Here is a 143,244-nt window from a genome sequence, read left to right as displayed (position 1 = left end):
TTGCCTGTCTGCTTTTTTGCAGGGTTAGTCTAATTATTTTTATCCCCTAGTGTAAAATATTGTAAATGCACACAGAGTTTGCAGCACAAGCCATGTGTTTACGTTTGCTTGCGCATAGAAATGAACATGAATCCACTCATGTATACATATGTATGAACTCTTTATTTTTGTGTTTGTGTGGATACATATACACACGCGCTCAGTATATCCAATATCTTAAGCCACTCAAGATTTAATTTAAGCACACATATTTTCCAGAATGATTCCTTCAGCTATCAGCCACAGCAGTAAGCCTTCTTCTCCCTGCACTGCTCTGATAAAGCTGCCCTGCCATCACTGACATGAAATCTCAGCAAGCTGATGCGTAGATCTTGTTTCAGATATGCATTTTGATGAGCCTTCAGTACAAATCCAATCTGGGTTGCAAGCTAGCTGATGCATGGCTGGCCTTCTGTTCCTTGTTTAACAGAACCATATTTTCCTCATTCCATATACTGAATTCTGTTTAAGGATCTCTGTTCAGACTAAATTTGAAAACAAAATATACTTCAGCTGATATGAGGAATCTGTACACAAGAGCAAGTGAAAAGAGAGAGCGGCGCACGTTTTCGGCCATAATTTGGTACACAGATGGTAACGATAGGAGGTGTTGGTTGCAAGAAATGAGTTGTTCAGGAAGATTCGCTCAGCTGAATTTTGATTTTCTTTCCAGCAGACCTCCTCACTTGGTATTGTTTATGCAAATATACCCTCCTTTCAAAAAGCGTCTGGCTTCAGAAAAGGCCTGGCAGTGGAGCACAAAAGCGAAGTTGTACAGCAGCTACCAGACCTGAAAAGACAGGCTGAATGGAGCAATGGATGCAATATGCAGTCGGCCAGACAAACAGAAGAACCATTCTTTTCTGGGTACCAGTGGTGTGTGGAGAAGGCAGCCTATCCCAGAGGGAGGAAGAAAAGGCCTTGAGATGGGGGTAACTGCCCTGATCCTATAGAAAAAAAATAAAAGGCTAAAGGGACCAGAGCCAAGCATTATAGATGCAATTACAGTTAAGACATAAAACTGCTTTAACCCACTTTTAGGACCTCTAGTGGCACTGCTAACTTTGCTAAGACAAATTAATTGGAAATGTATGTTGCTTGTAGGTAGGAAACATGACAATGAAAAAAGTAGAACAAATTTTTGCAATACAGTAACTTTCCAACCCCTAGGAAAGAATGAAGACATTTTCTTTTTGCAGTTAGCTTTAGCAGATAAGTGCACTGGAAAATATTTTTCTAAGAGCAAAAATTTAGCTGAGATGGATTCTCTGTACTGCACTGAAAATACATGCTGTCACATATGGGCAGAGAGAGCAAGGGAGCACCAATACAACGATGTTGCATTGCACAATATGCACATAATAGGAAATACTGGTTTCTTAATGCAATATAAACATATATATGCACTTCTCATCCATGTTTTATTTCTTCTTGTAATGTAAAACTTGCATTAAACCAACCATTATACAGTGAAAAACCATTTAGTTATATATGACACTATACTGTAACTTCAGCATTACCTCCTCATTTGATAAAAATACTATTGTCAGTGTCCACTCTTTGTAAATCTCCTTAAATACTTGAGATAATGCTTTAGAACACATACCTTCCACCAAGATTTTAAGCAAAAAGGTGTTAGTTTTCTAATAGATTCACATTTTGCATATATATTTTTTCAAGTGCTGCATATAAGTCCAGCAGGTATGTTTAGCAGACAAAACACATATGACCTCAGAAACTTCCAATGTCATGTTGCATGCCAACTGCAAATTCATCTGCAGATGCACTTACCTATTTTGTTTGCTGTTTACAAAGAGTTTCATATGTTATGAAGAAACCATCAGCTCTGTTAGGTGAAATTTTTGTGTCAGGTCATTTGTATACTTAATATATGAATAATGTAATTTAAATTTCAGTATTTTTGGATGCTTGTCTTTTAAATGAAAGAGCGAGTCTAGAATAATTGTTTTAAAGGCCAGAGATAGCATGAACAGCACACAGAAAGCATCTTGAATTGCAGTTTTGCAAAATCTGGTCATTAATTCAACCTTATATCTTATTCTTTTTATGCCAGCAAATCTGAAAACAGAGTACAAGACAGAATGGCATCATCTGCATTTCAGTGGCCTGCCTTCCATATAAAAGCTATCTTCTTATCACTCCTTTTTGTACCCCTACAAGAAGTGTAGCAGAGACAAGGCTTTTTTTGGAGGGTTTTGGTGTTAAAGTGAGGGGTTATTTGCCATCTGCCATCACCTTGTAGTTTGCATATCAATAAAAAAATTAATAAACTAATTTCAAGCATATATGATACAGTTAATGTGGTAGGTCCATTGTTAGGAGAGAAATAGTATATTCTTATCAGTGGCTTTAAACAGCTATTCATCATTTCTAAAGGGCAATTATTTGGAATCTATTAAGCTAGAATTCATAATACCCTGCATACTGAATTTTAAATAGAAATCTGTATTTAGATGAAGGAATACATTAGTATAAGTCATTAGAACACTGAAAATCCATGACTTGTTCATTTTTCACTTCCTTTTTTTCCTTTTCTTTTTCAGAGAATATGAAGTATCAATGATCTGAACATTTAAAGAAAACTCCCTAGTGTGTCCTTTTATGGGAAAGTTTGGATAACAGCATGTTTAACCCTATATTCACTTTGTCTCAGATGTTGCAAATTATTGCCGAGAAAATAAACTATCCAAGGAAAAATATTTCAGTGAGCATAAAGAAGAGAAAAAGCTGGCTGTCCAGACAGATAGATAGATGGGTGCATCTGGATCTAGCTGACGGGCAGCTAGGATAAAGGACTTGGTTTAGAAATGTTTCCTTGAGATAGGGAGAAAACCCATCAAAGGGCAGGGAACAGATATTTCTTGATTTTTTTTTTCTAGTGGGTATCTCATTTTATTTTGCTGGTTATGCAAAACTGGTTTTATAAAGCTGATTATCAATGAATAAAAAAATAATTGACTAAAAATAGAATAGAAATTGATAACAGGACTGGAGAGGAAAAACTGTTTATCATCTCAGTGAATGGTAATGAATCTTTTACCAGGAGGCCCACAACCAAGTACAGCAAGGCAAAAATCCGTGTCCCAGTGGAGATAAATAGATAAGCTAAAAATCACCATCTCAAACTGCACATATTTTTACAGTACATCTGGTTTAAAGACAAGAAAGCACAGCATTTGTCAGGGTAACTTACATCTGCTTTGGAGCTGTGTGAGCACCATTTACTCCAGCAAACACACTGCTAAGCATCCCAGGGAGCTGTGCAACACACACGTGCACACCCTATGTTGGTGCACTAGCACACGTGAGTGTGCACGCACACGTCTTTACACCAAGAAATCCCCTGTCAAGAGGCTCAGCCTACTGGATTGGATATATAACAAACAATTAACCAGCAGCATGAGAATATGAATCTCATATCTGCTGCTTTTTAGGATCCTGTGACTGGTAAATGTGGAGCCTCAATAAAATGACTGGATGGAGGGCAATGTCACACTTCAGCCTGATGCTTTCTTATGTTTTCAAGGATGATGTTAACTTTCTGTTTCTGTAGAAGTAGAAAGAAATTGCACACAAACAGTGAGGTATTACATAGGACTTCTGGGCTCCTTGTTGCAACACTGTGGATGGGTGGAGAGGACAGACCATGCATATTTCATGCCATGGGTGGCACCATCCTCTGCAGACCTCCCACAAGGAGAGCTCAGCTTCCCCACAGGACCAAGAAACTGAGAACCCTTGGGACCATTTCAGAGGGTGGAATGGGCTGAAACTGAGGAGAACATTTTATTTTCCCTGAGAAAAACAAGCAGTTAATTTATTACAAACTTGGGTTTTTATTGCCTTGCTAATATAGCTCTTCATTATAGCTTTAGAGAGGGAGACTTGTCACTTGGCCTCTGTGGTTTTGGGTTGGGCAGAGGATGCTAGACACTCCTAAGTAAGAATGCATTTTTGTTGCAAAGAACTTTCCTAAACTGATTTTCTGTGCTGTGGTCTTTGTTCCTTTTCACCATAGGAAGCAGAAGGCCACAGATGTATGACTTATATGTGCAGAACTCTGCTAGCAGTCTTGCCAGAGCACTCATAAACTAGACTTCAGATAAAGTAGATCTCACTAGGTCCAACTCCCACAGCTGAGTTTGTGCTAAGTTTGGCCACCTGCTCCCCTGTTTGTGATGTCATTAGTGATGGTTACATGATCACATGATGAAAGATATGACTTGTATACATGAGAAACTGGCATGAATGTGGCAGAAATGGGTCCTAGAAATATTTTATGAGACGTGAACTAGCTGCCACACTTTGGAAACATTGGAGCTTTTTCAGTTTGATCACTGTAATGGGCAGATGTGGATTAATAATCATGGGAAACTCAAAACAATCAGACTACACTTAAATTACAACAAAATAAATTTAGGTTTAAATTTATTATGTAACGTATGTCCCACCTTTAAGAGAAAACACACAGTAACAGTGGGCCTGTGATTCCTTTCTCCTTGTGAGATGCTACTTCAGAACAGACATGGTTGAGGTGATGTGTGATAACAGGGAAACCCAAGAAGCTTTTTTGGATATATGTGTATAATTTAAACCTGATGCAAAATCCCTACTTAGTTTTCAGCAGGGCTTCTTTGGGCGTCTCCTAACTTGCTGAAAGAAAGTCAATTTTAAATAATGTCAAGTTAATTCAGAACATATTTTTTGGCACAGCAGCAGCTGCAGCAGTTTAAAAAAATGAACAGACAGAAAGAGAAAGAAGCTTTAGAGGGGTCTTTGGTCTAACTGACATCTCTAAGAGCCAAGCAACAAAATATTGAATAAGATGATTAAATTGTTGTGGGTGGCAATCTACTGAAAGAGCTGCTTGCTCCTGCAAAAGCAGCAAAGTACGTGTTCAACCTGAGAGCACAAGATCTTTGTCTAAATGGAATTATTTGTGTGGCTTAAAGTCAGGCCTGTACACAAGAAGAACTTGCTGAATTTGGTGCAGAGTGCTCATACTTTTACAAAATCAAACCTGGCATGAGAGACTCGATTTCAGGTCATTATCATTAGTAGCTCTCAGTCCCAATTAAGAAACTTATACAGAGAACAGTTTGGATTGCAAAAGGATTTATGCTCATATTTTAAATGCAAGCTTGAAACACATCCAAAAAGCCATTAATGTTCTCCATTAATTGTCATCTTGTTAAGTTTTATACATTAATGGCTTCTCTGTCTTGTGCTGCGCTCTGCATATCAGAGAGAATATCAGCACAGAACCATCTCACTCTGTCAGCGATACAAGTTAGGGAAAGAATTGTTACTGACTCTAAATTTAGGTATCAGGAGAGGATATGCTGAGCAAGTGAAAACACAGAAGTAAAATGACATGCCGTGGCTTTGTGGATTTGCAGCAGCAAGCAATCACAGCTTAAGAGACACAAGTTAGCTGTTGAATAGACAGAGGTCTTGCACTCATGATTTAGCTGAAGGTCAAGGATCTAAATACATCTGAACTAACACAACAAATGATCAAATAGTCAACTAAATTTGAATCCCAGAAAAAATCTGAGAAATCCTTCTGGTGCTTCAGAAGGTAAAAGGAACATCATGATTTGCCTGAAGGTCAAGGATCTAAATGCATCTGAACTATCACAACAAATGATCAAATAGTCAACTAAATTTGAATCCCAGAAAAAATTTGAGAAACCTCTCTGTACCAAAAAGGTGCTTCAGAAGGTAAAAAGCACGTCCACTTGGACCTAAGTGCTAAAGGAATGGCTTCCCAGTAACAGAATAAAATAGCAGTATGTTTTCTCTCTTCCCATGCATTTTTATTCCAACTCCAGCTAAATTTATGCATATATGGGTTTTTTTTCCCCAGAGAAATAAGTCATCTCTAGTTTTGATACAGTTGAGAGGTATTGGTTTTCTCTGCACTTTACCTGATTTCATGCAACAGTCCCTGCTCATACAAGATCACACAATGCAGGGGGCTGGTGAGTGACAGAGGCTGTTCCCCACCAAGAGCAGAATCTGTAGCAGCTGTACTGTGCAGAAAAGGAAATCCCTTCCTCCCCTTCCTGGTCTTGGGACTGCATTTCTGGAGAGTTCCTCAAAAGGATTATATGTGTGACAGAGATGTATAACTCTAGTTATCAGGGAGATGCCGAGTTTTACTAAGCTATCCCCTGCTTCCCTCCTCCTCCAAAGCTGAGAAGCCTGACAGGCTGCATTCTTAACTGTGCTATCTCTCACACCCTTGTAAATAGAAGAAGCCATGCCGTAATTAATACATGAGGTACTTGAAAATATTATTGATTTTTTAAAATTGGAGCATAAATTGCTGTTAAAATATTTTTAGTTCCTGGGTCTTTATTGTTGTATACTTACAATCAGCTCTTTTTGATTGAGGGCAGGAAAAACACTATAAATCTTCCTGAAATTTACAGTGAAGTGTATAATTCAGCATAGAGTTTTTCTCTGCTCATGGAATTTTAATAATCAATACCATACTATGTTATTGCTAGAGTGCATACTGGCATTTACTGTTTGCCACAGCAAAGATATTTTGCAGAATGGTGAAGGCTACTCAGGTAATTTTCCTTTAAACTTTTAGTTTTCTTATGGACATCCTTTGAGGGGATCATAGGAAAAATTACTCTCTACATTTTCTTTTCGTTAAAAAATGTAACATATTTGTCAGGGAAAAAAAAAACCCAAACAACAAAACAACCACCAACACAAAGAATAACAGACTTTTGGTAACAAGAATGACTCCTGTACTGCAATGAATTTATTTATGTATATTGGATATTGATATTTTTACATGAGAAGAAATATACATATCTTTTTTTCGTTACCACTACTGGCTTAATTAGTGAAAATGTGATCATGTTCCTCTTGTGGAAGGCAATACACAGATAGTTGTGCCTGTAATTGACACCAGAGTGATTTTTGCAAATATATGAATTAGATATATATATAATGACATTCTCTGGTAAAAAAAATCTTATTTCCTGTCTAACATTAGAGATTTCATTTTACATCCTTTAGTGAAAGTGGATGACTGTGCTATGTTTTCCAGATAGCAAATATTTACACGGTTTTATTGTGCTAAACCCTGCATTCAAATCATCTTGTCAAATGGTTCATCTGCACAGTAGGTCCAGTGTGTTTGACATGCACTGTTCTTAATGGGAATGAGCATATTGTTTCTATAGCATAAGCCATGGTGAGTTGCATATGTTGTAGATAAACCAGATTTTTATTTTTTTTTTTCCTCAGGAGCTCCTGGGACCTATTTTTCCCTAGGAAATCTCAGATGGAAATCTGGAAGCTCAATCCCCTATTAATAGAGGACAATTCACAGCAACTGTATGGCCACTTCTTTCAAATTCATTTTCATAGCACCAGTACAACAAAACTTCTTCCCTTGTTACAGACAAGGCTGGATAGTTTGCGTAGCTACTGAAATGAGGATAAAGAAACTCCAACCTATGGGAAACTGAAGCAAAGGTTGGGGTTGGATCAATGTCTTTTTAAATACAGGCTAAAAGACATATAATTCAAATTTCTATTCAGCAGAATGGATCATGCTAGTGTCAACTGATAAACACCATCTTGGTCTATTTCATTACCATTTTTAAGGGATTTTGTACTTGTATGTGCTTTCTCAAAAGAAGGTGAATAGAGTTTTTAAGTAGAAATTGTAGTCATTGAAAAGAAAGAAGGAAGGACAGACCATTCCTTACAATGTTTATGATAAGAAAACAAGGAGTTTTGACTTATTACTGGGTAAGAGATACTTGGAATTTTCATGAAAAGCTGTTTGAAAAAACAACAAAGCAAGGCAGATAAAAATCCCACATTATTAACTAATATAATAATATAAATTTCAGCACACAGCATGCACTACAGATAGTCATGGTTTATTGTTACACTGAATTAATAACATTGTCACAATGGATAACATCACCTACTTTGGCTATTCAAGTGATAAGAAGTCCATTAGGCTTTCACAGTAACAGGGCAGTTTTAAAATTAAAAAAAAAACCCCAAACAATGCTAGCAAAAAGCTTCCCAATCAACAAGCAAACCAACTAAAGAAGCAAAACCAACCACAATCAAACCACAAAAACCAAATCCACCACTGGCAAGTTAAATTCTTTCTTAGGTGGAGGGCAGTGTAACCCTGGCTTACCTTGGCAGCAGCAGCAGGAGTGCTCAGGCTCTATTGCTTGTGTGTAGGAGATACATGCTTTGCATGCACATCAAAGTGCATTTTAATCCTTCTAATTGAATTTAGGGCGCATACTAACAACCAAACTCGTCACCTTCTCTGCACTTGATATTTTCAGCAGAAGGAAAACTGGTGCAATATCTCCTCCATCCTGAATAAAATAAAAATCCTCTAAAATAAAATCCAAAAATCCAAAAATAAAAATCCACTAAAATAAAATCCAAAATCCAAAAATCCAGTAAAAAAAAAAAAAAACTCAGCCCCATTCCTTAGGCTTTAGCTTCTCATCTGTACCTATAGAACATAACACAATTTGGTTCGACTTCCTTCCTCACCTCCAAAAGAGACTTTCCAAATCTTTGTCTACAATAATGGACACCATTTTTTAAAGATAAAGATATTTTTAAAAATAATACCCAAAATATTGTTTTTCAGGGAGTGACCTAGATTCCTCATCACTACTTACAAATTGGTGAGACAAGCTTTGTTAATTTAAATGAGTTTAGACAATTAAGAGACTCATAATCTCCCAGATTTGTAGTGCTCATGGATTCTTCTGGGAGAAAAAGGATTTTTCACTTTCTTTTAAGGAAAAAAATAAAAATAATGAAAAAATAGCATTTTCTGGTAAAATGCTTATTGAAATTAAATGTTAATTACTTCTTTAGGAACATGAGAATGACTTAAACTCATGTACTGATTCCCTAAGAGTAATATGGGGCATAGTTATTATATTAATAATTATAAACACTTTCAAACCGTAACAAATGTATTCAGCATTACAGCTATGAATTCAGCATTATATTGCTGTACACAAAGGCTTCCTAGGGGCATTATATTTTTTGTTGTTTGATGTGTATTTTACATTCTCATCATTAAAATACAGAAAATACCTGGAATATGTTCAACGTACTGACATAAGAGCAAGAAATTCAGGATTCGTACAACTTTAGGTGGCATGTAAACAGGATTTAAAGTTAGACTTCATCTAGAAATCCCACATATTAAAAAAAAGTATCTTTGACAACTACTATGATATCATCATGGTTTTGCCATAGAGGCTGTGGAATCTCCATCCTGGGATAATTTCAAAGCTCAGCTGAGAAACGCCCTGAGCAACCTACTGTGACTTTAAAGACAGCCCTGCACGGAGCAGGGGGCTGGACTGGCTGACACTGAGAGCTCCCTTCCATCTTCATTTATCCTGTTATTCACTGACCACTTAACCCAATGCAATATTAAGGAACAATTGTAGACTCAGTATCTAAATCTACAACATAAAAGCACTGAAAACTTCCAATTCTGTAGGTAGTGAAATACAATATCTCCTTTAAAAACTTTGTAATTCTAGAACCATTTTGAAGGATTGAAGTGGATAAGGAATATCAGTTTACATATTTCTGAAAGAGAACTCACTGTTCTCATTGAGAGAAAATATTTCAAGAAAACTTTCTAAACCAATTACTCCAGTCTTCTCCTTTATCTATAGCAGACCTCAAAGTTGTTCTTTCTGTCAGTTTCAGTGGTCTTCTTTCCTGAACCTTAGGCCTTTAATTCACACTATTTTTTATTAACTCTGAATTTGATCCAATATTACACAGACTACTTTACAGTATACCTTCTTTTTTACTTTTACAAGTAAATGAAATGTGTCCCTTTCCCTGTGAAACATATGAATTATTCATTCATCATCATTTTGTTTCTTTGCAGAAAACTTTATGAAAAAAATTTAGTTCCTATGAATATCTTGTCTGCATTGCATTAAAAACCACTATTGGTTTAGGTAATAGAATATGCAGTACTGAATTAAAAATATTCCCCATGGAAATCATTCACTTTCACTGCACTGAAGAAGAAACAAAAACATTAAGCCCTTTTACTGACAAAGGTACTTTCAATCTCCAAAGACAATTTTTTATAAATAATTTTCAAACTCTGACTGAGACTGCCACTTCCCTTTGGTGTTCTTTAGTAAATTACACATTATTTTATTTTCATAAGAATCAGAATATTTTCATAAATGCTTAGGCATCCTATTATATCCATATGAAATTATATGGCCATTAAAGATCGTCAAGGAATGTAAACAAGCTGAGAAAACAAATCCCATATAATCTCAAATCATGGGGGAAATACGGTAGATTTTTTAATTCTGGATTTACCTTGTGTGCACAGCATGTGGGACCCACTAGATGCAGCCACAAATGAAATATTTGTATTAGAGCTGACTCCTTATGCAAAAATTATGAAAAGCACAAGCTGTATATATCTTTCCACTGATTTACTTGTTTATGTATTTTAAGATTTTTTTTTACTGAAGGCTTATCATAAGTCTGTCCATAAGCCCCGATGATACTGAGAAACACTCAAGTGAACTTTTCCAAGCTGTCATACCAACATTCATAATACTGTATATTTATTATTATTATTGTTAATGCTCAAAAAAACCTGCTTTGTATTTTGGTAGCAAACAATTTGTTCTGCAGTCTGATTTTTAATTGAAATATTCCCAAAGAACAAATACTAACCATCCCAAGCAGGCCAGGTAAATCCAGCACAAATGAAAGGCAGTAAACAGCTGCAGTCTTTCTTTTTTCCTTTCCTCGAGTATATGACTGCCATCAGGCACAGAGTGCTTCTGTTTAATTGACGGGCTCAGAAGGCACCAAATATCCACATAGTCTTCTGGGTATGATGGTGTTTAACATGAAGGCAAGTCCATACCAAGAAAAACCTCATATTATGTGGAGAATTTGAAAGCAACAGGTGCTGCTACTGCTCTACTCATACTGTTACAGGATACTCTTAGTAATTATGGTGAAAAACCATTAATGTGGCAGACTTGTAAATATTTCAGTAGCTGCCTTGAAGAGAAGTTTGGAAGAAGGACTGGACAACACTCTCAGGCTCAAGGTGTGATTCTTGGGGCTGTCCTGTGCAGGGCCAGGAGCTGGATTTTGATTATCCTTGTAGCACCCTTCCAACTCAGAATGTTGCATGATTCTGTGTCTAATGTAGGCAATACTTCCATTTGTTCCTGTCAATGTAACTTCATGCACAGCTGTTTCATAGCTGACCCAAACATACTCCAAAAAGGTGTGTTTATACTTTTAAAGTGGAGGCAAAATGTGCTCAGCTCTGCCTGTTACATTTTTGAGTCACAAGGTTCTCCTTGCTCTTAGGACCCTTTCAAATTCTGTCCCAAACTTGGAGTGATTCCTCTTGTTTTTGCTTCAGATTCCTAGGGCATCTCCAGGACATCTGGGTCATCTATGTGGCATGCAAGACTGGCTGGCTTTGGGATGTTACATACCCTTTAATCCTTCAGTGGCCATCCCAGTAAGATGTTTAGAAGTCGCAGCATTCCTTCAATATCTGTCAAGTGCTGACATCAACATCAACAATATGACAGACTCCTCTAAAACAAGATGTTACCAGAGAGATTGTGAAAGAATGTTAAAAAAAAAACCCCAAACAACTAAACAGGATTAAAACTGTTGGGCAAGGAGGACTACATCATCTTCCAGACCATGCCACCCTGAGTAATACTTGAAAGTGGGTCAGAAATCTGACAAATGGAGACCAAGTTCAGTTTTGCTGGTTCATGGTAGTCATGACTTTGCCCAATGATAAAGTATGAAGTATGGCTGCTAGAGAACTGCTAATTTATGGGTGTGGTCTTTTGGTATTTCTTAAGAAGCAACTATTACTTCAAAGGGACACAACACTTTTGTTGCATTGTACAGCTCCTGGAATGTATCAATGCTTTCACTGCAAAGCTCATTTCTCTGAGGTGTGGCACAGCCTGTTAGCTGCTTTATCATGGCAGTGGGCTGTTTGTGATGCTCCTGTGCCCAGTGCAGCTGTTCAGGAGAAAGAATGACCATCTGCACTTGGTCTACCGTTGAGACAAGTATGTCTGGGGTCTACCAGGGAACCCTGCCTTAAGTGCAGCCATGGAGGAAATCATTCCATCTTTGCCTGCAACTAATGGTCATGGGCTCCTGGTTCATGACCTGTGCAACCTCCTCTAGGTGAAGCTCCCGTTCCAGGGGTTTGGACAAGATGATCTCCAGAGGCCCCTTCTAACCCAATCACGGAGACTATGTGATTCTGCAATACATGCTGTCTTCCAGTTCCACAAACTAAACTTCAGCAGCGTGAGAATAACCACCTCCCCTGCTGTCAGTGTGTCCTCTTTGCATGTGACCTAACCAGCATTAATCAAGATATTCTTCCAATGTATGATCAACTCTTGGTTGTGTTAAGGCAGCTCAGAATTTGTTTCCAATATTTTTAAGATTGCTTTCACAATAGATAATATCCACTGCAACCAGTTACCTGTCACAAAACAAGCAGTGCCTGTGAGGAAAATGATGAAACATCCTGTGAGCACATGTAGGAAAGCAGCCACTCCAGAAGCCTGTCCTGCAGATCAGCTCTGAAACCGTGTGTGCTGTTAGCTAATGTGTTTACATGTGCATATGCATCTGTAAATACAGATTCTTCTATTCATATACAGTGGCTGTGGCTTCATTTGCCTTTGCCCTGCCTCATATAATAAATAATAAATCATTGGTTCCCCAAGGTTTAATAAAGTCTCACTGTCAGATTCACCCACACAAACCACTGGGCATTTTACCTTGTTTTAAAATTCTTAACTGATGTCTATATATATTTTCCTATTTTTTAATACATCAACAAACTGACTGGGTACCTATGAGAGAGGGAGGCAGAAGCTAATGTGGATCTGCCATTTTGCTGTTTGGCTGTCATAGGGCTTAGACATGAGAACTGAGACCCTGGAGACTCCTTGTGCCTGCTGCAACAAACACTAAAGGATGAGGAAGAGAGAAAGGAAGCAAAGATGGAATGATAAATTAGTCCAGGGGAAAAAACAAAAGGGAAGACAAATAAAAGAAGGGAAGAAAGGGAAAGGAGAAAAGATGGCAAATGACAATGTGAGGTCAAGTTGTTATAATAAAACAAAACAAAACACATACTTAAGGCGCAGAAGAGGTTTGAATTATATTTTCCAGGTCTATTTAATTTTTTTATGGTTTTAAGTGTTGGAAATTTGAAACTCCACTTCTTGGTGTTTAAGCTTACTTTTCCTTCTTGGAGTTTAAACTTTGTTTTTGATCTTTGCAGCAAATATACCACATAAGCACAGTGTTCGTCATCAAAAGTCTTGTCCAGATCCTGAACTGAACGTTTCTGATTCCCTGGTTCAGATGGTTCAAGATATTGGTCTGTATGACTGTTGTATAATTAATTATAAAAGAGGAGTATGTGGGGTGATTATAATATCTGGAGAACGGAAATGCAGACTAAGTCTACAGTGAGTTGCTCCATTTTTTGATTAACAGAATGTAGGGTTTTAATCAAACACAATAAATTATAAAAACAAGTATCTTCTATTCACTTATTATGGATAGAAGAAAATAATTTATCACCCTGCACAAATAATATTATCTCCAATGGTATATTAGTAATACCTGTAAGGGATTATTTTCATCATATAAAAAACCATTTTTTTTCTCTGAAAATATAGCTCTTCTCTTCAACATTTATCTTTTAGCAGCTGTCTATTATCCAGTCACAACGTTCAATTTCATTGAAATTATCTCCTAAATTGAATCATAAAAGTGGGAAATATCTGTAACATAATAGACAAATGAGGTGTTACTCTGCACAAGCTGGATATTCAGTTCATGTCTTTGCTGATGGTTGCATTAGTTAAAGAGGAGAAGCAGTTCCCACATAAATGCACACCTTTATAAAAAGCACCAGGTGTTCCCATGGCTCACTTCCTGTCCTGGACAACTCAGTCATATCACAGAATACAGGGGAGTTTATCCTTGCTTCATACTTAGTGAAGTGCTTTGGCAGAAGAGCGCAGTGGAAATTTAATCTATGTTTTGTGACTCCAACCTCATCAAGAAACACAGCAACTGTTTCTGGATTTCGAGTCTTAGATACTCGAACCGAAGAACACTCTTATTCATGAACTCATGAACACACGTTAGAGAATGATTTACAACTCCTCATGATTTTCCTAAATGCTGTGCAAATCTCTCCAGTATCTGAGGCCAAAGTATTTCTTTGTAATTTGCCAAATTTAATCCAGTGAGCACAGAACATATGCTTGGAGACACATAGCATTACTCTTCCTTTGGGAGCTTCAGCAGGCTGCTATTTGATTAGGAGGTTCTGGTGGGTAACATGGTAACTAAATAAAATGTTGCATCTTAAAAATTCTTTATTTGTTTTACACTATGCCATAAAAAGTTAACTACAAAACTCTGCCTCATCTATAGCATATCCCTTGTTGCTAACATAATTGCACACTCTTCATGTAGCCTTCTGGATTTGTCACTATGCTTGCAAGTGTTACTCATCCTCAGAGTCATGTACAAAGGAAAAGCTGGGTGGGGAGCTGTGTTTCCTTCACTGTGTCATGCTTGTAAATCCCTTTTATCAGCTCAACTAGGACTAAATATGACAGAGAAATTATAAATGGTGCAAAATTTATTTATAAATAAAGTAATATTATTTTGGGAATCAATGCACCTGAGGTCTGCACCAGGTTCATCTCTCTGGAAGCAATGATACAGCAAGAAGTGAATAACTCACATGGAACAAAAGTTCTCACTATCTGAGCAGGGCAATTGAAGAGGTGGGACAGAGGAGTAAATGCAGTTGGAACATTTTTTTTCCTGATTTAATGCCAAATTTTAGTCTAGGCTCTAAACATAATTTCCATACACATATATTCAGAAATCTAAAGCCCAGATGTGAAAAATTATACCCATGCAGACATATAAAAAAAAAAGTGGGCACAAAGAACTACTCCATGCCAAGACGGCTAGTGAGAAACCATACTTATGAAAAAATGTTTATTTTCATTTATATTAGGAGATGTTATGAAGAAATACTGTATAATTTGAAATATACACCAAGTGGACTCTTTTGTTTTATCAAAGAAGGCTGCTTTGTCTAAGGCTTCAGGCTAGCTGGCCAAGCTAACTTATAGGAATATGGTTGTGACATGGCTTGTCCTCACTGCTGGCTCACTCTCCTGATTGCTGTCCTGCTGCTTCCTCACAGCAGGATGCATCAGTGTTGGAGCCTAATCTTCGACAATGTCTCAGTGGCAGGCATCTATCCTTTAATAAGTGGGTTTTACAAAACCATTATTTTAGGTAATGTTTCCACTAATCCTGGACATTAAGTCTCAGGCTTGTCTCACCTCTCTGTGCTTGAAGAAGGCAAAATTTCAACCCCTATTTCTTTCCTAGGTATAAAATGGCATGTATCTGGAGCTGTATCCCCTTAATGTAGGATGAGATGGGGGAAGAGAGAGGCCAATAATATGTCCACTGCTTCTTACATGTAATAAAGTACAGATCTTCACAAGAACAAGTAACAAGGCTTAAATGTGCTCCAGGGCATCTCTTAACCTCCATTTTAAATTCAGCCTTCTCCACTGCCTGGGGAACTGCTGAGGGAAAGCCAGGAGGTGGAAGTTATGTGAAAGTCAAGCACTTTTTCCTTTCCTCCCCCCCTCCCCCCAATTCTTCCCCATGAAAGGAGGCAGAAGCTGTGTGCTGTTGTTATTGTTCCTTTGTACTGGGTTTTCACCTCCTGTTTTCTCACACCCCAGGGACTGCCTTAACAGCCTTCTGTGAAAGAAAGTCTTTAGAGCAAGCATCATCCCTCTAGCCAAATGCTGTAAAGGAAATTCACCCTCCCAAGCCTACGAGTCTGCTCCTGCGTCCTCTGATTAGTGGATTTGCTGGCATGGCTGGCCAGGTGAGATGGGTGAAGGATCAACACTGGGAAAACAGTTTGGGTTTTTTGTGTGGTACCATATCTGGGATGACAGTCCTCTGTCTGGTGAGTGTCATTACTCTAGTTGCTTTTAAAACACTCCATCACTTTTCTTCAATGTGAAGTGCATCCAGTTTGGGATCAGATTGGCATCAGGGAAAAAAAGTTTCACTTTTTTCTATAAAATTTCTAAAAATTTCTTTATATTTTCTTCAAGTTTAGTATAGGGCTAGTGGTCTGCTGATCCATAACCCTTGAATTCACAGTGGAGAATGCAGATAATTGTTTACTCTAAGGAAGAGAGGTGGACCTAGAGCTTAATGCCACTGCTTAGTGAGGCAAACTCTACCAAGAGCCCAGATGTGCTTCCCAGACTGGAAAACTGCAACTGACATAGTAGTATTTAAGCAGTACCTCAAAATTAAAGAATCTTTGCTCTTATATAGTTGCTCTGCACAAAATCTGGCTTAATGCTGACATGTTTTGCAACAGAGCAAGTTCTCATATATGGAGATGGAATTCCTCCTGCTCAGAGCTCATTGTACACTTGGGGCTTCTGTTATTGCATTCGTAGACACATTGGCTCCAGGCCTGCTCACCAGCGTGGTAAAATGCCCAAAGTTTGCAGCAAGAGCTGAATCAGACCAACTGTAAGAACTAGACAGTTAAAAGCAAAATAACCCACTCTCCCACCCCCACAGAAACAGCAGAGCGTATACCATGCAAAGTGTCAATAAAAAATACAAAACAATGATTAGCTTTCCACATAAACATTTCATCACATCCCTTCTCAACACCAATCATTGTGACAGTCCATGACAATATAAACGATGACTTGTCTGAGGTGCTCTAATCCATCCAGCTTGTGTTGCTGTACTTGTCAAGAGAAAAAAATCCTCTATAAAACCTATAACCAAAACAAAACTCCACTATCCCACATATGTTACCAATGCTTTCTAAAAACAGCCATTCAACAAGCTAGGCTCTATACCATGACTTCAAATTAAACCATATGTTCATTTATGAAATAAAAAACTTCTGGGGTGAATGAGCCTCGGAGATGGAAATCATGGTTTTCTACTGGGGAAGGCTTGGGTGACCTGTGTGCCCATCAGACAAGTTGCTGGACAGTTGTAATACTGTGCTATTAATGCTGGCTTCTCCATAAAGGTCCTCTGTTTGCAAAGAAGGGCTCAGTATGTGGACCAAGGGCTTGATTTTTTCCATTTTGACATTATTTAAAAACAAGCTACGACATAATCAGTCTCAGAAACTTTGTGGGCATTGTGTGGAAAATCTTTGGCATACCCAGCCTGCAGCTCACACCTTTCACCAACCTTGCCTGTGAGAGATGGTGGAAAGAAACCAAAAAAAATCACTGAGCTCATACAAAACTTTCATTATAGTTAGTTCTTTAATAAATAGTAGTTATAAAACTCACGTGGAATTAGAAGGAGGGTAAATCAACAAACAATAATTTAAATTCTACACAAGCTTGGTCACCACAGTTTCCCACTAAACCGTGGAGTAAGAAAACTGCCATTCAAGGCCCATAGGAGTTACAGCAGGAACATTCCTCCTGCCACTTTGACTTCCATGAAATTCAAATGAAGGCCAGATCCATAAAGCAAGACATCCTGGCATGGAAGCTGGCACAGCACTTGGCTAGCTTTGGGGAGGAGGTGGTAAGAGAAGATAGACCAGAAAATGTGAATGGTGGGACTCCGACATGCATGGATGCCCCAAGGAAGTTGGTTACTTTACATTATCCTTCTCCCAGGCACCCTTGCCCTTCACATCCCCATGGATCTATTCCCACCTCATCACCAGTTTCCTCAACTCATCTCATAGCACAGGACAAGGTCTGAAAAGATAAACAAGGGTCAGAGAACAAAGGTAGAAGGACACTGAGGCCAAGTAGCACTGAACAGACCTGGGCAGCATTTCATGGGGTGGCACTACAGCAGCATCACAGACACAGAGATGGCACTGATACCCAGGTTTGGTTTACTCAGTGTTGCACACAGTTAGATTCATTACACAGCAGTGCTATGAGGATAACACATAGCCAGACTGAAATATAGAGCAAATGTCCACTACAGCATAAGCAGAATAACAAACAATCTCACTATCTGATGTGCCTTGCATCTTACAAAGGTTACTTGTATGATGTAAATGTCGTTTTAGGGGCATTTTAGCAGTGATAAAAAGTTCTGTTTTCATGACAACTCTTCCCCATTTCATAGCACAATGTGGTAGCCCTAAAGAACATTTTCCACATTGTTTTAAGAAGAGGGAATTGCATATTTCACTGCAATATGCTAGAAAAGCGGGAAGGTGGTGCAAAATATCACCTAGATGTTCTTCACTTCTAACAAGCCACTCATTAGAATAACAAACGCAGTGGGATGCAAATGTCCTTGTAGTACACCCTTTGCATGTTGGGACTTTTTTCTTGCCTAGCTAAAACTTTCTACTGCCTCTGAATTTCTTTAGCCTCACGGCTGCTTAATTTCCAACTCTCTGCATATGACCTCAGAGGTCTGTTCTTGTTGTTGTGTTTTGCTGGAGACAGCACACCCGCACCTTCTACGTCAGACTGAGAGCTCTGAAGGCTTAGGAATTAAAATGACAGCCCTGTAATGTACATAGATTACTCAACTTGATTAAAAAACAAAATAGGGTAATAATGCTTCTATACCACAAGGATAAAATGCCAAGCGCTAGTGGAAAGCAGACACCCTGCTGCTGCAGCCCTGAGGCTGAAAAGATAGGCAGGGAGCAAGAGAAGCACAGCTAGTGCAGAGAGCCAGCCCTCCACGGGTTGTTTACATGCTGGCCGAGGCTAAAGCGTGGGGGGAGGAAACAGGTTTGTTTTTTAGAATCTGGACCTGCTCCGGAGGCAAGCCTGCCTGACCCCTCACGGGGTGAAGCTGCCACGTGGGCCCACAGGTTCACCCGGGACCACGGCTGACTCACCGTCTGGGAATCTGGAGTAGGCATGGCCTTTGTAAAAAAAGCCATGCTAGAAACTTACTGTGCAAGATAAACAAGGAAAACATGCTCCTTGGCACACAGGCAGCTCAGATGTGGACTATTGTGTTCTCCTGGAGTTAATGATCGCAGGCCAGGCCCCTCTTTGTGGTGGGAGGTGAGCTGCGGCCGCTCACTCAGTGCTGAGGAAGCAGGTGCAACAACAGCTCATTGTTATAACATTGTTTTGAAAATTGGAAAACTTGATACAATTTCAATTCTCTCCCCCACCCTGTAACCCACCTTCAGGAAGCAGGGCAAAGCTGGGCAGTGCCGATGCAGGTGGCACAGCTGGAGGAAGGGAGGGCAGGGCAAGCCTGCATGGCCACCTCACCCAGAGACCCAAAGTTTTTCTCACACCTGTGTTTTTCCTCACTGCCTTGGAGGTTGACCTTGATCGCTGTTGGAGGAACAGGCCCACTGTGCAGTCTGGTCACACTTGTGTGCCAGCTTGGGGTCGCCACCAAGGTCATTAGCCCTTACTCTAATTACAGCTTCACCATCCTGGGCATGTCCTGGAGGTCACGTTAAGCAGATGCTCAGACAGAAAGTCTCACAGGCTCCCTGGGCAGTGAGCCAGACACTGGACAGGCTCTCTGATTGATCTGCCCCCCTTCCAGAGGCTGCGTGTGTGTATTACCACCAAGTAGATCCCAGCATGCTGGCTTCGGGTATCTTCAACTGGGAGGCAGATTTCTTACTTCATTTCTTCTCCTTCTCCCTCTTCTTTCCTCAGTCCTTTCACACAACGCAGTTAATTACACTCTGCTTGTTAGACCTCATCTTCTTTGCTGCTTTTTGTAGCATTGTTATACAATAGGAGACCTCCCACTGCTCTCAATCCCAGTCTGCAGGGGCTGAAGGTTTGATAGCCATTTTTTGGTCTATCTGAAACATGCATGTTTGCATTTCATCCTTGTTTCTAAGGGACCGATGGGTGTGTTCTTGATACTTGTTAATTCTTGCTACTTTGCCTAACCAAGCAGGTTAAGGAAGTCACAGTCACACAAGGATGAGAGGGCAGAACTGAGGTACATGGTCATGACACTGATAACCCATTCTGATCCTCTTCTGTGATTGTAGGAAGGGCTTTATAGTAGGAGTCCTAGTAAAACATATCTATTTTATAAGTGGCCTTGCCCCAATCCTAGTTGTTCTAAATGGGCTGTAGCTGTGATGTCCTTAATTGGGTGGCAGCTGTGGCTAATGAAGATAACTGGGATAAAATGGGGTGGGCTGGTGGGTCAGGGAGAGCCTTGGAGGAGTCCTGATGAAGAAGCAGGAACAGCACTGTGGTGAAGAGCTGCATGTGAAAAAACCACCCAGAAGGTATGGGACTCTAGAAATATGATATCAACAATATGAATACAACAGGGCTTAATTGCCCAAAGCCCCTCTTTCATGCTCCTAGGGAACAGCAATGTTTTACAGAGGAAAACAGGACACAAGAGCAAGAGGGCTTTTCAGTCTTTTATGGATTTTTAGTTCTTATTGAGATGATTTTCTACTAAGTCTTCTTTGTAACTAGCAGGTGTAACTTGAGGTAAAAAAGGATAAATTGAATTCAAAAGTTTTTGGGCTTGGTATTTTAAAAAATTCTTTGGAGTATAAATCCTTCAGGCAATGCTCCTCACAATGTGTCAAGAAAAGGCAAAGATAAAAAAAACATTAATTTGGACACAAATCCATAAGACTTTAATCTTTGTGTTTATAAAAATTTAGGGGATAGCACTCTGCCTTTATTAATAAGAAAATAAATGGCCAAGATGAAAGTGGTAAGTGATAAGATTAATTCACAATTATGACATAAACATCATTGTTCAAGAATGGCTGGTAAGGTAATAGTAACTTCTCAAAAAACCCTGTACAGTGTGGTGGCATAGGATCTTCTGTTGTCTTTACTGGAACTTTTTCTGTTTAATATCTTGTACAGATTAAATTGTCTATGATTCTGTGATTCAGTCTGGAATCTCAGCTCTTTTATAAGAGCCCAGCTAACTGCAAGCTCTGCAGATGTCTTTATGGGGTTCCTGAAGTGACTAATTAGAGTGACCTCCTTCAGGTGTTGCATCTGTCTAGCAATTCAGACAGCCTTATAAAGCACTCGGAAATCAAGGCAGAAGTTTGTCACTTGAGACACTAATCCCTGTTGTGCGTAATAGCCTTGCTGGTTGCAAAGCTAATATGTTACATGCTTGTAAGGAGATCAACAGTAATTCATCTGTTAATGTACTAGATGGGAAGGGATGAAGGTATTGAATTCAGTTTAAATTTTTTTTTTGTTGTTATTTAGGTATTTCAGGCATGTGATTTCCACAGATACAGCAAATGCTAGGTGCTACACAATAGATCAAATGCTCTGTAGGTTTTTCTGTCATTTTGAATATGGAGCCACACAGGAGACCCACAACAGGAATGAAATGCTCACTGTAAAAGGGACAGCAAAGCTGTGAAACACAGAAGCACAGACTATGACAGTATGTCATGTGGTTAAATGCAACATGAGAACAGGTAGATTTTCTTTTAGATGCAAATTCTCAGAGCTGCCAAATGCCAGCATCTTCAGCAAATTTAGCAGCTCTGTGTACGTTTAAAGTCTCTCAGGATTTTTTGTACTTTTTTTTTTTTTGGTGGAGTCATTATCTTCATTCTCCTTCTCTCAGCCCACACTGATTGAAGTATCTACATAGACAAACTTGAACATCTCAGGTGAGGATTGTTCACTGAAATTACTTTTGTTTTCAATGTACAGGCATTTCGGCATTTGGAACTTTATTAGAAAGTGTTGCATAGCCAATAAATTTTTTTTGAACATTTTTAGCTTGTTAGGATCACAAAACATCTTTTGAAGAGAGAGGACTGAAAAATCTAATCCTGTAGATTTGTCTTTTTAGGTGCAAGTTGGAGTTTTAAAAAGAGAATTTGTGCTTTAAGATGTTAAATTTAAAATAGATTTCTTCCATTTCCTTGCTATTTTTTCATCTCATGGTCTGCAGCCTGGACTATGGGGAGTAGACTGACTATTTTTGCAGTAGAGTTAAGCAGTTTTCCTTCTTAATTGACAGGAATTACACAATTTTCTGAAGGAATTTTTTTTCTTAAATTTTGATAAAGGAACTCCTGAAGATGATGAGCTTATAACAGAGAAGGGAGTAGGGTGTAACTGCAGATCTGATGAAGAACTAGAATGTCTGACAGATGTAGATCTATAAAAGAGGGAATTATCCAAGGATGAAAGTCATCTTCATCCTCTACAAGTTTCAAAAGGATTCAGATGCAAGTTTTCAGTTTCAGTCCTTCTCCATCTAAAACTTTACAATAAAAAACAGGTGAAATTATCTGGTATGTCCTCTACAATAGAAGAAATAAAAATTTTGCAATTTCAGATCCCTACATTACAGTATTCTGCTACACTCTTAATATGGAAATAATGAACAATTATTTATTATTTGTAATAAATAATTGACCCCTCAGAGCTGCACCCAAGACATGATGTTATCCATGAGCAGTTAAGGGACAGGATGAGTCCTCAGCCCCTCTTTAGCCCTGTTTGTGCCCTGAGCAGAAGTGCTGTGCCTCCACTGGGATCAGAGTTACAGAGGTCCATCAGCTGGTGGCAACATTGAAGAGAGAAGCAGGTGTTGAGATGACTGCTGGGCCACCTTCAGTAGATGATCCAGCTTTGGCTGTTGCACCCTGTTCCTGGAGTGTTTCTTGTCTTGGCTGAGAGAGGACCCACGACTGCCTACACTCTTTGTTCTTTCTCTAGGAGAGAAAATCTGTTTAAAACAATGTAAATGACAGTTATCTTCACCTTGTGCTCTTGACAGCATCTTAGAGTACCTCATTTCACAGCAAGCCAATCTCCTCTTATTCTTGGTGAGTTTACCAGGATATTCCTTGGTATTCCTAACTTAGATATCTAAAACTTTATTCTCAAACAATATCCTTACAGCTATCTCTTCCATACCTTGTTTACAGATGACATAATTTCCTTCATTAAAAAAAAAAAAAACCTAGCCCATTGTAGTGTCGGATCCCATTTTTCTCTTTCTCTTCTGTTTTATGGTTGATTTATGTTTGCTGGTTTTCTGTTTCTCCCGGCTGGCTGATTTATGTCCGGGGATAGCTCAGGGATGCCACTTGCTCGGTTTCTCGGCTGTTTCAAAGACCTGGAAAGGCCCAGAGTGGCCTTGGACAGCCCGCGCTTCAAAGGACGAGGAGAGACTTCTGATCTTGTTTCGGTCTCAGTGTTTATTAATTGTTTATCTAAAAGGTTTTCTTTCAGCCCGACAGAGGTCTGCACAGCAAGTCAGCCATGGGCACACTCCCGAGCCTCCGGGGCGGTCACTTATCTTTATACCTAAAGTTACGTGTACAATATTTATGATTTTTCTCCAATACCTTCTACTCTTATTAACCGGTGCACTTTTAGTAAAGACCAATCCCAAAGTGCCACCATCACCACAGAAGATGGAGGCCAAGAAGAAGAAGAAGAAGAACAGGACACGCCCCAATTCCTCCATCTTACTTCTTTAGACCCCCCTGTACAGAAATCCTAAACCCTGTGTATTATACTCTAACTAACTTATCTCTTCACCATTCACCCCAGTAAAATCCTCCCAGTCCTCATACAGGTGTCATCTCCTGTGTAGGATCAAAGTCCTGCCACCAGACACTTCTGGCAACATTCCAGGACTCCCGAGCCCCCCAAGGGTGGTCTCGGTCTCTCTGCACCACAGTCCTGAGGTGCTGAGATCCCACATTGTAGTTTTCTAATTTTTTATTATTATTTTTTTATCTGCAAACTCAACACACTCCCGTAACTCACATATGCAGCTTTAAAAAAAAATTGTCCTTTGGATTGTGTTCTTGTGCTTTTACTGTATCTTACAAAGACAGTAATTTTCTAAGTGCATTCAGCTGCTGTACTGGTGCTGTTACCTTAGAGATTTTTTTTTTCCTTTTTCTATGTTGTGTGTGCTTTTTGGTTTACAGCGTATTAACAGAACACTCAGAAAAGCTAGTAGAGCTAGTAGTAGGTGTCTTTTGTATCAGCTTTCCAAAGCAAAGAGCTGACAGTAGGAAGAAATTATACTCAGTGTGCACTGACTAACCATCCATGGATTCCTTTAAAAACCATAGCAGGAAAACAAATCTGTAAACTCAAGATGAGGTCCTGGGACAAAGACAGGATGTAAATTCCTGCTTGGTACTTGCTTTGGATGAGCTCAATCAGATTACTGCTAACAGCATTTCCTTCAGAAAAGATATGGGGGAGTTGTGAAATTACCTAGCACACTCCAGTTTAAAGTGGTACTGACCATGACTCTCACTGTGTAAATTGTGAAATATTTGTCTGGGTGAAATTCAGCGTAAATCAAAAGCTGAATTCTTAGTCCCTACTGTGTCTTCACCAGTTTGCTAATAGCTAAGGGAATTTAGAGCTGTCATTTCCTTTTGGAAGAGTATTCATATATTTGCTTGCATCCTTCCTTAAGGAATCCAAGTAATTTGAACTGGACTATTCCAGGCAATTCACCAGCTGCTTAGAGAATCTGTCCCCCAGTGAACTTGAAAAATTAGAAAGATTATTTTTAAAAATATCAGAATGCTTTGTCTTTCTGCTCCTGACATTTATTTTTCCTGCCTCCTTGTATGTGGCTAGAGCCATTCACCAAAGTCAATGCAGAGTTTTCAATTTTTTGACAATTTGGCTATTTTTCATACACTCACTTGCAAAAAAAGTTATAGCAGCTACCAAAATGGAAAAGAAATATGTACTTCCACTCATGAATAAATAAATTTGAGTGGAACATATACAATCTCATAATTTCTCAAAATAGGTCTAAGAGTCCTGAAGCAAGTATTGGAGAAGGAAAGAGATCACCCATCTGTGCTGCAGAGTACAATGCTACTGTAAAAGATTTGGCCTTCAGGCCAGTCTAGAGCTTCTAGTTATCTTGCTTTGGCCAGCAAGTGGCTATAGTGCACTAGAGAATGCACAGTGATAATTTAAATTGTCTCTATTACAAAGTCTTCTTGCCATTATAGATGTCTTTTGGGCTGTATGATGAAATGTGATAGTGGCGTTCTGCTGGGGGATTCTGTTACTTGTAGAGATCCAGGTAGAGAATTTTTTCACCGTTCTTTTCTGCTGCTTCATTGCCAAAGTGCACTACACAGAGCACAGCTTCTTTAGAAATTATGTTACTATTGTGGCAATAGGGAAAGAATGTGGTAAGAGTGTAGACATAAATTAAATGTTAATCACTCAGAAATTATTACAATTTGATAGTTTACAAAAGGAATCCATCTCCCTTGAAATTAAAGCAAAATTATTTAAAATCTCAATGTCAAAATCAAAACAACTTTATAAAATGATATTTTATTTTAAATTGCTTAAATGGAATGCTTTAGTGTATTCCATTGGCAGACAGACATAATCCCAGTACTTGTATAATAAGCTACTTCAGTTAGACAGCAATTAACTTTTTAAATTCAGTAAGTATTACAAATTGTCAATTGCTTTCTGAGAAAAAGTGTCTAGAGAGGAGAACAGGTACTTCTAAATGAGCATAACAAAAATGTACCAGTATTAACTAATTCTCGAAGATTGCCTATATTCAAAATGGGGTAAAGCTAATGCTTTTAAATTTTAGTGATAGACTATTACTCTCTGTTATTTTTATAATGTTGTTTAAATTCCATGATAAATTGTGGCTAAATGTTGCATATAGTTTAGGCTGAATAAGTTTCCTGCAAACTGCTATATGAGTAGAAAATTGGTTCCTTTTTTTTACAATCCAAAAGGGAACCAAAAGCAAGGGCAATTGAAAAAGCCCTCAGAGAGCTGTTGAACAGGCTTTTTTAGAAGTAGCTTGAGTAGGTTAGTAAAATGCCATTAACCTTCTGGGATGTTATGTTCCTAAATCTCTTTGTATCCTTTTAAGATCCCAGCTTTCGTACTCTTTTGGACTAGAACACGTTGCACGTAGGGGAACAGAGAGAGGCTTGCAGTAGAAGAACTCAAAGGGCTGATGCAAAGGGCTTTTAAAGGTGACAGAGGTTCCTGCACAGTTTACTAGGTTACTTCCCTGGTAGACATAGAGTGTTTTCTCTTTCTGCACTCACAGTCCCTGGGAATGGCATTTCAATAATTCTTAATCCTCTGTGCTGTCCGTTTTTTGCTGTGCTGTTGGCGAGAGTCTTCACTGATAGCTGGTAGCATGTGAAAGGGTAAAACATGCTGTCAAGATATAATGCCAAAGCAGCTGCTAGGTGTTTGTGCGTAGAAACACAGAGAGTGTGGCTGTGTAAAATTTGATTTCCTAGAAAACCAAGAGAAAACTTCAGCATATTGACTAATGTGAAGAGTTCTAAAATATGGATGTTTTGTTCTTTTATGTGATTTGTGGGTCTCTGTCAGCAGAGACATGTAAAGGTCATCATCTCAAAGAGGTTGGCTCCCCTCCTGGGTACCTGCTTGGTCACTCAAAGTCTTTACCTTCCCCACCTTGCAATTTGCATTCCTGCACACATTGAAGCTGGCTGCCTGGAGAAAGTCTTATTTATCTAAATATTCATTAATCTGATAAGCAACAAGTGACTGCTCTCACTTGCATAGCACTACTGAGCTGGCAAACTGAGAGCATTTTACACAATTACCCTTTCATGTAGGAACACTGGGAAAAAGCAGCTGGCCATGGAATTACAATGAGCACACCAGTGACAGAAAAGAGACAGGGAGAGCCTATGAGGCAAAGGGAGAAGGAGGATGCTGCAGGCAGACTGGGGATGGCTGGAGAAGCGATGTGAAGGTGGAACTGGAATGAGAGCAGGCTGGAACGTTGTCAGCAGTGCAAGCTGTGCTGAAGGGCAGCGTGCTGCGTAGGTAGTGATGTACAATAAGGAAAAATGTCTACTGAAAGAGGGCAGATGAAAAGAGAAAAGTTCCAGCCTCCAGGATTCACATGGCTTGCCAAGAGTTGTCTGTTAAAGTGTGTGAAAGAAGCATGGCTAAGAGTTTGTTTCAGTCTTGTGTGGAATTCCAGTAATGTAAAGTAGAATATCAGGCATTTTGCTTCTTTCTTTCTCTTGAATATTTTGAATGTTTATGTAAGACTCTTAATAGAGTGCAAACAAAACACTAAATGGTTATCATTTTTTGGACCAAGTATTTCTTTTAGAAGAAGGGGGAAAAGGTCAGTCCTGCCCATGGAAGTTTAAAAAAAAGCCCAAAAAATGATGGGAAAACTTTTTAAAAAATATATAATCTATATCTATATAGTTATTTATGCATAAAGTAGTATACACAATGGGTCATAATAAGAAATCATATGGAGACACGATAATCTCACTTCTTTTATCAAAATTTTTCTTTTTTTTTATTCTTTATTCTCCTCATACTTTTTCTTTTATTCAAAATTTCACATGGAGAGCACTAACCTGATGCAATAATGAGGAAGAAGAGAGGGGAAAAGGCAAAAAGAAATATGTCTAAGTGTCATTTCAAGTATTAATTTTGGATTTTTTCAGGAGAAAAACATCTATCTTAGGATTCATTGAGGAAACAATTGGGTGATTTGTCCAATGAAAGCATAATTTTCATAATTTCAGGAAGGACATCTGCAATCCAAAAAGCTAAAATTGGATTATTGTCTACTGTTAAGTAACTTTCCAAAATCTGTAGCTGTCTTTTTTTTTTTTTTTTTTAATAAAATATAATTTCAGCTTGCATAGAATTTCAATCATATACATAAATGAAGTGAGGTGAGAGTACAGAATCAATGATGTTGGAAATGAACTGCAAGATGATTGAGGCCAGTCTTTGACCAATCACTACCTGGTCAGCAAGATCCTGGCACTAAGTGCCACATCCTGTCATTTCTTAAACACCTCCAGGGATGGTGACTTCACCATCCTGGACAATCCATGCCAATGCTAAATAACCCTTTCACTGAAGAAATTCTTCCTGATGTTCAGCCTTGTGGGATCTCAGGACTGATGTGCAGAGTGACCGAGACCACCCTTGGGGGGCTCAGAGGTCCTGGAATGTTGCCAGAAGTGTGCTCATGGCTGGCTTGCTGTGCAGACCTCTGTCGGGCCGAGAGAAAATCTTTTAGATAAACAACTAATAAACACTGAAGACCGAGAAAAAACCTGAAGCCTCTTTTCATCCTTTGGAGCGCGGGCTGCCCAAGGCCACCCCAAGCCTTTCCAGGTCATTAAAACAGCTGAGAAACGGACACAGCCTGAACCTTCTCTAGTGCATCTTGAGACTATATCCTCTTGTGCTGTTGCTGGCTGTGTGTGAGAAGAGACCTACACCCATAACTGCACCCTCCTTTGAGGTAGTTGTAGAGAGCAGCTATCATCAATAAAGGTATTAAACAATACTGGCTCCAAAACTGGGTCCTGGGGAGCCCCACTAGTGACGGTTCACTGATTGGAGGTGACACCACTCCCCACCGCTGCCCAGGCATGGCCATCCAGCCCAGCATTTAACCCAGCAAAGAGTGCCTGTGTCAAGTGTCAATATGTTCATTCATATGGAGGTATAAAAGAAGACATTATTTCCATTAAAATAATTTTAAAGATGAAATTCTTTGTGGTATCACTGCCTGAGAGTTTGGAATGGACATCAGCTGATTTCACACTTATCTGGGCAAGTTCTTTGTCTCAATAACTTTTTGGGACACAATTTTAAGGTTTGGTAAGGTTTTGGAGAAGGTGATGGTGAAAGAGATTACACATATCAATTCTTAGTAATTTCAGGATAAACTGCCTTTCTGATGGGTCCTGATGTGACCTGCTTTTAATGAAATGGTTTTACATTATACCTTCTTTCTCAATGCCACACTGTTCAAGTGTAGCATTTCTGAATTCTTGCCAAGTGCCATTCAAAGCAGAAGTGTTTTGGGAATGAAAAGAGAGGTGGTCATGTCTAGGGCTCACAAATGCAAGGTACAAATTCCTTGAGAAAGGATTTGTCTGCTTTTATTCTTTTTCTTTTTTTTTTTTTTTTTCTTTTGAGATACCCACCCCTCATTCACACCTTTGTTACCCCCCAAAAATAAGGACAGATATGTTCCGGGTGACTTTTCTTATGGGCTGCTTTAAGAATTCCTTTACCCTTTGTGTATTGTTTGCTTGTTTGTTTTCAATTAAAATGTCATCTTATAAAAAGAGAGGAGAAAGCCCTTGCCCAGACAAGAAAAATCTACCTTTAATGGCAGATCTATCCTGTCTTTCAAATTTTCATTGCACACAGCATTGTATTATACCATCAGTAGTCTTGCTGACAATAGCACGACCTCGTTCTTTGTAATGACTGTAATTCAACTTCTTAATGAAAGCAGTCTTTGACAACACTTACCAGCATAGTAAGACAAGATAAGAAGCATTAAAAAACTCTTTCAACAAATCTTGTGCTACTCTTCTTTATCTTCACCTGCAGAAAAGCTGCCTGCTGGCATAGAGCAGGTGGATATTTCACTTTGTTTCATGATCACTAATCCTCTCCAAGTGAGTCCTCAGTATCCTTTTAGCTTAACTTGAATGCTGCAGCAATAGATGGGGAGCTGCAGTAATATTTATAAACACACTGTGTAAAAAAGTGAGATGATAGGAAATGCAGCCCCGCCAAGACCCTGCTTACTGAAAGAAAATTCTCCTGCTTTCTTGTCTTCATTTTTTCCAGCATACAGAGATTCAATCAGATGAGCTGCTTAGTTAAAGGTCAAAATAGAACTCTTCCTCACCCTTTTTCATTTTTTCAAGCCAAATATTTTGTTTGCTCTAGTACAGTGAAAAGAGAGGGTAAAAAAGTGACAATATAACCTGACTAAACTAAGGGTTATCCATCATTTTAAATAACTATGAAACATTTCCAGCACTTTTAGTTTTGCTTTTTAGTAAATCAATCAAGTTAATTGACATATTTTAATTGTATGTGAATTTACACTGTTCATGAGACAGAGGCAGCCAGGACTCACTTGACTTTGGAGAAGGGTGAGACAAATTTTGCACTGACTTAACATACCTTACAACTCCAGTGAAACAAATATATGTGCATATCTGCAGAACACAGTCAATCACTGTGTACTTTCTTTGAACAAATACATGCATGCATGTGCACATTTTTAGTCCTTTGAAGATTTTTCTCTCAAGGCTTTGCTTAATTTCAAATTACAGCAAGTCTATCCTATTTCATTATATTTATCATGATACCACCCCAGTCTGCATAAAATGTGCGGTGTCAATAGCACCAGCAGAGTGAGTCTACGTAGGTGCTGAAGATGAAGGGTCATGAGCAGAATGTTATTCCTGATAAATTAAATCTGCTGCTGCTCCTTCCATTTCTCTGCAAAAAGCTACGAGTCTTTTCAGAGCTGTGTGTTCAGACTGGTGGAGATAGAGACCACCTGTTCTTTAAATGATAAGGAGAAATAAATGAATTTAATACTGACAGCTCGTTAATCCATCACCTGATGGCCACTGCACTGAGGCCTGATCACAATTTACAGAAATTCATGTATGGTTGCCTGAAGCCCTATTTAGTAATATCTGTGCAATCTATGAATGAATCCAACCTAGACTCATATATAATAATCATAATGGGATTAGCTGGCCAATATTAGCTCTCACCTTCTGATAACCCAAGGAAAGGTTTTTCCCATTATTCTTTCCAACATGGTAGCTCATATTAAATTTTATGCATGCCAGAAAAGAAATTCTTTTGCTTTTCTAACAATTGGAACACATAACCCAGCTGGAATGGGTAATCCCTTGGTATTTATGGATTATACTTAATTGCAATTAGAGAGCTAAATATTTTTTCCCCACATTTTTAATATTGTTTGTATTTTTAACTACAGGGTAGTTTATGGACAGACAAAAATTTTCTATAGGCACCTGCAGTTATTTTACATGCATTTGTCAGTAAAACTTTTTTTGCTAAATCCTAGGGTTTACTGCATGGGACTAAAACACTTGAATCATGTAAAATGAACACATATTACTCAGCTTGAGGAAGATCCCTTATTTTGACCAAATCGCTCCATATACCAAATTTTCAAAGACAGAGAGGGCACACTTGCTAAGGACTAGCCACGGTTGCTTTGTTGGTTCTCCCAGCTGTTTAGGCACAATGCTATGCAGAGGTTACACATTAGAGATGGTGGTCAGCCTCTAACTCTGACCTGGCTCTTGGTGTCAGTGGAGCAGAGGAGCACCTGAAGGACAGTGTCACTGCTTGTATTCCCTGTGGAGGATGTGTGGCTTGTTTCTGCAGGTGCTTGGCTGTAGTCACTTCTTGTAGTGCCAGGAAGGATGCCCATTTCTGTTGAACGCGTGCTTGGTTTTTGAATGAATGCTCATCTGTCTCCAGCCTCTCTACAGAAGCACCACTTATGGAACACAGGCTTGTAGATGCTGCATGAGGAACCAGCTGACAAAAACACAAAGAATCATAGAAGCATTGAGGCTAGAAAAGACCTTTTAGACCACCAAGTCCCACCATTAACTCAGCACTGCCAAGTCCACCACTACAATGTGACCCTAAACTCCACATCTACACATCTTTGAAATATCTCCAGGGATGGCAACATAGCAACTCAACCACTTCCCTGGATAGCCTGTTCCAGTTTTGGCTACTAGAACCCTACTGGTGAAGAAATTTTTCTTAATGTCCAATTTAAACCTCCCCTGGAATCATTTCCTCTTATTCTTTCATTTATTTCTGGGCAGAAGAGAACAACCACAACCTTGCTACAACCTCCCTTCAGGCAGTTGTAGAGAGCAATAAAGTCTCCCCTGAGCCTCCTTTTCTCCAGGCTAAAAAGCCCCAGCTCCCTCAGAAGAATTGTGCTCCGGACCCTGCATCAGCTCCATTGCTCTTCAGAAGCTGTGTTTGACCCATCCAGAACCACAGTGTTCATTACAGAGGGTTCTGGTTGTCATGACACTGAGATAACCACTCCAGGCAACTGCCAGTACCTTTGAATTTCAAACATTTAGCATGTTTCAGTGCTTCTCTGAACCACATGCTTCTACCTATCCATAATATTTTATATTTTAAAAGAAAGGCAGAGATATAATGGAACTAAATAAATTGTTTTGGAGGTTGCATGATGAAATATCATCTTTTAGATAAGTGCTTTTAAAGCATCCTGACTTCAGTACAAAACATGAAAAATTGAGACCTTTAGGTCACAAAATAGGTACAAATAAACAGTTTGTTGTTGTGCTCCTTTCTCTCCATAAATGAATAATCTAAAATGTTCTTCTGATTGGAAGTCGCAAAGACTGCCTGCCCCAGCAAACACTGTCAAGAACAGGTCAGATTGATCCCATGCAATTCAGTGTTGTGAGGGGTTTAAAAGCAAAAAAAAAAGGTACAATTACCAGACACCAGGAGCTCATTTTGCATTGCTAAGTTGTTATGTCTCTGTTTCTGTTGCTTATTGCCTGCTGTGGGAGAATAACTGTTTTTTCATGAGTATTTACATGCAAAGTGCCTTTAAAACCCTCTCTGCTCTTCTTCTCAGTGCTAAAGCTGAGATAAACATTTACCTTTTTACAAATCATAGAAATGAGGAATCAACCCCCCACCTCTACCCCCACCACATGACAGTCTATGAGAGGGCACAGAACTTTATCAGCCAAAGATTGGTTAGGAAAATGACCACATCACAGCCCAAGGAGACTCACAACCTCCTTTTTCCTTTGCCCATGTACCAGCAGAAGGCATCTACCTTCTGTGGCCAGCAGGGAGTTTTGGTACTGTGTACCCAAGCATGCAGGGAAATAAAAGTTTGCTGTGTGTAACCAATAACATGGCATTGGTAAAATCCCCTTTGAAAGTGGATTTTATTTGTGCCTGCTTTTCTCTCATCTTTTCATTGGACTGTGTGCTGACTGGAAAAAGACAGAAACCAGAAAAAGGGGGAAAGAGGAATCTGCCTTGCCTTCCATCTTACTGCATGTGAGAATGAACCTGACTGCCTGTAAGGAGAAGTCCAGGGATGACAGGGAGAAAAGCATGGTGGACAGCCAAGGGACAGGCTACTCCTGTGAGGGATCTCTCTTTCTAACTTGCCTGTTAATAATTAACTCTCCTAGTTTGTCTGCAGCATCTCTTTACTAGCTTGGTCTGTCTTTCCTCAGCAGGAAGTAGAAATGGAGGCTGGAACTAGAAATGCAATGTTCAGTAATTTTATGGAATATATAATTTCATCTCATTGGCCAAGGGCCAGGATAGGACAGCTTCCAGCAGAAAAGGACACATAAAGTGTTACTGATGGATTTGGTGATGAAGAAAATAACTGAGAAGAAGCATTCTCAGAGTGGCCCCATGTGAGGTGTGTGCCAGGCACTCCTGATAGGGGGGCTTCTAATCCCCACAGCACACATTTTTAAACCTGCTGCCTTAGCACTTAACTCCTGCTAGAAGGTACAAGCATGTGATTTTAATTTGAAAATATTCCTTGGGATGAGCAAGGGGGAAATAAAGTAAAACAAATTATTAACTTGCAAGGAGGCCTCACTGAAGTTACCAGTGTTTTCCTACTGTAATATTCATGTCAATCAGTTGTTTTCTTTTCAGCTGCTCACAGTCCCATTAGGTAGTGTGTTGTCAACAAAAAGAATATAATTTCAACACCATGGGCTTTTTCTGTGATTATCCAAATCCTATTAACAATGCCCAAGGAGCAGTTTTACTATTGGGTTTTACTGCTGTAATATATATGTGCATGCTTGGGGCATACATTTGAAATTCTCTGATCTGTTTTAGCTCTCGTATTACTCAAGGTACAACTAGATGGAAGAGATTAGGCTCAGTAGCTTCTTAATATTGAATATCATCTCTCCAGGTAATTTGGCAATGCTGCACTGAATAACTGATCACTAACAGACCTTTTTCACAGTATTGCACTTTTGATACTGTCCAAACACTGATGATTTACGATTTCAAGGACCTGAAGTAAGGTTTTAAACATGCAGTCCTCTTGAACAGCTAGAGCATAAAAACATAATGCCAGCCTAAATTGTATACTGCCAATAAAATAAAATAAAATAAAATAAAATAAAATAAAATAAAATAAAATAAAATAAGGCTAAAAAATAACTGAGGCAGTCTCTAGCTTATCTGCTTGGCTTTTTCCCCAGTTCTGCCCATTCCCTGACACTGACATCTTCTGTTGCATGGAAGAGCTCAGAGACTCATTCTGTAAAGGACACTTCTGAGGAGCTGAAGCAGTCATATTCTTGTTAATTACTCTTGATTTTTCTTCCCTTTTGTTTCATTGCCATTCACAGAAGGGCTGAAGCAGAGAGGGAGAAAGTTCAAGACAAAGGAAGCTCTACTGGGAGAGAAGATGTCACAATAGCTGGAGTGTATGGGAAAAAAAATAGAGAGGGAGTAGTCCATAACAGGGTGTCTGCTCCTGTGAGGCCCATGCAGAAAGCTGTTCAGCAGTTCAGAGTGCCATATGCACCTGAAATAATGCATGTGTATACTGGTATATATTTATTTCTAGCCTCATTTATATTCTGGCTTTGGCATTGTTTGATAGTAAAGCACTTGATAGATACTGGAGGAAGAAGAATTATTTACTCTGCTTTCCAATCTGAGTAATTGACTTGTGGCTGCTTTTTAGGACCTCTATAAGGATATGTAGATGCAGCAGAAGAGCTTATTTTAGTTTGGTTTCCATAAGATGCTTCATATACAATGCAGAAATGCTGGGTGCTTGAGTGGAAGTCTTAATGACATAAAAGGGTGTTTTTGTTTTCCCAGTTATTTGAAATTACAATTGCTCAACTTAGAATTGTCAATAGCTATTCAGGCACAAAGCTGGAGATCCTCAGTGTTGTTCTACATCCTAGCAAATAACTACAGCAATCAAGGATCACACTATGTGAGCTCTGAGTGTGAAAATAAAGGTGGGGTATGTCCTATATTGTGATGTAGAAAACTGCCTAGGATCAGTAGAGAAGCAAGTCACATTCTTGAGGTAAAAATGGCATTATTAAATTTGACATTCATGAAATCGTTTCCGTCATTTAGGCTTATGAGCCATGCCTGACATTTCTAAAATCGCTGCTAAAATCACAGTCATGCAGAGATCAAAGCCCGAGTCTGCACTAACTCCAGTGAGGCCAAGATTTCATTTCTTGATATCAGCATCTTTGAATATCTGCATCCCCAAACTCAGTTGTGTGAGTTATCACACCAGTCCCAGTGCATTTTCAAGTGCCAGCTCTGAATGTTTCTCTGAGATAAATCGGTATGTCTGCTGTCTCCAGAAAAATAGCAAAACTCTCTGAATTCTTTGAGCATCATTGTGGATATGTCCTGTGCTGTCACACTAATGCTTCTCCTTTCTTTGAGAATTACAGCAGAGTGGTGAAGGAAGCAACTCCACAAAGGGAAGTGAGAGAGCATGTACATATTCTTTGTGCAACACTTGAAAGACTGAAGGCATTAATTGTGCATGCCAGTTTTTTATTTCATATAACTCATAAACAAATTGTCTGTATCTGTGCATCTCAAGTTTGCACTTCCAATTTCACCTAAGTGCTTCAGACTTTTTTCCACATTTTCTAATTAAAAAGATATTTTCAAGGATCCAGCAGTGCTGAGTACAGGAGAAAGATCACTGCCGTAGTGCTGTTGGCCACTCTGTTTCTGATAAAAGCCAGGATGCCATTGGCCTTTTTGGGTCATGCTCACCCACTCCTGTCCAACCAGCACCCCAGCTCCTTTTCTGCTGGACCACTTTCCAGCCAGTCTGTCCCCAGCCTGTAGCACTGCCTGCAGTTGCTGTGACCCAAGGGCAGGACGTGGCACTTGGCCTGGTTGACCTTCCTACCATTTGCTCCTGCCATTTGATTCAGCCTGTCCAGATCCTTCTGTAGGGACTCTCTACTCCCCCTCAGATCGAGATTCCCGCCCTGTCAGTTTGGTGTGGTCTGCAAACTGACTGAGGGAGCTCTCAGCCCCCTTGTCCTGATCACTGATATAGAAATTAAACGGGGCTGGCATCACTACTGAGCCCTGGGGACCAGCACTTGTGACCAGCTGCCAGCTGGATGTGACTTCCTTCACCACCATTCTCTGGGCCTGGCCAGGCAGACAGTTTTGTACTCAGTGAGGGATGCTCTCCGAGGCAGTTCCTCCAGGAGAATGCTGTGGAAACTGGTGACAAAGGCTTTGATAAAGTCCAGGCAGACAACATGCACAGCCTTTTCCCATCCACCAAACAGGTGACCTTGTCATAGCAGGAGATCCTGTTACTGAACCTAAAACACCCCTTCTGACAGAATGCAAGACAAATAAAGGCTACAGTAGATAGGGCAGCTACATTCATAAGCTGGACAATGACATATATATCTCTGTGTGCTGGAAGTGTAATACTCAGGTATGAAAGCTTTGATGTGGGTTTCCATTTTTCTTTTTTTTACTTTTTTTTTTTTTATTTTTTACTTCTGTTCTATCTTGTAGAAACAATTTTGTGCCTCTTTCTCTTCATGCACTAAATCCATTTGCAATTGTAGTAACCTCTATTGTTGTACATAATAATAGTCTTCCTAACTCTCAAACCTGACTTAATGGAGAGGCAACAAAGGCCCAGCACCTTAGGCTCAGTAAGATAAGAGGTTGTTGAAAAAAAAAAAAATCAAGCATTGCTGAATTGAGAGTATTTCCTAGTATTTTCCTACTGTCAATAGCCTTCAAGACAATATGGGAAGACTCCATGTGAGACAATGTGTACAATTATGATGCTCAATGAGGAGGAAAGAAGTACTGAAATAAAAGAGTAATAGGTGCAGAGGAAGAGCTGACAGAATGAATAGGGCAATGGTCAGAAAGTCTAACCCATTTGGCTGGTTTTGTCCTAGCACAATGAGACCTAAGAGAAGACATGTAATGGTGACAAAAAAAAAGAAAAAAAAAAAAGAAAAATAAAATCAAATACAGCCTGCTGAATGAATTTGGGGTTGAAATTAAAAACAAAAGCCCCATCCAAGAAATTAATTAAGTTCTAGAGCAGAATCTTACTACCACAAATATGGACAAATTTGAAACTTGTATTATATTACATTTAGTCAGTTTTGATGGGAATGCCTTGTTTTACGCAGAATGTATACACCTTATTTACAGTGTGATACGGTGAAAGGATTCATTTCAGAATGTAACCACTGTAGAGAGAGGATCCACTTCCCTCAGTGGTCAGCTGCATTCAGTGCAATGATAAATTGAACTGTCACTTCATCATCTCTAAAAAGGGGCCTCATGTTTTGGTTTTTCATATGTTTTCTTAGTTAAAATGAAGACAGTCGTGTCCTTTTGGATTTCCATTTTGTAAGGAAAAATCAGAGTATTAAACAATCACTTCTGGAGCAAAAATGGGAATATTCCATATAATTTCCCACATTCAAACTTTGTCACAAATAACTGCTTTTTTAAATACAATAATGATTTTTTTTTAATTATCCTTTCCTGTGATGCCCTTGTAATACTCACAAGTATAACCACTATAAACATGCAATTTTTAGGTATCTTAATAAACAGGCCTTCAAATTGTCAAAACTAGAAATACTCACAGAGCAAATGCTAATTATGTCTCCTTTTTCCTGAGAAGTACTCCCATATTCCCCAGCCCAGCTATCATTCTTACTATAATCAAAAGTGGGGAGGGAAGGGGGGGTGTTGAAATATGTACAGAGATATTTGCACATTATTAAATATTCAAATACTGCACACTTATATGTGAGTTGGGCAAATTTTAACTGGGTGAGAGGGACACAAAATGCATGCTTACCCAAGAAACAAAATTACATGGATTGAATGTTGGAGTTTGCAAAGTTATAGCTGAGGGAAATATTGCACAGTCCATTACTACAGAATAGTCAAGCACTTTGAAGTGCACCTGACTTTCACACTAAGCCCACATTTATCTGCATCTGAACCCTTACTCCTTTTCTTCCTTTAGTTCCCAATATTATGAGCTATAGTTATCTCCTCTTGTAAAAACTAGCTTCCAAAGAGAGCTCAACTCCATATCCATTAGGTTAAGATGCCAGTTTAGGAAGAGGAAGGCAAAAGTTGTCACTCCAAGTTGTTCAACACAGGGGCTTGCACATGGGTCCCTTGTTAGCCTCCAAATCTATCAGGTTCTCTGGAGTGGTGTGTCTTTTCCTCTAAAATATTTTGGCACAATCAACACTGGTCTGTATCAAAACAAAGCAAAAAATTAACTTCTGTAATTTTCACTAAACACATTTTTTTATGCATATTTTTATATTGGTGCTGGTACACACAAATGCAATTGCAAACAAAACCCATATTTGGGACATCACAAACCTTTTTATAAATGGCAGAAACAAAGTCAGGCTACATTTATGCCAGCTGTCAACCACCAGATCATTCATTAATTTGGTCAAATTTAGGTCTCTGTTGCAATTGGGGTTAGTGATCTTTTGAAGCACATTGTTTCCTTGATTTTACTTTCCTCAAAAAAATTCACTAAAACTGTTCTTTAATTTTAAAATGGACCAGCCTCCATCTTCTTTGTTTTAATTCTAATGTACCTGTTTGACTTTGTTGTGACTTCTCCGTGCTCTTCTGACACTATCTGTGACTGTTTTGAAAGCTTCTTGCTGCTAGTGGCTCCAGTTATGCCACACTGGGGAAAAGAGCAGAGTTTCTTTCAGATTGCAAGAACACTCCAGCTGATTCCTAGACAGGTTTCAGCTGTGTGAATTATCAGGTTAAAGAAATGCTCATGTAGAACATGGCACCGGCACAGCCCTGACAGATATAGACTGATATTTTATTTTTGGAATATCTGCCTAAGGCTATTGTGGCTGGCTTGCTGACAGACAGTATCATGTGCTGGTACTGCAACAGAGAAATGTTAACTATAAAATCAACTAACTCAAGGGTTTGCTATAATACTTAAATTTTTAATAAGTTGTCAAAAGCCCCCTTTACAGAGTTCATTTAAAATTGGACTGAGGAGCCCCACTGTCACTTAATAAGCACCTACCCACTGGAAATGCCAGCAAGGGGAAGGGTGGCATGTCTGAAAACCTCCTTTATTAAAAGAATTTCTGCTCTTTTATTCCATGTCATTTTGACTGGCTAGGTACATCTACCCCAGATGGTCACACTGGATTGTAATATGGATTTCTCAACCACGTCAGCCCTCCCTCAGGTACTCAGCTCCTTTCAGCATACTTGTGTGATCCAGCTGCTTCTTCCCATGGCATAATCTCAGTGGTATGGTTGCATTTTCCTTATCTCTCTTCACCCTCATTTCTTCATAGATCTTTGAACAGCAGCATTTCATCCCTCCTTGTGAATCAGAGGGATTCACAGAAACCTGAATACAGTGGCTTGCACCTCTCCAGCAAAAAGAAAATTAGCATGATCTACTTTTTTATATTATCAGTGCTCTGAAAAGAGTTAAAGACCATGTGTGCCAGGAGAGACTAGATGTGTTTGCATTGCTGCTGTAGGACTACTGCACTTGTTATCCTTGTGTGTTACAGATGATTTCCTTCAAATATTTAGTTCCTAAGCAGGCAAGGTGTGGCACTTAAACCTATAGCAGGGCGCAGAAAAAGTCTCACCTAAGCAGAGTTCTGGCTCCTTGGAACAAATTGTCCTTGTTTCTCTGGCTGCAGTCCTGCCCATACATGTGGCATTTATCAAGAAAAGTCATTCCAGCCCCCTTCTCTTCACTGGTGCTGAGAGGATGGGACAGGGAGGATAGGAGGCAGGGAAACAACTGGGAGCAGATGAAGAAATCACAGAGGCTACAGTGATGTTGGAGTTGAGATATTTTCTAGTGTAAAACAGTTGAAGGGTGAGCCAGATAATTAATTGCTCTGAGCTCCATATGATATTTCTGTGAAGGATATGGAATGCAAGGGCTTCTGGCCATAGCTCACTCACTGCCACCATGTGTTTTGGGGCTGCCCTTGTACTCTGCTTTCCCACAGAGGAGACAAATCCATGGAAATGTTATACTTTTAACACTACCTTGTTAAAAGCCCCAGTAAAAGCAGTGATAAGTTCTTCAAAGAGGAAGATGTTAGAGATGTAAGTGGAACACAACTACTCGTGTCATCTCTTCAAATACACCTGCGAGAACCACATCCTTATGAGTTTGTCACATTTTGTGAGTTTCTTCCACAGGAATGAGGGCTGCAATCAGAATTGATGTTTCACTAAATCTAAGAAGCAGTTCTAAATCAGTGCTAAAACAGTCCAGGGTTTACTGTTCAGTGTGGGACTGAAATAATGGCAACTCTAAGTAGTGAGATTAAGAACCTCCAGAATTTGGAGCTGAAAACTCTACTTGACCTTCACAAATTCATCTCTGAAAGGCCTTGTTGAAAAAAATATTCCAATCCTTTAGACTCTGCTTTCTGTCTTCTACACATGGGTAATGATGATTATATGCTGTTACATATTATCAATATAAAGATTGATTATTTTCATTAGTGCTGCTGTGAAGTGATGAAGGCATGCAACTCTTCAGTGATAAAATATTTTATTGCCAAAGTAGAAATAGTGGAATCAATAGAAGAAACATCCCAAACTATTATTAACTCTTTAAAATATATATATATATAACTGTGTGTTGTGTAATTATTTTCTTCTATAGTATCTGTAAACTTTTTATTGCCTTTATCAGCCATTGTCTCTTTTTGTAGTCTTGTGTGGGAAAATGTTTTCTCTGAGAACACAGACTGATGACAGCACTCACCAGCTCTACCCTTCTATTTTAAAGCAGTCATTAACACCTAATTAGTTTAAAAGCCCTCCATAGGGCTAATATTGAGCTAAGGTTACACTTGCCAGATGTCTTAGAGCCAAATTTGGGTGGTGGCTTCTCCAGGCCTATAGACATTACTGGGTGTGTCCCCAAGGCTACTGGCTGTTAACAAATGACTTCTAATGGGCAGGATTTACCTTAACGCAAGACCTAGCCTGAAGCACTAACAGACCACTGCAGTCTTAGCAACCTCACAAACAAAGGTTCTTTGTTTTGAATAAACAATGTATCCTGCCAGAGGAAGAGTAAAATATTGCTGCTTCATTATTACATCTGTGTCTTGCTGTCTGTCTACTTATCTATCATCAAGCTGCCTATTAATCAAAATGATCTGTCTAAAAAAGTGTGTGATGCAGCATTATTGGTAAGCAGATACATAACAAACATTAAGTGTACCCAAAACATTGATTTTTTCTCCCCTGCTCTCCAAAAGGTGGGCAAAACAACATATGTCCAAGAAGGGAACAACAGTGGAGACACTCTCATTTGAGAAGGATTGGAGGGAAGGGAATGTCAGGAAGCAGACAGACACGGCCCAGTGACGCATCCAGCAGCGCGGAGAGCAAGAGATGCTGCAGCTGAAGGTTGCAAAGGGGAAGAGGTGGCAAAGCTGTGGCATGAGTGTGTGTGCAAGTGAGGAGAAAGTGACTAAAGGATTCACCCTCTAAACCAGCTGATAATCATTGCTCAGTGTCAGCTGACAAAGAGTGCACAGAAACAATTCCCTGCCTTGCAAACTCTTAAGTCTACAGAGGACTTGGTGGAGGTTTAGCTTTACCAATAAGATCATGAAACAACAAAGACGACTTTTGCAGATCCTCTCTCATCCATTCCATGCTAAATTTTGCCCGTCACACATGCATTAGCTACATAGCCATAACTGTCCACGTGCTTATAACTAGTTTTGGTAAATGCTTTATTCATTGAGAGTTTCCAATGGAAGGTTCAGTCCCGCCTTACCCCCCTAGATTGTTTTCACACTGACTATTTCCATTATCACTTTAGGATTCTGTAATTATTAGAATAAAACCTGGATTTTTCTCTCAATAAGGAAAGTACGTTTTTCTTAACTATGCTTTTTAATGACTTTTTAAACAACATAGCAAAAAAAATCAGCTGCAGGCAGGGAACAACACTGAAAAAATTTCTCTTAAAAGGTGAATGTCTCAGAAAGTGATGAGACATTGAAGAATGAAGAGGGAACATCTGGATGCTATGAAGGGTCACAGCAACTTAGGGGAGGGAAGAGATTAAGAGATGCATGTGGGCTCCTAAATGCCATAGGTAGCATCTAGCCCATGGGATAAGTCATTACCCAATTTTTATGATTGTAGCTTTTGTTTTCACCTTTTTTTAATTCCTCTTTTTTCTCTTTAAATCTTTACTTGTTAAGCATCAGAAAGCATAAAGAGGATGAGACTTATTCGATTTGCAAATGGCTTGAGTAGTTGTTAATATGTAGTCAAACTGTGTTTCATGGCAATGATGTCTAACTTTTCTTTGAGGCACTGAAATAACTCAGTTTCTGTCAGCTCTACACTCTCAGACAAAGCAAAAGGAAGCAGAAGGTTGAAGAATCTTATATACTAACAGGTGATAGTAAAACATCCTGATTTTAGTGTGTGGCTGCGAGGAAGAAAGAACAAAGGTGCTGGAACAAATTGCTGCCTATTCTTTTGAAATTTCAATTTGAATTTCAATTCCCTAAGACAAATAATCAGACTGATTTCTACGTGATAGCCATTAAAATAGTGATGTGCTAACAGGGGATCCTCAGCACTTCTGGTAACACTCTGCTACTAAACATGAGTGGAAGAACTGGGGTGAATTCTTGGTCTCGGTGTTGATTGCTTCTCCCATCAGGTATAATCACAGAAGCTCCCTGAAAAAAAAAAAAAAAAAAAAAAAACAAAAAAAAAAAAAAAACACAAACAGCCAAAAAACCCCACTTCATGGAACTCACCTCTTTTTAATGTACTGAATGTCAATAAATCTTTTGACATTTTGGGGGAGATACAGATGCACTGAGGCTCCTGGAGAGTAAGGAGAGAAGGGGAAGGAGGCTTTCTTGTGCTATATACACTCCTTTACTCATTGCAGAAAGTAAACACAAGTGTCACTGACATACACAATGACCTGCAGTCCCCTGATGTTTATTGAAAACTATTTGCCTGCCCCCATCAAACCATTTCTCAAGTACAAGAATGTCCTGGAAGCAGTGTATGGGGACTGGTGATGTTGCAAAGGACACCAAGAGACTGTCCCAGGCATTGTTTGGACGAGCACCTTGCACCCCAGGCAGGAGTGAGATTGTATAGGCTAATAGACAGTGCTGTCCCTCAGCGACAAGGCTGTGCAGTTGGTAGAAGGGACCATCCCTATAAGAGGGGACATGAAAGGACCTTAAGGTGAGCAGGGCTCTTTTGGCCCTTTTGAGCCCACATTTTGCTTGGAACCACTAGATTGTAGTTAGGTAGCTCTAACCATGGCCTACATGTTAGACGTCCCAGATTCATTTTGCTGTTTGTCAGAAATTGTCTCAGTGAGTTATATCTGATGTGTTGGCTCTGTTTCATGGTCTGGGGCTCCCTAAGCACAGGGTGATGTCAAATAGGCAAGTTAACATTAATTCAGCCAGGTCTTCTGCAGGCGAAAACATAGCCTGTGCAGCAAGAAGAGAAAAAGGGGACAATTTTAGCATCTGGAAAGCTAACCTCACTGCAGATTCCTTACATCCTGCACAGCAAGCCCACAGACAGCACCATGGAAAACCATCAGGCCTCAATCAATTGTTACTACATATCTTCTACACACAGGAGATTACTGGTAAATCAGATGCAGGAGACTCAATTGTAGGGGCCTTCATGCATTGCCTAAAGGAAAAATAAATCATGTCTCCAAACTGATCTCTTCTATTTCACCAAATGGATTGGCTTATTGATCAGAAAACTACTTGTCTTTTTTTGGTTATTGCATTGTGTTACATCTGTTATATCGCATTCCACCATTATTTGCTGCACAAGCTAGCGTGATACAAAGACACATGTGAGCCAAAAAATAAATCAATAGGACAATATCAGGCATGCAAAAATCCCATTGATCATACAAACCAAGTGTCTGCAAACAAGCACAAGAGTGCTTTGAATTATGATCTGTCAAAGAATAAGTCTGTATCTATGACTTAATTGGGAGTAACATCTTTATGGAGGAGTGGACTAGGGATAACACAAACTACTGATCCATAATACCCACAGGGGACTTTATACACTTCTTCATATCAAATACTTAAACTCCTTTCCTACATTATCATACTTCTGGATTACTGCAGATAGAGGGGAAAAAATGAGCACAAACTTCCAGATAGGGTTTTTTGCAGTTGTTGATAGTGGTTTTATATCTTTCTGTGGCTGACACTCTATTTTGATCCTATTGCTGCTCTTAACTGTCCCTACTGACAAGGAGGCTCTTAACATGTAGGGTGAAAGGATGAAAATGAAGCATCAGGTATAAATGAAAATATTATGGGACTTCTACTGGGAGTGTGATAATCTACTGTTTGAATATGAAGTCATTCACAAAGGTAGCAGATGGTGATATCACCTCTTCATTTTTTCTAACTGGCGAAGTGAAGACCACTGTCTCCTACAGCACTCAGAATTGCTTGAGCCAAAATGGAATTGCAATAGATCTGGTACTTAAAATATTAATTTCATGTTCTTCTTATTACCAGCCATAATTACATTATCGGTTGTCTCTTGTCCTATATATCACATACAATACTTATTGTATATTATAGAGAATGGAGTCCAGTAGGGGTTGAGCTTCTGCAATGCAAAGACTGGTGAAGTAATGAAGTTCCTTTCTGTTGTCAACTGCTGGCTGCTTGACCCTGAGTTAGAATAAAGTGCAATATCCCATGAACTCTCTCCTCTTGGTCAATCCCCAAGTCCTCAGGCCTGGAAACAGCAGCAATTACTTACCATAGAGTTAGCCCTCCTGGGAGAAAAAACAGACCCCCACGGACTTTTATGTCACAACATCCTCTGCTTTCTCCTTCCCTGTCTCCTGACTGGCTTGGCATCCCTGGTGGCCACCCTCCTTCCCCCGGAGGCCAGTCCCCTCTGCCCAGCCCTTAGCTCTGCCTCCCACCCCTTCCCCTTTATAAGCTGCCTGCTCCACGCGGTTCTTCCTCTTTCCCTGGATTTGTACTCAGCTACGGTGTTACTCTGCTGGAATAAAACCTTGCAAAAGCGCCTTTCTTGCCTTGATTGCTGGGCCAGTTGTGGTGAGTGTTGAGTGGAAGTTTGACAGTGTTGCCTGAATGTTGATTCAACTTGCTTTTCCACAGGAGAGGTTTGTTGGGGGCAAGAATTAGGCAGCACCTACCTTTCTAAGACCTGTATTTTTAATAAAGCAGATCTCTTGCAATTTACTGAGTGACCCCTCCCTCTCCATCACAATGTGCATCATTAAATTATTCAACTGCTAGGTCATGAAGCTGGAAGTTTAAGCTACACATCAAAGCAGACTAAAAAGGTGCAAAAAAGTGAGAGTGAAGTGGAGAAAGAGGGGGAAGATCGGGAAACAGAGAAACTCAAAAACTGTGAAACTTCTGTGCCCTCAGACAACACCTGCATTGTTATTCCTTGAGAGTCAGGCTTCAGAAAGGTTCTGTGCCAGAAGCCCACAGGGTGACTGCTGAGCAGATTGCATAAGCTCACTGCTTTCATGGTGATCACCACACTGCAATTAAGTTACAGAGTTATCAAGGTGGCATTTAGGATGCAAAACATGCTCACCTATGCTATCAGCCCATCCAGCATTCACTGTGGAGATTACAGGTTTGCTCTTACTGGAAAATTTTCATTCCATCATGAGTGTATTTGGAGGGTGAGGGGGAGAGCTGTTCCATTCCACAATCATGAGAAATATATTGACTTGTGACATGTCAAATAGGAGCAATGCACTGTACAGGTCACTCAGGAGTGCATCTTAGGGTTCACTGTAAATCTTAGATGCTTTGAAACGTCCATATAATTATTCCAAATAGCCCTCAGGACACCCTAGACAGTATGCCAACCGTTTGCACTACTTGGGTGGATTTTATTCATTCTTTTTCATAACAAAATGACATTTTGTTTTTGATGGGTTTAAAATGCCTTGACTATTCCATCTTCACCGTTTCTCTATGGAGAAAAAAAATTTACTAATAGTTTGTTCTTTGAGGGCTGCATCCATTTTAAACTCAGACTCATTCTTTTTTCTCGTATAACTTTTTTCCATTTTCCTCACAACGCTTTTCTCCAGATAGTTTGCATCTAAAATCAAACAAATCTGAGTGCTTCTGATTTGCTTGTTTAAAGGAGGAAAAATATAATATTGAACTTTGAGGATTCTGTCACAAAACACTAAATTAGTTTCCCAAATCCATAACCCATCAAATGGCTGCATGATAGCTGTGTCATGAATGGCTTTTACATTCTGTGAAGCCTTGATCTTAATTTGGAAGCAAAGTCCAATACCTTGAACCTAAGGACATTTGTGCCTTCAAAGTTCATGAGCCATGGTGCTTTTTTACCTATTTGGTGTACTTTTTGTGGATTTTATTTTAAAAAGGAAGTTGGTATATAAATACACACACACACACACACACACATATATATATGTGTATGTGTGCCTAGCAAATATATTACATATATTTGTATCACAAATTTCCTAATCTTAGCTCATAATTAATAATAAATCTTTGAGCAAACAGGATCTATTGTCAGATTAATATGACAGGTAATTAGGTCCCATTAAGAGGCTGTCTCTAGGAGAAATAATTGTGTTTTCACTTTGTACAGGGTAAACTGTAGAGGGGAGTCTGTAAAAGCCTTGGAAGGCTCTCCAGCACTGCAGAGTCATCGTTACAGTTGATTGATCTCTCTGATGAAGGGCATTCGTATCTATAGGATGGAAATGCTCATAGGATCTAAATGTCCATTCTCATACTAGAACTAGTCAGATTAAATCACTCAAGCAGATAATACATGTTTTTTGACTCAGCTGAGAAAAGCAATAGCAATTTAAAGGCTCAGAGCACCTTCAATTTTAACCCTGATATCTTTTGGCCTCTTATTAGGTATTCTTAGTTTATTCTTGATTTTCTCAGTCATTTCCTGATGATTACATCAGTCTTCCCTTTTATTGATCGGTGCTTTATCTAGACAATCTTAAACAAAACTAACACGGTGAAATTAAGCCAATGAAAATAAAAGATAGCTGTGGTTAGTCCCACTACTAAGGGCATCAGTCCTCTTTGTTGACTTTTGCTATAGACAGATATGCTAGTGCTAGTCAAAGAAATTAGAAACAAAGCCTTTCACTCTTACAACATAGGAGAAAATGTAAGAAAAAAATTGAGCTTCTGCTTTGTTTCTTAGTCTGTGCAAGATGCATAGCTAATTTTCTCAAACCATATGGTGGGGGCTTTGCTAGAGTTTTCAGTCCACACCATGTCTTGTGTCATGCTGCAGAATGGCCAGGCTGCTCCTGACATTGTGGTTCTCAGGAGAAGCAGCTGTGTGGTCCTGCGCTGTGTTGGCAACATCAGGAGATGGGAGTTACTTTCTCTGAGCATCCTCCTTGCTTTTGTCTCCCCATTTGTGCTGCCTTTGGACAACCCTTTTCAGCCTAAGAGCACAGTAGAAATTTCTGCTGCTGAACAGCTTTGATTTTTGCCAGGTCAGCCAAAGAGCACAAAGATCACTCACAAAAATTTGTAGAAGAAATTTCTAATCTAAAGAACAAACACAGATTAATTTCTTTCATGACAATTATACTTCAGAATCTGGACTTACTGACAAGCAGAAGGGAAAGAATACTTATAAATGCATGGCTAGCTCTAGGAGAATTTGGCTGGAAGCATAATCTGCCATTACATTTTCTCAGGATTACCATTCTTTCTAAATTTTCCATGTCCACATCAAATTTGTGTCCTTATTTCTCAGAAACGACAGAAAACTTCACTGTCTGAAAACTGTGCTTCTGTTCATTCAGGCTAGATTCAAGGTATGAAGTGAGTAAGCCAAAGAGCAATATCCACCCAAGTGCTCAAACAGCCAGAGGTGTAATCGACTGACATTTGGAGTTACACATGAGGAGTCCAAGCAAGGTATTTACTTTATTAGGTGTTAAAGAGACAGATACTCAGATGTGAAACAACACAGAAGCAGTGTCAAGAAAAGCATTTTACCCCTTGGATCTGGCAGCTGAACACTGAATACCAAAGGTATTTTTTTCTTAAACAACTAAAAGGCAGTTTTAAACAAGCCAGTGGATCACGAGTTCAACACATAGCGCAGGTGTAGACTTAAACATTCTCCAGACAAGCTAATTGATTAAGGAAAGTCATTACTTATATCTCTTGAGTTTACTAATGAGAGGCCCAAAGAGTTTAAAAGCATATCAGGTTTCTGAGAGGCTAACTCTGGACTACATTTCAGAGTACATCAAATGCTGCTGTACCTCGAGTGGATATTTGATCAGCGCGGTGCTGCGGAGAGGCAGGACCGTGCTGCAGCAGCCAGGGGAGGTGGGGAGGCATTTGCTGCACACCACTGCCGTGGGGGCCTTGCTGTACTTCTGCTCCACGCTACTTATGCTTGGGGTAATCAAGCAAAGCACCCAGACAAGAGCCATCTGTGTTTAGGGTCACAGTCTTCCTCTTCATTTACTTAACTGCAGCCTCTCCAGTCTCAAAGTCCCATCCTGGGTGGGCTACATCTGTCCCAAAAGGGGGAGGCGCAGTCTGTGCCTGTCGAACTCAAAGGGCTATCACAGTCCCAGCACAATCTTAAAAATCTCCAGCAGATTTAGTGGGGTTTTTTCAGAGGTTGTGCTAATGGGAGAACCTGTGGAAGAGAAGTCTTTGAATTAAAACTCCATGTGGCAGTATTTTAAGTGTAAGCCACCTAGGCTGGCCTTTCAGGATATGGAAAAGATGATGCACTAGGTATTTGTCATTCCTAATCTTTATTACAACCATCAACACTCGCTTAAAGGCAAAGTTGGATGCTTCTGTTCAAATTACTTCATCTGGAACAGTTAATAGTGATATTTAAATTGTCATCATTAGGTGTCAGAGCCAATGCTCTTCTGAGACAAATGAAGTTGTTAACACTTCTCTAGAAAGTATTGCTCCTGACTGTCTGCTACCTTTGTCAAACACCAAGGTTATTTCTTAAAGAAAGAGGAAACGTCCCTCTTTATATAATATGATAAATTTGCAAAACTTCCAGAAACGGAGAGGGCTCTATTTTCACCTGGTTATACTGTGAGTTAAATGTATAAAGCTTCACACATCAAGGTGAGATAATAGCTCTTACTAAGTTTAGGGTGAACTAAATACCTGCTTTGGTGTTGTATGACAAAAAATCATATTTATGTACAGGACCATTTGTGTCCTAAGTATGCTTTCAGGAGGCATTAATCTCTTTTGTGTACCTATTAGCATGAAGAAAAGAGGAATCAAGAAAAATAATGCTCAAAAAAAGTAAAATAATTCCATGCTGCTGGCTCCTCAGGTTTTCTTACATGAAATAAAAAGCAGGTACCCACTGAGAGGAAATCTTGCCTGAAATTAGAATGATACTAAATCAGATGTCCACAGAGATAGGTAATGCTTTAAGGGACAGAACAAATGGGATCCAAACTGCTGTTTGCTTTATGCAGTATCCTAGCTGCAGAAATGATTGACCTGTGCTGTTATGGGGAAGGAACAAGAAACCCCTGGCCGAGCCTCTTCCATTGGGCAGTGGTGTCCCTATAAATGTCTTTTCCAAACAAATGTCTTTCTATAAATGTCTTCTCCAGCAGTTAGAGAAAGACACCACACCCTTGTTTTTACCTACCTTTTGATGCACCTTATAAAAGCTTTAACTAATGCAGCTGTGCATTAGCAGGAGAGCAAAGCATGGTGTCTGACCACTGACCTGGCAGAGGGGGAGCCAATCTCGTGTAATTGCCCTCCTGGAGCCCTGCTGTGTGCCTTGTAGGTGAGGCTCTTGCAGCCATGAGTCCTGAGACATCTTCCAGGGATATTAAGTTTCCATCCCTGAAGGTCCTCTGGAATTCGGTGTTATGAAAAATGGAAGTTGTTCAGTTCTATGTCATTAGAGAGATCTATGTCATTCAGTTTATCACAGAGACCTCGTTCATGGCCAAGAGAATTTTCTTTGCACATTAACCCTACATGTTATCTGCCACCCTTTGTAATGTTCCTTGTGCTTCTCAGAAGCCTTTCTAAAGTTTATGTTTGTGTTGAGATGACAAACGCCGCACTCATTATTCTGCCCAAAGCTACACTGTCTTAGCTTGTGTCCCAGCTCTTTTTTCAGAGGTGAATATTGGAAATATGTGAAGATGCTATCCACTTACTGTAAATGGGACTGATGTGTCTTTGTGTGTGTGTATGAAATTCATTAACAAGGACACTGTAAAGGAAATTATAGAATATGAAGTACCAGCCCCTGATTTTCTACAGGACCAGCAAATTTTACACTGCCTTGTGTGTAATTTCTTACACAACACTTACCTGTAAATATCACAGAGTTACAAAAGCCCTTCCCTAGCTTGTAAAATGTGACCCCAAAAGTATGTATGTCCGTATGTCTCCTTTAGGGATCCAGCAATGAAAGAGAAATAAGATTTGAGATTGCTTTGATAGCAACATGTATTAGTAGAACAAAGAGGGATTCCAAAAGAATGTATTAAACCTGTGGCAGAGAGGTAGTCAATCAGCTTAAGCATTAAAATGAGATTAAAAGAAGTTTAAAAAAATCCATCTTGTGACTGAAGTAAACATGAAATTATGTAGGATGGTTGGGTTTTTCTAAGTGTCATTCAGTTTTGTGTGAATGTAGCAAACCAATTAGATAAAATTAAATTTCAAGCCTGATTGACTTTTAAATATTCAATTTGAGCACTGCATTTTGTGTTTTTTGCATTGCCCAGGAAACATCTAGAAATAGCTGTTGTATCAAGGAATTAAATTAAACTTGCACTGTCAATAGCCTGGCTGGAGTTTCTGTGGGAGCATGATGGCAGTTCTTTTTAATTCAGTGCCATTAAACATTGAATATCCATACAACACAGAAATATAAGTCTGAAAAAGGACACGCTGGCTGCTGGAGAGCTTTGGCATTTATAGGCGGATAGCACTGGCAGATAATGAGAAGTTTGATGCCATGGAAATGATAGCTATGAAATATGTAACAATACTAACCCACAAAGATGGAATATTCATCAGGAAATATTGGTGGATAATTCAAATCTGCACAGCAATCTGCTTTTCATTTCAAGTGTCAAGCCTATGTAAGCCATAACACATCCAGGTATTACTCATGTGGGAAATAAGTACAAATTTAGTACAACGCATGGAATAAAACAAAAAAAAATGTCCACACATGGGAAGAAGAGAAAGGATGTAATGTTCCCTCTCTCCCCATGCTATCTGTCTGTGAGAAAGAAAAGGACTTAGAAAAACAAGCTTGCTACTTGTAGAAGGAGTGGGAAGGCTGTGATTGCTGCAGTGGGATCTGCCTTCTGGAGAGATGCATCCCAGCAGCATGAGAGATGCATCCCTACCTGCCCAGAAAACAAAGAGTAATGTGCACTTACCCCCAGGTCTCCCCTGTCCTTAGCACTCTTTGACCCTCCTGAGACACAGCAGAGAGGGATGTTTGTTATGCCTGTGTCATCTGAGGCTTCTTTCCTCTGGGACAAAGGTGTCATTACTGCTTTTCTGCTGCGTTTGACGCTCTGGGGAATGGGCTTTGGAAATCTATTTTGGGGCTGAAAGGTTGAGACAATATATCATATTAATATTGTTTTTTCATGCTTTTTATGAAAATTCAACACTCACCCAAGGGTTAGAGTTTCCCATTATCCTGTTCCAGCATTATCAAAGCCATGGTAAGAAAATATCTGAATGAAAAGCTACTGATGCTTTCTTTTTTTACTCCCCTGCTGATAAAATAGAGCATTTCCACACAACAAAAAGAGAGAGAAAGAAGAGATAGATCCCTTTCATTCTTTTATTTTCCATTTCTTTTTCTGTGTAGTAACCTTTACACCAGCAACCTTTCTATTCTCCTGAGGCAATCAATTTTCTTGTTCAAAGCAAAAGGTACAAATGATGAATTATATCACTGCAATGGAACTTTCCCAAAATTATCTTTGTCTTCCTTTAGTCACCCAACTCAGAAATATTATTAACAACTGGAGGATCCTATTGAAAGGGACCTTGTGCATGCTGCTGTACCTACCCAGAGAGGCAGGGATTTGTTATTCAGTGTATCCACAGCAGGATTTTTTTAAGTAAAGAAAATTTACTGCCAGAGGTTTCAGGAAACTTGTGTTTTATTTTCTTTATTTTACTACAAGAAGGTGTTAACTTTCTAAGCTGGCTGTTTCTTCTTGACAGAATGCACAGACTATTTTATTTTCTGGGATACCACTGGTTAAATCTATGCAGGCTCATTAACAGATCCAAGTACAAGACAAGTGTATAACTTTACAGATAACCAGCCCTCTCAAAATTGCCATTCAAGGCAGTTCCTGCTAGAAAAGAAATGAAAAGGATCACTTTGACACAGAAGTTTAAACCAGCCCAGTCTTTGGGTCATTCCCAGAGATGAGAATTAAATGTGGCTGTGAAACAGCTCATTTTATACAATGATATAGATATTAATATACTGTGCATGCGCCTTTACTTTGGCAAATATCCTGGACCATAATTCCAGGATGAGATGTTGTTGTGGAAAAGGAAAAAGTCATGACAAAGCAAGGAGTGAAGTCTTGCCACTGGAACGCATGAAATAATCTTCTTGCTCTCCCCAGCTCTCCCACAACCTCAGCTGAGATCTCTGCTGCTTCAAGAAAGATGTGGTCAGTTGAGCAGAATCCAAATTATTTCTTAGTGTTGATAACATGAACTGTGAATAAAATTGCTCAAGTTGAAGTTATTAAGCCTAAAGAGAAAACTGGAGAAATAGCATGAGAACACTCTCCAGAGAGGAGGCCAATTCCAGCAAAGAGAGATAGGATAGGAGATGGAACAGGACAATAATTAAAGCAAAGAGGTTAAAAATATTTTCTGACAGTGGCGACAAAGTCCCAGTAGGTTAGGTTGCTCTCAGAGGATTGTCAGCATTGGAAAATGTTGAGGATACATTAGATAAACATTGATCAAGAATAAAAACAAATAGATCAATCCTTCCTTAGGACAGGACATTACTAGATGGCCTAGGATGCTGTAAGATTCTCTGACAAGTGATATTAGTGCAGCTTCTGGTCAGTCACAACCTCTACACATCACACACCATCCAAATTGCTTCCCTTGTGAACTCTTTTTGCATGGCCTGCATGGATGAGACATGTGCCCCATAAATGTTCCCCTCTGATACATGTAACTGGCACCTGAAATCTATTTCTGGGACCACTTTCAGAGGCCCCACTGAGTGGCTCCTCTGCTGTTTCAAGAAGTGTCAGTGATGAAGTAGATGACTTTCCCCCATAACTGCCTCCATACCATGGTAAGGATTTAAAGCTCTGCCTCCTCTCTGCATGGCAAGGCAGGTGGTGTTTGGCAACCTCTCAGTTAACCCAAGTATTTCAGGGCACAGAGTTGGGAATTCTAGCACTCTGTGTGGGAAAAGGCTAATTGATTCTGGAGGGAAACACAGGGTCTTTAATGGAGGATGCATCCCAGGGTAGGCCAGCTCATGTATGCCATGTGCCATCCAGCATCAGGGCTGCCTCCTCCCCTGCTGCCCAGATACCAGCCTGTGCCTGGAGTCAGAGAAATGTCATGTCACTGTCAGATGAGGCACAGGAGGCATTTGAGTAGCAGAAGAAAGGTGGCACACGCTTGACTGATGCTGACAGCCTGACATTTGACAAGTGAGGTTAAGATGGAAGAATTTTTCTCTATGCTATGGAGCACTTTACAAACATTCACTCAGCTTCATGGTGCTTTTCATACCACCTCCTTCTGACAAACACAGAAGATAAAGTTCACCAAGTACCTTCAATCCTGGCAGAAACAAGAGGTGGCTTTGTGTTGGCTGGACACTGGTGGTCACTGGCTATCATTTTTCCTACCCTGCCTTCAGCAGGATGTCCTGAGCATGTTTAGGTGACCCATCAGGATGCCCAGCATGCCTTCCTGGCTGGGCTGACATGCAGGAGCTTCAAGGGCTGCAAGCAGTTCTTCTGCTTCATTACCAGGTGACGAGCTTGTGTGCACTTATCAGAGAAATGGGTGGGACAGAAACCCTGGAGCCCCATCTTCAGGCAGCTGGGAGGTGCATGCCTTTGCTCCTGCTGCCATCCCATCCATCACGCTCACACATGTTCTGCAGAGCTGGAACAAAAATTACTTTGTTTATGTCTACCAAATTAATGCAACTCTCCACATCAGGTATAATTAGAGACAGATGTGTCATAAGCTTGGGCAAGCCCCAGACCTGTGTGAATAATTGTTGTACAACAGCAGCAAAGGGCAGTGCATCAAAAAATAGCAAATTTGCTGTAGCCACAAATTGGCTGTTTGCCAGGCCAGTGAGGCATTATTTTTGCCTCTTCTGTTTATTGTTGTGTGTGTGTTTGTTTGTTTCCCTGAAGCTCCACTGAAATTATGACAAGAATTTTGTTTGTCTGAGGGTGTTTTATTTTTTACGAGAGCCACTGGATTCCCAGACGCCTAGAACTTTATTTTATTTTTACATCTTTGGAGTCTCATTCCCCTTTCAGTGAGCACTGTGCCTCTGAAGACATTGCCCTTGAGTGCTACTTGAGCACTCTGGAGCAGCTGAGTCTGGCATCAGCACAGATCCAGTAGTGCCTGATGTTTTTCTCAGCCCTGTGACTGAGACAGTGGCACCAGCAAACCAGCATGCCACCTGGAGACAGCAAACCTCCATGGTCACTCTGCTGCAGAAAAACCCGGAGTAGTGATGCTTCAATAACACAATATTCTTGCCAGGCTCCAAATGTTTTATCGGAGCTCAGCAGCAGGAATGGTCTTTGAAAAATAATTCTGCACTTCTGGAGCTGCTGGCAGCTTCTCTGCCAAACGTTCTACCCATGCAAATTCAAGTCTCTGAGTGTAGGGCTTCCCCTGGCAGGCAGCAGCTGAGCAGCGCACGGGAACTGACAGATCACAAGTAGTTTTAATTTCCCTTTTATCCTGCTTGAGTGACAGAAAATCCTTCCATGGTGAAATCCTGCTCAGAGAGAGACTCAGCTCTGGGGAGCTGAAGAGCCATGCACCCACAGCAGAAATCTGGGCTCCCCACATGGCATTCATGGGCATTCAACAACCAAAAATGCTGCATTCTTGGGGTAGCATCACCATCATGGGAGAAGAAAGCAGGTTTTTCATGATATAGAAATGCTAAGTCAACCTAATTTTTGTCTGTACTTGCCTTCAGCAGGCCTTCCCTAAAGCTGTAACATTACTTGCTTTTTTTTTCTAGCAGTGATAGTACTGAGGACTGATCACTGACACGGGAAGGAGTTTGAACTCCTTGGTGATTCCCATGAAAAGGGGGAACTCAACAAAACAGAGAAATCCTACAGCTTGGTTATTACCTGTGGGCAATTAAAAAGAAACAATATGAAGTAGTCATGGAGTTCTTATGGCACAGTAACTGGAGAACCAGCTACAGCTGGTTATACATTGGGTGCTATTGAAGCAAAATTTGGAAGTATTTTCACGGGGGATGAGCTGATGTCATCATGTTAGGAGCAGATGTGATTTATCACTAGCTAGAAATCTCACCCTGTCATGTGCCTCTGGTAGTTCTTTAGTTATGAACTTTTCTGACATCACATTTTAGGGCGCTACATTTTCCTGTATCAGCAGATATTGATCCCATAGCCCTGGAGCTCTCTAGCCTGCTACCTGAATGCAAAATGTGTCCATGGCTCATTGTGAGACTGCAAAAACAGTATGGTTTCATTTTTTTAAAAAGAATACTGTTCTCATTTTTCTTAAATATAGTTCTCATTGTACTTTGGAACATATGGTCTGCATTTGGCAGGTGCTGAGCTTCTTTCCTCTGCTGAGTGCTTTTTCACTTTGCCCTCATGGCTTCTAGGCAGAATGAGGGGACTTGCCTTTTCTATACGTCAGTATATTTTACTGATTTCTAAAAAGCAAGTTACATGACAGTCCTGCAATGACACCAGTTATGGTTACTTACATGCTGAGCTTGCAGGAAAATACAACTTAGCATTATCACAAGTGCTTCTTCCTTTCCTAACTGTAAATTGCTGAAGTGATCCCCAGACCTATTGCATAAAACTGTCATGCATATACTTAGGAATTCATTTCATCCACTAGACAGCATTAATTTTTAGAATGGATTCTTTAAATTTAACTCTGACACTAAGTTGTGACTTGAATTGTACACTGTTATAAACAATTTCTATTGAGTCAAACTTCACATATAAACCGATCTTTTAGAAGACAAGTTTCTGCAGAATCTAAGAACCATCAAAGTATTTCTCTGCAGTCTATTATTCCATGATAAGTGTGCATTTATCTTTAAATACACGTAGTAAACAAGTAGTGTAAATGATTAAAAATAAGGTAATGGTTGTTAATATTCAAAAATAAATGGCAACTTATTTCTCCTTGTAGAAAGATGACTCTCCTGAGAAACACCCTGGTCTGAGCAGGAGTGCATTTGATGTGGATCCAATATTAGCTGACTTGGGTTGGGAAGCAGTGGTTCCAAATAAGCTTGGCTGGTGCCATCAGCTGAACTCCCTCTATTTCAGGAATACAAGATCTCACCTCTAGAGTCTCATCTCAGCATGGCTGGTGACTTTTAACCCATCCTGCACAGATTCCTCCATCTCTCTTGGCCTCCACTCCCTTTATTCCATCCTTCCACCCCTGATGAAAATTGCAAAGTACTGTGGGTTTCCCCAGAGCCTGCCACTGGGAAAGAAATTCAGGACAACACTGGGAGCAATGGTCATGATTCCTATCATTATAAAGTGCTAAATAAATAATGAAATATTTCATTTTAATCACAGTTCATTTCTCTTAGGTCAAAGAAAATATACTAAATGGGAAGTAACATAAAATTAAGAATGTGTTGTGAGGAAGTCTGATTTAATTTTGTAGTATGAAAATTAACAAGAAAAACTCTAAATCACCATACAATTCTTAAGGAAGAAGAAGAAGAAGAAAAAGGAACAATTTCAGAGAGATTGTAATTTTATAAAGCAGGAAAAAGAGCTTGAGAACCGAATTTGTGATGCACCTTGTGCCCAGCACCTAGCCTTGGTTTCCCTTCATTTCCCTGCCTTTATCCCCTGCCTTTTGGTGAGAGGTAGGGGTTGTTGTAACCTTGCAGTGCAAACCTGCCTCTCTGTTTCTATTCTGCATGACAATGGTGTCACATTAGTGTCACTGATATGTCATCCCAACAGTCGTTTCACAATAGCAATAAACCTACTGGATAGTGACTCTTGCCATGTAGAAAGTCCCAGAAAAATCTATTTCTAACTGTAGTAAATATGCATTTACCTCTAAATGACTGCAAACACTTATTTTAAAAAGAAACCAAAGCCTTTGATTTTCTTCTTTTTTTTTTTTTTTTGGGGGGGGGTGCGGGAGGGGCGATCGTTTGTTTGTTTTGTTTTTATAAGGGTACAATAACTCAGCAGTTACATCTCCCACCTTTTGCTGTTTCCATAAGACATTAAATGCTCTCAGTAGCTTGTCCCAGACTCTGTGCCTAAACACTAAACACACATAAAACGGTCTTGCCTTTCTCAACTGCACAAAGCCTGTTTCTCTCCTTAAACATCTCAAAGCAGATGTCTGTTTACAGATTCTTTTAAATGTTGGCGATAGGACTGGCTTCCTCCCCACCCCACTTTCCCTGTTTTTCCCCATCTCTCCCTCCTCTTCCTGTCTTCCAGCCTCTGTTGACTAGCAAGCAACATGCTAGGAAATCCATTCCAGTGCTGATTTCCCTTCCATTTTCACTCCCTCCTCTCTTTCTCTTTCCCTTTCCCTTCTTCTGTGCAAAGCATTTGCAATGTTTAGTTTGTTGGCAATTTAAGTGTCTGCAGATGTCTTAGAATAACAGTGACACATAATCTGGCTGCGCACAGAACAGATAGGGTTACGCAGCTGATGGGAGAATAAAATCCCTTTGAAGAAAAGCCAAGGACACACAGAAGGGAAAAGTGGGTGCCCCTGTCTAGAAATCTACTCCACAAACAGGGCATGGGCCTCTATTCTCGTGTTAAGAGCCTATTAAGCATTTGGGTGTTGCTGTTGCCCGTGTGGCTTGTTTCATGCCACGCTCTGAATACAGCCCAGCATCTCCCCTCAGTCTCCACGGGGGGAGGCTTCTGTTGGGACAGCAGGCTCAGCCAGGCATGATGGCAGGACAAGGGGACCGGCTGGAGCAAAAGGCTTTTGGATTGGGAAATACTCTGTCAGAGAAAAGGGAGAGGTTGGGAGAGGGCAGAAAGGGGAGAAGGAGGCGGAGAAGGGGAGCGGGACAAAGCAGGCTGCTGGGTATTCAAGGCATCCTAAACCCTCAATAGGGCATTGTCCCCAGGCGGGGGGGACCAGGGGCTGCTTCCCCCGGAGGTGGCCAGCTGAAAGGTAGCCTGGGGGGCCCAAGGTGGCCCTGGAGGCACAGCCCCCCTGCAGCTAGGCAAGTATGGAGCTTCTTCCCCAAAATTCACGTGGTGCTGGCTGCGTTTATTCAGGCCCCAGCGACCAGCTGTCAGGAGCCAGTGAATGACGAGAGATTTTTTAATGATGGCGCTTTCAACCATAATGATCAGTTTGTGTTGCTTTCCATTTTCAAAGCTTTTTTTTTTTTCCAAGAGAAAAGGCTGAAACCTTCCTTTAATGAAACACGGAGCCCAAGACCCTCCTTTGCATGTGGGCTCCTCTCCACTCCCAGTGGAGGAGCTCATTGTCATGGGCTTTTCAAGCCCACAAAGACAAGCCCTGCTAATACTCCACAGCCCGTTTCACATGTTCATTCATGCCCTTTTTTTATTATTATTATTTTTTTTTATCAGTCTAGTTTCAGCAAACAATCCGGGGTAAGCATTTTTGATTTGGGCTTTAGGAGGAGGAAAGGAGGAGGGAGGATTGTTTCAGATCAGGGGAAGTGGTAAAGCTTTTACTTAACTACAAGCACATGAATATGCTCACAGAAATCACTGGAAATGCAATATACCTGCCAGAGGCTTTAGTACTCTTCCCAGCTCAGTCATTCCACAGTGCAAGTACTACAATTCGCCACAGGTAAAATATGGTAAACAACACTTTCCTCCTTTGTACAGTGTTAGGAGCCTAAAAAAAGGGCCTAAAAAGCCAAGTGACATTACTGTCTGCATCCATAAACTCAGCAGTAAGTTCGAGCACTTTACAGCATTGGTGTCCTTCAGCATGAGAAATGGGTAGAAAGGGAAAAAACCAAAAACCCTCAGGATAAATGAGCCATTTAAGACATATTTAATTTTTAACAAAAATGAATGATCCAGGTGATCTGACTGCAAGTACTGCTTTGATCCCATTTTTTTAGCATGTTTGTTAACATATAGAGGAGGAGAGACTGAAAGGAGACTGAAACTGAGGAATGGGCTTCCAGTGATTCCAAACAGCATTAGGCAAGACCAGCAGAGCCTGTTGCACCGAGATAGCAAAGTGTTGGTATGCAGTTCAAAACTGCTACAAGATTCACAAAGTTAGTGGCAATTTTCAACACAGGGTGTGTGTCAAACATATTCCTACTGTTATTTGAAGATGTTGCCCAAAGTTCAGACTTGACAGTTTAAGGGTTTTTCCTGCTGCACCTTGTTCCTCCTGTGGGATCCAAACCAAGGTCCTAAGCACTTTAGTGTTGCCTCTGTCAAAGAAGAAAATGGGATTAATCAGAATAAGGCCTGTAACACCTGAGCAGGAAGAAACATAAAAAAGATAGCAAAAGGGTCGTGGAACACCAAGCAGGAAAAGAACCTGACTTTCAGCTGGAAGAAAGGGGTGTTGTCTTGCCAGAAAAGTCCGTTCCACTTGTTTAAAATTGGGGAAATCAGGTGGACAGCAATGTGCTCATTGCTGTGTGTCCGCTACATGGTTATATTTTATGATGCTGAGTCAGAAGGAACCAAATCCCTCTGAGGAACAGACAGTCCTTTAAATTTACAAAAAATGTTAATACTTTCCAAAATGGCCAGATCGTGTTGATCTGCTTGTATGCATTCTGTAAATGAAGACTAATTAAACACTTGCTGAAGCAGAATGGTTTTATTTTGGTTGCTCATGTGCTTAAAATTTCCTGTCTGTTATTAGTTTGCTGAATTGCCATTGCATGCAACATGAACTGAAGCAGAAGCTTTATCAGGGCTGTCATTCTACTTCCCTCTCTGCAGCCTTAATATAAAACCAGTGCAATTTAAGATTGCTTGAATTTAGGCTGATGAATATAAGATTGATTTAATTCAACAAAGCATTTTACTCACATACCAAGACTATCTTGTGCTTCAGTCACACTTCTTCTTCTCCATCAAATCCCAAATCACAAGCTGAACCTCCCTTACCATGCTGGCACATCTTAGAAAACGGTCATGTTACATCAGAGAATTGAGGTTACTGATTTTACACTACAAAAACTTCTACAGTTATGGCTTTATTGCCTTAAGTAGCTGTTTTTCTTATTTCCTTTTTTCTTTTTGCTGTTTCTGTTAAGAAAATAAAAAAGGAATACAGAAACTTGAAACATGAACTGAACTTTTCTCTAGATGATCAAACGACGAGAAAAGTCACACCAAGAGACAGGGAGAAGAAAATCAGGTGCTGGGCTCAAAGTGAAGGATCTTCTAAAAAGATTAAACAGAAAGGTAGGACCCAAGAGTCACAGATGCTTTTGTTTATTATTTCTCCATAGCAAGTATCTGGATACAGAAGAATCCTATAAATATAAAGAATGTAGTGCATAAAGGTGTCTCAAAAATAAACCCAAAAGGCCTAAACCTATCACTAATCCCCCAGATGAGAGATTGCAACACTGAAATGAACTAATCTGGGCCCCACTGTTGCTTCTTACCAAGCTATGGGGATGTGACAAGGGAAATAATGGGGAGCTGAGTGAGTGAATGGGAGGATTCCAGCCACCAGGGCCATGCTGGGGAGCTGAGCCCCCTCTCCACCTCAGCACAGGCACTGGGAAACTCAATACCCTGCCTGGGGACTGCCTGAGCTTGTTTTTCCCTTGAGTGGAAAACACATAGGGCATGGTCTGTCCTGAAGAAATTAGAGACTGAGAAGACCAATTAAGTCATTCAGCTTGACTCCCTGAGGCCAATTGAAAGACTGTTCTCTCTCCTAGATACTCTATTGTGGTTTTTTTCAGGGCAATTTTAAAAGTCCCAAGTGACAATGCTTTCATTATTTCCCTGAGGACATTAGTACACAATCCAATATATTTCACTGTGGAGAAGTTTTTCTTGAAATTCCTGTTAAAATTTCACTCTTAATTTCCTTCCATTTACTTAGTTGTGTTTTTAGCTATAGTAAAAAATCCTCTTTGCTTTTAAAATATTGATGGAATGTCACAATGTCCTGTCTTTATTATGAAAATTTTCTTTTTTTTAATTTTTTTTTTTTTAATTCAGGCCTTTCCTAAATTATGCTGATCCTCCCTGGGCGCCTTTCCCATACACAGTGTATCTGCTGTATGATCCAAGATTCCAGATGAAAGTTCTCATACAGCTTTGATGCATAAGATATTTCCCCTGCCTCTGCAACACATTGATTGTTTAGGGTGGTTTTGTTTAACTCATGTCAGCTCACACTAATTTCTCTGCCCAGTCTCATCAATAGCTGTCTGGCATCAGCACCAGTCCCCAGTCCTTTTTCCTTCTGTGTTTGGAATTATATCTTCCAGTGTCCATCAGATCATATATTTTCTAAAATATCACAATTCATGCTCATTTTTTCTGTACTAGATTTCCCAGCATGAAGTAATGCATATTTGTAATAGCAATCACATCACATCATTTTCATGGACAGGGTCTTTTTCTGTGTCCAGTGGTGTAATGCAGGATGAAGAACTCCCTGCTTCATTACTCATCATTACACTTCACTATTGTCTTTTACAGTTTTTGATATATGCTACACTTTCTTCTGTAAAAATATCTCAGGTTTTAGAAAAATATTTCAGGAAATACATTGGGAAGAATTCAGAAAAATGTAAGTCCATTCCAATAAGGCATTGAAAATTCTATGGTTACACTGATCTTTTTAAAATTTCTTTTTATTTTAGAGATCTGAGGCATTTTCAAGGATCCCTCTTAATTTTTTGTAATAATTGTTGTATGTACCATTCTGCTCAAAGTTTTTGAACATTCTCCCATTACATGTTTATTTCAAAAGTAGTTGATATTTAGGTAGCAGGATTAGTAGGTAATTCTATTATTATGCTAAATCATACTGCCATCCAGACTTGTAAACTTGGTGGAATGATGTTTTCAGACTTTTTTTCATCCTTCATAGCAAGTGTTATGTTGAAAAAAACATTTTTTCCCTGCAAGTTTTGTAAAGAATGTTCCTGCATGAATGCAGAGTCAGTGCTGATCCAGGGAGCACCACAAGAAAAAGCATGTGTGTGGCAGCAGTAGATGTCTGAATGATCCTGATTATTTGCACAAAACAAGGCATCCATATGTCACTGTTTAAGTCCAAATGAAGAAATTGTCAGGAAAAAGATAAAGTCACCCAGATTTGCCAGCCCTGTCTTATTCTAACAATACCCTGCTTTGGCAAAATGTCTTTCTGGACAGAGGGTTCATAATCTCTTATGACAGTCACTGGAGATAGACTGTGTCAATATGAATGACTTTACCTTTTACAAATGCCATCTGTATTATGAATGTTAATTTGAAGGTGACATAATTTTCTTGCAAAACCCATTAGGTTTTTATGCTCTTGGCAAGCAGCTCTGCTTTGATGATTAGACATAGTAACTCTTCTTTTAGCAAGGAAGCTTAAATATTTGTCTCGGCTCTGTAACCAGACATGATTAAACTTAAAGTTGTGTTAATGATCTGACACATCTTTCTACATTTAGCTATTTAAGCACAACACTTTAATTATGGCTATATAATCATCAATATCTATAATGACACATTGTGGGTAATGCTGTCAAACAGGATAAGCATGCTCCTGCTCTTTCAAAGCCTTTGTGATCACACAGCCCTTGTTATACAGCATCTTTCATTCAGCACTAAATTACACTAAACCCTACCTCTTTGATATCTCTTTCTATCAGATATAGTGATTGGTTCTCGTAAAAAGAAAAGTTTTCAACTCCACTGTATGTTTTCTGGTGGTTGGGTATTTTTGTCTCCAAAATGATCACAGCTATGATGGTCATTACAATAAATCCTCAAACAATAATTTCAAACGGGTGAGGGCTAAATGGGCAAGGAAATTCAGGCCTCCCAAAGATTCAATATGCTACTGCCAAGGTGGGAGCATGGGGGTACATTGCATTTCTTACTGTACAGATTTCAGATGTCTCCAGCTCTAGGCAGCAGATGTGAGAACATGCTGAGGACCTATATTTTAATTCTGTCACTTTAATTTTACTTCAGGTAGCTAATTTCTTTGATGGCTTTGGCCCTGGTTGACTAATTACACAAGAGGGAGGAAGGAAGTATTACCCTTATTTTACAAATGTGGAATCCACTATAGAGAGATTAAATGCTTGCCTAAGGAAATGTAAGAAACTTGAGGCAGAGTCAGGAAGGCCCATTTAAGCTGTTCTTCAGATCTAGATCTCCTTAGGCTCTGATTCCAGCATTGTAACAAAAAAGCCTTTCTCCCTCACTTGTCTCAGCTATGTCAGTTCAAAAATGCTTTAAACTGGACATGTTGAGACAATAGACTGTAGCTCCATTTGCTCCCTTGGTTATTTTGTTTGTTTGTTTGTTTGTGTTTTTTTTTATTTTCTAATGAAGTGGCTAGTTCTTCTTTTCTGTGCAGGTTTTTGTACCATGGCAATCCCCATTTAGTAAAGCCTTGAGCAACGTAGCTAACATCTGTCACAGACTGTTTTTATCTTCCTTGTCTCCCCAGGGAAGGAGTGTTGTTTCACTATGATTTTTGCAAACGTGTGTGCTGCCAGGTATTTGTGTCTGAGGAGGCAGGTGGAGGTGAAAATGCACCCTACCAGCCATGCTGATGAGGTTATAGCAGTCTCTGCTCTCCCAGGGACACTGCTGTAGGCAGGGCTGACTCAAACCTTCTTGGCAGCACATGCAAAATGTTGTGTTTCTCTCCCGGAGCAGTGTTGTCAGAGCTGGGCTGCCCCAGGTGTGGGAAGGGAAGGCGGGGAGGGCAGAGCTGGAAACAGATCCAAGAGAGGCCTCAGACAGCTGGCATGTCTTCTCAGGAAGAGGTGTCAGGGGAACAGAGAGCAATTACTGACCTCACGTTTTGGCAGCAGCTTTGAGTCCCCACAGGTCTGGCACAGACAGAGTGGGCAGCATGGCTGTGGTCACTTTGCTGCCACTAGAGCCCTGCCCAGGCAATGGCAAGGGTTGCCTTTCTCCCCACCCTTTGGCCCCAGCCTTTTCCTGTCCTCCAAGGGTGGAGGAACTGAGGACATTCTAGCACAGCAAGAATGGTTGCTCTACCATCTCACAGATGGATGTAGGGCTGTGGGGCCATGAACCTCAGGAGCTGCCACAGCCCTTGAGGCCTTACAGGCTCACTCATGGAAACTGGGATATCCATAGCCTGGAGGCAATGGGAACCAGATAATGCCTCTGGCTTTTAGGTGGCAGAGTTTAGGAAACACATTCCGGTAGGGCTGGAATTGTGGAATTGCTCTTCAGAGCCAAATGCACCCCATCGAGTGTAGCTCCTTGCAGGCCTACTGACCATTCACACAAAGTTTGGCCAAGCTTGTTCTATTTTCATAGAATATATCAGGTTTAGTTGTAGGGTGTTCTCTAATGAAATATAGCTTTATTTTTGAAACACTCATCCACCTCTCTTTTGGCCCAACCACTTCTGTGGTGCTACCTACCTGCCTGATGCTGGCTTTTGCTAGCTTCTGGATAAACTCAGAGCTACAAGGCTGGATGCCAGCTGGCCAGAAATGAGGTCTACAATGTAGATTTCCTCAGCATTGGACTAACAGATGGTCAGAAAGAGGAGGCCCCTCTGTTGGAGTGTTGCACTGGCAGCTGCTCTCAGGAGCGGCACCAGCTGTTGAGCATTTTCTTTCCCAGGCTGAGGAGGGGCACAGGCCATTTCTCAGGGCTCAGGTTGTGGCTCCTTGAGGGTGTCTGTTACCAGCTGAGGTGAATGAAAGTACTGAATTCAGCCAGCACAGGTGGGCTCTTCATTGCTGTGTGGAAAGGAGCTGATCTATGCCACTTGGAAATCTCCCTGAATATGCCTGATCTTATTGGCAAAGTAGAAGTGGCCCTTGTCTAGCATTCAGCTTGGTTAGGTGCCATGGCCATCCAAGTCTGATGAAGTATTTTTTCATGGTGTTCAGCAATCTGGGGTATGATTCAACATTTTCTTTAGAGATCAACAAGAAGCCTCTCTTGGCTTATTCTTTCACATTCATCTTAACACTTTCCTTCCTGCCCTTCCGGTTCTCTCCTCCATCTGTGACTTCTTTTAGACCTTCCAGATGGGGTGCCTGCAATGCTGAGATGCAAATGAGCCAAAGCCGATCCCAAATTTTACTTATTGTTTTGTTTTCATATAGGAACATCTTCCAAATGCCTGTAAGCAAGCTGAAAATGGTAATCTGCAGAGATCTAGCTTCTTCATAATTCAAGTTGATCAAATAAATCTCTGCAGACGGTTTTTTAACTGAAGCACAGACCTACACAGCATCAGTGTTGTGATGCCACAATTTTTTTTTCCTTCTGCTTGTTAGGAAAAAGGTATACTGACATTTCTGCCATAGATAAATTGTCCCTGGTGTTATTTTTAACATGAATTACATCAAAGCTTGGTACAGAAAATATGCTGTCTCCATGCCATGACTTTGGAGGAAAAAAAAATTGAGGCAGAAGTTTTTTAATTAAAAAAAAAAGTCCATACAGCAACATTGTTCATCATTCACTGTTGAACCCTCAAGCTGACTCTTGAAAGATAACAGCAGGTTATAGGGAGACTAAACTGCATCCCACTCTAACCAGTAGTGAGCGTGATGCTGACTGAGGCAGTATGTCAGGAATACTTCTGCAGATTATCGCTTCAGAGTAGATGTCTCCCTAGACAGCTGTGGCTTTGGGGAAACACTGTGGTAAAGGAACTTTTATGGCAAAGCCCACTTATGCTTAGAGAAAAGCAACAGTTAATTTTCAAATAAGCTCAAATAAAGACACAGTTAATTTCTCACTTGTTTCACCATTGTAATTTGGAAAAACAGAAGTAAATTCTAAGGTCTCAGTGATTCAGAAACTGGCAGCTCTGTTAGTGTGGCGGAAATCTATACTATAGGCATTTACTTCTCCTTTCCTCTTTATTCCTGTCACCTCTGCCATTGGAATCAGATACTCTCCAAATTGAAAACAGGTATTTGATCCAAAAGAGTGCATTTCCCATTAAATGCAACGAATCCTGATGCAACCCGATTGGACACAAATGAACTGCAGAAAATGAAGGAAAAAGGCCAGTTTGCAATGTAGGTGCAGTCCTTTAATATGTCTAACTGAAGACCCAGGTGGCTGTGTAAAAAGGCCAATCAACTGCTATTACTGCAAGTGCTCAGCAAACCTTCCAGAATTTCCATCATTAAGTTTGAAGAATCTGGATCAGAATCAATTCTTTAACAGAGCTGGTTTTTTTTTTTTTAATAAGGACTGATACTTGCTCAGAAGAGAGTTTGAGGTTTTTTTCTTTTTGAAAAGCATTTCTGCCCTGTAAGATGGGCTTGACCCAGTTACCACTGACAGTGGTAAAAGTCAGCCATAGCTGTACTGAATACAACATATATGCTTGTGCCCAGGAGAGGTAATGGGAGTTGGATCAGGCCCCATGTGTGTGAAAACAGGCCACAGAAAATCTATTGCTTTAATTGCCTCCTAAAAGACTGACATGGTCTAATTTGCTTATGGTTAAACACAATAATTTATGATGAACAGGATGACTACCTTAAGCATTCAGCACCAATTACTAAACCTTCTCTTACCCCACCCCCTCCAAATATTGTTTTACTTAATTATGTTCATAACAACAGGAACATTTTCAATCCCTCAGAATATACCTTTGCTTGAAAAAAAAATAATCATTAGCTAAACTAATTCCTGGGTAAAACTCTGTGTTTCTTCCCACATACACATTCTGTATTGAGGTGCAGCATGCTCTGGCCGTCACTGCAATTTGCTGTGTTTAATGGTTGGAATATTTCACCTCCCTGTTAAATATCCCTTTGCCCTTTGTTAAGTTTGTTGCCTAGTAAATTGCATGTCTAGCTTCGAAGCTTATGTTGCTGCACCCCTGCTGCTTTAGCTCCTTATCTCCATAGGATTTGCTGTAGCACACACAGCCAGTGGATGAATTTGCACATATTTGCAGTGCCGAGCCTTGACTTTTACTGCTTGAATGTAAATGAAAAAAAGAAGGGGAAAAAAAAAAAAAGAAGTCATTTCCTTTTTGAGATCAGCAATTCATCATCACTAAAGCACTGGGAGGAAAATAGTTATCAGCTTCCCATTTTAGGTTATAACTTCAAAGTAAACCTTTGATTTGAATGCCAGACTCTGAATGCTGGGGAAAGGAGGGGGAAAGACAGTGGGGAGAGAAGGGAAGGAAGTAGGAGGGACTAGACCATCACCTTGTGGTGGTGACAGCATCCATCATCATGGAGAGAAAAACAGCATGCTAAGGTACCAGAAAACCACTGGTTTCTCACTTGCCTTGTTTGTGCTCATTCGGGAATTAAGGGAGACACTACATAAGTCCATAGTTAAATCTATTCTTACAATCAAAACTTGCTGTGATTCTTGTGGAAATGATCTGCCTTTAGGGCATTAAATTCTTACCTAATAAGAAAATGAAAAAACCTGCATTTTCACAGACTTCTGGATGACCGACTACATTGTACCCTCTAACTTGTGCTTTTTTTTTTTTTAATTTGGAGCAGTTAGATTCAGCATCCATTCATGGAGATATTTTTGACGAATTTCAATTAAAATCATTGACACTCTGTATCATAAACAGCCTGCTTTATTGCAACATGTTTTTAGAGTAAGGTAGAGGATTTAATTCCCTGCAGAGCTTGTTTAAGGGCTTGGTTTAAGTGCCTGCCTGAGCCCAGATCCATCTTAGAAGGAACCTGTTTTCCCACTTGTTATAGAGCAGCCCTTCGTGAGCTCCTTTACTTCCTCCTTTTCTGACTCTCTCATTCTCTCTCCCTCTTTTTAACATTTTATCATTCCGTAGCCAGCATACTCAAGGCTGTTTACAGCACTGATACCTTGCTGCATTAGTGCTGCATTGATTAGGGTTGAAAATAATCTCAGGAAGTCATGCGTAACTCCCACTCCTTGTCCTTTCTGCCATGTAAGCACATTCTTTTTGCCTGAATGAAAGGAGAATGTTCTGTATACAAGCCCTTTCCAGGCCTTGGAAATGTTCTGCATAGGTGCCTTTGACGACTTTCTTCGGCCTGTTTTTGTGTCAGTCTCCTGAAGCTATCATATATCAAAACTATGTTATTCCTTCATTCAGCTCCATTGTACTACCAAAAATACTGCTTAATCCATTTCCCCTGATGGGAGGAAGTGGGCTGTTTATTTTTGAAATGTGCATGCTATTCGCACGCACTAGGTTATTCAGTAAAAATCCCTATTAAAAGACCATTAATATACATGCTCTGGAAACACCTTTGCAGAAGTCTCTTAGGCTTTTAAAGAGAGCATGGAGAGCCTGATTCCTCAGAGTATTTTGTCATTTGTTTCCATCAAAGCACACCTCAGTGCCAGATTACATCTTACCACAGAGTTTATTTCTACAGTAAGCAGATATGCCTAATAAGACATTGGCAAGATTTAGACTTTAAATCACAGCCCATTCCAAACCCTAGGCTGCCTATTTAGGATCTTCACCCGTTTTCGTACAATCCCATCTTCAGTGGAGCAGCACCTAATCCTCTCCTTTCTCAGCAGAACATTCTTTTTGTCAGGAGGGTGTGAGGGGTAATTAAGGGGCCCAGCCCCCAGCTGTATTGTCGGTAGTCCTTTATTTGCAGCCTGCTGCTGCTGCGCTCAGCAGAAGGAGGGATGCTCTGCCTGAGGGAGCTCTGCCCCAGGGATGCTCTGGGACTGGGGCTCGACCCCCCTTCCACCTGCCACAGAAGGGCAAGAGCTCCCCCTGCGCTCTGAGCGCAGACTGCGTCCTCGGGAGAGGATCTCTCCTGTTTCCCCTGAAACCCACACTGTCATTTTGATCAGGCAGTTCTGTCTGTGTGAAGGTGACAAGTCATAGCTGGCATAAACAGGGCCTTAAACTATGTATCTACCATTGGCAAACAGGAAAAAAGGAAAGCAGAATTGCTGTTTTGCTAGAGCCATTTGAAATTAGTGGGGTCATTAAAAGCTTTTATTCAAATAAATAAATTCATAAAATTGCCTAGAACTCAATAGTGCAGGATGTCTAATCAATAGTAATTCATTTTCAGAATTGCTGTCTGTTTCAAAGCCAGGAATTGCAAGAGGTAAATCATGACAAACACTGCACGCACAGACAGGATCCATTATATCACAGCAGGGGTCACGCTGGAATCACTTCATCTGTTTTTAAGGTTTGAAAGCCCAGGATGCAGCGGATTTTCAAACAGGCCCATCTGTGTGATATTTCTGGCCACAGAGCTCTGGCTTCCCTACCAGAGAACGGTGGTAACTAAATCTCTGTGATGTACTCCATGCCACGGGCTGGATTATTTGCATTAGGAGTAATCTTCTGGTGACTCTGCAGGTGTTTGTACTTGGCAGAATGAATTAAAGGGCTGTGCCTAAGCAACTTTTTTCTGAACATTATTTTGGCTTGAAAATTATTAGAATGGGTAGCTGAACTTTTGGAGATGTAATCTCTGCCCTGTGCTATAATTAAGGACTAATTTCTTATGCAAAAGGAGCAAAGATGGAGTGGGGCCACTGTTTCTCCATTCTTTTCCTGCTGAGTTTTCTGAATAACAACAACAAAAAAGCTAAATGCCCCTAACAGGAATTTTCTGACAGCAAAATCTAGTTCATTTAAAGTCCTGGTTTTAATTCTGCCCATGGATGATTGCGAGAAATTCACTTTTATAGTTTGGAGGCATTCCACCTGGAAAAAACTAGCTCTGGTAAATGAAATTTCCATCTGTTAAAAAATGGGAGGGAGTGGAGGGGGCAGGGAATAAATGATGGTCTATGTAGATTAGGGCTAACAATTTCAAAAACAGGAACTAAAGTTAGCCTTGTGTATTCATACTCAGACACAAATAAATATATAGTTCTTTGGGAAATTGTGCTAAGCCTCTGCTAGCTCTGCTTGTTTAACCTGACCTCATCATTTCAGGCCACAGTCAGCTGCGCAAATGTGGATGAGAGAGAAACTAGTGCTCATCCTTTTTTGTGACAGCACTGACCCATGTCCCAGGGAGCAGAGCCTGTGTTTCTCTCTTCCTGCAGAGGAGTGAGGTGCCAGTCCATGCTAGAGCCTGTGGATCTGTTCATGGATAAAGGTTAAAAAATCCATTCTGCTTTGATGTCCAAAAGGCAGACTTTGGTCTGTTTAGGAGACTGGTTCAGAGAGTGCCCTGTGAGGCAGTCTTGCAGGGCAAAGGAGTCCAGGAAGTCTGAACATTCTTCAAGAAGGAAATCCTAAGGGCACAGGAGCAGGCTGTCCCCATAGGCCAAAAGCTGACCCAGAGGGGGAAAAGACCAGCCTTACTGAACAGAGAGCTTTGTTTAGAACTCAGGAGAAAAAAGAAAAGATTACCATTTTTGGAAGAAGGGGAAGGCCACTCAGGAGGACTACAAGGTTGTTGTAAGGTTATGGTAGGAGAAAATTCAAAGGTCCAAAGCCCAACTAGAAATTATTCTCACTACTGTCATAAAGTCTATAAACTATGTTTCTATAAATACCTCAGCAACAAAAAGAGGGCAAAGGAGGATCTTCATCCTTTATTGGATACAGAGAAAAACACAGGGATGAGAAAAAGGCCGAGGCACTCAATGCCTTCTTTGCCTCAGACTAATATAAAGACTAGTTGTTCTCTAGGTAACCAGTCCCCTGAGCTGGAAGACAGAAGAGGGAGCAGAAAGAAGCCCCCAAATCCAATGGTAAACACTCAGTGATCTGCTGCTTCACTTAGACATATTCAAGTCTATGCAGCCAGATGGGATTCACCCCAGGGTACTGAGGGAGCTGGCAGAAGTGCTCACTGAGCCACTTTCCATCATTTATCAGCAGACCTAGAGGAAGGGCCCTGAGGAGGATCCAGGGATCTATAGCCCTGTCAGCCTGACCTTGATGCCAGGGAAGGTCGCAGAGCATGTCATCTTGAGTAGCCACCACATAGCACTTACACAACAACCAATGCATCAGGCCCAGCCAGCATTGCTTTATGAGAAGCAGGTTCTGCTTGGCCAGATGTGCTGGTTTTGGCTGGGGTAAGGGTAATTTTCTTCACTGTGGCTGGTATGACGTTGTGTTTTGGATTTGTGCTGAACAAATTTTTTTATAAGTTTGTTGATAACGTAGAGATATTTTTGTTATTGCTGTGCAGGGCTTACAAAGAGCAAAGGCCTTTTCTGCTTTCCGTACTGCCAGGCTGGCAAGGAACATGGGGGTGCTTGGGAAGCTGGGAGGAGACACAGCCAGGAGAGGTGACCCCAACTAACCAAAGTGGTGCTCCAGACCACGTGACATCACGCTCAGTATGTAAAGTGGGAGGAAGAAGGAGGAAAGGGAGGACACTTGGAGTGATGGCATTTGTCAACCCAAGTAACCATTACATGTGATAGGGCCCTGCTCTCCTGGGGATGGCTGAACACCTGCCTGCCCATGGGAAGGAGTGAATGAATTCTTCAGTTTCCTTTTCTGCAGTGCAAGGCTTTTGCTTTTCCTGTTAAACTGTCCTTTTCTCAACCCACTAGTTTACCCTTCCAATTCCCTAACTTATCCCTCTGGTGGGAGAGAGTGAGCAGCTGTGTGGGGCTTGGCTGCTGGCTGGGGTTAAACCACAACACTCACCTAATCTTCTTCTGTGACTTGACCTCCTTCTATGGCTTAGAGGGTGAGAAAAAGACTATGGATATTGTCTACCTAGAATTCAGTAAAGCTTTTGACATTTTCTCCCGCAGTGTTGTCCTGGAGAAACTTTCTTTCTATGGTGTGGATGGGTATACTCTTTACTGTGTGGAAAAATGGTTGGATGTCCAGGCCCAGAGAGTAGTGGGGAATGGAGTTAAATCCAACTGATGGCTGGAGTTAAATCCAGCTGATGGCTGGTCACAAGTTTCCCAAGGCTCAGTACCGAAGCCAGTCCTATTTAATATCTTCATTGATGGCCTGGATGAGGGGATCAAAGTCACCCTCAGTTCAGAGACAGCACCAAACTGAACAGGGGTGTTAAACTGATGGAGGAAGGAATGTGGACAGACTGAATCAAAGGACTGAGGCCAATTGTGGGAGGTTCAACAAGGCCAAGTGCCAAGTCCTGCACTGGGGTCACGACAACCCCAAAAGGTGTTAGTCTGGGGGAAGAGAGGCTGGAAAGCTACTCAGTGGAAAAGGATCTTGAAAATCCAAAATATAAGAATACCTCTTACTGAATCTTGACATTATTGTAGAATTTTTCATGGTACTTGCAATTGGGTCACAATGATGAAAACAGCTCTTCATGTGAAGTCTTGCTATGACTGGCACAAAATCAAATATTTAGTTATCTGTCGTCCATTATATACTGAAACATATTATATTTATGATGTAATGAAATATTCAAGCTTAATGCTGAGACAGTTATATCTTAGTCTTAAAATTCTGCGAGTTCCTGAAAATGTACTTTGCATACACAAGATGTATATTTCATATAAAAAGATGTGCACTGAAATATTAATATTTCCCTGAACTCTCTGCATTGTATTCTGCAGAATATGACATACTTAAATGCACTCATTACATCTGGAAGTTTACTGGCTTCCACTAAATTGTGCTGTATCACTCATCTTATGTCATCCATGGTCTGTCATTCTTATTTGAGCTCAAGCCCATTCCAGCTTTTCTGCACTTTACCCAGTTGCCCCAAATCTTGTGCTCATCTCAAAGAAAAGCCCTGAGAAACAAGGTTCATTTTATGCCTGTCTCTGAAATGTACTTTTTCTACCAAGCACAAACAAATCTTACCGAAAGTGCTTTTTCTTTTGACAATAATGCTTGCTGTTCAGCTTTCCTGACAAGCAATGAAGATTTTCCTTTTCTCTTCCATTCAATTCACTAAAAAACCTGATTGTGCTAGTTAACAATGAAAGCATATCAAACCAAGACAAAATGTTTAAATAGCTCTTAGCCACCACATTATACCTAACTGAAAAGAATCCTCTTTCTAATTTATGCAAAAAAACCCCCTTAGTTATCTCACTGAATAAAAAGAGAAGTGGCTCTTTTGTAGATAAAAACACGCATAATATGAAGTCCTTGTTTAAGTGATAAAAGAGACAGCTCCTCAGCATATCTAAAAATCTTTATAAAATTAATTAATTTTTATAGGAGAAAAATAAAAGGGATACAGGAATTCTAGAATTCTATCACATAGTATCTGAACATACACATTCTAACATTCTATTTGAATTCTATCTTTGGTAATGAATTAGGTCTCCATTAATTGATGCCTTGATAGATTTTCAGTAAATGTTTGTCTTTCAGAGAAGTTTTGTTTTGGTTTGGTTTTTTTGGCTGTTTCTTTTTTTCCTTTCTTTTCTGCAATTGCCATCATTCCATTGCTAGTGCAGAAGCTGTTATCAAATCACTTTGAAAAATGTGTTTACCCTTTCCAAAACAATTTGGGAAACTGTTTCAACATCAGTAAAATGTGTAATGCACTAACTTCAGTCATTTCTCATTATGTTAGTTGAGTCATGGACAATTACAGTTTTGTCCTAGTCTTTTCTGATTTGCCCACAAGATGTTTGACCAAGATGTTCAGAAGTGGTTATTGACCCTAGCTACCCACCAGGAGGCAATTTAGAAGGACCTAATTTGGACACAATTTAGCCACCAGCCTTCTTCATAACTCAGTTTCACTGTCAAATTACCCCAGTTATTTTAAAAACTGCTGACCTTTTGGGATTTTTATTTCTTTAGTTTCATTTACTTGGCTCTGGTTTATAATGAAAGTTCTGTCTTTGTCTTCATTGTATTGAAACTTATGAAACACTTTCAGAGATGAAGGAAATGTTTTCATAAGTGTGCAACAGTAGCAAATAATTACCTCTGATTTGCTTTTATTTACAGTAAATTTTAGTTCTTAAAGTATTACCAACAGACTTAGATGGAAAACAGAAGTACTGTGTAAAGTTTTCAAGTAACTTGCAATGTCTCAGTACAAAAGGAAAAGTGGAAGAGAGATTTGGATTGATAATTGACAGCTGAATATTACAGCTCCACCATGTAAAAGCTTCATCTCACGGTAAAGGAAGCCAGATATATTGCATTGTATTCCTTGTATATGGAACTGTTTTGACAAAGACATTTCAAATCGGGTACACAATGAATTCCAGAATATAATACACCAAATATGTGGTGGCTTTATAAATATTTCCGTATATCCTGCTGGTTTTTATGTGAGGTGCACATTTTCATTAGGTAACATACCTTTTTTTCTTCAGTGTGCATTGTACCAGTGTGGCCTCATGATTCTCCCACTGTAGCTGTTTCCAGATTTTGTGTATATCATACATATGTTTCACTACACAGTGTAAGAACTCACTAAATATTCTTAGGGAAATCAGATGTATTTTCTGATGACTTTCTATGGCTCTGTATAGGATTGTGATCTGCAGGCCTGCAGTGGTTGCAGAGATGAAGTGTCAAGGTCAAATATGACACTGACTACATACCCTGAAGTTAGACCTTGATGAAATGGAATGAAGCTTGAATGTTTTTTTCATCTGTTCTTCAAGCCTTGTAACATTTTCATGCATCTACCATGTATGAAAAGATCAAGTGTGTTGATGACATCCATTAAAACCCAGTCTTGGTCATGTTTTGAAGAAATTCCTCCCAAATGGAGCCCATCCAGGGCTGTAAACCAGAAGATGCCACACTTTATTTTACACATTTTTTACTAGGCAAATACAAAATTAATAGATTCTGCCCACTGGAAATTCTCTGCACCTATAACTGGTTTCACAGAGAGAGCCTGTGGCACTGATGGATTGAAGCAGGGGTTAATCTTTGCATTTTGGGTGCATGCAAGAAAAGGATTGCATCTACTGCAAGGAAAATTGTTTTTCATTGATTCCTCCCCTGGTAAGTAACTAGAATGTATCATCCTTTAAAAGCAACAGATAATAATCCTCATTCTCCTAACTTCTACTGCTACATTAATTAGTTATAATAACTAAAACATTAAAGTGCAATTATGTGAGCTGATCAAATGAGTGAAAAAGAGAGTTAGGTAGCCATCATTATGCAGCAACAGAAGTGCTCTAAGGTACTCAGAGCCAAACAAGCCTGAGTCCCATGCTGTAATTCTGACTCCATCCTGATAGCTCAAGTAAAAAAAGGTTGAAATCTTGTGCAGTCTATACCAAGCCACCCCACTCTGTTACTTCCTTTTTCCCAGGAATTTATTAAAAATGCACTCCTGTTTGAATATAAATACATACATACATACATACATACATACATATACATAAAAACAGTCTCAGTTATCAAATATGAGCAGTCACTGGAACTGCTAAACACCATAATTTCTCTCTCTGATTCAAACAGAAGAGAACATTTTCCTATTTAATGTGGCCTTAGGCCCTAACTTCTATGCACTAACTTAAAGCTTTGATTTAGATGTGGTGACAAGGGCAGAGTTCTGACCCTTTAGAGCTTTGGAAGACAGAACTAAGTCAGGTTAGTCACTGGTCAGGTGCACTACCTTCCTTTCTGTCTCCATTTGGAATAATAGCCTCTGTGTTTTCCTTCATTGGAGAGATCCTTCTCTTCTCACCCTGCAAAGCAATTCATTCCCTTTGGTGTAAAAAGGGTAGCACCTCAGAAGTCGTGGCAACTTGTCAGCCTAATGTCACTTGACCTATATTTCATGTAAAAAGTTCTTTACCCTTCTTTTAGGGCAGGTCCTCCACTCCCTCTTCAGTAAGTGCTAAGGGTCAAAATTCAGCCAGGTATGCTCAGGCCTACTACAACTTTTCTAGTTCAATGGCTCAGAGATACTAGCCAAGATAAATTTAAAATTTCTTTAGGAATCACTGAATTGAGACTGATTCTAACTTTTTTCTGTGCTGTTCAGTGGCTGGATCAGAGAAGACACTCTTGTCTGGACTGTTCCGAATTTCTGTGTATCTCCTTACAGAACAGATATCATTATTGCTGTGACACTTATGCTAGATATTTTCTATATTATACTCAGTTTAAAAATTGATTTTTTTTTTTAAGATTAGTTTCATTTAAGAACTCCTGAGAAATATTAATATCCTTGGTAAAGGACAAAGTGGTGAGCTGCAAACCTAAGTAATCCTCTAGGGATTTGACTACCTGCCTGTTTTCCTTGCTAGCAAATCTGTGCACTTTTCAAACTGAAGGTTACATTAACATTACACAGAGAAAGTCAATTAATTTAGCAAATTATCAATTTGTGCAGTTTCTTGAACATGCAGTAACATGTACAGAAAGCAACTCTTTGTGATCCCACAGATGTCCTGTCCTCAGTGCACAGCTTCATTAATCATGTGCTATGCATTTTATTGTCTAAATTGCCATGCCATTTGAGACAGGGAAAATATTGGGAAAGAAGTGTTGCTTACCCTTTGCACACTAGTAGAGATTTTAAATAAGCAGAGGGTTTAAAAAGACAATCAACTCAGTGCTGCAAACATTAAAATTTATTCCTAAAATATTATTTTATTTTTGTATTTTAAAGCCCAAAAAATTTATTTTATGGTTTTGCATCTATTTCTAGAACAAATGCGAGCATACTCAGCACCACATACTCAGTTCATGCAAGAAGGGCTGAAATCTATAGTTACACCTCAGGAAGGCAAAGGTGCATCCCTAGGTTTGGGTTATGCCTCTGGGAAATCAAGGAGGTGCTTCTAGGGTTCATGTGGTGGTGTTACAGTGATGCTGCACATGATCTCTACTCTTAGTGCAATGTAGACACAGGCACTGGACTGCATTTGCCTCCTTCCTAAAACTGAGTGGACCTCAGCCAGGACAGAAGTATTCCTTCACACAGAATTTTACCACACCTCCATTCTCATGGCCACTGCTGGCTGCTGCCTGTGGTCTCCATTTTTTACACTAGACAAACAGATAAACAAATGGCTAAATGTAAAAGTAATTTCTGATCTATACTGTGAGAGAGCCTTGGTAATTTGATATGAATTGTGTAGACCCTTTTGGCCTAATTCAAGGGTATCTGTTGCTTGAGGCTAGGACCTTCTGTGTAGAGCCAAGCTAGATGTCAGTGCTTGAACAGCAGAGAGTCTGTGGCTTAAAATGCTTCCATTCCAGCTACATCCCTAGCAGTCATCAGTCACTTGACCTGAATATTTCAAAATGGACTCTTATCTAACATATCATGTCAGAAATTCCCCATACAGCTTTTCTCAGATGTAATTCATGCTTTCCATTATTTGCCTAGATACCTATAACAATTTAAATAATAATGGACACAGGTTGACAAATATAGGAAGGATCACATTTTTATCTCTAAGAAGGTGGTGAGCAGTTTACTGCTTGAAGGACAGATAAAATTCAGAGAACTCAAGAGCAGATGATAGCATATGGAGCATTTGCTCAGCTTATGTAAATTCTCCAAAAAGCATCTGCCATTACAAATGTTTGGATTCCTTGTAAAATAGAGAGAAAAAAAAAGAACAAATAAACTAATGAAACAAAAATCCTAAGTGAACAAAAATCCTAAGCAAAATGAAGAAAAGGATGCAAACAAGGGGTTAAAGAGAGAGAAGTCACAGATATGGACAGAAAGGCCTCTCATTCAATGCTGCCATAAAATCAGTATTAGACATACCCTTAGGGAAGGAATGCTACAATTAGGATCCTTGATCTGGAAAGTCCTACTTGTTACTTCAATCAAGATGAAAAGTGAGATCAGAAAGGGAGAAATGTTGTTTGAAATCAACAGTTTTGTTGGGTTAGAGGCTGAGGGAAAGTCATTCAGACACTTCAGGCTAAATGATGGAAGACACTCTGCACTGTCAGTTCAACCTTCACTTCAGTCTGATGCCTCATCAGAAGCTGTCACAAATTCACCAATATCCTGTGCTGCTCATTTTATTGCTTCTGTTCTGTACAGAGTGTGAGCAAGCACAGAGTGCATCTGGAGATCATGTCCCTGTAATCTTGCTAATAATTCATGCAATGTCTGAAAATGGAGAGAGTTGAAATGGACTTGCTGCGAATGGCTCAGAGCACTGCAAATTGGAGTCGTGGCACATGTTGTTAAAGAAATGGTCACATACCCTTTAGTCCTCCAAGACATTCAGAAGCAAACAAATGAAGGCTCTGGAGATAAGCCACTAGACATGCAGAGGTACTTTTTTGTAGATTCTAGTAAAGCCCTGTGCTTAAAATACGAAATCAGGCAATTGTAACACTCCAGCTGCAGAAGAGGGGTTGGTGCATATTATAAGGGCCACAAATCCATGGATGTGTCTGTGGGTGCTACCTTTAACCTGTTGGTGCAGAAGAAGAAACATGCCTCAAAAACCTGTTGCCTGTATGACCTGTGTAGGTCATAGCAATCCATAAGGTGACACATTTCTGTTTTTTCAGGGACTGTTGATGGAATTAGATCTGAAAACTTTGTTTTCACAAATTTTTGCCAATGAAATATTTTTCTGCTTGCTAAAATTAAAACAAATATTGCATCATCACATGAAATTTAGTTAATGTCAGCTGTTTTGTTACTAGATATTCAGATCACAGTGAGCTTTCATTTTAAAATTTAAAATTTTGCATATGAAGCCTTTTTTCCAAAGTCTAAAATTTACAAGTTAGATAAGCCAGAACAAAAATGTTTCACATCAGATCAATATAATTTAGGGGAGTTAAATTTTGACCACTGATCAAATCATGTGTCTTTCACACAATTGTGAAAGAATTTTAATTTACTTTTTGAAAACTTTTTTTATGGTCCTGTATGGAATTTTGAAGAAGTCTCCAGAAAGAAGACAAAGCTGATACTTGTTTGCAGTGGTTATTCATTCCTCCCATTTTCTCTGTTCTTTTTCCACAAAATAACACTACTTGAGAAATTATATATAAGAGACAGTGAATATAAAATACTTAATTCTGTGGAGTGCATTTTTTCCATGGATTATGTGACAAAATCTCTGAATAAAAAATACACATATAAAATGGACACAATGCTTTTTCCTCTCTGTTTTTTTAACAATATTTCAAAATTTAAAAAAAACCCAGGAAAACAAGAATGCCTTTCTACACATGACATTTCACAATTTTTTATTACCTGGTGAATTAAATAAAATCCTCTAAAAATTTTACCAACATTGCTTTAATTTTTAAAAATCATTTTCAAATTTCTATTTGTGTGAGTCCCTAAATTACATTTCAACTGTCATTTTAGCCACATGGAACACAGGAAATTAATTTTCACATATTTCAAGACTCAAATGTGCATACAAAGCACAACAAACCAGCCTGGAACAGTAAACACCTTTTCAACACAGCACCATGCCCACCTTGTAATTGCACATTTTTTCTAATGGATTCAGGAGTATGAGATGAAACATTACAGAGCTACAGCTAGTGGGGTGAGAGAAACCAAACCCAAATCCCCCAAACCCCTGCATCAAAACCTTTAGTGCTTTAGGTAAATGAGGATCCATTAAGTATGTTTCTGAATTAAATCCTACAGGGAAAAAATGTTAGGCACTGCTTTACAATTTGCCAGATGTTTCCAGGTTATTTTTTCCTTTCCATCAGAGTCAAGTTAATCATGTTCAATAGGCCACCCTGCAAGGGAAAGTAAAAGTAACTTCGTTAGACAGCTGCTTTGCATAAACTGTTTGCTTTCAAGGAATATTGTGCAGCCTGGAGATACTGGAAAGTAATAACAGAATAAAAGGGGGAGGGAAAATCTTCTCACAAATCACCACCCTACTGAGTATCTCCGCATCCCTCCAAAATGAAACTAAAGCTTTGTTTTGGTGTTAGGGGAGGCTAAATCAAAATTCATTGATGACATTAAAAAGCCAACTTGATCCACTGTGAAATACTGTCACCTCATCTTCCTTTATGACTCTAAGATTTTGAGAAGGGATACTGTCTGAATGGATCTTAACTTGTAAATAATGTCTAAATGATAGGACAGTTTGGAAACAGGATTTGAAATCTGTGGAGAAAAAAGTGACGGTAGCTTAGCTCAGAGTGCAGGAACAGACTCGGGTCTGTTTTCTAACTGACTTTTATATTTTTAAATGATTATATTTTCCATCCTCCAACTACTTGAAAAAGTATTTCAAGGCCTTTGATTACACATGGTGAGATTTGAGACAACTCAGCTGGCAAACACATTTCTATCTGGGAAAACCCCCACATACATCAATATAAAAAATGCAGACATAATTCTAGTGTTGAAAACTTCCTCAGTTTTTATTGCATAATTATTGTTTTTAAAGAATCCAATTTTAAAAGAGCCTTACAAAAGCTATGATTTTATGACAAAATAATGGGGTTTAAATTGGGCCTATGGAGTCCCCAGTGTAACTGAGAATCTTCATGCTCACCATCATCTGCTTTTCTAGTTTCTCAGGCTATCTTTGGAAAGTTGACATTATTATAACATTTTCATTAACTTATCTACTGAGTGGAGATTTTAGGATCATAGATATCATAGTGAACTCTGACTTATAATTACCAAAGAAGGTTTACTGCATGTTCAGTGATTGCCATGCACAAGCAAACACACATATATAACTCTAGAGAGGCACATGAGGCACACCTGCATAAATATATTTGCATGTATATACTTGGAGGGGGAAGGTGGTGGCATTAGTTAGTGGACATAGAACACATTGGATCCAATCTCTGAATTTAATTACAATCTCTTCTGTAGATAGTTTTGAATATGATCCCATGACCCTGACTCAAAAGAAGAAATAATGTTACTACAGAGAATACTGAACACTGAATAAAATATACTGACATACATTGAGTCAGTAATGCATGAAACAGAATTGGTAGTGGTCCCAGTGGATACAGCTGGGTGGTAATTTTGTATTAATATTGCATTAAATATTAATTAATTATTAAATTTGCTGCCTTACCATACCTAGGAGCAGCAACCCACCACCAAAGGGTAGAGCACCCAGGGAGAACATCAGGGACATCTCTTCAAAAGAGAAATCAATTTTCAATCCTTGCCACTAATTCTGTGTTTATTTAAATTTTCCTGGTTTCTAGTTTTTAATCCTAACGAAGTGACTCCTGCATATGTGTGTGTGTGTGTGTGTGTGTGTGTATACAGAAACCTTCTGGTCTTCCTTGTGGCACTAACACAGAAAAATCTGGATACATCCCCATGACCCAGCTGGAATTGAAGGTGTTTTCAGTCTTCATATACTTAGAAACCTTGGAACTTTTTCCAATAGAAGTGTAGGTCAGTAGGAGTGAATATAAACCTCCTCATTACTTTCTGCAGATCTCTTCTAGAAGAATTGCATGAATGAGCATTTGAAAATGACTGTGCTTTATCCCTTTTATCACACAGTCACCACAATTTACTTACTCCCTGGCAGGGACTCCAAGCTGTCTGCCTCCATAAATCAGCAGCAGTCACCTTAACCTTCTCCCAGAGGGTTCAGGTTGAGGTGCATGCAGGTTGGGATAATTCATGACAAACATGACAGCCCCCTTAAGGATTTTTTTAAGACTTGATAAATGCACAGATGTGCCAAGGTTTTTGTAGGTGAATGATACTTGGATGTTTGCTGCAGAGAGATTATGCTTTGATATAGATGTCCAGTCTCTAAAACAAGTGCATTTTTCAGGATATATTAACAAATTTAGCTCTTGCTGAAGACCACTGCTGTATGTTTTCCCCTCTTTAATCTTAAAAGTAACATATGGACTAAAGCCCGGCATTCATCAAACTGATGTGGGAACAGACCAGACATTTATAAATCTACTCCACAAGCATGTTTTCTCATGTTTTGTTTAATCTGATTGCAATTATGTTGTGTTGGGAGAAGAACAGTAGAAGCAAAACCCTAGCATTTCAGTGGCACTAAGATCTGAGTGGCTCTGAAAATGTGAGGTAGAAACCCTTGCATTTGGCAGAGCTACATGGACACACTTTGCACCAAATGAGCAACCTGCGGAGCACGTGTTGTTGCCCCCCCACCCCACACGCTTCACGCACACTTGTGCACACAGCATGTTCCCAAAGTGCCCCAAGACTACAGGAGGAACAAACAGGAAGAAGCTACTGAAAAGGGATGAAGGAAAAGCAGGACACATCTATTTCTGGGCTGTGAAGAGAGAGGCTACAGCACAGCCATCCTGCTGGGCAACCTGCGCCGTGTGAGGCTTGGCCATAATGTGCAGACTCATCCAGGGTGTTTGGCTGCTCACTCTGACTGCAGTAAAACCCCTAATTCACAGTGGCTACTTTTAACCTGGAGGTTGTTCAGACACCAGCTTTGCAGCAGCATGGACCTCTGCCCTGCACCTTATCTCTTCTCCTGGCACCCTGGCTTCCCTGGAAAGATGGGAGCCCCACAATGCTCCCGCTGGCATTTCAGTTTGGCACATGGGCCCATAGGTCAGCAGAGACACAGGCACTATTTTTTTCCAGGAACAATGGAGGTAGTGAAAGAAGCAAAAAGACTCAAAAAAGGAGAGGTAAGGATATTGATTTGCTAAAGAAAAGTGTTACTCAGTGCCTGAGCTGGGATAATAGAACCGCAGGACACGTCCTTACACAAGGAGCAGCTATTCATGGCCCTCCTTGAGATGTATGGATTTAATGGCAGCTGTATCGCCTTCTAAAACTGCCTTGTGCTATGAGATACGTATGTACAGTAAAAATAGCACTCTCTGCACAGCAGGTTTCTATTATGGGATTAACCAATTGTGCCCACGTTGTAAAAACCTGCTAACGACTACCAAAGGCAAATCTCCCCAAAGCAGCGGAGCAATGAAAGAAAGTCACAAACAAAAGACTAATGACCTAAAATTGAGATTCAAACCTGAAGATGCCACAGAAAATATTGCCTAAAAAGCTACGGGTACAAAACTGTGTGAATTATGAAATGAAACCCAACTAACAACATCCATTGTTTGTTCCCCCATGTCCTATGCTGCTATTTCTGTTAATGCATACGAGATTGTAAGATGCAGGAGGAAAGACAGCATGCAAAGTGTGCTTATTTATGAATTCCATATTCAATGATTCTTCAGCTAAACCAGAAGAGGCACAGATGATTCTGACTGAACTGGGAAGGTTATGCTAACAGCACTATATAGTCCCTACCGGTCCCTGCAGTGACTGAAGTTTTATGCAACCCATTTACATAACTCTGAAAGAAATCAATTTCGTTCCCTTCTAGAGTTGACCAGGTCATTCATTTAATTAAACTTCAGCAAGTATAAAAAAATTTGCTTTCAATTCAAATGGTCTCATATTATATCTTTTTTTAGCATATGGTACCAGGCAGATTGCCAGCCCTATATGGAAGGAGAAATTCAGCAATATGTTGCAATAAAGCTCTGTCCTGGCTCCTCAGTCAAAATTTACTTTCACCTAAAATATTCTTTCTTGCCCTTTCTTATTTCTAGGATCTCAACATAAAGTCATCAACATTCATGCTGTAAGATTAGATTTAATGTGTTTCTAAAGCCTCCCATTAACCTTTCAGAAAGTCTGACATTTCCTGATTCACCAGACAACTAAGTCTTTTTCTATTGGGGTAGACAGTCTCTTCTCAAATCACTTGCATGTGTCAATAATGACTCCTTTCTTTCCCCACAAGCTGGAGGAGAGTGGGGCCCCAGCTTCCTTGACTGAAGGGGGTTGCTTTTGCAAAAGCTTGTGCACAAGCAAAGGCAGGGATGGAGAAATAATGTTAAGCAGCTTCACAATCAAAAGCTTCTGCAGATAGCCTCAAACCCAGACATAGGTGGATTGGGTAGTAGATAATTCTTTATTAAGGTACTGACAGAAATGTAGTCTTTCAGGATGCTTATGAGCCTGAGGAAAAGCTGCTATTATTCTTGAGTTTCCATTCCTGCTGAGCCAGCACCTGTTTGCACTTTTCCCTCATTCTGGTCAAGCAAAGATTCTCACTTAGCATGTAATAAAATGTTGCTTTATTTCCCCTGTAAGCCAAACACATTGACATCATTGGGTGTGTGCCTGGTTTATGGCCTAAGGATTTGGCCTTTTATACATACACAATTATCTAGATCACTTTCCCCCCCTTCACTCCACACCCTCCACTCCCCTCCCACCCCCAGACTTATGTCAAAACAACAAGTTTCTCAGGTCTATTTTTAAAGTTAATATATGTGAGTGTCATGTGCTTGCAGATCTATTTGTTTTCCTTGAGATATCAGGGTGAGAGAAATTATTTACATTTTAGCCATTAGTTTGTTTTATAAAATTAGAAATCGCATGGCTTTGGTGAACTGGTCAACATGATATTGGTCAACTTACTTGTCTCCTGCAACTACAAAATGAAAATATTTTCTAGAACCTAGATACCTTGGAAATTCTTGATTGAGTTTGACTTTGTCATATAGAATGATTTAGCATTTGACAATGGAGTCCCCATTCTATAATATTTTTGAGGAAAGACAAGGAAATCTTGGTCTTTTGTCCTTGATTTTGTGTTTCCTTCCCACAATCCAAGATGGCTCTCAAAAACATAAATGCTTATGATTTTTCCCACAGATGTGAAGTGCAAGATATACTACCAGGAATTTAATGCCACAAAAGCTGAAACAAAGTAATATGTTTTAAACTTGCTTGGAGGCCACACACAGCTTTTTTATGCAACTCATATGTTGGTTATAGCAAAGAGGAATCCCCTCCTTCTTTCCCCAATGTCAACTCTAACTAAAGCAATTGAGAGGAAGTACTGTTTTCTCTGTCTTATACGCATTTATACACATCTATATATCAATGTAATTATACAGTGGTTTGTACCTATACCTACCAATATTGATATCTATATTGATATGTGTTTATATATGTATTTATAGATAGATAGATTGATAGATATAAATAGTCATATGTACCTATATATTAAGAGCTCACAATAGGTATCACTACCAATGTGTATACATAGATGTTGGTATCTATTTATACAAACAGATCTTGATAGGTACTGATCCTTTTTGAACTGCATATTGATACCAATAGGCATGAATGCCTATTGACTTGATAACTAGTACTGCCTATGGATTTGAATATCTGTTGATAGGTATTGATACCTGTTAACATCAAAACCTATTGGTTATGTTAAGACCTCGATACATAACAATAACTATATTAATGGACACTCATATCTATCAATATTTATATCTATGATATTAATACCTATCACTAGCCACTGGTAATATTAATACCTCTTATTAAGCATTGGTACATTTTTTTGTCAATTGGCATTGATACCTACCAACATAGATCCCTTTTTAGAGCAATATGATAGGCCTCAATCTATTGATTGGGATACCTATTGGTGGGTACTGATGTGAGTGGGTATTGATACAAATTTATATGTCCAAATATCCATACCTGTTGATAGATATCCACACCTATTCAATTTGATATCTATCTATAGAGATGGGTATCTATGTCTATTGTTTTGGATATTGATTTGGGTCTCAATGTGCACTATTAAATATCAAGAACAATACCCTTTGATAATGTTTATCAAAAAGGTTCAAAACAGTGAGCAATTGAAGTGTATCTATATCAGTAGTAACAATATCTATTTATATTTATAGCCACTGGTACTCATGGATACCTTCTGGTATTGCAAACAATGCATGAGTATTAGTATCCATGTATTTGGCTATCTATCAACAGGTAGCAGTATCAATAGGTATGGCTATCTATCATTACTTATCAATATCAATAGCTGTTGATAGTCACCTGTACCAGCCATTACTGACAATATTTTTCATCAATACCTACCTGTATTGATAAGCATAACTGTCTAATATCTATAATTTTTGGTATTGATTTTGATAGGAATTAGCATCACTGCCTACCAATATCAATATATTTTGATATCAATTAATATATTTTGATATCAATAGTCATCAACAGACAATCAACCCCTATCAATTTTGATACCTACCAATGATAGGTACTGATGGGGATAGATATCAATAGATATTGACGCCTATCCATATTAATTGGAATTGTTAGACATCCATACTTACTGGTTTCAATGCTGATTTCAATACTTTTATGTATCAATCAATATTAATATCTACTGATTTTGGCATCTTTTGGTAACATGAGGCATACATACCCACAAACACCAGTACAGCTACTCTTCATCATGCTGTAAAAGCTTCTTAAATTTCTAAAATTCAAGTTGTGTCTTTATTCATCCCATACAAACTCCTTTGTTCAACCATTTTATCTGACACACAGAGACACTTTAGGGACTCCTTATGAGAAGTTCTGTCTGCAATGAAGCCCTGTTCTGCACTAGGGTCAAAATATACTTGGAAATGCTGTGCTGATAAGCCTTGATACAACAAGGAGGCCAGGGGATGGCATTGTCAACAAGGACAGCTTCCATAGAGTATTTTGATAATGCAGTAATGCGTTGGAATAAAATGGCCTGATGGCCTGGCTCATATAGTGATGGATAAATTATTGATATGGACTACATTTCTAAGACATCTTCATGTAAAGACTAACGTGACAAATGCCTCCATGGAGATAACTCATGCATAAGTAGCATATATTTCATTATTGATTTACTAAAAGGATATTATTGCTACTGCAAATGCAGGAAAATTGTCTCTATGGGTCAAATTCCATTTTGATGTTACTGCCAAGAAGGTAACAAATGCACCAGGGTTTTTTTAGCCTTCTCATCCTGCCCATAAGAAGAACTCCAGTTTAGCTGGTGGTTTAACTTTTCCAAAACCATACCCTAATATGTTGTGAGCTGCACTAAGTGTCTCAAGAAGAGAACAATAAAGAGAAATGAACCCACTCCAAACAACTTAAGCCTTAACAAGCTGGTGACTCATAAATGTTAAACCTTTCTTTGCTGGTGAGCATTTTGATTAAAAAAGAGAAATAAAGAAGGCAAACACCAGATGATGCATCACATGAAGGTGCTGAGCCTGTACTCAGTGCAGAAAGTTAAATGCTTGTTGCTAATTTGGAGGCTCTCCCAGCCTGACTGCAAGGCCCCAACCCCACAGTCCTCCAGCAGAGGAGAGGGACAGATCCAGAGGCTGCAGTCAGGTTCAGCCAAGAATCCAGACCATGGGTCACCTCCCTGGGGATGGACTGGGATGTCAGCCCATGGCTGGGCTGCTGTCAATGGAACCTGTGGCCGAGCAAGGCAGTGGGGAGATGAAAACTGGCATTGTTGCAGCACCACGTCTTCAGGGACTGATGGGCCTAGAGGGTTGGAATAGTGTTCTGAGCCATGGACAGGGTGAGAACACTCCTAGAGAGCTGGGTAGAGATTGTCAACACTGATGGTGCCCCTGGGACCATGACAGCAAAGCAGCACTGTCAAAATTGTGTAGCTGGGCATATACCTGATATGTATCATGCCAGGGTTCCCCTACCAGACTGCAGCAGAGTGTAATATATCACTTTGGAGAACTAGCACACTTTTCTGCCCATTCCTACAGAACCTAAACAATACTAAAATAGTGTCAAAAGAAGACCTCCCTTGCCTGTTGAATGCATGGAAAGATGAGTTAAGGGTGGGAATTCTGAAAACTCCTCTGAGAAAGGATTATATGCCAGCAGGAGCAGGGTCAGTGCTGAGACTGTACAAATTCCCCATAGTGATGTACACATGATACTGCTGGAAAGGAATCTGAGCTATACAGCTTGTTTCCTTTCAGATCATGAAGTTTTCCAGCCCTGGAGAGGTTTGGTTTCTGAAATCCTAATTCTGGACCCATTATGGTTAAAACAGAGTGTGATAATCCAAGATAATGTAAGATATATAGAGTGCATTCAGATTGCAAAGTGACACAGACATGAGGGAAATAAATGCCTTATATATTTAAAATATATTTAAGCTCCCAACTGCCAAATTTAAGTCTAAACATATGATTTTGAAATCCAAGCTATATAACCACATTTTAAAATTCTATGGTCATTATGAAGTATTTATTAACTGTTCATTACCAAAAAAGCAAATCATTATTTTAAAAAGTGCTTAGCTATCTAAAATAGCTAGATTTTGGTTCTGTTTTCATACCAGTGATAATATGCTACAATACATTAAAAGGTTTAAGTAAAGCTTTAAGAAACTTATTTTTCCATGCACCTAGGCCAATAGCTTTCTACCTTTGGAGGGGCACTTCTAAGGGTTAGGAAAAAGTAGCCAAGAAAAGAAGAAGCTTCTATTTCCAGAAGTTTTATATTTGCTATACAGAAAATGTACACTTCACAGAAATACAAAACCAGTAATATGGCCGTTAAGGAGAGTTCTTGCAAAAAAATTATTGCACTGTTCTCCAACATTTCCATATAGTAACAGCTGTATTTTTCTCCTAGGTAAATTCCTGGGGAAATACAGGGGCATTATTTTTGCTGTTTAAGTGACCAGTTACTCTGTCCATGCTAGCTAACACTAGCATCACCCATCATCTCTGTCTTTGATTACCTTTATCAGACCCAGTCATTTCTGTGGTCAGATGCTCAGCACAACCAGAGCCTGTGCTGCTGTCACTGAAGCTGGGTTTTCACCAGGACTTCAGATCCAGTTGCTGAAGAAGGCAGCCCAGGTGGAAGTGATGGAACCCAGGGGCAGGACTCCAGGGACTCACAGGGCATTGGCATCGTGGTCTAGGTAGCACCTTGCCCTTCAAAGTCCATTTCTTCTGCTTTCTCATGGCAAGAACAGGTGTGTTCTGCCAAAGCCAGGGCCACAGGGTCTGTGAGCTACCCAGAGCTGGGATGCCTTAACAGCAACATCTCTTAAGCAGCTGTGCCAATATCACTGAGAGTGCAGAGGCAGACTTGAGTAGGTAATCCATACTTTCTCTACATGGAAATGAATATAGGTTAGTCAATAAATTGACTTTTTCTTGGTAAGTGATTTAAAACCACGGAGTGAAAGTTGGCACGTGAACTCCTGCAGGAATTTAAGCTACTACTGCTACTACTACAAAAATTCTCCAGACTAGGATTTAAAGGGATTTTTTTTCAGCAACTTTTGTATTAGAAAATGAAATAAAAGTGAGAACTAGGTCTTTCTTTATTATTATTAATTTGTGTAGCTGGCAGATGCTTAATGCTTTGCACTTGAAAATACGAGTGACTGAAGGTGAGAAGATGCTATAGGGCAAAAAGATGTTAGTGGTTGAAGAAGACAGCAGGCTACACTGTCAAGGGGGATATCAGCAGACCCTCTAGCCATTCTGCTTCCCTGAGGTGGGTTCAGGGGGATGCATGTCCTTTCAACTCTATTTCTGCAGCTGTGTGTTAGATGTATAAACACATATTCACCTATCATACACTCTTGGGAGATTTTTGTTATTTTAAAATATTTTTGGTTGCTTTTTTTTTCTTTTTGTTGGTTTGTTTGCTATTTTTTTAAAGAAAATAAAGGAATATATTTCCTTGCCAACAATCAATACAGTATGGAATAGCAAATTAAACTCTAAAGCCTCTTAGGTCTAGATTAATTCTAGCTAATTTTAGGTACATAAATGGGACACAGTTTATGTTCAATGCCAATTTGGGTACTCTCTGTTGTCAAGACAGAGAGACAGGATGCCTCTAGAGGACACTTAAGTTTTAAAGTGGCGTGAGATCACCATCACAAATGGTCTGTCTGTGTCCACTTGGTAGAAAACAAGTGGACGAGCCATAATCTGAATTTAGGTGCCTTAATTAGATGCCTGGAATTAGTTGAGTTGATTCCAGATTTATTTAAGCAGGGAGATGAATAGAGGACTTGTGAATGAAAAGCAAAAGGACAACAAATCAGTAGAACAGTCAGTTTTTCTTTCTACACTCCAAAGGTTGCTTCAAAGACACAGAGAGGAATAAATAAAAAAAAATATTTTAAAAGGCTGAAGAAAAATCATCTATAAAATTCCTTCGAGCTAAGACATTTAACATAACACTCATAGAAAATCAGTTCTTGTTTCTTTGCTTCCCTGCTTTGTATGGCATCCTCAAAAGGACATTTGAAGTTTCAAAAATAATATTTTTTTAATATTAGGTGGATGATTAAAGACACTGCTAGTGGAATCAGATTTTTTCTCTCTTTCTAAAATAATGCAAATGTTTATTTTACAAGAATCACCTTTGGCATGATGGAAATCTCACTGAAAGTTATGGTAATTGTTCAGGTTAGACCTTAATATTCCATGTATTTCCAAAGCTTTTCATTTAATTATGCTTCTTTTGAAGCTCTGTTATTAAAGAAAATAAGTGCTACCTTTCAAACACAGCTGGAGTAGTGGCAAGGGACAGGGGTTCTCTGTAGCATTAATTTTTAATGTATTTTCACTCTTAAGATTGACCTTCCATTTATAAGATAAAAGTACATTTGAGACAAGGAGTCTCCCTGAGTTATTAATAGCTTATTTAATTATTCTCCTTTTCTTGGTAGTAATACTTCAGAAGGCATTCAGAGGAGCTGCATGAGCACACACTGCAGCACTCAGAACTCGCAGACGTTTGTTTTATTTGCCCATTTCCCTTGATTTACCAACCTGTTTTAGATGCAATTGCCAAACTCGATTGATGTCTTTCATTTTGTGGTATAGAGGTGAAAAGATTACACATTGTCCTCTGAGGCTGGCAGTGGCAGAAATTACCCAGGGTCACATTTCCAAGGTGAAATTTAAAAGCAGTGGAGCTCCTCTCTTGGAGCTGCTTTCTCCTATTTGGGATGTTTCCGGTGGCGCCCAACACTTGTGCCAGAGCAGCAGCACTCTGCCTTCTCCTGCTGCCAAAGAAGGAGCTTGTGAGCACAGTAACACCTCAAGACCTGGCTTTCCAAGGATGTCTGGTGCTGAGCAAGCCAGGGAGGAGGTGGTGGTGCCACCTGCAGAGCCCTGGAGCTGTTGGCAGCTCTGGGATAACAGCGCATTCTCATGCTGCCAGTGATCATGAAAGCCAATTGTACCGAACAGGGCCAGGCCACTTCCACCACAGCCTCAGGTGGAGGTTAGCTTGGTCCAAAGAGAGGGGGGGATGTGAAAAAAAAGCTGTTCTGGGCACTGCTGGGGAAAGCAAATAAATTTGCCCTATGATATTTCATTTACCATGAGAAACAGATGGGGGTGGGTGAACAAGACAAAACCAGCTTTAATTATTGCTCCTTTGAAAAGGAATGTGCATAGGGACTTATGCTGCAGTAATTTGGAATCAAGCTGGCAGTAATACCTCTGTCTTTAAAAGATCTCCTAGTACTTGTTCCAACAGCTCAGCCTATTTTGCTTTTAAACTCCTTCACCTACAGCCCAATACAATTCCATTACACTCAGGCTCCTAAATCCATTTTAGGATTTTAGAAGAATACAGCTGAATATGTTGCAGACATCATCTGTGGGGACACTCAGGCAAATTTCATTTAACACTGAAATTTGTTTTCAAGATTTGACAAAGACTTTCCTTGTATCTGGACAGGTAGATGTATTACCATTGTGGAATGTCACTTTCAGAACAGAGAGAAAGCTTCACAAGGATAGATCTGTGCATAACAACAGATTATTACTTTCTCTAAATGAACTAGTTCAATCCAATGGAAAGAGAAGCCAAATTGGTTCAAATTAAAGTTTGTCTGAAAATACTTCTACTTACTGTACAAACCTAATATTTTCTTGACTGCTGTTTAGGAGAGACATCACACTGTGATACCTAATGAAGCTCAGATGCAAATTATTGAAATAACATAGAGCAATCAGGTGGGAATTGAAAATTCAAATTCATTCTGTGTCTGCTGAGAAGTCATTATTAAAGAAAAAAGAATAATTCATTTCCACTGAGTTACTTGGAGACATTAAACACCACATGACAGAGATTATTCACATTTCACTAACATCTAGGACAGCCAGCCTTTCTAGTAGGAAATAGCCACCCTATAGATGTATCTAAACAAAGGCAAACTTGAGGCACCTTGAGGTGAGATGCCCTAACAGAGAACAAAAAGCTAGAAAGGTAACAAAAACAAAGCTGATTAACTCAAACTTTCCAAATTCCAGCCTAGTCCCCCAGGACTGATTCTCCTCCATGCTATGACTAGAAACTCGGGCTGAATCATACAGATTATGCAACCTTTCCTCTTGCTGTCAAGCAGCAATTTTAACTTTTCTTGTGTTGGTTTTTATTTTTGTCTTTTGTAGTCTGATGAGTGTGTGCATGAATTTGTTAGCCTCTCTCCTCTAAGGCTGCTCCCCCTTTCCCCCTGCTCACCTCCTGGTTGGTTTTTTAAATCATATGTTTCAACGTTAACATTGTGCTGGTTGCCTGCACGCCTTGGTCCTAGGCACCAGGAAAGCCAGACTGGGAAGATTGCCCAAGGGAAGGCAGTATGGTCTCCTCTTCCAAGAAGCTGAGTAACATCTAGTTTCATAGCTTTCAGTGAAAGAGACCTTGCATATTCCCAAGCTGCTCCACCCCTGGCAGGATCAACCCATGTACAGTGTGCTGCTCCTGCTGCCCGAGGTCAAGGCTGCTAATCTATTATTTTGTAGAAATTTAAATGCAGGAGATGCAAGAAGCTAACAGTGGAGAGGCTTGTAATTTATATCCCACTCTCAACTCACTGCAATAAAACCAGGCCAACAGTGCAGGAGGGTTTTGAGACTTGAAAATGTAAACTGGACACTGGGATTTATTTTTCTATGGTGGTTTTAAGAGACCAAAAAGAGTCTACAATAGGTGTAGGCCAAATACTGAGTGTCTGTCTGCTCAAGTTTTGATTGCAGTGAGAATAGGCTTGGATAGAAACCACAGGAGTACTTCAGGATCTGGCCTCATGTAGGGTGTTTAGGGGAGACTGGTTGTCAGCAATTGGGTCAAGCCAACAACTTCTGTCTACTTAAAATAAAGTCATTATTCTCAAACCCATAGCAGTGCCTCCTCCTGATGGCTGCTGCAGTCACTGATTGAAACCAGAATTAGCCAAAGTCTTTCTTGGTCCCTGCTTCTAATTTAACTTCCCAGCCTTGTTATTTCTGGCTGTAAACGTTTTTATTTTTTTACTCTGAGAGAGAGTTCAAAGTTTTTAACTGATTGTGCCCAAGAAAGTTTTCTAGCCAGGAGCCTGTACTGTTTCTTGAACTTGAAAATAATTGGCCCAGTCAGGGATTTCTTGAGAAACACTGGATAAAATGCTCTGTAGGCATTTCAGGGCTAATCATAGGCTAACCTGTCCCAGGATACTTAATCTGTTAGATCATATTTAATATTTTTATCATGATAGCATGCAGAGGCCCCAGCAGGACCCCCAGTGAGATAGAAATTTTAGAAATGCAGATGTTTACATGCTCTCTTTCCCGAAAGCTAACAACCTAAAAGAAGCCTATAAAAAGCATATTTAGAGAAAAACAATAAACTTGGTAAAGCCGTCACTGTAGTGAATAATCTTATTTGCTTGTATTAAACTGACATTTGTTATCTGACCAGTGATATCCAGCTTGTGTCAAATCAGCTAGAAAAGAAATGGATATTTCTGTGCAAAACTCGCAGGAAATCTTGCAACATCACTTTTTTCCTATACTTTTGGATAGCTGCAGTTATTCCCTGTTAAAATTATTAGTAGTCTAAATGAATGAGATCACCTACTGAATAAAAGCACAGCCAAGCCACACTCATAACATGATCTCATGCAGGCATGTCTTCAAGAATGCCCCCCTGAGAGTTTTCAACAATTGTTCATCCAATTGTTGTATGTAACCTCTGTTCAGAAAGGAAATGTGGCTGACAAAATCAACTAAAAAAAGAACCCAGTGGTGCCAAAAAAAAATATTAAAAAGTGTTTGTGCCTGGGTATTTTAATATATATTCTTTTCTCATCACCAAAAAAGAATCTATTCATTTTAAACAAATCTACATAATGCTAATTTTTCACATACAAGGGCCATTCATTTATTTCAGTGGGGGCTCATGAGACTAGGTCTTAAATAAGTTATGCATGAGTGTCTCCATGCCCTAGAGCCAAATATAGCAAAATATTCCCTCGTCTTACGGCACCCACATAGTGCAGCACTGTCTGCACAGCTCCAACACCAATAATATTTTTGTCTCATCTACAAGGCAAGAAATCACTGTTTTTCAGAAAGGAATGGAGGAACCAGGAGAAGGAAACATCCACCAGCTGAAGACCATTTTGGTGCAAGCCAGATGATTTCTTGTCAGATTTTCATAATTCATCATCCACTTTTGAAAAGTCCCCCGTCTGCATACCTGTCCTAAAGTACAGAGGATTATAAGGGACTTATAGAGATGAACTGTGCACCGGAGAAGGCACTTGAACCTGAACCACCAAATCCCCAGACTAGCCTCATAATCACAAGCTCATCCTTCTTCCCCAGTCTCTGCCAAGGAGATCGCCAGGAACTCAGACATTACACAACATTGACTTTCTGTCTCTTTGAAGAACTTTGATCCTTGCAAGCAGACTTTTTCTACCCAAGACAGCTCATTGCATTAGTTTGTCCCCTTGCCAGCTCTGTGCAGAGGCTGAAGAGAAATTTTGCTGCACAAGACAGAGTGAAACATGAAGATGTGGTTCAAATGGAAAGCGTAAATGGTCAGAAAAAAGAAAAGAAAATATGGGGGAATGGGGAAAAGAAGAAAACAGGGGATGGATGAGAGCCAAAGAGAAAGAAACAGAGGCTGGTTTTGTGGCATGGGTTTTGAAAGCCTTTTTGTGAGGACTAAGTGTATGGTATTACTGGCATTTAGCACTAAGAAACAACACTACAGTTGGTAAGCACCTCTGGACAGCAGACAGATGTGGTACCATGCAAAATACCTTACAGATTTTTAGCGAGTCCACTTAATGATCTTTTATTGTCTGAGTCATAAATCCCACTGACACACTGATATGAACAGTCAGTGCTAGTGTGAGCCACCAGCATGTTTGCACAAAATGCCACCAATGAAACTGCTCCTCTGAAGCACAGAGATTAGTTTTTCATTCTGTTAGATGGTCTTCTAGACAAAATAGCCTCCCTACACTCTCTCCAATTCAGATTTTCAGCATATCACTGAAAAACAGGTTTTCTTACACTGTCACTGGCATTTTGAAGATCTTTTTTGTTTTCATTTTGGTTACTGAGGGATAATGCCAACCAAGCGTGCCCACACTTTTTTAATGTTTCTGCTAGTAAGAAGTTACCACACAGCCATCCAGAGCACAACATCCCCCAAAACTTGAGACCCATGTAAAGGGACAGGTACAGAGCAGTGACACAGGAGGACCACAGTGCTGCAAGCCTCCAGTCATGTTTGTTTGCCTGGCACACGTGGCAGAAGGGTAAATGGGCACGCTTGGTCTGCTAAACCAAGCAAGGGGATCTAACAGAAACAATGAATGGGGCCAGGTGCTTTTTATTCTCTGACAGATGGTATGAAAAAACCTTCTTGTATGCAATTCCAGCATTTCCATGCCTGTGAGAGAAGAAGTCTGAATTTGTATTTAACTTCTCTTGAGCAGGACTGACTGCCATTTTCACTTCTTTTTCCTCACTGGAAAAAGTGGGCCTGTGCCTGATTCTCAGTTGATGTAATCTGGCATTTTGCCACCCAAAGCAATGAAAGTGCATGGGCACAGGGGAAAAGACAACAGTTTGGCCAGAGACTCTTGAGAAAGCTCCGCCTTTAAGTGCTACCACAGACTGACATCCATGCAAAGCAAACAGGATGTCCAGTTTTAAATCTCTAACAAGCCACATCCTGTAAACTGCATTCTACTCAGCTGACCCAGGAGATAAAATGGTTGGGACTGATCCACAGCCATGATAAGGCTGGTTTGCTTAAAGTTACCGCTGAAAATGCCTCCTGAATGGAACTTTGTTCTATTCTACCTGCCCCACACCCCACCTAAGCAGGCAACGAATGAAAATGGTAGATCAGAAGTGAGATTGTTGTCCCAGCACAGCTCAGATGTTCCTGGTGGTTGTGTCCATCACCAGCCTCAGAGTAATCATCATCTTACCCTTCACTGAACCCGATCTTTGGACAGATAACAAATAAGGGGTTTACCTTCTAGGGAAAAAAAAATATAGCTTAATTGCAAATATCCATTTGCAATGAATTAAGAAGATCACCAAGACCTGACAGCTCTAGCTGTTGAAAGAGGCAGCTTGTTGGTCTTTCACTGCTATTCCACTCTTCATTCACAGCACATCTGCTATTAAGAGACTTTTAAAGCTCATCCAGGTTGTCTGAAGCAATCCTGGCTAACAAACACACGAAAGCTATGTGGGAACATTTGTTGCTTTCAGGTTTATAAATCTGTATCAGTGATGGCATAGTACTCTGAGGACTGGCTTTAGGCCTCAATTTTCATTCACCACAATATTTGCAAGTATGTCCATGTGAGAAACTGCTAATCAGGATCCACAAAGGTCAAATAATTTTGAGTCTATACATGTGTGTGGCTGTGCCTTGTGGCCTAAAAACCATATTCTTTAATGTTATATGTTACTAGAAACTTTGCATATTTTTTTTTAATTAGGAGAAGAAAAGCTGGCATTATCAAAATGTGACTAAAACTGAACGAGATGCACTTTTTGGGCTATTCTCCTAGACATAATATCATCACAGCACTCTCAGCACATACTTTGTTGTTCATTTACTTGCAAGACTGGCAGTACAGGCTAAAGGCTTCTGCTGTACTCTATTTTAGTCTGAAAGCTATGAGGAGGCTGGCAGAAAACTCTTGTTTTTTGACTGTGCTCCACTACACCCATCAATGAAGAGACAGTCCTGCAGAGAATGCTGATATCTCATCCATGAGACAGGTAGAAAAAGCAGGATGGGGAGGATGCAGGAACAGGTTGAATTTTGCTGAAGTCACACATTTGATCACAGCCAACCCAAGTCCTCAGAGCAGATGCCAGTCCCTAAGAGTCACTCCACGGCATTACGTGTAGGTATATTTTAATTGTACAGTGAATTGAGACTTATCTGGGGCAGGTAAAGCAGGCCTTACAGCAAAGTCCTACTGCTGGATTAGAACTGCACCAGTATGGATTTCAGCAGGTTGGCTGGTGGCTCGTCACGCTGCATTGCTTTGTGTACTGCTCTATAAATCCATTTGTGGCAGACTGTGGGAGAATATGCCTGTTATTCGTAGGCCCTTGTGTGCAAGTGCTCTCTGCTTGCCAGCACAGTAAATTAAACTGCTGGTGGAAAGACACAGATCCTACTCTAGAAGATGAACTCTTCCAGCTGTTAATGTAAGTCAGATTTTGGGACAGGGAGCAAAAGGGAAAAAAGAGGGAGATGAAGGGTATGAGACTTGGTGGAAGGAATTTTGGCAGTGGGTTTTGCCCTGACAAGCAGCAGGGTTCCTTGCTAAGGAGATCACGTACGCTGCATGCAGGCCTGGAGTCATGGAGACAGCTGATGAGAGTTTAGGCTTTGCCAGACAATAGCATTGTAGTACACACACCAAGAAAAACTCATCAGATATGAGTGGAAAAGTAACTTTCTGGAGAATTCCCTCATGGAGTCATTACTGAGCCTTCCCACAGCATGCTAGCACATGTGCAGACACATGGACAGAGATTCCTCTTGCTATGAACGATGCCACTGGGTACCATACGCCGTAGCATATTCCAGAGTGTCCACCACAAAGTATCTCATGGACACCATAGCTCCTTAGCACTCCAGAATTCCTGCCTATAATCTACTTGTTCAGCCATTCCTCAGGAATAGACTCCTGTTCCTCAGTGAGGTTAACTACTGTTGGAACAGTGGTATTTATGGGACTGTATTAGAAAAGAAGGAATGAGCAGAAGGTGCAGGAGGAATTGAGCACAGCCCAGAGATGGGTGCCCAAATTCTATCAAATACCATTGATGAGTGGGGATCCTGCACTGTTCTTCACAGCTTTTAAGTACATGCTATCAAAAGCAACCTAGTCTGCTTTAGCAAAAGCATAGCCATTAGGCCAAGGGAATAGATCCTTCCCCTCTGCTCAGCCCTGCTGAGATATACTCGTGGCGCTAGCTCTAGTTCTACGTCTGAAAAGAAACCTTGACATACTGCAGTGGGTCCAGCAAAACAACCTCAATGATAATTAAGGGATTGAAACATTTTATATAAACAAGAGGGGGCTGAGAGAGCTGGGAGTCTCCAGCCTGGAGAAAATAAGGCTCAAGAGGGGATTTTATGCAAGTGTAAAAATATCTGAAGGGGAAAATTGCCAGGAAAGAAGATGGAACCAGACCCTAAGTGGTGCCTATTTGTGGGACAAGAGGAAGTGGACATTTGCTGAAATACAAAGAAGTCCACTTAAATATAAAATAAAACTTTTTTTTTTTTTTCCTGTAAGGATGGTCAAGCACTGGAAGAGATATCCTGGAGAGTCTGTGGAGTATTCGTCCTTGGAAATATTCAAAGCCTGAGCTGATGTGGCACTGAGCATCCTGTTGCATTTGACCCTGCTGAGTGCAGCCAGGTCAGACTGGATGACATCCTAAGGTCTTTTGCTTCTGCAGCTCTTCTGTGACATTCTGTCCTTTGAAAGAAGGACAACGCTGCTAAGCCAGCTTGTCTTTCCACAAGGCTACTGGAGTACAAGCAGAATTCCAGAAGTGTACAAGCTTTTTCTTCATCACTTCTTGAAGCAGCAGTCAAAGGAAGTTGGTGTCCCATAATCGGATTTTAGCAAGACACATGACAGCTTGGCTATCTTTAACAACTATCCTTCAACACTAAAGCCAGCATGCTTTATAGCCAATGATGTTAGCAAACCTGTGCTAAGGAAAAAAGAAACAATTGCAGAATATTTCCAGTCTCAGGCCAGAGGCAGGATGTCCAAGACTGAATCTGTTTCAAAAGTAATTTCCTTCTGATGTAAAAGACATTTTCTTTTTAATTCTCCCTCCTGCAAATACCATTGCTTTCTTATTTACTAAATGGGGCCAAATATCAGCCAGCAGAAAGTGTCCAACGTGTCCCACAGTAAGTATCAACTTATACCCATTATGGAAAGCTTTATGCAGGTCTGTAGAAAATAAGTGGCTCTTAAATGAACATTTTCTAGAAACAAAATAATTCTCTCAACAATGTATTAACATTTTCTATGGAGAGGGAAAACAAAAAATCCGTGTCTATATTATCTCCACTGAAAGTATGCAAAAGGCTCTGCTACAGTAGAGGTTGCTCTCTCTCCTTGCTCTCTTCTTGTACTGCCTTATCTATCTATAGAATGGTAACGTAGTTGTTTATTTCTCTAAAGAAATTGTTGCTAAATGATTGTGTGAATTGTCAGTTCCCTCACATGGTGTCTCAGCTGACACTTCAGTTGTGGGTGCCTCCACCCTTACAGAGCAGAAAAGGGTTGGTTCAGGAGCATTCCTAACATAAGGGAATCAGGAAAATCTGTCCCTTTATTCTCTCTCTGCTCTCATAAATAGGTGTTCTGTCCCAAAACATCCAACTGAGGTCTGCCAGCCACACTGCATCAATAGAGGGCTTGCCTGGCTCTGTAATAGTTTCAGGTTGGCCTAAGCACAGCCCAGCAATTCCTGGTAAGATGCTTCTCCTTAAGTTATTTTGCTCTGCAAACTGCTGGCATTGTGCTTATGTCATGCCCAAGGATGGCACCACAGCCCAAAAAGAAGGTAAAACTGAAGAGCCCTGTGCTAAACAGAAGATATCTGCTCCTTGTGAGCTCAGAGTGCCCTTTTGGCTTCAAAGCCATTTGACATGAGAGGATCTGAGAAGCCTGCATGCCTCCAGTAGGACTGGAAGTTGTGGTAATCACAGGGTCTGCACAACTCTTTGTGCAGGCAGCAAAGAAAGAAGATACAAATGCAAATGAGGATGTCTTCTGTGACAAAGGAGACTAACAGCACCCAATGTCTGGCTTGTACAAGTGATTATTAGCACTTTTTTTGTGCATTTCCAAATGCAGAATGGTTGCTATTCACAAAAATGAATGACAATAAGGTTTACTGCTTATTATTTATATCATTCATTTATAATACAAACTATGGAATACAGGATATAAGGAAATATTATAAAAAAATGTTGCAAGATTGCCAGAAAAGCAGATGAACATTTCTCATACAGGAATATAGAATAATAACAACTATAATAAGTTTGAAAAGCCCCAGGTAGTATGCAAACAATAAAATGCTACAAAAGTAATAAATCCACAAGGTTATTAGTACAAGAACAATGATGCAAATGGTTTCAAGTCTCATTTGGCTTTGAGCATTTTCTTCTAGGTCAGTGATTTGAATAAGAGGTAGGCAAACACTGCAGAAGATTTTGTGTAAATATTTGTTCAATGTTTTTAATGAATTCACTTAGCTTGTGTTTATTTTCTACTAATATTTTAGTACTGTGGTTCCCAATCTGCACTGCCTAATATAGAAAGCCTGATGCTGTAAATGGGGAAGATGGATCAACCAGGCCATACACCCTTGTCACAGTGAATGTGCTTTGTGGCAAGTTCATGAATATGATTCATTTTAAACAAATACTGGAAAACTGGTCAAAGAAATCCAATTCTGTATTTGTTCACATGAGAATTTGTACCATATACTTTGGATATGGGAATAGGATACATTTATTCTGTCCAGGAACAAGCTTGTACACTGAATCATCACTTAGCCTGGGAATTAATATTTCAACTTCAAATATTCAGAAAAAGAATGTGATTCACAGATACCTGCTTTTACTGAGAATTATTTGAAATAAATATAGGAACATTAATATTTTCACATTTTACTATTTCACTTTACTATTCGTAAACTTTTTACTTTTTCATTTTACTGTTAGTAAAATCAGAAATATGCAAAATACATTTAACAGCTGATGCACAATTGCTGACCAGACATTATATTACATTTTAGTTATTACTTTCAATACACTTGGTTCAAAAATGGATCCTAATATGCAACGCCTGATGAGAATTCACAGACATCTATGGAAAGAGTTTAGCTCAGCTTCTACAGGAACAGTTTCACAAACACAGCACTGCAAATGCAATCTGCACTGCCTGGCAATTTAGCAAGGAAGCCATGGGGAGGCAACAAACCTCACTTAATGTTTACTCCCCCTCCTCTTTCAGGTGGCTGTTGGATAACTGCTGAAGCACCAGTGTTAGGTAGGACTTAGGAAGGCAGAGAACATGGGTAGTGCTGTTCTAGCAGAGTGGCAACATACCTCCTTTAAATATATTATGTTGCTCCTACAGGCTGTTACCAGGCTAACGTATAATAAATTCTTCCCTTTTCCTAAAGCAGCACTATCCAATTCAGTTTCAGGTTTAGCAATGTCCAAGTTCATTACCCAGCTTCATCCCACCACCTGTCCTGTGGATTCTTGCCCAGCAAATTTCCTTCCAGATTTTCATCTTTTCACCATCCAGTGTGGTTAAGTTTTTGCTGGGAAGTGAATGTTTCCAAGGCTGGAAAGAAAATGGTAGTGAAGCTCCTGCTAAAATAAATCTTGCTGAAGCCAAGGATACTGGAAAATGAACGACTAATGTCTAACCTACTATGTTGGCCACAATCCTGTAAAAGAGCTACAGGAATATCCAGAAAGCAATAACCTAGATAATACAATTCTAATCAGGATTTTGGATGCAGAAACAGTAATAAAACTCACCCTTCCCATAATCACATGCAATTTATTAACCACAGTGGCTAAAGAAAGCCTTTTGTTTCTGTGTTGTTATAAGAACTGTGGTATAAGCATGTATTTTAAAAGGCCATTAGTTGCTGCTAAAACATTGGTTTCTCAAATACAGGAATCCATCTCTCAGTTTATGAAACTAAAAGACTTTCCCAATTTTAAATAATATTTTTACAGACTTATAACAAATCTGCTGGTTGCCAAGAAAAGATAGTTCAGTCTGTTTGGAGACTAGCAATTCAGAAACAGATGACAATATAAGGAACTAAGTATAGTATCCATATCATGACAAATCTACCACTCTTTACAAAAATTCTTGTGTCTTGTAAATGATGTCCATCAAAAAAAATCCTGGACTTTACTTCATTCTGATGTAAATTCATGTAGAAATCATACATGGATAAAAATCAGTATGATTTTGCTTAGGCATGGCACTATGGAATTGATAAAAGGCTTGAGATGTATTTGGGCTGGTGACTAGGACACACACGTGCACACCTGCGTAAAACCAACATTGAAGTACATCAGGCTGCAATTTGGGAGATGCCAGAGTCAAGTTGGTCTTGGAAATTCCAGATTCAAATTTCCTGCCAGGTGAGCAGGTGAAACACCAGATGACTACAGCATTTCAGATATTCCATTCTATGAAAGGCAAGTATGTAAACATATACATATAAATGCATACATTACTTCTATCTGGGAAAAAATGAAGTTATATTTTGAAAGAAAAATGCTGTATTTACTTCCAAATCTCAAGGGCTGTGAAGGAAAGAATGTTACAACATCACAGACCCTTCCAGACAGCCCTTTCCTCCTCTGGTCCCCACCAATTCCTACCCAGATGTTAGAGGGCTACCCTCCCACAGGAGAGCAGTCTTTCCTGCTCTCTGTCTTTGTAATGGTTTTCCCACACTCTGCCTTCTGCTCACTGTTCCACTTCTCTTGGACTTGGCCAAGACAATTGTCTGGTCTTCAGACATCCCAGTCCCATGGTCCTTGTTCACTAGGTTGCTTTTCTTTCCTTTTAACCTCCCAATATTGACACGATTTCTCCAGTCCTACAGGTCATATCCACTTCAGTCCTAGCTATACTCTTCTTTCTCTCAAATTTTATAATGTCTTTTGCCTTCTCTTCTCCCTAGTTTGCTTCTTTGAATACTTTGAATACTCATACTGAAAGACCCTCTCAGATCAGACGCCTTTAGCCTCTGGCTAACTGCCCATTTCTTTTCCCAGGAGATTGAAATCCCTCAGATTCAAATTGTAGTGTTCTTGCTAGACCTTTCTCTTGCCCCATTTCCAGCTTCTGCCCATTCCAGCATTTTTAGCACCTTGTAGCACTATGGTCACAAGATAAATGCCAGTCACCCGCAGCTACCACTGGACTATCATTAATGTGGGAGAAAACTTCAACAGAATTAATTTGCAGGAATACCCAGAAAAACATGTTTCATTTATACCCACGAAATTTCTAAAGACATATTGAGTTTTAGGATGACCTTACACGGAGGTGTAAGGAAAGGAGGAAAGGCAGATTAACTAAAAATTGAAGGGAAGGCAGATTAACTAAAACTTCTGCTCCGTGCCATAACAATTGTTAAAAGGAACACACGGACAAAGCAGGGAAGGCAACAGATTTTACCCTAGCACTGTTCTAGGAAATGCCTGATCATTCCATTAGAACAATAATCATAAGAAGTGATAATAATAGATTTTTGGGTCCACTGAACATAGAACTTTTCAGGCCACAAAGTAAAACTTTGAAAATTTATTTACAATAAAATTACTTTTTTGCCATGAAGAGTGTTTGGCTTGCCAGCTTGGACATACTGGTCATTGTGTATTTGCAAGTATGGAGTTTTAAAATTTATTTTTCATTCTTCTCTTGATTTGTTTTGTCTGTGTTTCTTTTTATTATGTCACAGTACTACTGGCATGATGGTAACATGTTTAAAAGCTCTTCATATTTCAATGTTCTTGACAAAGCCCATCACTCTTCAACTTGTAGGACATTGTCCAGGCCCTCTCAGAATCATGAGGAACAAGGCCACTGCTGCTCTCAGCTTCTGCTGAGGCTCAAGTACAGCAGAAAACAGACAGTCCTGCTGGCATCAAAGAACACACCCTCTGCTACTGAGACTGAAGATTCTCCTTTCTGCATTAATTAGGTTTGTATTGGTGCTCTTCATGAGTCATCCTTAGATTCTAGAACTTTCTACAACACGTGCATGCTACTGCGCATGGTACACGCGGAGTCTGCAAACCCACAGATTGTGTTTCCTCTGCTCTGTCAAAGACAGATAACTACCCATTTCCCCACTATGATAAAACTGTAATTCTAGTGACTGATACAGAGAACTGTTTGAATTTAGGAGAAAAATGCAGATTTGTTGAGGGTGAACAAGAATTTTGTGTAGACATGCTGTTTGATTAGGGAGCTGACTACGATATCAATTATCAGCTATGACTGACTCAATTCTACCATTTCAGATATAATCACCAGCAGTCAGACCTGGCAGCTGTGATGCATTCCTTTGCAGCAATATAGCTGTGTATAAAATAATGATATTTTGGATTACCCAAGCAGTTGGACTGCAACTCATAGCTGGAACTGAAGAAAGTAATACACATTTAATTTAGAGCAAATCTCGCATTTCAGAGTACACAAAAGCCTCAGTTTTAGCAGAGGTAACCAACATCTTGTTCCAGTATCGCTTCTTTTCCTCCTAAAGAAGTAATTTCTGAGGTTCTGAAGAATAGGTCATAACAACTTTATCAAATGTGCCTGGGACTTTGCAGCCAAAGCCTTATTGAAAAAGCAATGAGGCTGATATTTAATCACCATAAGCAAAGCTTTCCTATGAGAAAATCTGTAAGTTTCTCAATCTCTATTTATTCACACACCATGGCCAAATGATGTCTTCAAGTTAAGATCCTTATAGATAGAATTGATTATTCCAGTGCTTGGCAGCTACATGGATCAATTTTCTTCTTTTTTTAATTTTTCTTTTTCCTTTTTTTTGACATATGGAAATGTTAAGTATTGGAAATATTTTGGGCTAGCCTCAAATGAAACATTAATTATGTTGGGGAATTCATTAGGTCATTTGAAAAGGATTTTCTTTTTTAATGGAGTATTTGGCCTGCTATAGGATATAATGATCTTAATAAAGCATGATTGCAAAATGTTAATTTCAGAATATCATAATCAAGTTAAATGATAAAGCCAAGAAGTTTCTGGAGATGTCTGCCTACATCAGTTGTATGTAACAGGCACAGTAACAGGTCATTTTAGAAAAAGGTCTCAAATCCATTTGCAGCTGTTTGGATTCAGCATTCCTGGTGCAAAGCCAGTGGAGCCAGCTTTTCCTCCAGTCCTTTCACTGCAGCGCCTTTGGCAGGTGAGGAATGAGGCTCTGCCACAGGCATGGCTGCTTTCTCTTATCAGACACCAAAGCAGCTGCAGCCCCAGAGCAGTGGAACCACGGGAGAGCAGATCTGTCCCATCACTATTTAAGTCCCAGGAAGAATGGCAAAAGTGGCAAGGGTAAAATATCCTAAAGAGAGAGAGAAAGAGCAACCTGCTTCCCAACATCGGCTGAGCACTGGCAAGAAGCCAAGGCTGTCAGAGCACATGGAGCGCTCCCAAGGACGACATGGGATGACAATTCTGTGTCTGCAGCCCATCCATCCTGGCAGCACACAGGCATCTGTGCATTCCATGCACAGGAATTTTTGTAGCAGCAGTTGTAAGGGGATTAAACAGGTGCCTGATTCTGAGGTACATAGGAAGGACATAAAAAAATATAATGATATAAAGTTAAGAGGACAGCAATGTGAGAGGAATGAGAAAGGAACAGGGAATATATTACTAAGCTTTTCAGGTCCTCTTCCCCTCTGAACTTAAAAGGAATTACTCTGAGGTGGAATTAATGCCTGACAATGAAAATAAGAAAAGAAACAAAAATTGTTTACTCTGGGCAGCATCCATGGATATCCAGATAAAAACTCAGCATTTCCACTGTCTTGTATGTTTCAGATGTTTTCACAGAGGCAAAGATATGCCACATGTTTTCATCTGTGCTTTCCCTATTGTATTTCAGCAATAGAATTTCAGCATTAGAAACTGAATTAAGCTCAAATGGAATTTAAAGCAATGGAAATTTGTCTAGACAGGATTTAACTATATCTATTAACTCAATGGGACTTTCAGATAGCAAAATAACAGTTTGAAAGTTCCCACAAAGAAGCAGGAATGACACTTTAATTTGGGTTCACAACTTTTCTATTTCAAAAAACACTGAACAGACAGAACATCTTTGGAACAGAATACTTAGTCTAGTCAGGAAACAAAAAGGTTGTTTTCCAATAATTAAAAATTGTATTCTTATTGTCATATTTATATTTTTGGCCACAAATCCCTACATATTTTATTTTCAGTCAAGTAGAAGAACTTCTGAAAATGTACCAGATTTGTTTAATCACCTACTTCAGGCTCTGAAGGGAATGAAACAGCCACAAGAAGACAAGTGACTTTTTTCCTTTCTCTAAAGCAAGTTCATGAAGCAGGTTTTTCACTGGATTTAATCTGGAGCTGGATCTTGATATGGCCTAATGGGATGGGTACACCCTCTCCACCCAAGATGGAAAGCATAGCATGGAACAGGACAGACTGTAATGTAGCAGAACACGTTTTCAATATATCTCTACACACCTTGTGGCTTAGGAAAGACAAAGATGCAGAAGCCACTGCCAAAATGCCCCTGGAAGCATTGACCAGTGCTTTGGAGCTTTGTGCTGCAGGTACAGGAAGAGGGGTTGCTCACATCTCTGCAAATCGGGATCACCAGGCTGACTCCTCCACTCACTGTCACTTTTTGGATCTTGCCATCAGCACCTGATTGCTGGCCATGCTTGGTTCATATGGCTGTGATGGTTTCCTTCCTTAAAATAGTGCTTCAAACTGAGTCTGCACACCTCTTATGCGTGACTCCACAGATTCATTTAGCATCTGCCACTGACTTTCCTTCTCTCTGCTGCCCCAAGTAGCTCAAGTTGTGCTAAATCTTGTAAATCCTTTCTGTCTTTGTTATGCTTAATTATATAGCTGTCAATCTTAAAACACACAAAAGAGGGAAATTTGAAAACATTCTGGGATTTGTATTATACTGTTGAATGAACTGGGTTTTTTCCTATTGCATGGGAAAGACAGATTTAAATGAACTTTTCACAGACAAAAAGATGGGTGAGTCTTTAACAAGAAAGAAAAGAATTGGCAGGTGTATAATTATTTTACTGCTTCTACTTTTGTTACTTTCCTTCCTTATTGTCAGTCTTCCCCCTCTCCCCAATCCAGTTAAAATAACAACAACAACAACAACAACAACAATAACAATAATAATAATAATAATATTTCAAGCCTCTTCTTTCTATCCTAACTTTGTGGAAAGAGCTACAGCATCCACACACATATACAAAGAGATGCTTTCTCTGAACAAAATTATCTGGTGCTAACCACACATCTCTGGACACTCGCACTGGAGTTGAGGACTCTGCCACATAAATGAGCTACATCTCAGTTACAGCAGCTTAACAAAGTTTGGTCAGTCAATGAACCTGGTAAAGTTGTCTAGCTAAGCAGTTAATCTGCCTCTGTTGCAAGGTAAAATGCATCAGCTTAAGTGACACACAGGACCCATTATGACAGCCCTTATGACAAATGGTAACTGTTTATTCCCCAGTAACTTTAGACATTTGCTCCAGTTAATCAAGGGGAAAGAAACCGTCAGGAATGCAACAACTGATCAGAAGAGAATAGTCTGCTATTTCTGCTGGTGAAGAGACAGACTGAAGAGAAAAATCTTATTTAACTTGTGCGGCTGAAATCAGACCTGTACAATATCTGCTTGCTGGGAGGCTTGGCTATGACCATGAAGAATACAGTCTGACAGAGAAAGAGCACATGAATAGGAATGTACACATCAGGACCACAAAGAGACTAAACTAAAGCCAGTCCTGCCATGGGATCAACATTGCTGCTGCTCAGTGTGTGATGCCCACAACAAGCAGCATCGTGGGGCTTTGAAAACAGAGAGAGTACAGCAGGACAGAGGGGCAGTATGGGGCCCTGTGGCATCAGTGATTGTGGAGAAAGAGGTAAAATGAGCAGAAACACCATTTCTAACATTTACATTAGCATTTCCAATGTGTAAGATCTGAGCCATGCAGAGACAAATAATATAATAATATCAACAATATAAGAGACAAATCTCTTACAAGAACATATTTCCTAAGTTCACTCAGAAAGTAATCAATGGGAATAATTTTAATCCCTTTAGAAACAAGTTTTCATTTTCTGAATGCCGGTGATAGTGATATGAGGCAGCTTAACATCTAATCATGTGTTCAAATGTACTGTGCTTTAGGCATCCTGAAGATAGAGCAGTTTGTGTTGAATTAATAAAATGTTAATGCAGGAGGAAAGGTGCAAGTGGAAACCTTAACCTGTTGGATGAAAGTTACTGTCTTGTGGTCTTAGTTTGGCCAGTTTTCCCTTTCCCCCAAACTCATCTGCATGTGTGAAGAGAACTGAGCATAACACAAGTGCTCAAACCTTATGAGCTTCCCAATGATGTTATGAGGTCTGAGAGACCACAAAAACCAGGCCTTCATTTGGGACAACATTTCATGTGGTGATTTGGTGTTTCCCCTCAGCAAATCCATTCTCTACTCCTGGGACAGGCTTTAAGCTGCATCTTAACTTTCAAAAGCTTAAACTGCTTTCTGACAGCTGCTCATGTCTTCTTCAAGGAACTCCTTGAAATTTTATTCTTAGGACATTGATTTGTTGCTATTAAAACATAACGAGCTTGTGTTTGTTGTGAGGTAGGTAGTCTGTTTAAAACTATTGCCACTTGGGAGTGGCTGTAAATAAAACATAATTCTTGCAAGGGAGTTGTCATCCAGAAATCATGCACAGAGCCTTTCCAGATGATAAAAACATTTCTAAGACATGAAGGACAAAGATGACTTACAGTAAATAAATACAGCCCCGAGAGTGACTCAGAGAAGGCAGAACCAGGGCCCAGAAGGAGAGAGCACTGGCAGCATGCTGCACTTTGTGCCTTGGTCATGAAGAGACAGCAGCTTCCCAGGCTTTGTACATCACTTCTCCAGCTATTCTGGCCTCCTTCAAGCAGACCAGAATTGACATGCAACCCCTCCTGGCCAAAGTGCCTAACCCAAACATTGATTCTGGAAGTTATTCCATCCATGACTTGATAAAAGCAACATCATTATGGTTACCCACTGCTTTCTGTTTGCAAGTTTATATCTGCAATGATCTCTCAAGCTCAGCCTGAAGCCTATCCTCCAGAGGTCCCCAGGCACCCTGAAACCGCTGCTACTTAGGCAATAATAAAGCTCCCTTTTCTCCCCTTGCAGGATGCTATATTCCCCACAGCAGCAGTTTCATTCATCCACAAAACATCCCTTCTCAAATAAAATCCAGGAATTTTGGAGCATGGTGCTGAGCCATGTGCCTGGAGAATGATATGCCTCACTCTCTCTTGCAGCACACTTAAATGGGCAGCTGTCATGGCACAACCAAACTCCTTATCCAAGTCTGCCACCAGGCATTTTTGTACCTCAGACAGTTCCACAGGATTGTTCACAAAGAACAGTTTAGTTGAGGTTTGATCCAGCTTAGGACTTTTATAAGGCACTGGGCCATGCACTGATGTCCTGTTATAGTTAACTTGTTGTAAGACAGAAACCACACTAGACTCCTGGCTTTGCTCAGTTGCCTCAATAATACAGATATACATATACATATTTAATATAGCACAGAGTGTATAGAAAGTATATACACATACTATATGTATATATCACCTTTCCATACAGTTTACTGTTACAGATACTTGGTTCTTCTGTATCTCAGACAGATCAAGAGGGATTTTGTTCCCCTCAGGGAAGGGGAATATTTGTGTATCTAACCACATTGCTGCTGCCCACTTCACTGAGTTATTGCTTTTATCCTCTCAGCTCACAAAAGTGTACTACCTAGCAAAAAAACCAGCAGACACAGAATTTGGAAAAGAGGGTGAGTAGTCCTCTCATCTATATTGGAAATAAAATTCCTGCCAACTAAGTCATAATGAGTGTATGGATCCATTGCCAAAAGAGAGAAAAAATTCAGATTTATGCTGCTTTGTTTTCTCCTAGTAGAAATATTGAGCTGATTGAACATGAATTTCTAAAAATAAATTTGAGCAAATCCCACCAGTATTGTTACAGACAGACTCCAACTTCTGTAAAGAAACTGTTGGCTTTTCAGTCCCCCATATTTCATGATCTTTCTCCCAGTGGGTGGGAAACACTGTGTTACAGTAATGCCTCCCATGCTATAGCAATTCTGCCACCCGTCCCAATGTATGCAAATAGAATCATGTGCTGAAGATTACACTGCCCTTTTTAGGGGGCTGCTCTTTGGCTGTGGATGGCCTCTGACTTCTCCTGACACAGCAGGCAGAAAGCCTTGCAAATTGGCCAGCAGCTCTACCCAGTCACTTTTAATCAGAGAATACACAGACCTACAAAACATTACTCCTACCTGAAACCTGAGTATCATTATACTTTGCAGTGCAGATGGGGCTACAATGTGGGGAACTCACCCTCCTTAAGGTAAATTTACCATTCAGCAGCCCTTTGCTGTGGAAATAAGGAGGCTTACCCTCATATTAGTTACTGAGGTAGATTGGAGGCACAGCTCTTGGACGTTACTAGCCAAGGACCAACCTAAGGATGGCAAAGCTGAATGAAGCTGTCCTGTGTCCCTCCTGTACTTCTTATGCTAAGGCATGCAGCCTAGGAAAGTTAAACTTACTTATTTCCTTCAGAAGTCTTTCTTACTGTTTATCAATTCCATCCAGTGAACAGTAGGCATTCACTGCATTTTACTTGTCCTCATGAATACCAGCCACAGCTCTGCCAAAAAATAGCTTTACCCAAGTGAAAACCAGGTGCAGTCGAAAAGAAACTTCTGGGAAGCTTTAAGTATTACTGCCCAGGTTAAAAAGGCATCTTCAGCTTATAGATTTACCACTCTCATGCCCTTCTGAAAAAAATGGATCTGTTTGCTTATAAACAACACATTAGGCAGAATATTAGTATACTTACAAGATTAGGCATGCAGAAAATAGCTTCAAAATTAGATTTGTCAATAAATACTTGGAGAACAAGAACAGCTTTTTGGCGATAAGTTGTCCTGGTGGATGTTAGTCACATTTCTATCCAGAGATGAAGGATAATGAAGGTCATTGTTGTATACATTGATTCAAAATGAAGGACTTTGTCAAAGTCACAACCCACAATGATACTGGAGGTGAGACTTCCAGCAATCTCTCCTACAGCCCAGGGGCACAGCTGTCAATGAACAACCTGCTCTCTTGCCACCATGGCCGCTTCTGAGGGCAGGCCAAGCTCTTGAGCAAAGACACACCATGCTGCCATTTCTGGCTACATTTCAGAGTGTGTGGAGAAGCCCTCTTTCTAAACCCCAAGTGAAGTCAAAAAACCAACCTCTCACCTGCAGTGGCTAAATCAGGAGCTGAGGATGGTTGTGCCAAGCCAGCTCCCTCAAAGCGGCCCACCAGGGCACCCTGGAGGAGGCCTCAGCTTGCTTTCACTTCAGGGCACCACCAAAGAGCACAGGTAATGCAACTGTTCAGCATTTACATTAAAGTCACTCTCTTCCACATCGTCCAGAAGGTTTTGCCACTGCCTTTGGTGATGCTGAGTTCCACCTCTAAACTAGATTCTGTGAGTATTATGGTGCTCACTCAGTAGGATCATGTACTGGTGCTTCTGGACAGGCCCCCTAACAGCCATTGTGGATTTAAATCCAAGAGCACACATCCTGTGATAGATCCATAGGCACACAATGCAGGCATTTAAAACCAAACAAAACCCACATAGGCTCGAGAAGCACTCCTTTGAGAGTCTTTCTTCCCTGTACCTCTTGATAAACATCTCTTTTTTTCCCCCTACCACTGACTAGCAGTGACCTTTGCAATATTTGTCAGACCTTAGAATCAGATGTTCAAAAATATGTAGTAAAATTGTCAAAAATGTTTGTGCTTGCTGCAGCATTGTCTATTCCCTGAGTATGAGTGTGAGTAACAGATGGGATGGCTCTGCTCACACTAACGTGCACTATCTGTGCTTTTACCTCCTCCAGGCTATAAAACTATGATCTTCACACCCCAGCTTTCTGTGCAACTCTGAGGAGTCCCATTTTTCAAAATAGGCCTGCAACTTTTAAATATTTGCTTTTGACTTGAAGCTAAAAAAATCAAGTCATAAAGCAAGTAAAATGCAACAATTTGCCTCTCTTGTGTCAACAGAGAGCAAAAAGGCCTATGCTCAAAGAGAAGGGTGATATTTTAGTTCTTTTCCCCCAGTGACACAGAAATGGCTCTTTGTGTATTCTGTCAGGAAAGTCTACCCGAGTCACACCTCATTTAAAATGATCTGGACTATGAAACTCAAATTGGCTGCCAATGGAAGTGCAAAAGCTAGGATAATAAGCGAAGCCCTCAGACCTCCCGGGGAAAGCATCAAGTATTTGGAAAATAAACAAAACCCAAAAGATAGAGATTCACTCTAGACCTGTGAGGAGGAATTACCAGAGGCCTTTTTTCCTACAGGGTTTGTCCTTTCCACAGACAACTTATGGAAATTTTGCAAGCTTTTCAGAAAACACAGAGGACCATGATGTTTGAAATGAAGGTTGCCCCACCTAATGCTTGTCCTCCAGTGCCATGATTTAGCACATGTACAGCTACAGCAATTGACACCTGCAAGCAACCAAAATGCAGATTTAACTTAGTTCAGGTCAGGTCACTGATTTGGAGGGAAATATCTATGAATCATTAAGGCAATTATTTTCATGTAAGACAAAATCCTGAAGGGTTCACACAGTCCTTTCTCAGATAAATGTCTATCCTGAAATCACTAGAAATTTTAACCAAAATTATTTGACATTTCAAATACAGGGGCCATGAAATAACCACCTCCTCAAGGCTTGATTAAATACTTTTGCCTTCATTGAGTTCTGATTTTTTTTCCATCTAATTCACAAATCCTGATATTTTTCATGCATTGCCTTTTAGAAGACTAACAGATCTTGCCATTAGTGGGAAGGAGTTTAATTTAAAGCAATATAAACAGTGCTGCACAGCTGAACTAAAAGAACTGGCAATTAAAATGCATCTGCTATGATGGAATGCATTTTAATAAAGATCTTCAGAATGACATTAGAAGTCATGCATAAAGTTTTATTCCTTATGCATGGAGTAACATCAGAAATAATGAAAAATCTTGGCAAAAATAGGAAACATGGCATTTTTAAGCCTGATGGAACTATGGTATTGCAAAAATTTTTATTGCAACAACAACAAGACAAATATCTCTCATTGATAGCCTTTTTTCATTTGAATCAATTTAGTCTAAATTTGCTTTTTCTTCTGTTAAAGGTCATTCTTTTGTAAAATGATTTTTATAATTGTTGTCATTCTAGATCATTTATGTCAAGTTTTGGCTAGATTAATCTTGAGAACATCACTCTAATGGATGACTAGCTAATAGATTCATATAACCATTCAGGCACAATACTCACTCAGAGGACTGTCTACAGCACAAAACAAAAATTAGGCAGAACTTCCCACCTTTAGGTGTGCAGCTATCTGTACTGATCTCTACTGCAAGGTCTTTGAATGACTGCTGTCACCCTACTGAATCATTCTGTCCATAAATTATTCTCCACAGATTTTTTGCTTTGGCTGTGTGTATCAGAAACAAGGCATTCTTTGAATTGTTCTGGGAAGCAGGCAAGGACAAATGTTTCCACAAGGTTGAAATGGTCAGCTGGTCCTCTGAGCTGATTTCCTGTTTAAGTATTTAACCCACAACACAGCAAATAGGAACTCCAGGAAGGCACATCAAAAAGCCAAACAAAATTAAATCAGCACACTCTGCCTGCCAGCTCTCTTCCTGACCTGTGTGTATTTGGCCGAGTCTACCAAGTACAGTAGCTGAGTGTTCAGTATGAGATGTGAAATTGTGGTATGACAAAATTCTCCCTGGATCCGAGAAGTTGCCACAATCCTGTCCTCATTTATGCTATCAGCTCACTGGGATGTCAAAAAAGGCATTCAGTCTTTCTGGGGCTCAATCTCTGATGCCATTTTTGAGAGTATGACTGTGCCTGGGCCCAGAGTTATCTGTGCTAAGCCTTCAAAAATCTCAGTTTCTGCAAGGTTTTGTATCCCCTCTGAAGATGAAATCCCCCGCTCATAATTTTTCACCACCTGGTAATCTGTCCATTGTTTCAATTGCACTGCAGATGTGTATCCAAGGCAAATACACTGGGAGGTATCTTCAAAATTAGCATTTTTCTTTCATATGTAAAACCTGGAAATTAAAACTGCTCCACTTTAAACTGCACAGAGATGTTTTGCCACTTTTTACTTGATTTCAGAGACAAACTCATTGGAGCCAGGTAACTGGGTTTTTGTGGCAAGGTTTTGGTAGCAGGAGGGGTGCTACAGGGCTGGGCTCTGTGAGAAGACATTTGAAATTCCTCTTGCAGCTCTGAGTGGAGCTCAGACTGGAGCAGCCTGTTCCAGAGAGACTGTACCCTGTAGAAGGGATCCACAGTGGAGCAGTTCATGAAGAATGCAGCCTGTTGGGGAAGTTTGGGAAGGACTGTTCCCTGTGGGAGGGACCCCAAGCTGGAGCAGGGGAGGAATGTGAGGAATCCTTCCCGGAGAGAGAGGGAGCAGCACAGATGATGTGATGAACCAGCTGCCAGAGGAGGTAGAAAATCTGAAAGTGAAGCTGTGTTTGGGAAGAAGGGAGAAGTGCAGGAGATTTGGTTTTAGTTACCTTAATCCTACTCTGATTTGACTGGTAATAAATTAAATTAATTTTCCCTAGGTCAAGCATGCTTTGCCTATGACATTAATTGGTGAGAGATCTTCCCCTGACCTTATTTTGACCCACAAGCTTTTAATTTTATTTCCTCTCCCCTGCCCAGTGAAGAGGACAGTGACAATGTGGTGACGGTGGGCACCTGCTGTCCATCCAGGATTTGTGGTGTCCATCCACCACAAATAGAAAGATTGAAAATAACATGCCATGGTTCTCTGAGTATTAGGGTAGCAATTTCTGGCCACATATGGACTCCTTGTGGTGGCCATTAGTAAAATATTTCTTATTGTACTCCACGCCCTTATACAGAGTGGATCAAATGCTAGCTGAGGCAGTTCCATGTTTAAAAAAAACCCCAAAAATTTACAAGGACACTGATGACTCCATTTTCAGATTTTTACCATCAAACTGCACCGGGCACTGAATTAATCCTTAAGCAAGTTAAGAGCTCAGTTCAGCAATGACTTGAGCTGTAAATCAGCAAATAATCTCACTGAAGTGAGCAACACCATTTTGTGCTCATGGCTGTGCGCTAAGCCAGGCACTTGATCCCAGCCCTATCAGAGCACACACTGACATGCCTGGCTTTATGTGCTGGGCCCAGCCTTCCCATCAGCAACACTCTACTGCCAATCAGTGCACTTGGATGCATGACTTTTTGCTAACCTTACGAAATGTCATTTTTATTTTTTCTACTTTAAATTCTGTTATTTTTTCCACTCTGCTTTCTGGTTTTCGAACATTGTGAGAGCATTTGGCAGATGTTTTTTGACTTTCCCAGTAACCACAAGGGTTCAAATCATGCTATTTTTGGTTATAGTGGTGTTTAAGTGAAAACTGGGGATCCTATCCAATTGCCCAGTTTCAAAGGCTGGGTTTTAAAAAAAAACAATAATAAATGCCACAAAGTCTGTGATGAGATCATGACATCTGACAATACAGGGTGTGATAGCTGTGAAAAAAAAAGAGTTATTCTCTGTCACACTGGTAGGAGATAAAATCCCAAAAATTTATTAGGGACCACATATTTTGTTGCCCAATATTTCACAGCTACCACAAAATTCCCCTTGGGGGGAAGGTGGGCTGTTTCTGACCCTTTGGATGGCCATTTTTCTCATTTATTTTTCACTTCCCTTCCTTCTAGCACCTACTTAGCCCGTTTCCCACTTTTACATTAAGAAGACTGAAGAGTTATCAAAACTTCACCTTCCTGCCTGTCCATAACCGCATAAATTCATCAAACCCATAAATTCAAGGCAGCAGTGTGTACATCCTGTCTGAATGTAAAGAGCTTTCAGCTTTCTGGACATGTTGATTGAGGGGACTTTTTTTCTTTTTCTTTTCCTTTTTTTTTTTTTTTCTTTTTTTTCCCCCCTACTGGACTGAACGATGTTGAGATGCTGCCACCTTCTGATAGACACTTGAGCTGCCAGTGGGCTGCAGAAGCACATTCCCCCATTTCCTCCAGACTTGTAAGTTGATTTATACTGATCCTCAACTGCATTGCTGCAATATATAACATGACAAGTTAAACGCAGTGCCTGCCAAAAAATCTTGATAGGCTCAGCTTTTGTGCAGAGGCACTTGAAAAGACCATTACTGCTGCCATCCAACTAAAGTATGCTCAATATTTTTGACAGTGAATTATCTGAACAGCAGTTTATCTCAATGTTCACTTGGTGTTATAACAATTTAAAGATTAAAAAGATGGGAGAGAGAAAAAAGAAATAAAAGGAAAACCTGTTTTTTTCCAACTATAGAAAAGTGGAATTACTTTTTCTGTGAATTTTAGATTCATTCTGTACTTGGTCCCAAATGCATTTCAGAGCACACACATATCAGTGGGCTGATAATTAACATAGTTGTAGATCACATTTATTTTTTGTCATTTGCTGTCAAGATCTTATGTCTTCAAAAATCCACCCATGGTTGCATCTTCTCAGAGATATCTTGTGTGGGATCTGCAAGGCAGTGGCTTCAAAACTGAACCAGTGAGGAACAGATCTGAGTTTCCCATCTGCCTCTCTGTAACACCTGTGTCCTGCTCTCTGAACCTCTTTAGAAGATACAAAATCAATAGCTGCATGACTGCTGCAGTGATGCAATGCACAGCCCCATCTCAAGAAAGCATCATTCTCACTCACTCCTTGTTTTTTGCAGCTTTATGCTCTGGAGAGCAGATTATATTTTCCTCCACTATATTTCTGTAGACCAGAAATCACCTCTGGTTGCAATGCCAAGACTGTCCTAAAACCATTCTCAAATTTCAAAACTGACAAAAAGAGCCTTCTGCTTATTTATCTGCAAATAAGTAAACTTTTCTAGCTTAAATGCATTATTTAGGAGATAAGGATTTGAGTCAACTAAGATGTTTTGTAAACTCTTGTAAATTTCATAAAATTATTCTGGCTTCATAATTAAAGTAATTGTTGTAATAATCAGAATATTTTGGCCATTTTCTAAACCTAAGGCTTTGATTTACCAATCTACAATTATTTGCTAATCTTAGTTTTCAAAGATTGTTAAAACTTCAGAAAGTTTTTTTTTCAGTTACGCTGAAATTCTCATTTTTGTTTTCTGAAAGTCCAGCTGAACCAAAAAACCGTGTTGTTTCCTACTGAACATTCAAAAGCACCTTGGCCAGAAACTATCAGCAATTAGTGGCTTCAAGGTAAAACACCCCCAAACCCAGAAAACTCCAAAGCAAGTAACGTGATGGGAGCAACACCACAGTGTGCCCTCTCTGGCTGGCGTGACATGGCCAAGGACAAAGTCAGGAGGTGCCAAAGGCAGCATGGTGCCTCAAAGCTGAGTGCAGGAAAAAAGGGGCTAAAGCAGAAACTGGAATGTGGGCTTGCAGTGTTCCTTAAGCTACTGCTAAGAGGTTTGTCAAACCCAAAGAGGAGGGCAAGTCCCATGCCATTTGGCTTAAGTTACTTAGGCAGGTTCTGCACCTCTATATTTAGGGGCCCATAAATCAAAAGGAGTGGCAGATTACTGGCCTGAGCTACTTATTATGATAGATGCCAATCACTTTGATATTTAAGACAAAAAAGTTCAGCTTCATTTCATGTTGGAAAGTGTTTCTGGTGGAGAAAAAACATTTCATGTGAGTTAAACAAAGCTCACTACACCAAACTCTGCCAGAGTGTCTTTATGCATTCATACATGAACGTTTCATTCCTCCAGCAATTCAACACTTTCTTTCCTCTACCATAAACATTACTCTGTGATGTTATAATTCATTTCACCACTCTACTGGATAAAACTGATCCATTCTTCAAGCCACTTGTGGTTCATTTTCCTAAGTAGGGAGGTATTAACAGAATCATGAGCAAAACAAGACAACAAACTTTCATGTATTGCCTATATTTCTTTGGCCCCCTTAAAAGTACACCACAGTGACCAAAACTCCACACTTAATGGCAGTGCAACACAGAATGATTTAATGATTTTTCTGCATGTGAATTATCTGAATTAGGCTCCATATTCTGGCCTGGAGGAAAGCTCTCAGCAAGAACTGAGCAGGAGACCTGACAGCAGCTACAGAGAACTAGTGAGGAAGAAAAATTCTCTGATGCATTCTAAGAGATGTTGTGTCACCCGAAATGAAGGCACCTGTTGGAGTCCAAGAGAAAAAGATGAAAAAGATGAAAGAAAATAAGTGAGGCATATTTACTTGAACTTCAAAAAAATTTGATCTTATCATGGTATGAGAACAGGAGAATGTAGGAACTTCTGTATCCTGATCCAAATCACTGTGAAATTATGTTTTCAAAATAAAAGTCAGTGATTACTGTTTCACAGATATAAGAAACATCCTGACAGCAATGAGTAGGCATGATAAAGCAGGTCAAAATTTCTACTGCTCTCTGCAGGCTATGGCAATTCCTTGGGGTCAGTGGAGAAGGAGAGACCCTTTCTTTGTCAATACTATGTCATTTCTGAATTACACTTCAATTGTACAAACTGTGTAGTTTAGAAAAGTGGCGGCTATTCCACTGCAAAGCAGATGACATTTTAGAAATACGATTTGACACTTGAGTCTTTCTTTTAAGAGTGAGTTCCTCCTTCTGCTAATGGCTGGGAGAAATTCCCACCTATGTCACTTAGTATTATCATATCAGCTCCACCTTCCAGACCCTTAGCCATCTTGGTACCTATGGCAGCAATATATGGTGCTGTGACCTACAGAGCTGCTACAAAACTAGTTTAAAAATTGTGCAATAAATACCCCTGGGTTTTAGAGAAATGTTTTAATTAACTATAGTCAAATGGATCAGAGTCTTTCTATTTCTTAATCTAGCCATGATATAAATTATTCTCTACCTTACCAGTGATCAGTCTGAGTGAGGCAGAAAGAGAGGTTCCAGCAGGGCTTTGTGATCATTTTGAGCTCGGATGCCAGCCAGCCTCAGACTGACTCAGGGATGCTTCTTTGCCCATCACCCCTCAGCCATCCTCCACAGAGGAGTTCACATCCTTCAGGCAGTTCCTTTCTTCACAATGTGGAGACACAAATATCTTCTCTTCACCTGGTATTTCAGATCAATACCTTGTCACTTCATTCACCGGTTGCTACTTTAGACAGTAGTGAATTTTCTGGGGTGTTTGTGCTTTCTCATCCCTTTCTTTTTTCTTTTCTTTTTTTTAATTAGTATTTTTAGCTCATTCCTTCACCTTTCTTTCACAGCAGTGATTACCTTCAGTGTAGTTCTCTCCTAACTCCATTTATCACTTCATTATCAGAGATTTCTTAGAAATCCACCTTAGCATTCTGAATAAAAACACAGCCTGGCCTTTGATTTCTGGAAAGTGCTGTTCTATGGGATGTCAGAGTACCACAACAATGAACTGCTGTGTGATCTGCAGCCGGCCTTTGCTCAGTGCCTTGAGCAGTATTAGCTCTGTTTTCTGATTTTCCATTTGGACCCTCTTTGGGTGCTGCATTTCTCAAATTCTGGAACATGTTGCTAGAGTGCAAACATTGCAATACCAAAATCAGCTGCTCCTCCATCTGTAACTATCATTTAAACATCCCATTCCTGCTATGCAAGAAGAAGAAACATTGGCAGATTTGAGGGGCATCGCTAGCAGCGCACTGCTGATAAGAACTCCTTGCATATTGCAGCTAGAGGTGGGAAAGCACTGCTCCAGGGAGAGGTCCCTTCCCACAGCCATGGCTTCTGCAGGTGTCAGCCCATTCCAGCTCTGGCGTTTTGCCTTTTTTTTTTTTTTTTTTTTAATTAGGACACATTGTGCTGAGAATTCATACTTAGAAAATGAAAATCAAAGTTTCTGGACATGTGTGAACCTGGAGCCACCATCACAGGTTTGTGTGCAAAGGGACATGGCCTCATGGGCCAAAATGTGAACCAGGTTGTTTTCATCCTCTTTGCAGAAATCAAGGTAATCAGTCACCTCCTGCTCCTCAGTGCCTTTTCTGCTCATGGAATGTGTCAGTCCCTTACTACCCTTACTTTAAGAGAAAAGTTAAAATCATTCAAATCACTGAAGAATCAGGTGCTATGCTGAGGATAGCCATGAAAGTAGGTTGGGAAGTAACATCTAGATGTCAAGTTTCTGACAGAAAACAGATGAGAAATGCAATGGAACACAGATAGCATTCAGGCCAAAATGCTGTCCATATTGCCAGGAAAGAACTTTGAAAGGAAAATTGTTACAAAGATTGTTTTAACTTAATCTTTTGTCTTAGGCATGTATGGGAAGAAAGGAGATATTTTTTTAAGCTTGAAAAAAATATTGTATTAAAATATTATGCTAACCTTTGACAGTATTTCCAAAATCAAAGATTTTGACCCTTTCATTTGTGCAAATTTTACAAAATGGATGACTATCCTGAAATATGTGTTCTGTGTTGTATAACTTGCTACTACCTTTTTTTAAATTTGTTTTTGAGTGGGTTTTAACTTAATAAAACTGAGGAGGTTCTACCAGATTTTACTTGAATAAACAGAACTTTCATTTGAAAACTTGGGGGAAAAAATACTTGAAAGAACCATTCATCCATGCCTATGCAAACCTTCACTCCATCCACACTAACAAGCAAGAGGATGCCAATATAGAAACATAGGCACTTGGCTCTAATCTGAGTGAGACTAAGAGGACAAACAGTTTTTTGTGAGGAGAAGACTGCCCATGAGGCATTTCTGTACTACAGATGCCTATGCATACTAGGGTGAGCAGCAAGAATCTGGCCTGCTTATTTGAACAGCAGTAAGGTAAATACAAAAGCAATAAGACAAAATACTATTAGTTTTTCACTGCTTACCCCCCTTTCTTATTGAACTTCACTTTTCATTTTCTATTAAGGTCAACTGGGCAGGTTTTTCTGAAACTCCTATCTGTTGAAATGTAAATAAAATAAACCAAGGAGGGACATGAAAAGAAATGACTGGTCCTAATGAGTGTAAGTTTATACTCTGCGCTACAGAGCCGACAGGAACATCCCACAGGCAGGGTCAGATACTGAGGGGGATGTTTACAGCCCCACTGACATCAGCTGAGGGCTCAGCCTGGCTGTGGAGCCTGGTTTCTAGCATGGCAGTAAGCGTCGGCACGCTGCCTTTTGGCCGCTCTGTGGCATCTGCAGAGCAGAGACGCTGCTGCACAGAGGTGGCTCCAATGCTTTCCCTTCTCCATCCCTCGTGATGCAGCACCCAAAAGGATCAACAGGAAAGGATGTGTGTGGCTGTCCTCTTCCTCCATCAGGCAGTGAGACGGAAGGGGGAGAAAGGAGGGGGAAAGCCCTTCATCCCCATGCGTTTCTCTTTCTGCCAGCAGCTGATGGGGAGTTGCCACCAGCCTTCCCATTAGAAGTTTACAGAAAAGGTGAGCTCATCTCATTTGATTAGGACTGTCACCATCAGACAGTGTTTGCAATTAGTCCACGCCAACCTTATTCAGGCTTTGGATGCCTTTCAGCAGCGAAAAAGGGAACACTTGATCCATTGAATTGGAGCGTGGCATCTGCTGCATGCTGGGGGGAGAGGTTGGGGGTCAGCGCTTGATTTTGATAAAGCGTGCCAGATTAATTGTCTTCGGTAATCCTGTTTGTCATGGTAGATGTGCAGAGAAGTCTTTGTGGCACAGCCTGACATATGGGCTGGCCGGCTGCTTGCCTATTCAGTCCCTCCCAGCACATGCTCTTCACAGTTGGCCTAGTTCCCAGCGCCTTGTTTTCCTGGGGAGCCAGCCTCCTGCGCCTATTCAGCTGGCCCCCCGCTCCACAAACAGGCTCCCTAATCTTCAGGCCTGTCTGGGCTATTCAAAGTGATTGCATTATTCAAAGAGATCAAGAAAGAGAACGGGGCGGGAGGGGTAAGCGAGAGAGGGGGAAAGAGAGCGGTGCAATTTGGAAAAGAAATAAGCAGCCATGTACTTCAGGCAGAGCTCTTCAGGAGGCTGATTATAGTCCCTCTCCAAATCTGAATCTATCGTGAAATTATACCCTGCCTCTTTGTAAAATAAATGCTAATAAGAGGTAATTTGGACCCTGCTGATTATTAACTTCAGTGGAGATGGTCTTTTTACCCCATGTTTTGTTATGAATTCTTGGATTTCTCCCCCCTGTTAGGATCCATGCTCCACAGCAGAGGAAGAAGCAGGAGAGTTAAGGAGCAGGACAAATGTGGCATGAGAGAGGATAGGGGAGCATCTAGCTGGGCAGACCAGTCTGGAGTTACTGAGAGACCGCAAGCGGATCAGTTTCCTGAGAATGGATCCACCACACCCGTGTTCCCACAACTTAAGTGCAGAGTCTACCCTGCAGCTGTACACCCACCTTACAACAGCTTGTTTCCCCAGGGAAGGGGAGAAGGGAGGTGGTTCTAAGCTGATGTGAAAATGAAACAGAAAGAAATAGCTGAAACTACCCTTACATGGGTTTCTTAAGTGCTATTTGATTATACATTTAATTACATGTTCATAAATATTACTTTACAAGAGCTCTTAGGATACAGAGTGTCTAGTTTGTTTTTTTTAAATGGGAGCAGCTTTGGAGAGATGCTGAGAATTCAGTATGTCAGTCAAGCCCTGGACTTCTACAGGCCATAAACTAATCTATTTCAAACCCCATCTTGACTGGGCTAGAGTCAAGTCTTCTGCCAAAGAACAATCTTCTAAGTATACGTGTAACATATCAATAGGAAAAACAACAAGCCAAACCCAAAAGCAACCAACCAACCCAGCAAGAAAAGAACCCAAACAACATCCATCCCCAATTAGAAATAAAGCACACAATTTCCTTCTCTACACTTTTGCTTTTTTATGATTCAGAGAAGCATCAGAAAGAAACAGATGCTGCTGAAATGTATGTCCTGTATGAACATGCAGAGAACACATAAACTGCTCTGACCCAGAGTGCACATACACCAGCTATTCCCTGTACCAAGGTGGCATTAGTGTGGTGTGATTTGCGTGTGCTGTATGGTCATCTGGCAGATCTTCACCGTCATCTGCCACATTTCAGCCAATGTTGAAGAATTCTCTAAACCTCTGACTGATGCACTACTAAAATTTGGTATAGTGTCCTGTAAGGAAACAACAAAAGCATTGAAGAATGACAGGGAGTGTCTAAGTTTAAAAGATCTTTCTTTGATATTTTTTTAAAGCCAGTTTTACTTCTCTATGCTTCTCCCACAATGTCTTTAGCATCATCCTATATCATTGCCCAGAATTTTCTGATTAACAGCTTGACATACCAGTTTCTGGCTTCTCCTGAGCCCTAGAACTTCAGGCAAGCTCATCACAGTCACATGCTGTCTTCTGCAAAGGCTCAGCATCACCCAGATTAATTCAATTCAACATTAAGGGAGCCTTTGAGGCCATTAGGCTTTTGCTGGGTGTGTGCTGAAGGAGAGGGGTGGCATGCTCAAGTCATTTTTAACCAGAGTTTTCTTGTTGTAGCAGAAGGATAGCTCAATTTATTTTTGCAACAGTGTTGGTATGTCTCTTAGAGATATACAAATCTTCATCTTCAATAGTGCCACTTTTATGGTCAACTGAAAAAAGGGATTTTTTTAACTCTGAATTTATTTGTTAATATATCTGCAACAATATAGGTTATTTCCCCCTAAAAAAACTTCAGAAATCCTATTTGTTGCAGACAGATTTATTGGAAAGAGCAAAAGCATTCCAAATATTCATGTTCAAGGCAAGTGTTTTCCAATTCCCTGAGAAACTGTAAGTTTCATCCATCCTTGATAAAATATCTTGATCTAACATTTGTTTGTGAAGACAATTATCAGAGAAATTAGTAGAACTTCAAAATTTGGTTTTAATGCTGCACACCAACAAGTTCATTCAGAAGATAAAATTTTACATGACCATTGCGTCAATTTTTTCCCGTACTTTCTGAGAAGAATGAGAAAAAACATCAGCAAATAATCCAAACTGAATTGCTATCATTCAGTGAATTTCAGTCAAGGTGAAGTGGTCACAGCACCAGCCTTCCAGAGTTCAAGAGACATTTGTATAATGCTCTCAGGCACATGGGGTGGGGTGAGATTTGTGGGGTGGTCTGGTGCAGGACTAGGAGAGCTTTTTTTATAATGATCCTTGTGGGTCCCTTCCAACTCAGGGTAGTCTAGGCAATTTTAGCTATTCAAATTATTCCAGTTACATTTTAAATAGGAGTAATTTAAAGAATACCTTAAGCCTTTCTTAAGAAAGAGGGAGCAATCTTCTTTTCTCCAGTGTCTCTGAAAGTTGGCCATGGGCAGGTGGCAGCAACAAATAGGAGTTTCTAATACCAGCCATCCCTGATGCACATACATCTCCCTTTTCCTCTTGTTTAAATCCACAAAGATTTATGAGGAATGAAACATCTTCTTGCTTTAGGGATAGTTTGAATGATTTCAGTATTTTTAGCAACCAAATGCACAGCGAGAGATCCTTCAAAGATTAAAATAAAGTAAAAACTGGGACTTGACTTGTGAGTTTAGCAAAATCCTTTAATACATTTTGAGTAATTCTTGCCATGTATTTTGATGGAAACCAAGGGCAAACTTCTGACTTACTGTGTGACCTAGTACAGCTCACATAGAAAATAGCAGGGAAGGAAGGGAATGTTCCTTCTTCATACCTTTTTCAAAATTAATTTTTTATTTCTAAAGGGAATAAACTAAGTTCCCGGTCCTTCCTGGGTACTTGGGCTTATTAGTTACCAAAACCATCCAAGAACTGTAGTTGAACTGGGGAACACATGCATGCTGTTATGTTGTATGACACTGATAGTAAATGAAAAACTGTAACATGTATGCAGTAAAGGGTCATTTACATGGCAAGAGCCTCCTGTTACTAGAGACACAGCTATTATTTTCTGCTTTTCTCAGTACATATCTACAATTCCATTTCTCTGGAATCTTTGAAAAAATCCAAAAGTAAAAACAGGAATTTAAATGAATCAAGTCCCTACATATCACACTACCTCTTCTACTTTTTGACATTAATACTTAAGTACCACACCAAAGAAAAACTAAAACTATATTCCAGCCTTATGACAACTGCATCAGTTGCCTGACATCAGGTAAGAACTAGTCATTTGCATGATAAAGTCCCCAATGAAGACACAAATAACTCCCTGTATTATAAACAGATTATACCTTCTGTATCTTCATGAAAGGAATACATTTTATAGTAATTATATGTATTTTGTATTTTTACAAGAAGGAATAAATCTGGACTGACCCAGTTCTTCATTACTGTGAATCTATATCCCTATGAGTAGCTAAGAGAAGTGCTGCTATCTTGATATAGGACATTCACTACATTCCTGCTTTGGAGACTGAGTATATTTCTGTATCTTATTCTATACCACACTCTTAATGTCCTGTATGGAATGGGGTAATGAAACAAAGAAAATTAAAGTAGAACAATCAGAGTGCAGGAGAAGCTTTTCCTAAGCAGGGAATGTTCTTTTATTTGTATCACTCACAAGATTACTGAGTTAGAGAAGAACAAATTAATCTCAGCACACTGTTTTACATTCTTGTTCATGCCTCCATTTTAAGGTCAAAAAGGTCCCAGTCATCTCACTGAACGTGTCAGGAGTGAGAGCAGGTCTAGGGCTGTAAGGACACATACCTTTGACAAGTAGCACAGTTGCTGTGGCGGAGACTTCTCCCTTCTCCTTTGGTCCCTGTGAGAGCAGTGCCCCCTGATCAGGAGACTTCAGGGCGGGCATCATTGTTCCAGCACTTGAAAAAAAAACATCAGAAAGATTTACAAAATATACAGGATTAAGTAAAGATCCAAAAATGATGACACACAGAGTAAATGTCAGCCTAATGTTCTGCCATGCATTTTTAAAAATAATCCTGGGACAGAAGCTTGTCTTTTGGGTTGGGATTCACATCATTTAACTTCAATAACCTAAAAGTCAAGTGCCAAACTAAAGCTCAGTTTTAGAGCGCACAGAATACCCAGGAGGAGCCACCATCTTCTCCAGAGGGCAATTAGTCCTGTTCTAAGATAACTGATCTCAGGTTTAACCTCTGGAATGACACTTTCTGTATTAGCTATGAGGGATAAAAGTGGGTAGTGTAGTTCAGATGGATACATTCCAGTTCAATGAAAACCTCCTTTAGTGTTACCAGTGGAATTTTTTCAGGCAAAAGACATTAGGATTATATCTGACTGTTGTTATTACACAATTCTATAATGCTGTGGGACCATAATGTTCTCCATAGTTCATAGAATAGAATGTTATTCTGCCCAATAAGGACTTGATATTTTCATGGATGCAGTTTTTACTTTAAAATAAGCTATTAAAGTAAATTTCCATGCGCTTTTGTTATTTGCTAAAAAATAAAATTATTCTCCACAGAAATGGCTCTGGTTTAATAAGACAGGTTGCAGTAAACCTGTATGCTCTGGTTTGATAAGACAGATTGCACCATTCAAAGGAGTATTTCAGATAAACTGACCAGCCATTGTAAATGCTTTCCAAGAGGAAGAAGTGAGAACAGAGGCCCCACAAGTCAGAAAGTAATGCTAATTCCTCTGTGTTAGAAGGCTACTGAATCTGCATCACCATAAAATCTGAAGTGCAATTATTGTGACTGAATCAGGAGACATATGCAATTGAGTATTTTTTTCCTTACTGATATCCACCCTAATACTGGAGTAGGCAACAGAGTCTTCAAAGAGTCAAAAGAAAAAGTTGTCCACTTATTGCCAAAGTACGCAAAAAAATGTGGAGTGCATAAAGATTCTGTCAAGCTAAGAGAATGTTCACATGTAGAACAAATCTTACCAGTGATCAAGGAATCTGAAAAGAAGAATTTATCAGTCTTTTCTGGACAAGGTCTCTTTTAGCCCCCAATGCTTTTCTTTCTGGCTTCTCTCTTTCCCCTTCCCCCAGTCTCTTCAAAGCTTCCAACCACTGTCATCATTTCCCGTGTTTGCAAATGGATAAGCACAGGGCCCTGCTTCTCAGAAATGCCCTGCAATCAGCTGGCTCCCTCCAGCTCCCCACCCCCAGCCACTGCTCTCCCCTCCACTGTGCACAATGTCCTGGTGACAGGTGGCTGCTGCTTTCTGTAATTCTGGATACAGCTCCACTCAGACTCAGTGGCCTGTAAAAAAACCTAGAGCTTATGAAGAGAAAAAGCTCTGGCTCTGAAAGTGCTGAGACAGGCTGGTACGGGGACTCAGTACAAAAAGCATTCAGCACAAAAAGCCAAACCCAAATGAAAAGAGCTGCTGCCAGGATCATCACGAGGTCCTCTGCTGCACAGATGTCTAGTGAACTAAGCTGAAACTGATGAGTCTTTTATCACAGCCCCCATCCCCCCTCCCTGCAGATACCCACAGCAAGACTCAGCTGCCTGGCTCAATTATTATTATTCCAAGGGACCCAGTATATGTGATAGACATACGACACTCAGAGAATTAAGCTCAGATAGGACTGTCTGGCAGAATTCCTCTTTCTTTTTTTTTTTAATTTCCATTTTTTTCTCTTTTTTTTTTTGTTTTTTTTTTTTTTTTTGTTTTTTTTTTTTTTTGTTGTTGTTGTTTTTTTTTTGTTGTTTTTTTTTGGTTTTTTGGGGGGGTTTTGTGCTTTTGTGTGTGTGTGTGTGTTTTTTGTTGGGTTTTTTTTGTTTTTTTTCGTTTGGTTTTTTTTTTTTTTGTTGTTGTTGCTTTTTTGTTTTGTTTTGTTTTTGTTTTTTCTTTTTGTTTTTGTTTTTTTTTTTGTTTTTGTTTTTTTTGTTTGTTTTTTTTTTTTGTTTTTCCTAGTCTGCAAAAAGCTGATTAGTTAGTTACAGGAATGGAAAAGATTTGGGTGCACTAAGGCAGCAGTAGAAGCAGTGTTTTAACAAACATATTGTTTTCAGTATACTCAGGCAGGAGAGAGCTAACACAGGTGGCCTCTGCAGCTTGGTACTTACATGGGTGCTCTGTGGTTTACTGCCTCTCTTGCAGCATTTTGCCATTCCAGTTAAATAGAAACAGGACTGTTAACTGTGTGTTAACATGATCAGTCAGATCTGTGCACATTTTACCCCTTTACCTCGTTCTATGACTGAAAAGTTTATTACACAGTTTCTTCCCTTGTATTATAAAATGGGTTTATAAATTCTGAGCCAGTTGCAAGCTCGTGATGGGCTATATCTCAGAAAGAATTCAGCACCTAAAAGCCCTTTGCTCTCCAAGGCTCAGCTGATGTTTACTTTTCAGTAAGTCTGAAGCACATGCTTATTTTCACTGTCGTGTTATCAAACACGGGACATAGACTTTGTCATGTCAGAGTGCCTGTCAAACACCTGTTAATTCCTCTGAAAGCAGCAGGCATATAAAGCAAGCAAGGGCAATGGAAACTGGGCACTCAGCACCTTATGAACCTTGGCAATAGAGGAGAGAAGTGAGTGAAAGAGAGTTGCCTCTGGTTACTGCAGGTGCTGCAGTTTGCTAAAGAACAATTTTCAAGAAATGTTGAACAGGCAAAACATAAAGATCCCATTGTTTATATATTAGAACGGAGACCCTGAGGGGTTTTTACTTTAACCATCTGCCTTCCAACTTTTACATATAAATTCTGCTCCCTAATAAATGTTTAACACATTAGGAAATATATATTGCTGGAAAGAAACCAGACCAAACTCCTTCTACTTCACAAGGATAAATTAGCAAGTGAAAAGCAAGACTTTCCAAACCCTCTTTTGTATGAATACAATCATTTAACTTAGGTTTTGGAAAGTTGAAGGTCTAGTCACTAATCTACTGACTCCATCACAGAAGGGTGAATTTAATTTAGGAACTGCTGGCTCCAGCACTGCATTTAGTTATACCAACTTGAAGAATTTTATGTGATAATCCTTTTTATTAGCATATCTATTCTTTTTTTTTTTTTTTGAGCCAAACAGCAGATCAACCAAACAAAAGATGTGCTTTACTGGCTAAGAAGTTAGCTTGCTATCTTTTTTGGCTGGACTGCTCCCTGCTTTATCTTCAGAGGGTGATGAGACATATAAATCAGTGTCTACATGGAGAGGTGACAGGCTGTTTACACAGCAGGCTTGTATTATCATAGCAATCATATATGGGCAATAAATTAACAGCATCAAGAAGCCAAAGATTTGCCCCATTGGAACAAGGTCTATTTTCTTATAGTTTTACCAAGAGCCTGATAAAATATACAGATCTCTCCTGTAAACTGTACCAAAGCATTCAGACTTGACAAAGTTAAATGTAAAGCATTTCTCTGTTGCACTTTAATTTGCCTTGTTGGAAAGCTTAAATCTTGCATGTAGCCCTGAGCTGGCTTCATGCATCTGCATTGCCTTGCAAATATCTGCTACCCTTGCAGGCAGGAACAAGGAAAGACTTTGTGACACTTTGTCCACCCAAGAAAGGCCTCATTGTTGATAAGGGAGTGGGGAAACAGGAAAGCAGCTGGACAACAAGACCAATGCACGTGGGTCTGCTCCAAAGGGGAGGGTAGGGCCAGCTTTTCACCCCTGGCTTGCTCCAGAGATTGCCTGGGTGGTTGGTGATGTTGGTTTGGAGAGTCCTGAGCTTCTGGATCATGACAAATGATGCAAGTGTAGCTGCTGTGTCCTGTATCAGCTGTTGTTTTCAATTTCCTAGTTAGTCATCAGAGGGATTAATGCAGACAGCAACGTGGGAGCCTTTTCTCACAGACAGCTACTTGTCTCTTGCTTCCAATTCCATCACTGATTTTGTTAGGCAAAACTCAGAGAATCTCCCTCAAGAGAGGAAATATGTCCTTTTGCAGAGTATTTTAAGAATCTTGTATTAAGGAAACAAAATATAAACACTGTGGAATTTAATATTTCAGCAAATATAAGCATGTAACTATACTTTCACCTCAAATACAAATATTGGAAGGTTTTGGCCCATCTTCTTTTTTTTCTTTGGCCATTTCAACAGGAAGAACTCCAACAAATATGGTGTCTTTCTGATTCAGCACAAGAGGTTTGTTGTTGTTTAGACTCCTGTGTGCAAACAATACTTGATGTCATTGGGGCAAATTTATCCCTGGATTAGGTGCACTGACGTCAACATAATTACAGTAGGAATTAATTTGCCTCACTGATATAATTTTCTGGATCCTATATCTACTTCCAAAATGCAATTAGAATCCAATTTCCTCAGTCTTTTATTTTGGAGCTAGGCAGCTTGAGTTTCCCCACAAAGAGACTGGGCTAACAAAAAAATGTATCTCCTGGTCACTTACCTGATCATGGATGTTGGTACCAGCACAAGGGAGCGCAGGCTCAGAGGTTTTGCACTTTGAGTCGAAGATACCTGCATCTTAGAATTGCAGATTAAACCCATCCCAGGAGATCAGCAGTCCTGATTTAACCCCCCTAATTTTCTTTTCACAGGTCTTGGTTCATTCACTTTGACAAAATACAACATAGTGATTGATTTTGCTGGGAGTTTACTGGGTGTCTGCACACCATGAATCTGCTGTATAGTAATGCCCTTACTTGGGAAATATTGACTTGCTCTGTGCCATTACAAAGGATTACTGAATCAGACAATATGGAGCAAATGTTTATTATATTAGGTTTAAACAGTGACTTTATTAATCAATTCACCAGCTGTCTCACCACTTGCACCAGATCCAGCTAAATATAAGCTTTTAAAAAAGTGTATCTTGTTACTTTCTAAAAGCTTCTGTATCAAATTCAGTAATTTGCTTGTACACAAAAATGTGCAGATCTCATTAAGAAACCTTGAAAATACTATAAAAAAAAAGAAATAAGGGTGTTTAAAATAATTATCAAGGAGACCCATTAAGGCAAGCATGAATTTTCCACCTCTTGCAGCAAACAGGTCTGCATGTGCTTTCAGCTCAGCCTATTTTGAACCACATTAACCACCATTGTGAATGTCAGGAGAAGCTTGAACTGAGGTATTGCTCACCACTTCATGGCAGCATGCATATTTATTTGCCAGGAGGGATATTAAACAAAATAAGCCTGCTCTTCTTCATAAAAGTGTTCTGTAACTCCTTGCTTCTGGCTGTCATGCATAAAAGTGTAGCAATCCAAAGCAGAAATACTGCAAATAATAGAAAAAGTGTATGACACACAGAAGGAAAATACAGGAAAAGACTGTGTGGAGCAGGAGAAAAAATTTGAAAAAAATTAAACATTAGCAATTACTCCATTGTTAGAATAATCCATTAGACTGGGCTCAGTCTAGATTTGCCCATTTCTGGGATAACAACAGAAACTGATTATACTCACTTCTCAAAGACCACATTTACTATACCAAAGCCACTAATATGCAATCTACAGCAGCAAATTCCCCACAAGGAGAGAGCAGCCATGCATGAGGCCATCCTGGTCTGTGATGCCCCAATTGCACCAGCTGGAGAAGGGCCAGAACTCTTTAAAAAGAGGGGCTGCATAGGGCCAGTCACAGAGGCTCAAGCTGAGATCAGCTCTGCAAAGCCCAACTGTTCTTGCTGGTTGAAATCCCCTCATGGCACAGATTGAAGAAATGCTGATGTTTATGTTAAAGAGAAATGCTAGCCCATGTTCAAAAAGCCCTTGGCATATTTAAGATTTGTCAGTTTTAGCTGTCCTGTGGATTTGTCTTTCAGTTTAATCTTTGAGTCTTTTAGACATGGGGCATGGCTTCCTGTTCTAAGAAGCCAAAGACAGTGCATAGTCCCCAAATCTTTCTCAGATGTTTTTGTGTCCTGACTCAGTGTTTCTCCAGATAATGGGATAAGAAAGTAAAGCACTTTGGAGCAATCTCAGTGAATGTAATTTTCTTTATACATAATGTGCCTATTTTCCAGGCATCAAACCAGATTTTAGGGAAATCATCCTCCTTCCCTTCTCCAGATCCTACTCAAGCTGTAAACATGCCTCACATGGGGAAGCATGGCTGGCACCAGGCCTAACCAGATCACAAAACAATTTATATAAAAGTTTGGACCTGAACAGTCTCATGGAGGGAACCTTACTTAATCATCACAGAGATCAGAACTGGAACAAAATTTCCTGGCCCACAGTTTTTGGAGGTTACTTTAGGTCTCTGGCTAAAAGTTAGTCATTAATTTGTTGAATGCTTGGCCAGCATGCCAGGGAAAGCTCTCTGGATAACAACAGGTTTCAGCATGGAGGAGATTTTTCAGTGCCTGTTCTTGCAGCATAAGCTGAAAATGACACTAGAAAAGGAGCATAGGATCATATTTGCTTTCTCTGACAAATGGGCTCTTAAGCCTCTGGGAATTGAGACCTCCAACCCACTACGATAAGAAAAACAACCTCTATGAGCAGAAAGTTATGACCTTCTCCCTTCCCCATTCTCCTTCTGAGCAGATTATAAAACAAAGAGAATTTCTGGAGTTGTCTCCAGCTCCTGCAGAGTTTCCATGGACACTGGTTGCCTAAATATCTTTTTGTGTCTTAAGGGAGAAAAAGTATCTCCTTGTTTGATTCAGGGGGGTCTGTTCCTTTGAATGCCAGCCCTGTCCAGCCTCACAGAAAAGATTACTGGAGCGTACCAGAAATGAAATAAAATTGAGAACTTGTTTACTTGTCCCAAGCAGCAAAGTTCTTGACTGGAAGACAGAAAGCTCCACAAAGTCACTAGGGCAATCTCAATTGTATTAATACATAAATTGATCTTGGGGTTAGTGTGTTTTTTGATTAGTTGGTTGGTTTTGGTTTTGTTTGAGTTTTGTTTTGGTGTTTGGGTTTTTTTTTGTTTAGGGGATTTTTTTTTTTGTTTGGGTTTTGGCTTTTTTGAGATTTGGTTTGATTTTTTGGGGTTTTTGGGGTGTTTTGTGGTTAGCTTGGTCTCTTTTTTTGTGGTATTTGGTTTTGGTTTCCACTGTTTATGTTACACACTGTAAGTATGCTATACAAGGCAGATATGTCCTTTCCAACCACGCCTCATCTTATGGCAGATTTTGGAACATTTTGCTGTTACCATACACTGCATGAACAACAGTACATTATAGGGATGGCAACCAAATTAAGAGTTGCACACACACAAAATCAACATATTTCCTGGGCTGAGATATCTCCCACATTTTGGGTGAGAGGAGATGCTTTTACACATCTTAGTACCTCATTTGATCACTGATGTCTTACCGATCAAATTTTATTGATTATTACTCAATACTAATAATTTGTCAAACTCCATTGCTCATAGGTGTGTAAATTCAGGTCACTTTTGAACAAGCACATTAGAATTTGGCAATTACTCTGCCTCCAAATTAGATGCATGGATATGTTCCACTTTAACTGTATCTGACATCTGTTGAGTGCTTTGGGGATACTGGTGATGGGAAGAGAGGCATCAGGTTAGGGTCATTGCCTAAGGGCAGCTCTAGTGCATGTTATTTCTTTGATCACATATTTATGCTGTGAGAGAACATAAAGGAGTCTATTCTGTGCTTGATAGACATATCTGAGTGTCACTGATGCTAAAGGACTCAGATTACCAGTTACAGCTTTGCACCACAGTCCTTTTTGTATATTAATTAGCTCCAGCATTGCATAAGGCTGTTTTGATAGGGATCCTTAAAGCGTACAGCCTATATTACAACCACACTCCTGTCTCCTTCCATGGGAGCCCTGCCTTCTGCTAACATTTTGCCTGAGGATGAACTGAAGGACTTTCTCCCCCCACCCCCTACAGAGCCTCCATCACCTCCACTTCATGTTTAAAAATCAACTCAGACTCTTGGCAAGGTGAGACGAAAAGCCAGGCATGGCAGACTAATGCAGAGTTTGTATTAACATTTTGACTCAATCTAGATTTTTACAACGGTTCCTGAAATGCTATACCGGAGAAAACACCACTGAGTTGTAAACAGAAAAACTGCACACAAGGGGCAGAATTTGCTTTACAGACTTTGTTATCTGTTAAGTAAGCAGGAAATGATGGTATTAATGCAAACAGAAAGGCAAGATTTATTCCCAGAACGGAGGGCTGTGGAAGTCTATTCATTCAGAGGCATTGCCCCTGGGGGTCCCTGATCGATGCAATGTTTTCATCCTCCACCACACCCGGGCAGAAATTTTACTGATGACTTCTATGCTGCATATATATTTTGACTTCTGAAGGCTTTTAAGACTGGTGATAAATACACAAATGTCATACATACAAACAGAACATACATGTCAAATATCACAAGAGCATTAAATTTACCTATCTGGGCCCCTGGGTTCATTTCAGCCCTTTTCACTGCCGTTTGCCCCATCAGTGCTATTTCCTGGCCCAGCTCAATTAAAGGACAAATTCATCCCTGCACGTGTCCTAAGGGCCCTAATGAAGTCAGCTGTCAAACTCCCATCATGCAGCTGCCCGGCTGCAGGATCTGATGGCCACTTGTCAGCTGCTTCACCAAGTCAACCCCGGACAAAGGCCCCTTTGATGGGCTGCCTTTCTCCAATCAATCTACACCTTCTCCTCTTGGACTTCAGCATCTGCTTCTGTGTAATTTGATTTTATATTCAGTGCAGCCTGACCCTATTGATAAATTAAATCTATCTAAACCTGATATCCTCATGCCACCACGGGGCTAATTTTGGCTTTTGCCAGACGTGACATGGTATCAATACTGACTCTTTTTTGTGTGTGTGTTTGGGTCATTATTTGAATGGTTCAGGCTCCAGGTCACAATTAGGGTGGGGGGAGAGAGGAGAGAGCCGTTTTAGAAGTATGTACAAAAAAGTAAATCAGAATAATTCCTTCTAGTATTTTAGCATTGCTTTCCATAATTATGTTTGTTTCTTTCCTCATAATCACATTTTATTTCTCTGCCTTCCAAATGTATTTGATGTACACACAAAAATTCCAGCTGTAATAAACAAACAAGTAACATTAATTTATAAATTCTTTAATAACTAGAATAACTACTCACAAAAGTCTGTTTTCTATGTAGATTGAAATAGGCCATTTTCTCAGATGCACAGTTTCTATTTGTAAACAAATAAAACATACACAAAAGCAACAAATGAGAAAAATCCTGAAACTCTATATACCTTAGCAATGCTTCAAAATTAAAACAAATACAATACTTTATCTTCCCAACATCTCATTTGATGTGTAAAAATCACAGAAGTCTACCTTCCTAGGAAATCCACCACTTTTCCTTCAAACTACTGATGTTTTATAGTTCTTAACTATTTTTTTCCTTTCAAAGAAGCCTAAAAACTCTGAGATCTCCTGCTTCCACAGATACCACCTCCTTCACCAAAGAGTTGTTGATCCCATGTTCTCTTAATCTTAAGAAAGATTTCTTTCTTCTCTTTTCCAAGATTGGGAGGGTCACCTACAGTCATCGCCCCGCTGAGGTCTAGGCAAAACAATTCCAGGGCATTGGGAAACAGATTGTAAATAGATGTGTGCACAGAAAACACTCTGAGGTATTTTGGTGAAGAAGAAAATTCTTCAGTTTTCACTCTAATAGTCTGAGTAGGTTTCAGAAAAGAACCTTACTATTCCTACGACCGTCCACCTATCCTTTTCTAGCTGTGTGTTGCGCTAAAGCTACCGTGTGAGAACAACTGGTGCACACTGAATTCTTCTGGAATGGGAGCTGGAGGAGGAGTGAACTGAAATTCTTTGCAAGCTGCCTGGCAACAAAAAACCCCAACCAACCCAGCAACCAATCAACCAACCAACAGAAATAAAAAAAAATTAAAAAAAAATAAAAAAAAGAGGAAGGAAGTCAGAGAACTAAAAAAAAAATAATCTACATACTACATTTGGAATGAGACCATCTGAGAGTAGGCACCAATTCATCACTACATGACAAGCTTGGTTCTCCAGTCATAAATGGGCAGCATCTCCTGTTATAAAATCCTGTTACCTGGCAACTACACAAATATTATAAAACCTTCCCCAGGTGGAATAAAATTTTCCATGCGATGTTATCTAGCTTGGAGCTTCACTTCTGTTTAAAAGCTAAAAAGTTCAAAAGTTTTAGAAGTTTTGTTTAATGCTCACCTCAATTTCCTCACCTAAGAAGGCAGAAATAACTTCTTTGCTTAACAAAACACCCCCTGCTTACAAGCACGGTAATCAGGGCATCCTGGTCCTACCATCACATGAAGGCATCTTGCTGACCTACTTGTCCAGGTTGAATCCCTTAATTTTCTTGAAACCAGAGCATGCTTTGCTGAGAGTGCTTTTGACAAGGGGGGTTTACAAGAGGTTTCTCCTCTGCTGTCTACCTGTGTCTGTAGTATGTTTGCAGGCATGGCAGCTCTAGGCCCTGTCAGCTTTCTGGTTGGCTTCCTGACTCGGGCACTAAAGCCTCTGAGGAGCTCTTTCTAAAGTGATGGCAGAGCTGCAGTTTTACATTTCAATCTAAAACTAACAGTTTAGTTTGGATTGTTTTTTTTATTTTTTTTTTTTTTTACTTTGATAGGTGAAATGTAAACTTTTATCCAACTTAAGAGAAAATGTCAAAGTAATTGTGTATCCATGAAGAAAAACACCATTCTTTATTTGTGTTTGAGATCTAATTACTCAAAGACTTTTCATAGCTGTTTGTGTGCTAGCTTGACAGTGCCTTGAGAGCGGTTTGAAATTGGAGTTGCTTTTCAGGAAAGAAAAGAGTCTAGACTACAACATTCTCCAATCACTGATGTTGTTCAGGCCTTTGTAAAGGACTGAGGCCTCTACAAACAGAAAGCAATCAGTGACCACTATCAGGATTACTCTATTTCAAAGAAATGCTTGTAGACATTTTTTAAACCAGGGCACCAAACTTCCAAAATATCTACTTATTATTATTATTATTATAATTACATTTTATCCTTCCTTACAGCGGTGCAAAGTGGAATGAAGTGCACAGATGCACCAGTCTAGAAGAAAATCTGTGATCTCCCACCCTGCTAAGTTTTGTCTAAGAAACCATTAATGCTTCCAGCAGAAAAGTGCAGAGGGCAATGCCAGGTCCCTATTTGCCATGTAAAGTGGCCAAAGACCAACACTGCTATGAGGAATCAGCCATGTGGATTGAGAGGACAAGGGTGTATAACTCCACATGAAGGCATCTGCACACAATCTGTGAGATTCCTTGAAACAAAGCTACTCAGCTTTGACCACGTCCCAGAATAATGACCTTAGGAGATGATATTAAATGCCTGTGGGTCTGAGTCAGTCTCAGTTGTGCACCTTGACCTGTGTTTTAGAAACACAGTAGGTTTGGTCCAACATTTGAGTAACTCCCTAGGACTAATCCCACCCTTGAATGGGCTGTCTCACAGTGGCAGCCTTACTACAGCCAGCCTTGGGTCCGGGTCCTGAGCACCATGGAAGAGGTTTGCTCTGTCACTATCAGAGCTGGTTTCATCAGGTTGTTGTCATTACACTTGTGTCTTGTTTCTACAGGCTATAGTTAGATTGTTTTGTTGTTGCGGGTTTTTTTGTTTGTTTGTTTGTTGTTTTTTTGTTTCAGAAAGTGAAGAAAATTCAGCAGGCCAGTATAAACTGCTTTGGATTTGGGAATGATTGGTTCCATCTTTTCCTTCAAACCTTATCTTTGCTGAGACCTAATGTAACACCTTGTCAAGTCTGGAGTGTAAAAAAGCTTCTCCACAGAAACCCTGAAACTCCCAAGATTTGTCCAGAATGAGTGTGATAGAGGAGTAATGCGATGATTGATGCTCACAATTAACAAATATCATGTCTATAAGTTAAGAAAAGTTTTATAGGTTTATAGTTATGTTTTACCCCCTTGTGTAGCTATCAAGAGACAGCTGGAGTTGGGACATCTGGGAGGGTTGGATTGTCACTATGGCAACATCTGACCTCCAATCAGGATTTGAGGAAGCAATCTCCACCACTGGACAGTGAAGAAGGGGGTGGTGGACAGAAATTTGAGAGGGGTTAAGGGGTTAAAAGGTGAAAGCTCCATTGTGTGAGCAAGCCCATGGTGGGAAAATCCTTTGCCTTTTTCTCTGTTCAGTCTTCTGTTGTATTTTTGATAAGGTTTAATAAACCTTTTTAAATTATGAGAAGTGAGTAACCATTTCTCACAATGAGGACAAAAATAAGCAGCCAGCAAGTACAAACACATCTGCCCACTTGGAGCAGGACAAAGCAACAGTGCATGTCCAAAGGGCAGCACAGCAGCGCCACTTCCAGCTGCAGCTGCACTTACAGAGAAACTGTTAGAAATCCCATCCTTCCTGAACACTTTTCATGCTCCCTAATTGGCTTGAGATTTTGGGAGGGACTGTAGCTCTTACTTACAATATTCAGTTTAAATGCATATATATAAAATGCACATATAATTTATGTGAATATAAATAACTTTATTTTAAAAGTTAAACTATCATTTCTGTGAAAACTCTGAAAGTGAGAAAAAGTGCTTCATTTTTGGGTGAAAAAATAATTTTTGCAAAGCTACTGCTGTTAAATAAATTTTGACAGCTGTCAGAACTGACAGCAGCCAGTGGTATTTCCACTGTTGCCTTTATTAATCTATATGAGCTTTTAAAATTTGAAGTATCCTCTTCCAGCTGTTGAAGTTAGGATAAAATTACAGCTTCTACATTGTTCAGCTCTTAGTTCTTTCATTTAAGCTGCATATTCATGGAGGGATTGCCATGTGACAAAATTGCTTAGAAACGAATGCCGTAGTGAATTATGTCCATCAGTAGTTACTGAAAGTCCACTGACTTAATGTAAGGTAATTTCAAGTTGACCTTAGTTCTAGCATTGAAAGGAAAAAAAACTCATCTTTATAAAACTTCATATTCCAGCCCATAATTTCATTATTGAGATGAATTGAAGAAAGGTTTGGATTGGAAGGGATCTCAAAGATCCAGTTCTAACAGTCCCTGCCATGGGCATGGACACTTCCCACTAAACCAGGTTGTTCAAAGGCCATCCAACCAAGCCTTGAACACTTCCAGGGATGGGATGTCTACAATTTATGAGGGAAGCATGTTCCAGTGCCTCATCAACCTCACAGTAAAGAAGTTTTTCCTAACACCTAATGTAAATCTACCCTCTTTCAGTTTAAAACCATTACCCCTTGTCCTATCACTACATGCCCTTGTAAAAAAAGGCCCTCTCCATCTGTCCTGTAGACTCACTTCAGGTACTGGAAGGTGCTATGAGGTGTCCCTGGGACATTCTTATTTCCAGGCTGAACACTTCCAAATCTCTAAGCCCATCCTCATAGAAGGAGATCCCTTGGTCATCTTTATAGAGCAGGTATGGTCTCACAAGAGTGAAGTAAAGGGGAGAATCATCGCCCTTGATTTGCTTGCCATAAATCTTTTTCCCTCTTTAAACCTGGGGGTTATGTTTCCCCATTTTGCAACTCCTGGCAAACTTCTATCCTTGGTTTTGGTGGCATAGAGTTAATTTTCTTCACAGTAGCTTGTATGAGGCTGTGTTTTACATTAGGGCTTAAATCTTTGTTGTGAATGTAGAGATGTTTTTGTTATTGCTGAGCAGGGCTTACACAAAGCCAAGGCCTTTTCTGCCCCTCACACCACCTCACCAGCAAATAGGTGGGGGGCATGAGAAGTAGGGAGATGACATAACCAGGATAGCTGATCCCAACTGACCAAAGGGATATTTCCTGTGACATTATGCTCAGAAATTAAAAGCAAGGTGAAGAAGAAGGAAGGGGAGGACAGCTGGAGTGATGGCATTCTGACTTCCCTGGTAACCATTGTTCATTATGTAATCCTGCTTTTCTGAAGATGACTGAACATCTGCCCTCTGCCCATGGGAAGGGGTGAATCAACTTCTTGCTTTACTCTACTTGTGTGTGTGTGTTTCACTTTCATGATTTAACTGCCTTTATTTCAACCCATGAGTCTTCTCCCCGACCATACCAGGGGAAAGCAAGCAATTGGCTGCATGGCACTCACTGCCAGCTGTGGGTAAACCGTGAGAGAACTTCACTAGTCTGCAACAACTTTTCAAATATGACAGAATGGCTTAGTAACTTCATCTGCCACTTCCCTCAAGACCCTTGGATTTATCTTTTCATGGACTTGTGCACAGTAAGGTTCCTTATAAAACCAGACAACCAGAGCTACTCAGTGGTTGAGCATAGACAACTTAGAAGGAAATCAATGATAATCTCATTTCTGAAAACCTGACCTTGCTTACTGAAGCATAGCTAAGTTGCATCAACCTCACCTAAACCAGTCATCCCTTTATATTTAACCATATGAGCGGAAATAAGAAAATAGGTGAAAACAAAGGTACATTTATTAGTCTTTCAGTAAAGATGGTTATCTACGTTCAGTGTAAAAAAGCCACTTGTTTCATACCTGCTGGTACATATCCCCATGAACCCAAATGCTGTGCTGAGAACATGCCTAAACTAGACTAGAAGTTGGCTACTGGACATAGTAGTTCACAATACTTCTTTTACATTAAAAAAGGAAAAGTAACTACTAATTATTTTCAAGACATTGTAGAGGAACAGCAATGCCTTCATTGTGCTCTTACACAGGAAAAAAAAATAATCCATTCCTTTTATGGTTTTGCCAAAGTTTTACTTTTTTACTGTTATCCCTCTTGCTGCTTCTGTTTTAGAAAGGCCAGTATTTCCAAGTATTTAATTTGGCAATGCAAATGTGAGCATGGAGATGCGTGTCAAAGACAAGTGGTCTCCAAAGCTCAGCTGTTTCTATTCTGACAAGGTATAAACTTTGTGACTGCCTTCTCTTTGCCATACTAGCTCTCCTCACTCCACCCAAACATCTCTAAATGATGTCTCCTCTTTCTCTAATAAGACATAAGTTCAGAAATCAGTCTCTATTATGTAGTTAGCGGGTCAACAGTGCTGGGATTAAACTTAAGAGGTTTAAGACAAAGTATCATGTCTCAACAGGCTAGAAAAGCTTGGGCATGCAATGGCATAGAATTCTGATATGAAAAATTTAAATAGCAACTGACCAATTTTCTGATTTCATTACATTCAAGTCTGTTGCTGTTTTTCCTCACAGATATTCTTCCTTTTTAGTTATTTAGTCTGAGAGGTATCCTTTTAATGTACCACATAGTGAGATAATGTAGGTGTCCACTGTGATTTTTCATGGCTTGTTTATCTGATAAAGGCAACCAAAGTCATGTGATCTAGGATCATTAATCAAACTCCTCTTTAGCCAGTGAGAACTCCAACCAGCACTCATGCAACACCGTGGTCATGCAAGTGCACCTCATTTACAAAGAGTACAAAGTTGATCTCACTTTGAAAGAGAGGCATTGGCTCGCTGAATCTCTTCCTGGCAACAATAAATGAGGATCTTAGATGGACATCAGTAAGAAGCACACAATAATAGTTGAGGCTTGAGTTTTTTTTCATTCTCTTCAGATAACTATTCACAGTACTCTGTGAGAGGGAAAAATCAGATCAGGTTATTTTGCCACTCCTTTATTACACTTCTCTATTTTGAAGTTTCCGACTAAAATTACTGAAGGTCTCTGTCACAATTTATTTGATAGTCTATAGTTGTAGGAATCACAATTATAGAACTGCAAACAAAATACAGGGTAGAAAAAGGACAAAAGAAAGTCAATGCAACCCTGATATAGATCACTCTCTACACAAATTTATTTGCTATCTGTTTGGGAACAATTTGTTCATTATGCAAAGTCATTCAGGCTGACTTTTTCTGTAAAATGCTGCTAAGATTTGACCTGCTAATGGAGGTCATTTGTTTAACTGCCCCTTCATCATTAGAGGTTCTTGACACGTAGCTGTCATCCTACAAACATTCTGAAACTGAATTTCATAGCTTTTTGTTTTGTCAAAAATTCCTGCTAGAAAACAGGTATTTTTTGTAAAGGACAAAAAAATGCCACCATAAAAGTAAAACAGTATGAAACTGATTTTTCTTTTTCTTTTTTTTTTTTTTTTTTTGGGTGGGGTGAGGTGTTTAGCACTCTTGTAGCTAGTTTAAATAGAAGCTTGCAACCTGAATCCAACTCTACATGGAATATTCACTTCCTATCTTATGAACATTTCCACCCTTTTCTGATTTATGGCCTTTTGTAACTTGTTCTACAGCAGTCACAGCATGCTCTGATCAAACTGGTTTTTATTAATTCTTCTCCAACAGCAAAATATTATACAACAGCAACTTAATGAGTGGTCTGTTACGTAAATAAATGGAATATAACATGTAAAAGAGTAGCTGGCGTTGGCAAAAGGAATGACTGCTAAAATTTAAAAATCAACATCTGATATGAATGCTTCATATTCATATTAAATATTTTTTTCATATTCCTTCACTCCCCTAGATCAAGACCTTTCCTAGGGCAATTATAAGTGTTAAGAGCTAAAGTAAGTCATCAGTTTCAATTTTTTTCTTTTTAATTAGACATAATATATTAGACACTAGCCTGCAAAAGGCATTCCACTGGACACCCTTAAACGGATCAGCAATGCTCAGCT

The 143,244-nt window shown here is 39.8% G+C and overlaps 1 long non-coding RNA gene across 2 annotated transcripts; it reads right to left on the bottom strand.

Moving 5' to 3' along the window:
• Positions 1–58,748: 58,748 nt before the first annotated feature.
• On the bottom strand, positions 58,749–127,786 carry LOC134429867 (uncharacterized). 2 transcript variants are annotated; one of them, XR_010030667.1, is made up of 3 exons: positions 127,618–127,786; positions 126,447–126,559; positions 58,749–59,951 (listed from the first exon to the last, which is right to left on the bottom strand). It is a non-coding gene; the product is annotated as an uncharacterized LOC134429867 (long non-coding RNA). The 2 variants fall into 2 exon arrangements; XR_010030665.1 differs by lacking the exon at positions 58,749–59,951 and adding an exon at positions 79,774–80,296.
• Positions 127,787–143,244: the final 15,458 nt, after the last annotated feature.

The sequence above is a fragment of the Melospiza melodia genome, chromosome 1 (genome assembly GCF_035770615.1).
Source record: "Melospiza melodia melodia isolate bMelMel2 chromosome 1, bMelMel2.pri, whole genome shotgun sequence".
NCBI classification, from domain to species: Eukaryota; Metazoa; Chordata; class Aves; order Passeriformes; family Passerellidae; genus Melospiza; species Melospiza melodia.
This window is presented reverse-complemented; position numbering and strand designations above follow the sequence as displayed.